Source organism: Coregonus clupeaformis, chromosome 23 (genome assembly GCF_020615455.1).
Source record: "Coregonus clupeaformis isolate EN_2021a chromosome 23, ASM2061545v1, whole genome shotgun sequence".
NCBI classification, from domain to species: Eukaryota; Metazoa; Chordata; class Actinopteri; order Salmoniformes; family Salmonidae; genus Coregonus; species Coregonus clupeaformis.
The window spans coordinates 30,294,914-30,439,092 of record NC_059214.1 but is presented as its reverse complement, the minus strand read 5'-3'; the positions used below and the strand labels follow the sequence as shown (position 1 = coordinate 30,439,092).

General features: G+C 43.2%; 4 protein-coding genes and 2 long non-coding RNA genes across 7 annotated transcripts in view; 3 read left to right on the top strand and 3 right to left on the bottom strand.

Moving 5' to 3' along the window:
- The window catches only part of LOC121536861 (anosmin-1-like), a 76,384-nt gene extending 54,708 nt beyond the window's left edge, over positions 1–21,676 (bottom strand). The window contains exons 1-2 of the mRNA XM_041844466.2: positions 21,418–21,676; positions 8,569–8,616 (exon numbers count right to left, since the gene is read on the bottom strand). Of these exons, the coding sequence (XP_041700400.1) occupies positions 8,569–8,616; positions 21,418–21,612 (243 nt within the window). The 5' untranslated portion in view covers positions 21,613–21,676. The remainder of the gene's footprint in view (positions 1–8,568; positions 8,617–21,417) is intronic.
- Positions 21,677–37,339: 15,663 nt separating this feature from the next.
- On the top strand, positions 37,340–73,747 carry LOC121536862 (F-box-like/WD repeat-containing protein TBL1X). The gene is made up of 15 exons (XM_041844467.2): positions 37,340–38,491; positions 59,086–59,227; positions 64,637–64,782; positions 67,913–68,132; positions 69,081–69,213; positions 69,394–69,535; positions 69,661–69,724; positions 69,833–69,930; positions 70,055–70,115; positions 70,226–70,347; positions 70,555–70,629; positions 70,772–70,899; positions 71,896–72,061; positions 72,342–72,443; positions 72,686–73,747. The coding sequence occupies exons 2-15, from the start codon at positions 59,170–59,172 to the stop codon at positions 72,710–72,712; spliced, it is 1,542 nt and encodes a 513-aa protein (XP_041700401.1). The 5' UTR covers positions 37,340–38,491; positions 59,086–59,169; the 3' UTR covers positions 72,713–73,747.
- A 1,060-nt stretch (positions 73,748–74,807) lies between these two features.
- LOC123481743 lies at positions 74,808–77,108 on the top strand. The gene is made up of 3 exons (XR_006657252.1): positions 74,808–75,822; positions 76,103–76,204; positions 76,447–77,108. It is a non-coding gene; the product is annotated as an uncharacterized LOC123481743 (long non-coding RNA).
- Positions 77,109–78,237: 1,129 nt separating this feature from the next.
- Positions 78,238–89,566, bottom strand: LOC121536863 (G-protein coupled receptor 143-like). Its single transcript, XM_041844468.2, has 10 exons — positions 89,371–89,566; positions 88,776–89,056; positions 86,955–87,064; positions 85,442–85,536; positions 84,072–84,164; positions 83,310–83,419; positions 82,842–82,950; positions 81,956–82,073; positions 81,528–81,795; positions 78,238–79,966 (listed from the first exon to the last, which is right to left on the bottom strand). Exons 2-10 carry the CDS (start codon positions 89,032–89,034, stop codon positions 79,863–79,865), a joined length of 1,266 nt encoding a protein of 421 aa, XP_041700402.1. The 5' UTR covers positions 89,035–89,056; positions 89,371–89,566; the 3' UTR covers positions 78,238–79,862.
- A 1,816-nt stretch (positions 89,567–91,382) lies between these two features.
- On the top strand, positions 91,383–100,708 carry LOC121536287. Its single transcript, XR_005994849.2, has 5 exons — positions 91,383–91,611; positions 92,121–92,271; positions 98,179–98,313; positions 99,766–99,960; positions 100,217–100,708. It is a non-coding gene; the product is annotated as an uncharacterized LOC121536287 (long non-coding RNA).
- Positions 100,709–114,665: 13,957 nt separating this feature from the next.
- LOC121536864 (motile sperm domain-containing protein 2) lies at positions 114,666–143,596 on the bottom strand. Of its 2 annotated transcripts, XM_041844470.2 has the most exons (16): positions 143,538–143,596; positions 142,826–142,966; positions 142,651–142,714; positions 140,262–140,414; positions 139,128–139,214; positions 138,786–138,940; positions 136,675–136,735; positions 135,456–135,494; positions 135,065–135,189; positions 131,262–131,432; positions 124,673–124,794; positions 118,474–118,567; positions 118,268–118,364; positions 117,343–117,472; positions 115,437–115,539; positions 114,666–115,192 (listed from the first exon to the last, which is right to left on the bottom strand). In XM_041844470.2, the coding sequence occupies exons 2-16, from the start codon at positions 142,856–142,858 to the stop codon at positions 115,049–115,051; spliced, it is 1,578 nt and encodes a 525-aa protein (XP_041700404.1). In that variant the 5' UTR covers positions 142,859–142,966; positions 143,538–143,596; the 3' UTR covers positions 114,666–115,048. The 2 variants fall into 2 exon arrangements, with proteins under 2 accessions (XP_041700404.1, XP_041700403.1); XM_041844469.2 differs by lacking the exon at positions 143,538–143,596 and having other exon boundaries at positions 142,826–143,131.
- Between the last annotated feature and the right edge of the window lie 583 nt (positions 143,597–144,179).

Here is a 144,179-nt window from a genome sequence, read left to right as displayed (position 1 = left end):
ACTGTCTAATGAGAGAAATTATCACTGTGAAGGAATACCAGTTAGAACAATTGTGAGTTAATCTCAATATTTGGTCCAATGATATGTATGACACTTCACTTATAGAACTAAGTCTGTTTTAGTCTTCAGTCAGAGTCTAGATATGACAGCACACACACACACATACACTTGACAGCAGTGAAGGCTGCTGAGGGGAGGATGGCCGGAACGGAGCGAATGGAATGGCATCAAACACCTGGAAACCATGTGTCTGATACCATTCCACAGATTCCACTCCAGTCATTACCACGAGCCCGTTCTCCCCAATTAAGGTGCCACCAACCTTCTGTGCTTGACAATGATTTTCATTTAGACGTGAAGGGATCTGTCCATAATGGTGGTGTGGCTGGATGTGGCAGGTGAGGACAGAGACAGAGGTGTCGGTGGCCACTGAGGATCTGGCTCAAACACCACCAAAAGGTGGATTGAAGTGCGTCAAGCAGACAAAACAGTCCCAGCCATGCCCCGACCATAAACCATCCACACAGCACCTACACTATCAGATCTTTTCACTGCGCCTCCAAATGCTACTGCCTGCCGCCAAAGAAAACATGGCCACACAAAGACCTTAGTGCTCAGTACACACCAATAGCATTTGCTGGCCAAGAGTACTTAGCACTTCTGAACGTAATTTGCGAAACAAGTGCGCACCAATTTTACATGTAGAACCAAATCGCCTGAAAAATGTCTGCAGTCAGACGTCTAGAGCGGCTGATCCCTAAATCCCAGCACGCTGAATGATTGGCAGACAAACACTACAGCCACATTCAGTGCGATGTGTGCGAGCCTTTAGTAAATTGCCATGACACACTCTAGAAGTTTGTAGCCAATGAGGAATGTGATATTTTCCCACAGCACATGCCATTATTTTCCTTTTTAATGAAGATTAATGCAGATTGAGGAAAAAGCCAGCGCTACCAATTGTATTTTATTGGACTGATTGACCTAGAAAAACACTACTGTTGGGGAACCCGGATAAAAACGTCTTGGCTAGTGGGTAAGAAGTGGGGGGTGATGGCGGGCTTTGAAAGACACTTAAAACGCAAGACATACTGCTTGCTATTCAAGCAAACTGCACCGTAGCATTCGTCACAAAATGTAAAGGTTTGGTTGAGACACGTGTAATCCAATAGAATAAACACAGTGTTTGTTCTTATTGCAGGGATGTCTAACTTTATGGGTATGATGGGTAAGGAGTCAAAAAGAGACACCTGGAGCATTTCAGTTCCATGAAGGACAAGCACGACTCATTGCCGTTAACTAGCCGTCCTGCAGACATTGTTGCTTTACAAAGCTTCTCTACTGGCAAGCTCTGAAAACCTTGGTGGGTTGGTGATGCGGCGGATGGGGGAAACGGAGAGAGGCGAGGCCATCCGTTCACTGCTGAGGGATGTTATACTACAGATTCATGATTACTTCTCTTCATGTTAGCGATGGGCTGAGCTTTCTAGTTCACTGAGAAATCCATCTCCCCGGTCAACAAGTGTGCATGGTATTGTATTACATCTGCATTTCAAGGCATGATTTTCTTCTTAAATCAAAAATACACCAAATTGAAAAACTGGGTATTGAAGAAATGGGTTGAAAACTGGGTATATACCAGCGTCTCTCCAGGCCAGGGTAACTGAGCGTGGCACACAGTATTTTTATTCTCCTTCCCTGTAAGGAGTTTGGGTAATGACAATGTTTGATAATGAAGTGCATTGCTTATTTGCAAACTGGCATTTAGCTGCCTCAAGTCAATCCTAGCATTTGATTTGGAGCCTGGATCACACCCTTGGAGAAAGCAGCCCACGTTAATGTCAGCCATACTCTGCATGTGGAAAGCTTTTTGTCTGCTACAGACACACACACTCTTTGCACAAGGAGCAGGAAAAGAGAGAACGCCCTGTAGTTTGCAAACTTTCGATGAGTACCTTATCCAAATGTCTCAATTGGGACGTTATGAAAGCAGAGTAGACCAAACGACAATAGCTCATACAAATGGCTGCCTGCTCTCCACTCCGTTCTCCTGGCGTCCCCGGCTGAATAGGGGTTGGCCTGTTGTTATGGCATGCTAATGATTCCCCGCCACTGCCACCTCTCCCTGCCCCGGCGAGAGGGCAGGGGGGTTAATCACCATGACAATGGGGGCTGCTGGGAGTTGGGAGGCAATGTGAGCGACTCCAGGACACTGCATAGGAGAAGGCCGGGAAGACTTTCCTCCATCTCAGTTGAATACTGTGAGGCTTTGATTTCCTTAACCACTGACAGATGGATGGGGTCACAGCATCTTTGTCTAAATAATGAACCAGTCTTTACCACACAGGGACTCCACTATGGGCCTGGATGGATGGATGGACAGGGCAGGCTGCAGCCCCTTGGCAAGGTAGACCCAGTAAGGGGGAGGATGACTTTTCAGCCAATGCTTTTGTCTCTCTGTTTGACTGTGAGCTGTTCATGAAGTAAGGAGAGGCTAATTAGAGTCTGTAGAGACATTGACACAGAGGCACTGTACGACATGGGCCCATTTGGAGTGATTGTTTGAGCTGACACAATGGTCCCTGTGCTTTGAGAGGCTGAGAGAGAGCGAGAGAAGAAAGAGGAGAGACTACTGTGAACTTTGAATACTACTTTGAAAGATGCTACATCATGTTCACACTCCAAACAATCATGTCTGAAAGTACAGGCTAAACAAGTGAAAACTGCTAACTGATATGTAACACACACACACACACGTTTTACTATCCTTGTGGGGACCAAACTATTGACTCCCATTCAAAATCCTATTTTGCCTAACCCTACCCTACCCATAACCCCAAACCCTAAAGTGAGTGTGGAAGAGGTTAATTTTTTTTTGTCTTTCAACAATGACAAGCCACCTGGGTCTGACAACTTGGATGGAAAATTACTGAGGATGATAGCGGACAACATTGCCACTCATTTTACATTTTAGTCATTTAGCAGACGCTCTTATCCAGAGCGACTTACAGTTAGTGAATGCATACACGTTTTTTTTTCATACTGGCCCCCCGTGGGAAACAAACCCACATCCCTGCTAGCCAAACCCTCCCCTACCTTGGACGACGCTGGACCAATTGTGCGCCACCCATGGGTCTCCCGGTCGCGGCTGCGACAGAGCCTGGACTCGAACCAGGATCTCTAGTGGCACAGCCAGCACTGCGATGCAGTGCCTTAGACCACTGCGCCACTCGGGAGCCATCGCTTCAATCTAAGCCTACAGTAAAGTGTGTGCCCTCAGTCCTGGAGGGAAGCAAAAGTAATTATGCTACCCAAGAATAGCAAAGCACCCTTTACTGGCTCAAACAGCCGACCAATCAGCTTGTTACCAACCATTAACAAACTTTTGGAAAGAAATGGTGTTTGGCCATATACAATGCCATTTCACAGTAAACAATTAACGACAGATTTTCAGCACGCTTATAGGGAAGGGCATTCAACATGTACGGCACTTACACAAATTACTGATGATTGGCTGAGAGAAATGTATACAGAGGGTGTTCTTTAATGGAAGCCTCTCCAACATAATCCAGTTAGAGTCAGGCATTCCCCGGGACAGCTGTCTAGGCCCTTTACCTTTTTCAATCTTTACTAATGACCGGCCACTGGCTCTGAGTAAAGCCTGTGTGTCTATATATGCTGATGACTCAACACTATACACTTCAGCTACCACAGCAAGTGAAATCACTGCAACACTTAACAAAGAACTGCAGTCAGTTTCAGAATGGGTGGCAAGAAATAAAGTAGTCCTAAATATTTCAAAAACTAAAAGCATTGTATTTGGGACAAATCATTCACTAAACCCTAAACCTCAACAAAATCTTGTAATGAATAATGTGGAATTGAGCAAGTTGAGGAGTAACCTTCGATTGAAAACTACCATAGGGAAACCATATTGATGCAACAGTAGCTAAGATGGGGAGTGGTCGGTCTATAATAAAGCGCTGGTCCTACAGGCCCTATTTTTGTCGCACCTGGACTACTGTCCAGTTGTGTGGTCAGGTACCACAAAGAGGGATGTTTGACCTAGAACAGGGCAGCATGGCTGGTGCTTAAAAGTACACAGAGTTAACATTAATATTATGCATGTCAATCTCTCCTAGCTCAAAGTAGAGGAAATATCAGTGGCGACCCGTCATTCAGGGCAGAGCCCCACCTGTTTTGAGACACCACATTTTTAGCAACAAAAAAAATAATATGTGTCACATATCAGTTTGCAAACAATGTAAAAAAATTAATATATATATCATTGAGTTAATAAAGCTGCATACAAACATGGTCTCTTTTTTTGTTTTCTTGAGTAAGGCAGCTCCAAAATGCAGGTGTTTCAGCCTAGCTCAGTGCTTTCTGTGGTGGTGGTGCAAGCCAGCAGAAAATACACTGAGCCATGATTGGCTCAGTGTTCTGTCACTCATGGGGACACTACGTCACCACCAAGTATAAGGGGAGACATCGAAAATTCTAGCCCCTTGGGTGCTGCCATAGAGTTACATTAGAAGTGCCCATCCAAGAAGGCTCAAGGTCATTGGCCACAGATAAAATGACACCAAATCACGTTATATGTACAGTAGCTTTGATTGGACTGATCATGTCAACATCATACTTTCAAAATCGTAGCTAGCAGTCATCATCATGAATCAAGTCGACAATCTACTGGCAAATCATTTTCAATCCTTGTCATATGAAGATAAATAATGAAGAGAAATTATTTGATAAAACGTATCGGTGCTCATCGGCCATTGGACATAAACATTACACAACAAGTTGGAAATAGCAAATTCAACAATGAGTGGTTTGGAAGGAATCGGTGACAGTGGCTAACTGCACGCATTGCAACTGGGAAGTCTGGAATAAACAAGCTCAGACTGGGAAAATAAGTTTTGAACTCGGAATTGTAAATCCGGCCTCTTTCTTTCATGACAGAATTTGCCCACGAAGGACCGCCGTGCCACCTTCCTGTTCAAGTGAGCACAGCACAACAAGGTGAGTCCAAAAATGTAGTGTGTGCTGCTGCATAAATGATGTAATATGCCAGGGAGATATGTATACTGTAGCTAAGAAAGTAATACTAAGTGTATGTTGTATAGTAAGCTGTTAATATCCCATGTGCCTCACCCTAATAATTTGGTCCCTTTTCCACTAATAATTTAGCCTACTGTTCTGACTTGGTGGTGCACATGTAGCCTATAGCCTATTTTAGAGAAATGTCATCACCGAATATTGTAAGAGCTTTCATTGTCTGCTTATATGCCCCCTTCATTTATCCTACGGTTCTGACTGTACAGGGAGAACACTGTAAGAACGGCCCATGTTCTGAATTCTGTCGCTGTACATTTCAAAAGTGCTGAACAAAAAGTTAAAAACTACATCCGTTCTAGCTCGCTCATTAATGTCTTAATCGAAATTATGGATTGCCTCTTATCCGCTCGTTGTCCCCTTATGCCATAGTTTGTACATCTCAATTGACAGTAGAAACCACATTTGTTTAAGCAAGTCAGCCATATCAGATGTTTTTTTATAGGCAGTAAATGAGGCTGAATGATCTGTTTCGCTGCCAGACAAGGCTCCACTGATAGCGAGGTGTAGCGGTGGTAAGGTGTTGGGACTGCTGTTGGGACTCTGCTGTTGGGACAGCTTTATGTATGCCCTAACAGTTTGTGGGCATTGTTTGCCACCGTTGTAGTGCAATTAATGTATTGTTTAGTGTTGTGTTGTGTAGTGGCTTGCTGGCATGCATCTAAAACATTTATTTTGAGTTTGCCCCACCAAGATTTACATGCTAAAAATAGCCACTGGGAGAAATTGACTTCATCACTACTTGTATTTGTGAGAAGTATTGACATGTTGAATGCAACGACCTGTCTGTTTAAACAACTAGCACACAGCTCAGACACCCATGCATACCCCACAAGACATGCCACCAGAGGTCTATTCACAGTCCCCAAGTCCAGAACAGACTATGGGAGGCGCACAGTACTACATAGAGCCATGACTACATGGAACTCTATTCCACATCAAGTAACTCATGCAAGCAGTACAATCAGATTTAAAACACATAAAAATACACCTTATGGAACAGCGGGGACTGTGAAGAGACACACACACACACACACAGGATAACATACGCACTATTCACAAATGTACACATGGATTTTGTGTTGTAGATATGTGGTAGTAGAGCAGTGGCCTGAGGGCACACACTTAATGTGTTGTGAAATGTAATGTTTTTAATTGTATATAACTGCCTTAATTTTGGTGGACCCCAGGAAGAGTAGATATCCTCACAAGATAAGAAAACAAGGAAAATTCGGAAAGGTGGGTCATTTCACCAGGCCCCCCAAGGAAAAGGGCTATTTTAGGGTTAGCTAATGAGGATCCATAATAAATACAAATACAAACCCTAATTCTAACCTAACCCTAAAATAGCCCTTTTCCTTGGGGGGCCTGTTGAAATGTCCCACTTGTCCGAATTTTCCTTGTTTTACTATCCTTGTGAGGATATCTGGTCCCCACAAGGATAGTAAAATATAATAATCACACACGAGAGAAAAGGTAAACAAGTGCAAACTGACATGCTTGTCAAGAGAACAATATGTCCATTAAAGAATCTCTGGCATTTTCAGAGTTTTAACAATGTAGCCGGTTGATTATGAAAACAGTATGCGGTGCTTGGACTTGCAGCCAGCAATAGCCTTTTCAAACATAAAACTCATGATGAATGACTGGGGAATGGCTTGCGCCAAGAACCGATGTTGGCCATCTCCATGGAAAGGAGAGAAACAAGTTTCTCTGTATTATAGTGAAAACAATGGAGGCTCTCCTTTAAAGAAGCCATATCTCTCCTTTAAAGAAGCCATATCTCTCCTATAAAAACACCCTGACGAGCTCATTAGGCATGACCTGAAAGAAATCTTCTGGAGCCCAGAAATATTAATTTAGCATTTACATTTTTGTCATTTAGGAGATATTGCCTTATCCAGAGCAACTTACGATGCTTTTCCCAGAGGCTCCAGGCAATATTAGATTAAGTTAATGTTTTTCATTAGTGCTCTCTTTAAAAAAAAATAGTTCCAAATGTTGTACTGTACAGTATAATGTACTGATACTATGCATATGATCACATACAGAAATATATACAGCAGATTGTATGAGGACCTGAATAACTGATGTTCCCCAAACCTTTTTCAATGAATCAGAATCTACATGGATTTGATTTGAATATCAAAGGAATATAGAAATATTTAGATATCAAACAAAAGAGGATTGGTTGCATGTGGGCGTGGATACAAGACGTTGATTATAATTCATCTTCATAACAAATGCAATACTGTGAAGTCAGCAAAGGCTGTTATGCAGTTCCACATTTCACTGTGTTTCATATTATCAAGGTAGTCATTTATAAATCATAGAGGGCGTCCAAATCATCATTTATAAATCATACTGTACAACACTGATTGGGCCCAAATGTTCAGCATACGAGTTCTAACAAACGAACTGGGTGTCCTTGGACATTTCCAGGTATATGATTTAGAATACTACCTCAATAAAACAGTGTGAGAGACACAAACATTTTCTCTACCTGTGCTCCATGCCAAATGAACAAGCCATACGAGTCAGTACAGACAAGGATGAGATCCAATTGGTCATCGCCTTCGTAATAGCACGCTTCCCATAAGCTATTCAGACAATGTTGTTATAACACAAAGGAAAACAAAGGAGAGATGAAAAACAAACAGAGACACGCTCTGATGAAAGAGAAAACGGTAATGTTCAGTAGAACACTCAGCTAGACTATTTACTTCCTGGATGGAATTCAGTCCTCGGACTATGACACAATCAGAACCAACGAGTAGGCTGGTTAATGCTGTTGTGGTTTATGCCAACAGAAGAGCGCATCAGTTACTGTATGAAATGGCACCCCATTGGCAGTAAAGTGCACTGCTTTTGGCCAGAGTCACATAGGGGCAGGCCAAAAGGTGGTCCACAAATAGTGCATAGGGTTCAGAGTTGTCCCATGTGTTTGAGCCCCACTGTTGTGTCATCGTCATCATCATCCACCTTTCTGGTTGTTGTCCCTGAATGCCCTGTGCTGAGCCTGTCCTCAGTCTACGGTCTGCTCAGTGGGCTCAGCGCCACAGTGAAGGGCTTGTCAACAGCTCCCAGAGAAGCTGAGAGGACGTGTCAGCACCATCCTTTCACAGCACCTGTCAACACAGTCTTTCTATCACCCGTCTTCGGGACAGGGCACGAAACCCAAACAAGACCTTCGGGAAACAGTGGATAAAATGGTCTACTGTAATTCTAATGAACAAAGAGCTGTGTCAGAAATGGGTGGTGGAATCTCAATAACCCTAGAACAATTTGACTGATGAGAAGGTAAAGAGCGTTCACGTAACAGCTATCATAGTTTTAAATTGTTTACCTAGAACGTCTATAAAGTTTGGGTATAATCGGGTATCTCAAACTTGTTTTGTACGTTTCTTGTCATTTCGTTTTTTTAAGCATAGGCAGCCAAGACTTGTTACATACCTTTGAGCACTGTTTGTGATTCTGACACCACACCAAGGATCCATTATTCTGTAATGAAAATAGAAACAAGATATGAGTTACGATTTTATATTATAGATTCAATGTAATGCAAAACACATCACAGTTTCATTCCAGGACATACAGTAGCTACTCACACTACAATTCAAAAGAACATCTGAAAAACAAAAAGGTATGCTCTGAATTAGTTTTGCCACAAAGCAATTAGAAGTTAAGATTCTTTCACCCCTACGTGTAACCTAAGGGAGCAAAGTCGGAGCGGGGCCGGCAGGGGCAGATCTCTGGTCAGTTTCAGTGTCGTTTAGCAGAGTACTGTGACCACAACTCTTATCTGCCTGCGTTTGATCTCACAACAGACATCCTAGTGGTCACTTGCACAGGAATTGATTTTAGCACTCATGTGGAGACTGCAGACACCTCCAATTCCCCCGTAATTGCTGTGTGTCCCCTTCTGGGTCCCATGAAGCCAAACATTTGGTCCTAATTTTGCCGGCTAAAGACAGAGTGTCTCCCTGTCATCTTGAGAAGTTCTAATGGGCTAAATGCCTGGCGCAAGAGCCATTTCCTGAGCTCCAAGAGCAAAGAACCACAAGGCTATTCTCTCCAATATGGATTCACTTGGACATTAAAATGTAAGATAAATGATCGCCCAGACAAAATTGACCATTTGATTAACACACTGGTTGGCTAGAATTGCGCTCTGGCTGTAGGTAGGAAGATTAATGTGTTCTGTGTTTCATTGATTTGTTCAAATTCCCATTGAAGTTTGTACATTTCAAATGTAGAGAAAGGAAACCTTCTCAATAAAGGCAATGAGTGTGAATTTCCATTAGCTGGCGTATGTTACAAATGAAAGATCATCGTTAGACATGAATCAGTGCTTTGTTCCGTACAATAAGACACTGCGGCAGAACTGACTGACTAGCCAAACTTTAAGGGTCTGCAAACCAAAAAGTCTGCTCATGTTCAATGTCAAGTTCAAAGCCTTCTCAAACAATGTAATCCAGTGGAAATTCCCAGTGAGACCTCAGGAAAGAACTCATCATTAAAGGCTTTAATTTGCCATCCAGTACCAGTGAGAACTGCGTGTTTGGTGTCAAGTATAACGGTCAGCTGGCTTCAAAAGACAGGAATTATAGAGCAGAGACTTCCCCTAAAGCTGAATGACTTAATTGTGTAACTGCCACGTCCGTTTGCGATATTTTAACAACAAAATAAGTTACCATGCTGCGCGACACTCCTCAGCTCGGCAACAAAAACAATAACGGTTGTGGGGCGGCCAGTGGTTGGGGCCGCTGTTTCCCCCTACTGCGGATTCCATCTTTAAAATATCCATTCCACAAGATGCTCTATTGCTAATTTTAATAACATCTCAAATAAATCCATCTTACTAATGAACAGGATGCAAGACAGACAATGTTTCTCATAATTTTACCAAACAAAGACCAAGTTAGTAGACTAAAATGTAAACATGATCTACTAGGGCTGGGAATTGCCAGGGACCTCACGATACGATATCACCATACTTACAGTTGAAGTCGGAAGTTTACATGCACTTAGGTTGGAGTCATTAAAACTTGTTTTTCAACCACTCCACAAATTTCTTGTTAACAAACTATAGTTTTGGCAAGTCTGTTAGGACATCTACTTTGTGATTGACACAAGTAATTTTTCCAACAATTGTTTACAGACAGATTATTTCACTTCTAATTCACTGTATCACAATTCCAGTCAAAATCAAAAGAAATCAGCCAAAAATTGTAGACCTCCACAAGTCTGGTTCATCCTTGGAAGCAATTTCCAAACGCCTGAAGGTACCACATTCATCTGTACAAACAACAGTACGCAAGTATAAACACCATGGGACCACGCAGCCGTCATACCGCTCAGGAAGGAGACGCGTTCTGTCTCCTAGAGATGAATGACTTTGGTGCGAAAAGTGCAAATAAATCCCAGAACAACAACAAAAAGGACCTTGTGAAGATGCTGGAGGAAACAGGTACAAAAGTATCTATATCCACAGTAAAACGAGTCCTATATTGACATAACCTGAAAGGCCGCTCAGCAAGGAAGAAGCCACTGCTCCAAAACCGCCATAAAAAGCCAGACTACGGTTTGCAGCTGCACATGGGGACAAAGATCTTACTTTTTGGAGAAATGTACTCTGGTCTGATGAAACAAAAATAGAACTGTTTGGCCATAATGACCATTGTTATGTTTGGAGGAAAAAGGGGAAAGAATGCAAGCCGAAGAACACCATCCCAACCGTGAAGCACGGGGGTGGAAGCATCATGCTGTGGGGGTAATTTGCTGCAGGAGGGACTGGTGCACTTCACAAAATAGATGGCATCATGAGGAAGGAAAATTATGTGGATATATTGAAGCAACATCTCAAGACATCAGTCAGGAAGTTAAAGCTTGGTCGCAAATGGGTCTTCCAAATGGACAATGACCCCAAGCATACTTCCAAAGTTGTGGCAAAATGGCTTAAGGACAACAAAGTCAAGGTATTAGAGTGGCCATCACAAAGCCCTGACCTCAATCCTATAGAAAATGTGTAGGGCAGAACTGAAAAAGCGTGTGCGAGCAAGGAGGCCTACAAACCTGACTCAGTTACACCAGCTCTGTCAGGAGGAATAGGCCAAAATACACCCAACTTATTGTGGGAAGCTTGTGGAAGGCTACCTGAAACGTATGACCCAAGTTAAACAATTTAAAGGCAATGCTACCAAATACTAATTGAGTGTATGTAAACTTCTGACTCACTGGGAATGTGATGGAAGAAATATAAGTTGAAATAAAACATTCTCTCTACTATTGTTCTGACATTTCACATTCTTAAAATAAAGTGGTGATCCTAACTGACCTAAGACAATGAATTTTTACTAGGATTAAATGTCAGGAATTGTGAAAAACTGAATTTAAATGTATTTGGCTAAGGTGTATGTAAACTTCCGACTTCAACCGTAGGTGCTGATACGATATACACTGCTCAAAAAAATAAAGGGAACACTAAAATAACACATCCTAGATCTGAATGAATGAAATAATCTTATTAAATACTTTTTTCTTTACATAGTTGAATGTGCTGACAACAAAATCACACAAAAATTATCAATGGAAATCAAATGTATCAACCCATGGAGGTCTGGATTTGGAGTCACCCTCAAAATTAAAGTGGAAAACCACACTACAGGCTGATCCAACTTTGATGTAATGTCCTTAAAACAAGTCAAAATGAGGCTCAGTAGTGTGTGTGGCCTCCACATGCCTGTATGACCTCCCTACAACGCCTGGGCATGCTCCTGATGAGGTGGCGGATGGTCTCCTGAGGGTTCTCCTCCCAGACCTGGACTAAAGCATCCGCCAACTCCTGGACAGTCTGTGGTGCAACGTGGCGTTGGTGGATGGAGCGAGACATGATGTCCCAGATGTGCTCAATTGGATTCAGGTCTGGGGAACGGGCGGGGCAGTCCATAGCATCAATGCCTTCCTCTTGCAGGAACTGCTGACACACTCCAGCCACATGAGGTCTAGCATTGTCTTGCATTAGGAGGAACCCAGGGCCAACCGCACCAGCATATGGTCTCACAAGGGGTCTGAGGATCTCATCTCGGTACCTAATGGCAGTCAGGCTACCTCTGGCGAGCACATGGTGGGCTGTGCGGCCCCCCAAAGAAATGCCACCCCACACCATGACTGACCCACCGCCAAACCGGTCATGCTGGAGGATGTTGCAGGCAGCAGAACGTTCTCCACGGCGTCTCCAGACTCTGTCACGTCTGTCACATGTGCTCAGTGTGAACCTGCTTTCATCTGTGAAGAGCACAGGGCGCCAGTGGCGAATTTGCCAATTTTGGTGTTATCTGGCAAATGCCAAATGTCCTGCACGGTGTTGGGCTTTAAGCACAACCCCCACCTGTGGACGTCGGGCCCTCATACCACTCTCATGGAATCTGTTTCTGACCGTTTGAGCAGACACATGCACATTTGTGGCCTGCTGGAGGTCATTTTGCAGGGCTCTGGCAGTGCTCCTCCTGCTCCTCCTTGCACAAAGGCGGAAGTAGCAGTCCTGCTGCTGGGTTGTTGCCCTCCTACGGCCTCCTCCACGTCTCCTGATGTACTGGCCTGTCTCCTGGTAGCGCCTCCATGCTCTGGACACTACGCTGACAGACACAGCAAACCTTCTTGCCACAGCTCGCATTGATGTGCCATCCTGGATGAGCTGCACTACCTGAGCTACTTGTGTGGGTTGTAGACTCCGTCTCATGCTACCACTAGAGTGAAAGCACCGCCAGCATTCAAAAGTGACCAAAACATCAGCCAGGAAGCATAGGAACTGAGAAGTGGTCTGTGGTCACCACCTGCAAAACCAGTCCTTTATTGGGGGTGTCTTGCTAATTGCCTATAATTTCCACCTGTTGTCTATTCCATTTGCATAACAGCATGTGAAATGTATTGTCAATCAGTGTTGCTTCCTAAGTGGACAGTTTGATTTCACAGAAGTGTGATTGACTTGGAGTTACATTGTGTTGTTTAAGTGTTCCCTTTATTTTTTTGAGCAGTGTATATTGTGATTCTCACGATTCTATATGTATTTCGATTCGATACTGTGATTTTATTGGCATTTGATGTTCCAAACATATTGCTCACCATATGTCTGACGCAGAGGGACAAGAGAGAGCCATGAGAAAACAAGTTTTGATCAGTCATGTAAAGGAAAGTGATGAAAACAAATTGGCTCCCTATTTAAAAAGAAGATTGAGAACAAGCTATGAAGGAAAAATACTGGAGTTTTACAGCCAACTAGCGCCAAAACTATATTGCGAAAGTCAAAACGATACATCAAAAATAATATCCCGATTATGTAACTTTATTGATTTTTTTCCCCCCATCAATATGTTCTACCTATAGTTTACATTTCAAAGACAACCCTGACATTTTGGAACAGAAAAACTTGAAGAATGCACTTTTAAGGCAGGCTGCAACAGGGAATTATACTTTTTTTCTGTAGTACTGCTTCCTGTATGTACACTGAGAATACAAAACATTAAGAACACCTGCTCTTTCCATGACATAGACTGACCAGGTGGAAGCTATTATCCCTTATTGATGTCAATTGTTAAATCCACTTCAAAATCAGTGTAGACGAAGGGGAGGAGACAGGTTAAAGAAGGATTTTTAAGCCTTGACACAATTGAGTCATGGATTGTGTATGTGTGCCATTCAGAGGGTGAATGGGCAAGACAAAGGATTTAAGTGCCTTTGAACAGGGTATGATAGTAGTTGCCAGGCAAACCGGTTTTTTAGAACTGCAATGCTGCTGGGTTTTTCACACTCAACAGTTTCCCGTGGGTATCAAGAATGGTCCACCACCCAAAGGACATCCAGCCAACTTGACACAAATGTGGGAAGCATTGGAGTCAACATGGGCCAGCATCCCCGTGGAACGCTTTCGACACCTTGTAGAGTCCATGCCCCGATTAATTGAGGCTGTTCTGAGGGCAAAAGGGGTGCAACTCAATATTAGGAAGGTGTTCCGAATGTTTGGTATACTCAGTGCATTCGGAAAGTATTCAGACCCACATTTTGTTATGTTATGTTTTTGTTATGTTACAGCCTTATTCTAAAAATGCTTAAAATCGTGTTTTCCCCCTCAATCTACCTACACACAATACCCCATCATGACAAAGCAAAAACAGGTTTTTGAGCAAAATCCAAGCCATGCGGTCGAAGGAATTGTCCGTAGAGCTCCGAGACAAGTTTGTGTCGAGGCACAGATCTGGCGAAGGGTACCCTAAAATCTCTGCTGCATTGAATGTCCCGAAGAACACAGTAACCACCATCATTCTTAAATGGAAGAAGTTTGGCCGCCCAGCCAAACTGAGCAATCGGGAGAGAAGGGCCTTGGTCAGGGAGGTGACCAAGAACCCGATGGTCACTAACAGAGCTCCAGAGTTCCTCTGTGAAGATGGGAGAACTTTCCAGAAGGACAACCATCTCTGCAGCACTCCACCAATCAGGCCTTTAAGGTAGAGTGGCCAGATGGAAGCCACTCCTCAGTAAAAGGCACATGACAGTCCGCTTGGAGTTTGCCAAAAGGCACCTAAAGTACTCTCAGACCATGAGAAACAAGATTCTCTGGTCTGCTGAAACCAAGATTGAACTCTTTGGCCTGAATGTCAAGCTTCATGTCTAGAGGAAACCTGGCACCATCCCTACGGTGAAGCATGGTGGTGGCAGCATCATGCTGTGGGGATGTTTTTCAGCGGCAGGGACTGGGAGACTAGTCAGGATCGAGGGAAAGATAAACGGAGCAAAGTACAGAGAGATCCTTGATGAAAACCTGCTCCAGAGCGCTCAGGACCTCAGACTGGGGCGAAGGTTCACCTTCCAACAGGACAACAACCCTAACACACAGCCAAGACACTGCAGGAGTGGCTTCGGGACAAGTCTCTGAATGTCCTTGATTGGCCCGGACTTGAACCCGATCTAACATATCTGGAGAGATCTGAAAATAGCTGTGCAGCGATGCTCCCCATCCAACCTGACAGAGCTTGAGAGGATCTGCAGAGAAGAATTGGAGAAACTCCCCAAATACAGGTGTGCCAAGGTTGTATGGAAATACCCAAGAAGACTCGAGGCTGTAATCGCTGCCAAAGGTGCTTAAGCAAAGTACTGAGTAAAGGGTCTGAATACTTATGTAAATGTCATATTTCAGTGTTTTGTATTTAAAACATTTGCAAACATTTCTAAAACAAACTGTTTTTGCTTTGTCATTACGAGGTATTGTATGTAGATTGATGAGGGGGAAAAAAAACAATTTAATCAATTTTAGAATAAGGCTGTAACGTAACAAAATGTGGAAAATGTCAAGGGGTCTGAATACTTTCCGAATGCACTGTATGTACTGTATTGTGATTGAAATATTGTGCTCTATAACATGATGGATAATTTGACTATTTTTTTAATGTGTAGGCTAATACAAATCTAAATGGTACTAAATATACAAAAAACAAATCTATCAAACAAATCAAAATAATATATCAATGACAGACTCTGTAAATAAACCCCTGGCATTTACACTGCAGGAGATCACTCTAGATAATTTATACAAATTGTCATGACTCCAGACCCGCTCCTAAATCACAGGCATAGTTTTTGACACCTTTCCGAGCCCAATCGTCAGTGGCGACAGACAGGGATTCGCGGAGGGGCTAATTTTGCTCAATGACAGCACAGGCGGGGCTCAGTGGGACGTTGCCCCAGCTGTCCAGGCCTGACCCCAGCATGTCATGGACCAATGGGGAATAATTATAGGTCAGGACTTCATCCCAACAACTCACAGTGGCATTCCTCAGCAGTTTCAACATTTTGCTGTGCTGCTGAGGGACTGTCAAAGACTCTGATTGATTAATGCTTTCCAGATCAAGACATTCACTAGAGAAAAAATAAGCCAAATAATTGCTATGAGTGTCTGAATGCTGAGGTGAACTCACAGCTTTTTCTGTGTCACTGGTGAAGTCATGTAAACACAGATTCACCCCAGAGATGTATTATGACTTGTGTCAGCTGAGAAGGAAGAGCAGGTGGCCGGGGGCATGTTGCATTGTCTAGACATTTGAGGAACATGTGCAAAAATCCTGCTCTGCCTTTAAGAACAGCATTCCTTCTTTTGAAAACCGCTATCTTTTGTTTCCTATTCAACTTTTATTTTTTTGTGACATCTCTGTTAGTGTTCACTTTCTACATCAAATTTTTCTGAAACTAATATTGTGCAGCTGTAGTCCTACATTATATTAATCACTGCTGATGAATGTCCAGCTCCTTCATGTTTTCAGCAATTTTGCACAGAAATTGTACATCACTGACATCGATAAAAGACCTGACAAACATCTATTTGGATCAAAACATTGTCAACCAATAAATATGTGTAGCGCATCTTGGTGTGCAGACCAGACTTTATTCTCTTATGGATTTGTCTGGCCCAGCATCCCATTCAAAGCGAAGTGTGTTTGATTTCATAGGCAATTCGAACCCTAGGCAGAGACAGCTCAAAGAGCAAGCAACCTCCCTATATGTCCATCAACAACCCAGGAGCCTCTCTGGATCAAAATAACCAAGCAACCCCCTAGGTCATGTCATCTATTGACTGGCTCAAATAAAAGCCCTTCGGATCTAAGTCCATAGCTGTGGGCTCTGAGTAAATAAAATCTGTGAATGTAAAGGCAGGGATAGTGACAGTGAGGTACCTCAGAGTCCTGTTCTTCAGGTTAATATATGAGTAATAATAATATAATAGGAGCTACAAGTTAATGTTGTATCAAACTGAAATGGTGAAGGTGTTGAGGCTGTATCCCGTTAGGAATGGGGACTGTTTGTCTGAGGAGGCACTTAAGGGTGTAGCAGGCAGTAGCACTCACTGAGAGCTGAGATTTACAGACTGTCATGGATTAAACGCTTTTACAGAGAGGTGAGGCCAAGCTACATAGACCCCTATTCAGCCCGTCTTCACTAATAAAAAAAAGTCCACACATGAGACGAGCAGTGGCTGTGGTCTGATTCCACCCCAACTTTTTTAATATCAAAAGGCTAAAACAAGTGGACACGGAAAGAATACTTTCTCCTGTTTTTCTTTCCTTAGCTATGAACACAAGTCTCTCAAGTGCAACACTATAACGCTCATTGGGTATGAAAAAATGAATTTAAAATGTTATATTTTTATGACTTGTAATAACAAGACCACACCTTGTTTTTTGGCTTCAAGGGTCCTCACATAAATAATCCACTACAAGCCTGATGCTTTCAGAATGCATTAGTGAACAGAGGACCCAGTTCACTCTTAATATTTTAAAGTGTCCAGTGACCATATTTATGACTGGGTGTTCACCTCGCTCTGTCTATTGTACCAGGTCGACAAGTCCCCCATAAGCGAAGTAAAATGTCAATAAAAACATCCGTATTTGGAAGTAATTCTACATTTATAAATTTTAAATTGCCATAAATCAAAAGACCAAAAGGCCATGCCTTTTTCCGACTGTATCTTCAGTCTGTTCCTACTAAGCTCAGTAACTCATCATCACTGACAATTAAAACCGTATTCCTTGGATCCTGATTCGGCCAAGTTCAAGGGAGGACTTGTGTGGGAGTTTACAGCTGAAAGTGCTAAAATAATTTCCAGTTTTTAATTTCAATATACAAAAAAATGTATCTATTAGGCTATAACTTCTATAAAAGACAATATAAAAAAAACAGATATGAAAATTGACTGGGCATGACCCAGTATTGTGGCAACTGTACATTAGAGCTTATCACATTTAGCCAAAGTGGGCCTCTGCGTTTAGCAGGAAGGTGACCTCACTGGGGATATCATCAGTGGGCCAGTGTCCCCTCTACGAGGTGTGACGCTGGCATTTGGTGGCAGGGGTTAGGGCTGGGGCAGGCATGCGTTTTTTCAGCTGACCAGACATCCCATTTCCACATGAAAAGAGCCTGCGGAGAGAGAACACAGTGCATTCGACAGTCCTCACAGAGTATCAACAACAATTGGCTTCTATTCTTGGAGCTCCAAGCCTGCTCAACCAGCACCTTATCACTGAGCAAAAATGCACATTTTCCTCCTCATTTCCTGCCCTCTGAACACACCTGAGGTCAAATATAAATACTAAGGCTCTGCAGTCTATTATTAGACAATTAACCCTTTATAGTTGCAAGAGAGTTCACTAGTTTCACCTCAACCTCTGACTTTTCAGTTGAATGGTGATTGATTATTTGCCTCAATATCAAATGCCTGGGCAGTGGTGACAGGTTATTGAAATTATCTTCAAACTAATTTCTGAGAGCTTTATTACACTAAATGGTCTAGGCAGGTAGCCTGGCGGGAAGTAGCGTTGGGCCAGTAACCGAAAGGTTGCTGGATCGAATCCCCGAGCTGACAAGGTAAAGATCTGTCGTTCTGCCCCTGCGCAAGGCAGTTAACCCACTGTTCCCTGGGCACCGATGACGTGGATGTCACTTTAAGGCAGCCCCCCGCGCCTCTCTGATTCAGAGGGGTTGGGTTAAATGCGGAAGACACATTTCAGTTGAATGCATTCAGAATAACATATGACCTAACATAAACCCAACTAATATAGAGAAGAGAGGGAGACAAAGCACTCAATTGATAGTTAGTCAAAGTTGACGAGTTCTCCCGACGATGATTCCAAAACACACACAGCAATTAGTAATAAAATACAATAGAGCGTGAAAGGCCTGACTTCATCCTTGAAAATGCAAATGTTCACCGGTTAAAAACCGAGTGCAGATAGGAGGTGAAAGAGAGCTGGGGAAAGAGAAGGATCAGTGGTGAATCCTTTTCACTGGATCCTGGGAGAGAACAGTGTGTCCAGCGAAGGGTGAAAACCTACTTCTGACACCACATATCAAATCACCCAGAGGACAAGGCTAATCACAGCAAATCACTTATTTCTTCCAACACAAAATTGTAGAAGTGCATCGAAACACGCTTGGTGGTTGTCATCGGTACCGTACCAGTCAATGGTTTGGACACAACTACTACTCATTCAAGGGTTTTTCTTTATTTTTACTATTTTAATAGTAAAGACATCAACACTATGAAATAACACATATGGAATCATGTAGTAACCAAAAAAAAGTGTTAAACAAATCAAAATATTTTATATTTGATATTCTTCAAATAGCCACCCTTTGCCTTGATGACAGCTTTGCTCACTCTTGGCATTCTCTCAACCAGCTTCACCTGGAATGCTTTTCCAACAGCCTTGAAGGAGTTCCCACATATGCTGAGCACTTGTTGGCTGCTTTTCCTTCACTCTGCGGTCCAACTCATCCCAAACCATCTCAATTGGGTTGAGGTCGGGTGATTGTGGAGGCCAGGTCATCTGATGCAGCACTCCATCACTCTCCTTCTTGGTCAAATAGCCCTTACACAGCCTGGAGGTGTGTTGGGTCATTGTCCTATTGAAAAACAAATTATAGTCCCACTAAGCGCAAACCAGATGGAATGGCGTATTGCTGCAGAATGCTGTGGTAGCCATGCTGGTTAAGTGTGCCTTGAATTCTAAATAAATCACTGACAGTGTCACCAGCAAAGCACCCCCACACCATAACACCTCCTCCTCCGTGCTTCACGGTTGGAACCACACATGCAGAGATCATCCATTCACCTACTCTGTGTCTCACAAAGACACAGCAGTTGGAACCAAAAAATCTCACATTTGGACACATCAGACCAAAAGACAGATTTCCACCAGTCTAATGTCCATTGCTTGTGTTTCTTGGCCCGAGCAAGTCTCTTCTTCTTATTGGTGTCCTTTAGTAGTGGTTTCTTTGCAGCAATCCAACCATGAAGGCCTGATTCACACAGTCTCCTCTGAACAGTTGATGTTGAGATGTGTCTGTTACTTGAACTCTATGAAGCATTTATTTGGGCTGGTAACTCTAATGAACTTATCCTCTGCAGCAGAGGTAACTCTGGGTCTTCCATTCCTGTGGCGGTCCTCATGAGAGCCAGTTTCATCATAGCGCTTGATGGTTTATGCGACTGCACTTGAAGAAACTTTAGAAGGTCTTGAAATGTTCCGTATTGACTGACCTTCATGTCTTAAAGTAATGATGGACTGTCGTTTCTCTTTGAGCTGTTCTTGCCATAATATGGACTTGGTCTTATACCAAATAGGGCTAACTTCTGTATACCAACCCTACCTTGTCACAAAACAACTGATTGGCTCAAATGCATTAAGAAGGAAAGAAATTCCACAAATTAACTTTTAACAAGGCACACCTGTTAATTGAAATGCATTCCAGGTGACCTCCTCATGAAGCTGGTTGAGATAATGCCAAGAGTGTGCAAAGCTGTCATCAAGGCAAAGGGTGGCTATTTGAATAATCTCAAATCTAAAATATATTTTGATTTGTTTAACACTTTTTTGGTTACTACATGAATCCATGTGTTATGTCATAGTTGTGATGTTGTCACTATTATTCTACAATGTAGAAAATATTAAAAATAAAGACAAACCCTTGAATGAGTAGGTGTCCAAACTTTTGACTGGTACTGTATGTATCATCATTGTGATCCATTTTCTGGGTTATTTATGGCTAATTGTGAGGTGAGTGAAATTAATATGTGGGGTGAGAAGAAAACGGCCTCATTTTAATAGGCTATACACAAAGCAGATCATACATGCAAAGGAGCGACAGGTAGCCTAGAGGTTAAGACCATTGGGACAGTAACTGAAAGGTCGCTGGTTCGAATCCCCGAGCAGACAAGGTGAAGAATTTAAAAAAAATATGTTAATGTGCGAGCAAGGCACTTAAACATAATTGCGCCTGTAAGTCGCTCTCGATAAGATTGTCTAGTAAATGTGAAAACAAATCTCAAGAGCAGCACTCATTACTTACTTGTATGGGGAACCACTTAATTGATTTTTTTTTAAACAGAATGGCAAAGCTAGAATGTCCTTGCATTATAATAGTAAGTGCCATGTCCACTATATGGATCAATTCTGCAGCAGTGGAACGCAAAACCAAGACTCCAATAGGGTCATCTACTGTGACACTTTGCAGCGAGACAAGTGAAGTCCCACAAGATTATCAGTAAGGTTTTATTTCATAGAAGAGGCCAAATCTTTTACACTGACATTTCAGTACCAACAGCTTATTCACCAAGTCACATAGATTGGTGGTGTGGTGTGACCTCAACTCTCACTCACTCTCTCTCTCAAAATCACTTATTTTTATTATGAGGACACATAATGCGTAAATTCCGTAAAAGTTAAGTTGAAGAGACCGTGAGCAACACGCTCTTACCTGGGAGTGCTTGAAAAAAGCGGAGATGCGAGTGATGTGCAGGCTGAGACATCTCGAGGCACATCTCGCTCGGTAAATGCTGCCAGTGAAGAAAGAGTCATCCTGCCTGGTCCTCGAAGCGAAAGTTCCATGGGTCGACAACACTGTAATCCATAGACACAGGGTCACACATACATTTACGCTCCCGGGCAACATTTTTCGTTGGCGGGTAGGCTACTGCTTTTTATTCGTCCACTGATCGGGCTACACTGCGTGTTAACTCCGGTGGAGAAACTAAAGAAACTTCAATTATACACTGGGGAGGAGTCAGAACCACGTGCCCTCTGTGATTGGCGGATACTGTTGCGATTGTCAAATACTGCGGGTGCCTTGTTGCAGGTAGAGGTTGTGGACTCACTATACATTTCAGTCATTTAGCAGACGCTCTTATCCAGAGCGACTTACATGAGCAATTAGGGCTAAGTGCCTTGCTCAAGGGCACATCGACAGATTTTTCACATAGTCGGCTCGGGGATTAGAACCAGCGACCTTTCGGTTACTGGCACAACGCTCTTAACCACTAAGCTACCTGCCGCCCACTATGAAGGATTTTGAAATTAACTCTATTTGAGTAAATGGTTTGAATGATTTTGTGCTATTGCTATGAATAACATTTTAATTCAATGTCATCTCATGACATTAATTGTCTGCTTATGTGACTCGGTACCATTACCCCCTGTATATAGCCTCATTATTGTTATTTTATTGTTACTTTTTTTTATGTAGTTTATTTAGTAAATATTTTCTTAACTCGTATTTTTCTTCAAACTGCATTGTTGTTTAAGGGCTTGTAAGTAAGCATTTCATGGTCTACACGTGTTGTATTAGGCGCATGTGACAAATAACATTTAATTTGATTTGAATTAAAATCTGCAGAACTTCTCGATGCACACACTAGGCTAGAGGTTTTCACAGTGGACCTGATACACTAGGCTACCCTGTTTATCATGCAATATTACAATCTCCCCAAAACATGAATGGCTCATCCTACATAAACTACACCTTGAATAGGAAGCTCTACATTTCATGTCTTCGACCTACTGCCACCTACTGACATTTCATGTGTCTTCGACATACTGCCACCTACTGATGATGACACAACACATCAGAAATGGGTAGTATACAGGTGGTCAAAGCCCCACACATATGGCCCCTGGAAAGGCTCCCAGGAATTCCCTTTCGTCCAGCCTGTGCCTCACCGTTTAACAGTAGCTCGGAAAAACTATTCTACCTAGGAAACAATTAAAACCATCTTAAAACAAATTCCTCAACATGGTCTCCCATTATCTGACATTGTTTCATAGCCCAGGGAATGGAGCAAATATGACATGTAGGAAAATGTTTAAATCCTTGCCATTTATTGATGAAAAAACAACAACAACGTCCGTATCTAATAAGAAAGTTCCCTAGGGGGAACTAGATACTGTTGCTCTGCTGTTCTCAGCTTACGGGAGGGAGTGCTTTCTTGTATACAATTACAGCTGCACTATAATGAGCTTTTATAGGTGTTGCTCTTAAACAGTATGCAGAATGGGACCCAAACGGAGACTTACACAATCATTCGATTTTGGGTCAGGTAGCCAACTCGCCCTGGGGCAGCGATGCTCAGTGCCAAATACCTCTCTCTCTCGCGCTCATGAAATGGGTCTGTTAATGAGGCTGCCGGTGCCAAGGACGGGGATCACCCCCAAAATACTAGTTTCTGTTTCCAATAACACCCGCAGGTTGTGTATCCTCTAGGCATGTTTGCTAGAGCATGATTTGTTATTAGAGAAGAGAAACAGCTACCACTTTCTGATGCTGTTGCATGGTGTGTAAACACATTCATGGCGGCAGAAACACTATCTGGATGGGTGTTCATTTCCCTGGTGGTCCCAGAGCACAATGTAACTTGTGGTGAGAGATCCCTTGCCACTCTTAAAATATTTAAACGCGGATGTCTGTGTACCTTAAAAACGGTGAAATGGCTTAATTTGTTGGCTTATTACAGCCATGTGTGGTAGAGGTTTTATGGTGTGTGGTGAAGGAAACACAGTGCCTGTGTGCGGTCCTAATGTCTCCTACGGCTTGTGGGACACGCATCCATCCCTGCCCCCTGACCGACTCCACAGTTTCATTGACTGGGAAAACCTCTGCCAATAGTGACCTCAGGCCATAAAGCCAGAGCAGGAGCGGAGGTGTTTGTCTGGGCAGAGGTGCACCTCTGGGGACCAGATTTTTTTTTAGCTACCCTCGTCACTGTGTTAATTCGCTCCATTAATTACTGTTGGGGTCTCTGCTAGCAACTGATGTTTACATGCGTAAATAAACCTGCATGTCCTTGGTTCCGAAGTCAGTCCTCTAGAATGAGTAATCTATAGGTACCTAGAAAGATAAAGACACTGTTTTGTATTGTTGGATATAGGATGATTTGTGGGATTGCCCTGATGGCATTCTTCTCTAAAAAAGTGTTATGTATCATTGCTATCATTGGTCAACATTTAGAGTATGTTGATATCTTCCAGGACAATGCCAACTGAAGCACATTAACCAGAACTTCCTTTCTTAAATCCCCTAACCCCAGCATCACCTCTGAATGGCCTGAACCTAACCACCTCACCACCCCAACCTCCCCCTGACCTCAAGCTGCACACCCATACTCAAAATAGTGCCTTAACAAACAAAATAGCAATGGTAAACCAAACACTGAGAATTGATGTGAAGACAAGTATCCTATTTTTCTAGTATCTTGGAGGTGATTGAGCGTGACATGGCAGATTGTTATGGCTACACTTCCTTGCCTGCACAATATGTGGAAATAGTGGTGTTTCATCCAGTTGAGGGCTTGTAAATGGGAAAGCCTCCGACACACTGTCAATCTCACTGAGCACAACTTCCAAGCTGCCGTAGTCTGGTATATTCCACTGCTTGCAAGGTCTGCTTCAGTCCTCAGGTTACACAAATATGGGCTTTGACACATGATATGGAAAAAAGGGTTTTGAATTGGTAACAAACCAGCATCCTTTTTCACCCAGTATTGATGTTGATGTGAGAAGAAGTGCTCAGTGCCCATCTTTGATCCCAAAGGCTGCAGGTGTAGTCATTGTTACACACACCTGTGACTGCAGTAGTGTGAAGGCTCTCAGATCAGAAGGGACAAGCATGTACAGGATATCGTGTGTTATTTTAGTGAGGTATGGGCGGACTAAGTACATAAGCTATAAAAGACTCTACTGTTCAAACAGTTGCGAATACAATGCATGAAAGAGAATATACAGATTGAAAGTTGCCTGACTCTTTGTGCTTACCAATGGCATTATCTGTCAAATTAAATAAGGTTATTTAGTTTGTATAGGTTCTGATCGTGATAGTGATCATGATGATTGTTGCTCTTGTTCCATATCCTTTAAAGGTCAGCTTTTTGTTATTGTATTACTGTCTACCACCCTTGGATCAATAGATTAGGATGAATTGAAAGACATCAATGTGTTAACAGTCCTAAGGACCATCCCACTTCCCCATCTGGCAGTATTCTTCCTTGAAGCCCATGTTCAGGTCATACAGACTGTCAGTGTTATTATAGTTGAGTATCACTGAAACATACTGCAGTCTGTTACAACCATCAAAGACACAATATATATAGAAGGTGGATGTGGAATGTCCTGACCTTAACACCTCCAATAAATCTGGCTCACCTTCCCATTTTCGCTTCTTGTTTTCCCCAAACTTTGTGTATGGTCTCAGACAGTACTATAGCCATTGTATGGTCTCAGACAGTACTATAGCCATTGCATGATATTCTATAGCCTATTCCACATAAAACAGCCAATTGACAAAAGAAAAAGACAGTTCCAATGCCTCCCATACAGAGAAAGACAAGAACATACAAGCAATACTGCTTTTATCGCTACAGGTGATCCCTTCTTCATCTAAGCATGTCATGATTGCACATTGACAATGTCTCTGAGATGATATTGAGATGTTGTATAAAGCTGCTCAAAAGCCAAACATAACAATGTCTCAAGGCATCATGAGTGCTAACACCTGGGATGACATCATTACAACAGATATACATCCATTTTCCAAGTGGAGACAAGTACGGCTGAAGTGGGGCCATTGAAAACACTGACACTGCAGTATATTAAATTGAATAACTGGTTACATCTAGAGCCAAGTCCCGAAATATCTCTCATTCTCGCGGTGGCGGTTTTATTTCCTACCACCAGGGGGAATCATTTGAGCGAATATATCTGGACTATTTTAAATATGCATTTATGACTCTGTTATCGAGTCCTTGCCAATATTACATACTTTAATCTTGGTTTATTGTACACCTTTTGCCATTGATGAAATGAGTGTATTTTTCACATGGCCAGATATTTAACCATGATAGTTATGGTGTTCTAATGAACTACTGGAGTATGCCACAATTTCAGTCTTATGAAATGACTACACTGGTCCCTCTCAATTTTGTACAGTAGCCTTTGTTTGTAATTCTAGAGTCTAGACTATGGACTCAATCGACAGTATGTATTCACAAGACTTTCCCGCATTCCCTGTGATAATATGTATCCTCTATAAGAGGTCGGAAAAACTGTTAAGTGTGGAAGACTTCTAAACATAGATGCCCTTGGAATATTGTTCTGACATTCACCACCACCTCCCTAAACAATCCTGCATTGTGCAGTACTGTAGGTACTGATATCAGTGGGCTGCTATTCTCAACTCTTTAAAGAGAACCATCGTGCTCTCCAAGAAGCTTGGCTGGTGCGTAAAACCCGCAAATTCAGAAAAACAAAGAGGTGTAATGGGTTCGCACTCAAAAAATATGTCACATAACATATTTTTGACATTGGTAAGCGAACCCATTACATCTCTTTGTCTGCTATTCTCAACTCTACCATCTCTACAAGGTTCCCAAAGTGGACAGTTCTATTAAGTTACTTTCCAATAACTGATCAATGTTCTTTAATGTGCTCAGTGTATTTTGATTGATGTGTGAGAGTCCCTGTGAGGCAGTTGGTCAGGTAATAAACTCCCTGTTTATTATTTTGCTGGGTGGGTTAACCTTGACTTTCCACTCTGTCTCTTTGCAATACCGTTAGCGTGAGGTTACTGAACCCTCCATTCATTGAATATAACATTGAAAAGAAATGAACTTAGAAAAAAATAAAAAAAATTCTGTACAGTATTAATGAACGTGAGGGGTACTATCAGAGCTGATGGGAACGAATGGCGCAGCGGTCTAAGGCACTGCATCTCAGTGCTTGAGGCGTCACTACAGACCCCCTGGTTTGATTCCAGACTGTATCACAACCGCCCGTGATTGGGAGTCCCATATGGCTGTGCACAATTGGCACAGCGTCGTCCGGTGTAGGCTGTCATTGTAAATAAGAATTTGTTCTTAACTTACTTGCCTAGTTAAATAAAATAAATAAAAAAGATACAGTAGAGCGAAGGCATTTAGTGGCAACTAGATGGCAATGTTGCCGCATACAAACATGTGGGTGCTGAGTCCTCTGCTTGTTTAGTGGTTTGTTTTATTTGTAATAATTATTTCCAGGAGATGATCCAGCATTCATTCCAAACAATGGAGAATTCATTTTGTTTTTCTCGTCTGAGGAACATAATTATCAAAATTACATATATAATGGAAAATAGAACAGGTCTTTGATTCTTAATTTGTTTTGTTCTCTCTCTTTCTCTCTCTCACACACAAACACACACGTGCTCGCACCATTTGTATAATGGTTTTATTACCTATTTTGCTATATGATGTAATGACAGAACAATGCCAATCACTCTAATCTCACCTGGTAAAATATCTTTAGGAAGGGCCTCATATGAATGACCTTTATCATGACGTGATAAATACTGCTTGCTCTTTGCTCCAGTCCACATTACACAACACCTTTCCTCTGCCACATGCAAAACTCCCTGGCCCATAGCTCCTATACACGCAGTTGTAAATGAGAACTTGTTCACAACTGGCTTACCTGGTTAAATAAAGGTGAAATAAAATAAAACATATTTAAAAAAATGTGTCTTTATAGGGACTAGGGCAGCTCAGTAATTAAGTAGACCCAATGCATACAAACAATCCCATTAGTAAAGCCAGGTGATAGTTTGGGGTGATGGCTCACTCGGCTGTATTACTACTTTCATTGGCTGGCTGGGCTGAGTGGATGGCCCCATTACACAGCAAAATGCTGATATGACAAAGCACCAGGCTGAATCCACTGATTGCACAGCGGTAACTAGGCTATAGCCGACATGCCCCATCCTTCAAACAAACAATACATTGTCACTGTTAGACCACATCTCTAGTGAGATTTCTGTATAAATAACATTTTGTTTTAGATGTATTCAGGCTGTGAGGTGACGACCATGAACCATCTGGAGCATTTAGTGTCCCATTGGGGAGTGCTGTGGAAGTTATAAACTAGACATTTAATGTTAGTATGTGGTTTGCTTTAATTTTTTACCAAAATATGCAATTGATCTTACAAGGAGTTCTGTTTTATTGTCTGAACAGTGTGATGATGTAGAAATACAGTATCACCAAGGTCTATTAGCTTAGTAAAATAATTTTCCATTAAATGAAAAGCTTTTGGTCTTCTCAAAGGTGTTAGATTACATTGCGGTAATACACATTGGTTTTAATTATAAAGTGATAGATTAACAACTGAGCAAAAATGAGGGCAAACGATGGACGCTGGCAGCGGGGTCCGGGTGGAACGAGTGGGCCCTGATCAACCATTTCCGGTGCCATCTGTGGGAGGACGTCTGACGGGAGCTAGCCTGCCGAGACACCATGTTGTCCTTCAACAAACTGGTGGTCATGGCCATTATATTGGACAACCTGCTGGCAGCCAGAGGACGTCCTGGTAGGGGTCTTCCCGTTTCCACCCCGGATGACTCGGATCCCGAGCCGATGGAGCTGGGTGGAGCCGCCGGCCGAGAGAGCGGAGGAGGACAGCAACAGTGCCACTCTGGTGGCACGAAGGGACAATACACCACACGTCGTAGTCAACGTTCTTTTGGGCCGGGAGGCGGCAGGCAGGGCACTCTCGCATCACCCCACGTATCAAACACCCACACTCGTTCAGAGCCCTCTGCTGCGCACTGTAAAATACACATCTCCTTTCTTGAGCACATGGTAGTTCCCCAGTGTAAGGCGCTAGTCGATTCAGGCGCAGCTGGGAACTTTATGGACAGGGCATTTGCACACCGTATAGGCATTCTATTGATTCCCCGATCCATTCCACGCCCCATCAGAGCACTTGATAATCAACCATTAGGGTCAGGGTTGGTTAAGGAAGTTACTGCACCAGTCATGTCACACCCTGGCGCTGGGACTCTATATGTTGAGCCAGGGTGTGTTCGTTCTATGTGGTGTATTCTATGTTGGGAGTTCTAGTGTGTTTATTTCTATGTTGGCCTGAGTGACTCCCAATCAGAGGCAACGAGTGTCAGCTGTGGCTGGTTGTCTCTGATTGGGAGCCATATTTAAACTGTCTGTTTTTCCCTTTGTGTTTGTGGGTTCTTGTTCCGTGTTGGTCTATGTTACCTAGGACGTTACGAGTCGTTTGTTGTTTTTGTTTACTGTCCGTGTTTATCGCTAATGATAAATAAACATGTTCGTTCATCACGCTGCGCCTTGGTCCTCCTCTCTTAACGACGTTCGTGACAAGTCACCATGATTACCCAGGAGACTCTTTGTGAGCAGGTTACTTTTTCCATTATTGAGTCTCCTGGTTTCCCTGTGGTATTAGGTATCCCTTGGCTAGCACTCCACAACCCCACCTTCTCATGGCCGCAGAGGGTTCTCACAGGGTGGTCGCTAGAGTGTCAGGGTAGGTGTCTAGGTGTTTCCGTTGGTGCAACCACGGTGGGAAGTCCAGACAGTACCTCCACCGTGCGCATTCCCCCTGAATACCTCGATCTGGCGCAAGCGTTCTCTAAAACGCAGGCGACTAAATTACCACCTCATCGGGCGGGGGATTGCGCGATAAACCTCCGGGTAGACGCTGTACCTCCCAGGAGTCATATATACCCCATATCACAGAGTCCCTGCGCCAGGGCTATATACGTCCCTCCACTTCACCTGCCTCCTCGAGTTCCTTCTTTGTGAAGAAGAAGGACGGAGGTCTGCGCCCATGCATTGATTATCGACCACTGAACAAGGAGACGATAAGATTTAGTTATCCTCTCCCCGGCATTCCTTCAGTGATTGAATCAATGCATGGGGCGTGCTTCTTCACCAAATTAGATCTCAGGAGTGCATACAACCTGGTGCGTATCTGAGAGGGAGATGAGTGGAAGACAGCATTCAGCACAACCACGGGGCATTATGAATACCTGGTGATGCCCTATGGTTTGATGAATGCTCCCTCAGTTTTCCAGTCCTTTGTGAGCGAGGTGTTTCGGGACATGCTTGGTTGTGGCGTAGTGGTCTACATCGATGACATCCTGGTGTATTCCGCTACGCGCGCCGAGCATGTGTTCCTGGTTCGCAAGGTGCTGGCCCGACTGTTGGAAAATGACCTTTATGCTAAGGCAGAGAAGTGTATGTTTTTCCAGCAGTCCGTCTCCTTCCTTGGATACCGCATTTCCACCTCAGGTGTGGAGATGGAGTGAGATCACATTTCAGCCGTGTGTAATTGGCCGATTCCAACCACGGTTAAGGAGGTGCAGCACTTCCTTGGCTTTGCCAACTATTATCAGAGGTTTATCCGGGGCTTTGGCAAGGTCGCAGCTCCCATTACCTCCCTGTTGAAGGGTGGGCCGTCCCGGCTCCGCTGGTCTGCTGAGGCTGACCTGGCCTTCAGCAAACTGCGGGGTCTGTTCACCTCAGCCCCAGTACTGGCCCACCCCGATCCATCACTACCGTTCGTAGTGGAGGTGGATGCGTCCGAGGTTGGGATAGAAGCTGTCCTGTCTCAACGCTTGGGTACGCCACCCAAGCTGGAGGCATTGGCTCGAGGGGGCAAAACACCCTTTCCTCGTCTGGACGGACCACCGTAACCTGGAGTACATCCGGGCAGCGAGGAGGCTGAATCCTCGCCAGGCCAGGTGGGCCCTATTCTTCACCCGGTTTGATATCACTCTATCATACATCCCGGGTACGAAGAACGTGAAGGCAGACGCGCTGTCCCGGCTGTATGACACAGAGGAGAGGCCCAGAGACAACACTCCCATACTGCGGGCCTCCTGCATTGTGGCGCCGGTAGTATGGGCGATGGACGCGGATATAGAGCAGGCATTATGCACGGATCCCTCTCCACCTCAGTGTCCAGATGGGCTTCAGTACGTGCCTGCTCTTATCCGTGATCGTCTGCTCTACTGGGCACACACGTCACCCTCCTCTGGTCACCCAGGTATCGGCCGTACAGTGCGCTGCCTGACCGGAAAATACTGGTGGCCTACCTTGGCTGAGGACGTGAGGGTGTATGTCTCCTCCTGCTCAGTGTGCGCCCAGAGTAAGGCACCTAGGCACCTCCCAGCAGGTAAGTTACAACCTTTACCAGTTCCACAACGACCATGGTCTCACCTAAGTGTTGATTTTCTAACTGATCTTCCCCTCTCCCAAGGTAACACCACCATCCTGGTCTTGTGGAACGCTTTTCTAAAGCCTGCTGCCTCCTTCCTCTGCCCGGTTTACACACGTCTTCCGGCACTACGGGGTACCAGAGGATATAGTGTCTGACCGAGGTCCCCAGTTCACGTCCAAGGTCTGAAAGGCGTTCATGGAATGTCTGGGTGGTTTCGGTCAGCCTGACCTCTGAGTAATGGGCAGGTGGAACGGGTAAATCAGGACGTGGGTAGGTTCCTGCGGTCCTACTGCCAGGACCGGCCGGGGGAGTGGTCGGTGTTCTTGCCATGGGCAGAATATGCGCAGAACACTCTCCGCCACTCCTCCACTAACCTAACGCCTTTCCAGTGTATTCTAGGTTACCAACCGGTTCTGGCACCGTGGCACCAGACCCAGACTGAGGCTCCTGCGGTGGATGACTGGTTTCGGCGCGCGGAGGAGATGTGGGATGCTGCCCACGTTCACCTCCAACGCGCCGTGCGTCGTCAGAAGGCCAACGCTGACTGCCACTGCAGTGAGGCCCCCGTCTTTGTACCGGGGGATCGGGTCTGGCTCTCGACCCGGAATCTGCCCCACCGCCTGCCCTGCTGGAAGCTAAGCCCGCAGTTTGTGGGGCCGTTCAAAGTCCTGAAGAGAGTCAACGAGGTCACTTATAGGTTCCCCCTGATTACCGTATTAACCCCTCGTTTCATGTGTCTCTCCTCAGGTCGGTGGTAGCTGGTCCGCTCCAGGAGTCTGAGGTGCGGGAGGTCCCTCCACCTCCTCTGGATATCGAGGGGGCCCTGGCGTACTCTGTCCGTTCCATCCTGGATTCGAGGCGTCGGGTGGGGGGCCTTCAGTACCTCGTGGAGTGGGAGGGGTACGGTCCGGAGGAACAGTGCTGGGTTCCGGTGAGGGATATCCTCGATCCCTCCATGTTACGGGATTTCCACCGTCGCCATCCGGCTCACCCTGCTCCGCGTCCTCCTGGCCGTCCCCGAGGCTTGGGTCGGCGCGCTGCTGGAGCCGCGCGTCAAGGGGGGGGTACTGTCACGACTTCTGCCGAGGCTGCCTCCCCTCCTTGTTCGGGCAGGTTTCGGCATTCGGCGTCACTGGCTTACTAGCTACTGCCGATCCATTTGTCTTGTCTTCAATCACACACACCTGGTCCTTATTCCCTCATTAGTCATGGTATACGTGTTCCCTCTGCTTCCTTGTCTGTGTGGGTGAATGTTTGTTTGTTTGTGGAGGTTAGTGAAGCTCGGTGGAGCTTGTGTATTGTGTATCGATGGGAGTATTTTCCAGTGCGCCTGTTTTGTGCCCTGGAGTGTGTTTGACGCATTTCTGCGTAAACCTGTATTTTGCGGATTAAAGCCTGTTATTCTGTGATTTACCCTCCTGTGCCTGACTCCTTCATCACCACCTCATCACACCCTGTACAGTGAGGGAATAAAGTATTTGATCCCCTGCTGATTTTGTACGTTTGCCCACTGACAAAGACATGATCAGTCTATAATTTTAGTGGTAGGTTTATTTGAACAGTGAGAGACAGAATAACAACAAAAAAATCCAGAAAAACGCATGTCGAAAATGTCTGAATTGATTTGCATTTTAATGAGGGAAATAAGTATTTGACCCCCTCTCAATCAGAATGATTTCTGGCTCCCAGGTGTCTTTTATACAGGTAACGAGCTGAGATTAGGAGCACACTCTTAAAGGGAGTGCTCCTAATCTCAGCTTGTTACCTGTATAAAAGACACCTGTCCACAGAAGCAATCAATCAATCTGATTCCAAACTCTCCACCATGGCCAAGACCAAAGAGCTCTCCAAGGATGTCAGGGACAAGATTGTAGACCTACACAAGGCTGGAATGGGCTACAAGACCATCACCAAGCAGCTTGGTGAGAAGGTGACAACAGTTGGTGCGATTATTCGCAAATGGAAGAAACACAAAAGACCTGTCAATCTCCCTCGGCCTGGGGCTCCATGCAAGATCTAACCTCGTGGAGTTGCAATGATCATGAGAACGGTGAGGAATCAGCCCAGAACTGCACGGGAGGATCTTGTCAATGATCTCAAGGCAGCTGGGACCATAGTCACCAAGAAAACAATTGGTAACACACTACGCCGTGAAGGACTGAAATCCTGCAGCGCCCGCAAGGTCCCCCTGCTCAAAAAAGCACATATACAGGCCCGTCTGAAGTTTGCCAATGAACATCTGAATGATTCAGAGGAGAACTGGGTGAAAGTGTTGTGGTCAGATGAGACCAAAATCGAGCTCTTTGGCATCAACTCAACTCGCCGTGTTTGGAGGAGGAGGAATGCTGCCTATGACCCCAAGAACACCATTCCCACCGTCAAACATGGAGGTGGAAACATTATGCTTTGGGGGTGTTTTTCTGCTAAGGGGACAGGACAACTTCACCGCATCAAAGGGACGATGGACGGGGCCATGTACCGTCAAATCTTGGGTGAGAACCTCCTTCCCTCAGCCAGGGCATTGAAAATGGGTTGTGGATGGGTATTCCAGCATGACAATGACCCAAAACACACGGCCAAGGCAACAAAGGAGTGGCTCAAGAAGAAGCACATTAAGGTCCTGGAGTGGCCTAGCCAGTCTCCAGACCTTAATCCCATAGAAAATAAGTGGAGAGAGCTGAAGGTTCGAGTTGCCAAACGTCAGCCTCGAAACCTTAATGACTTGGAGAAGATCTGCAAAGAAGAGTGGAACAAAATCCCTCCTGAGATGTGTGCAAACCTGGTGGCCAACTACAAGAAACGTCTGACCTCTGATTGCCAACAAGGGTTTTGCCACCAAGTACTAAGTCATGTTTTGCAGAGGGGTCAAATACTTATTTCCCTCATTAAAATGCAAATCAATTTATAACATTTTTGACATGCGTTTTTCTGGATTTTTTTGTTGTTATTCTGTCTCTCACTGTTCAAATAAATCTACCATGAAAATTATAGACTGATCATTTCTTTGTCAGTGGGCAAACGTACAAAATCAGCAGGGGATCAAATACTTTTTTCCCCTCACTGTATATAGCCTCGCTATTGTTATTTTTACTGCTGCTCTTTATTTATTTGTTACTTTTATTTTGTATTATTTTATATTGTATTATTTTTTGGTATTCTTACTTAAAACTGCATTGTTGGTTAAAGGCTTGTAAGTAAGCATTTCACTGTAAGGTCTACACCTGTTGTTTTCGGCGCATGTGACAAATAAAATTTGATTTGAAAAGGATCTTTAATATTGACATTTTAGTAATTTAGCAGACACGCTTATCCAGAGCGACTTACAGTAGTGAGTGCATACATTTTCATACTGGTCCCCTACGGGAATCGAACCCACAACCCTGGTGATGCAAGTGACATGCTCTACCAAGTGAGTCACACGGGACTATAATATTAATTTAGATTACATTCTAAAAGCTTTCATATGTTTACTTTCCTGCAAGAGTATGTATATAAAATAAATGTTAACGTTTACTATAAATGAGAGTTGTAACAGTCAATAACATTATAATTATTGGGGTTCATTTTGCGTTTCGGACATTTTCTTAACAAAAAAATATTGAGCGGTATTAGATGGGCCTTGATTATGTGTAAACATATTGCAGTTTGGATACAGATTGTTCTAGTAATAGAGACAAATCAAGATTGATTTTCTATAAGAGAACTAACTTCTCAATCATGAAAGGAATCAAGTTGCTTCTCATCCTCAGATATTCCCTGTATAGTCTATTGCACATTCCCAGTACATTAGAATATAAAACCTCCGAGAGACATCAACTGTCATGTCATTCTGTAGCACTTACTGTTTGAGTACTTGGAGGAGGAAGGAAGAGATGGAAGGGGGAGAGGAGAAGCAGCAGGATCCACAGGTCATCAACCCTTAACCCCTGACCTCAGCCCTTGAATCTCTGGCATATGTCTGCTTGTCACACCTCTCCTTTCCCCTCCCTCCCACCGGAATCTGACTATAGCTGAGAAAGAATGCACTGCAGTAACCCTTTAAGAAGCATTCCTCAACGTGTGAACTGCCCCTCCCTCCCTTCAGGCTATGTTCAACCACTACACCCAACCTGAGCACTTCGTTCTGCCACCTCTGGTCTCTTGGCCCTCCCACCCCTTTCATGAACACTCACACTTGACTTTTCCCCCTCTTACTAGCTCCGACTTTGCTGATAGCTACTTTATTGAGGAAAAATGTACTTACTATGACTGTGATATGTGGTTGTCTCACCTATCTATTTTAAGATTAATGCACTAACTGTAAGTCGCTCTGGATAAGTGTGTCTGCTAAATGACTCAAATGTAATGTAAAATGTGAACATGGTAATATATTTCCTCCAGATAAACATCTCAGCAGACATCATAGATCTACGTGAGAAGGTCAAATACAGTACACATTTGCAGCAAAAAGTGTAGTCATATAAAAAGTATATTCCCTCTGAGAAGTGAAATTTCACAAAGGTAAACACTCAAACCCTGTGGCTGAAAATAGCTTTATTTTTATTGTATGCTGTGTTGCTCTGTCTGGAAAATGGGTCTGTATGACATAACAGCACCATAGAAACCCTCATGCGTCTCTCGCCTGTGCGGCTGCTTGCAGTGGGGGATGGGAAGGACGGAAGTGGGGGGAGGGGTGGTACAGTGTTACTGAGTACACAAAGCCTTCCCTCACTCACACGGACGCGCTCACAGAGGCATACACATAGGCGCCGACTCGCACACACACCCTAACACAAACACACAGATGCGAGCGCACACAAACACGTGCATAAACACTAGCACACACACAATCAATCAATCCAATTTTATTGGTCACATACACAAATTTAGCAGATGTTATTGCGGGTGTAGCGAAATGCTTGTGTTCCTAGCTCCAACAGTGCAGTAATATCTAACAATTCACAACAATACACAAATCTAAAAGTAAAATAATGGAATTAAGAAATATATAAATATGAGGACACACACACCCACACATACACAGTAGGCTTCTGTGTTGGTGGGTGGATTGTCTTGGCCCTGCAAGATTGACTCACACTCTGCCTGTGCTCATATTCTCTTTATGGCATGAATAAAGCATGAGGGCTCGGGAGCTAAATCCAATATGTCGATGGGTACTGCAGCACAGTGAGTAACAGAGACACAGCTGGATAAAGCCCTGCTACAGGCTATGCTTCCCAGACCTAATAACAGCCCAACAAGAGTAGTGTGACTATCGGCACCCTTCCCCCACATCAACATATTACCATCCCCACTCTGTGCTGTCTAGAAAGGTCATGTGACCCTCATCAGTCTCCCGGGTTGGGGGAGGGGAAGCAGATTGAACCTGTTCTTTGTTAGGAGGTCAGCCCCAGCTCCATGGCAGGAAGAGTTCTTACCACAAATACACTAATAGCCGTACACTTACAGGCTACAAATGAAGCCCAGTTCAAATAATTAACATAGGCCCTACTTCAGAGCAGAAAACACTAGCCACACTGGCCATGTGTCTCAGAACACAAAATCACCAGAGGCCTGGAAAGTGTGGTTACAAGTGCATATTGGAAAAGGCCATGTTTTCGCCAGTTTGACCCCTAAATAAGGGGGTAATATTGTAATAAGACAATGTGATTATGTTGAATATGATCAAACCCTTGAATCTGTTTGTACAGCCAATATATATAATTAATCAGAATAAAGTAGAAAATAGATTGCTTTTACCATAAAATCAATTGCAGAGGGAAGGAGAAAGCTACATCCTACATCCAAGGATGCAGCAACTTTACTTTCAAGAATGATTTATATAGTTTGATGTAAAACTATATAATGTATTCGGATGGTTTTACTGTCACAGTTACATCTTAATTGATCTAAATTCCATTGAAATTCAATTTTGACTATGAATGATGCTTTTGATATACAGTCAAATTTAGCAGTTCTGAATCCACATTTTACTAGGCTACAGTAGTACACAGTCGGTATCACTATCATTGGTGAAATACATTGTGGAAACGGTTACAGTGATTACTAAAGTACTATGCAATACTATGTAATAAGAGTTAATAACAATGTTATTACATAGGTATGCGTCTGCTAAATGATGTAAATGTAAATGTTTGAATCTATTGCTATCTTTTTCAAACGTGCGCATGGTACTCTGACCTACTGTATGATGATGAATTGCATAATTCTTTAGTGTTTTGTGCGCAAATATTCATGCTCATACGGTAACCAAAGGAATGTGTCACACCAATGTAAAGCAGTAACGATGTCAACTTGTTATTTACTTTCCAAATCTGAATGACTGAGCAAGGCGAAAGGAGAATTAATCAACCACTATGTGACCCTACAGGCGAAAAATACAGAACAGTGGGGGAGGGGAATCAACTCAGAGGCCAGATACATCATGCCAGGATTACTACTGTAGCCCATTTACCAGATCCAACCAACCCAAGGTCTTTGGCATTTGTGCATTAGAAACATTAGTAATTTTCTAACAAAGCTAAGATTATAATGATTGCAATTCTTCAAGCTTGGAATTCTGATTCACTTCAAATATATATTACAGTGTATCTTATTCTTGATTGATGTAGATGTTTAATCAAACAACATAATTTTACCATATAAAGTGATACATAGGCCTACTTTAAAATAATATCACACAATATGTTTTGTAAGGGTAACAATATAATTAATCAATAATCATTGTTATCACTCAATTTATATTTGTCTTTTAAAATTGTAAAATGCAATGTAAAAATGACAAGCAGGCTTCCAAAGACAATACATGAATCTAGCTACAATGCTCTTTGGTTGTAGTTTTGCAGTGGCCATGTTTTGAGACCACATGTAGCCTACATGTACAAGAAATTAACTTGAGGCAATAAGGGCTAATAACCATACTTTTTAAATGGCACAATAGAGGAAATCATTGAAGAGAGGTCAAACAATGCCATTCACGTGCATTATAATTCACATGCATTAGAATTGACTCTATCTATAAAGAACATGACTTGTAGGCAAAATAACAACATCATGGTCATTTAGTTACAATTTAGGCTACTGGAAGGAATTTAATGTTTTGAATAAGCAGGTTCAAGGTCAGGTGCTGATTTTTTCATTGTAGGTCACGACAGTCTCTCTCTATCTCTCTCTCACCCCTCTTTCTCTATGCCGATGAGTGCTTGCTGCTGTCTCTTTACGTTCTATTCTCAGAAACGCTGAAAACTCAATTGCATACATCCCCTGCTTTAGACCTCACGCTTCTTTAAACTTTACATGCCACACAATCAATCGCCAGGAATAGATATTTTAGACCGTTTCTGTTACCTTCGGAACGCAGTTACAGATAGCACCGGTGGTCAGAACTTGAAGTATGATAAGCAAAATGGGAGGAAAGTCGTCGCTTGCTTATTGAGTTGCAGGCTCTCCTTGAGGAAGTGGAAGAGGTGGCGGCAACACTACGAGCTCACTCTCTGAGAAAGGTAAGTTAGAACTTTTGTTCAAGTTTCATTAATTGTAACATTGTATTTCCATGAATGATACATTGTTGCATGTAAATACTTGCTGAACTGAATAACACTGTTTATTAAGACACGTTTACTGGATCACGCTCTTTACATGTGTAGAAATGTCTCCCTAATGAACATTTTTATTTCTTAGTTAATAGTAGTCTAATTTAAACGTTGCCTTTTATTTTAACATAATACTTTAACTATTGTATTATACAATTTGTATATTTGGACATAAATAACATTTTCTTTTGAGTTACAGTACATCAAATGTAGCAACTTTTGGTGGGAGTTGTTTCCCTCCTGAGTTATAACCCTGACTTTTAGATGAAAGAGTAAATGAAAAAGAACACTTATGATGCCACTTAACATACTCAAACTGAATAATAAACTGTAATATTGGCCACATTTAAAAGGTATTGCCCATGCTGATAGTTAGGAAGCGCAGGAGTGGGGGGAGGGGAAGTAGAGTCAACTCCACCAGACAGACATTGGTTTCATAGTAGCCTAGCCTGCTGACCGGGTTACTTGTTGTTACATTATCAGTAAGAATTGTGACATTTAGCCCATGTATAAAAGCAACATTCACCCTCCAGCCCATTCAATAAATTAGTTAAAATTCTAATTTGGCATTAGATGTTAGAGTTGGTGTATTTCCTTATGTTTACACATGAAATTAGATTAGTCTTTCTAGCTATGACTGTGCTTTCTGAATGTTATTGGCGAAGCTTGTGGATAGGTCACTGGGAGGCTTGAAAGAGGCATCATCACATGGAATGTAGCCTAGGCTTATCCCACTGGGAAAAACCGGTTGAATCAACGTTGTTTCAGTCAATTTTTCACGCAACCTTTAACCTAAATCTAATGTCATGGTGACATTTTTTTGTTGACTTCACGTTAGTTGACAACTCAACCAAATGTAAATAAAAAATAGACATTTAACTGACGTCTGTGCCCAGTGGGATGGCACCACCTCTATCACCTGTTGATCTGGTCTCTAACTGTGATTTTTCTAGTTCTAGGTCCTTACTTTAGACACAGAACACCGTGATATAAAGACTATTTAGGCTCTATGTTAACGTAAAGTCATTTCCATCCTCCCACTTACATGTATGGGATAATGTGCAATCATATAAAACTTGACAACACCCACCAACATTCTTCAATGTATGGCAAGAGTTTACCAGTACAGTGACACTGGAATTATTGTACTCTAACTCCTATGATGATCCTCCATTACCAAGGAATCTAAACTAATAAAGGTATAGAATACCAACAACAAAAACAGAGCTAGTAGTGCCTGTGTCCACTGGTTTGGTTGTAGAGTGAAACCAAATGAAAGCCATAAGAACAACTGGTTTAGTGCCATCTATTAAAAGAACAATGGGGGTTTATTATAGCTTAATTGCTGGTCCTGGATGACTCAAGGATTTTCCATTTGTGGAAATCTACATGCTCCTATTAGAGAGTGGTAATTTAGAAAGCCATTAGTAAGCTATGACTGTGAACCTTGGCCCCATTTTGGAGATGGAGTGGAATCAGTGGTAACAGCAACGCTAAGCCTTAATGCAGCATTTCCCGAACTCTGTGCACTTTTTCTTTCTCCCCTAACACTACACAGCTGATTCAAATGATCAACGCTTAATGATTAGTTGATGATTTGAGTCAGCTGTGTAGTGCTGGGCAAAAACACAAACATGCATCCTTTAGGGTCCCGAGGACCGAGTTTGGGAAAACCTGCAATGATATTGTCAAGACTTTGAATTGGTTTATGCCTCAGTGAACATTCTGTTCTGGGAAATTATATAGTTGTTTTTCTACCGATGAGCTGTGTTTCAGAAGACCCAGATTGTTTACACTTGAATGTCTCAGCTTTCTAGGGGGCCTAGATGGATAATATTGTTGGCCATGTGTTTGTATGTCTATTGAAGGTTCAGTGATCTGATTTGGCCTTTGGCTTTAGTGGTGAGTGGTGACTGTGTGTGTTCAGGTTAGAAATGAGTACCAGGGCGATGATAGTTTATAAAAAATAAATACAAAATTGTTCACATACAATGTGTTGTTTTACAGCAGGGTAGGCAACCCTGGTCCTGGAGTGCCGCAGGCCCTTCATGTTTTTCATTGAACTGACCTGGAAGATCAGGTGTGTTGAATTTAGGCAATCACTGAACTGATCAATTAGCTCAGTTGGTCAGGGCTGCGAACGTAATTGAATGGAAGCTGTACTGTACTAAACGACCAGTTGAAAAACGGGGAAGGGTTGGGTTGTGGGTTCAGAATGCACCGCTGCCCTTTAAATATGTCACTCGTTGCGTCAAGCCACACCCCGGCACACCCACTGAACGGCGCAAACGTATCTCAAAGTCTGTTCAAGAATGTTTTGGGAAAATGTGTCATTCAGTACAAACCGTTCCGCAATGTAGCAAATGTTCAAGCGAACTGAATGCACCCCTTGTTTAGGGCCGGCCTAGTTAGAACAAAACCCTGCAGTACCTGAGGCACTCCAGGAACAGGGTTGCCTACCCCTAGCCATAGTAGTACGGCGCTCCTGGAGCAAATTAGGGTCCATTTTTTATTTTTTAATACCTTGTCTGCTCAGGTATTCGAGCCAGCGACCTTTCACTGGACCAATGCTCTAACCGCTAGGTTACCTACCGCCCTTTCAGATGGACTCTTTGCCCTCAGTCAGGTTGTAGTCTTTTTTTAATATTACAGTTTTCATTTTTCAAATAGACATGTTTTACATACAACAAAGACATTAATTGACTGAAAAAATCAAGTAGCGTAAAACAGAAAAGGTAACCTATTTCCCTCCATGAACCAATAACACAACCCTACCAGTCTCCAATGTCCCACTATAGGCTAATGGCCATTTAGACATTCTCCTTCAGTCAGTAGTTTGTTTTATTTGGGTATACATTTGTTATTTAGATAGATTTGTGAAAGTTACCCCTTTGTGCAGGAGATGAAGAGATGTTACGAATAGAGGGTGTTTTGTGTGGAACTCCCATTTGTTCACAGCAGTGCTTCAATTCCCATTCACCAGCAGTACCTGAAGTTAGCCCCAGATACAGAAACCCCATGTGACAACAACCGCTCTCGAACTCTGCATTTGTCCAAATATTTATGCAGCAATATTTATTTCTAATAGAACATGGGAGGAGACATGGCAGGCAAAAGGGGCTTACGGTTCACGTGGGCCACCAGCCAGTTGGCATGCCAATACTTTACTCAGAAATAACACCCATTGTATTACAGCCTTGTTCAAGACTACATCTATTTATTTGGGATCTGGGGTGGTTGTGTTTGTTGTTGTGTCTGGCTGTGCCCTCATGACTTTATAATTGTGTTTATGCCATACATGTAAAGACAAGTTGGAGGCCTGTCGAGAGTGTGTTGGAGGCCACAACCGAAACCTCAGTGTACATGTTGTTACGGCTACTGCTCGCTGCAGCTGCAAATCAATCTCTATTCTCAGACCTACACTGTAATCATTGCTAGTGCCCTTGTTTGAATTGTATAGATTCCAGACAGACCCCATTCTGCTCCTTTATAAAGCAGAACAGTAATTGAGGCATGTCTAATCAGCTGTCCTATGAATTGTGTAACACAGGAAATAGTGGTGTCATGTTTGTGACGTGCCATTAAAAAGGATAGCGAGAGATTCTAAGTGAGGGAAGTACAGGAGAATACACATTCACCTTTAAACCCTTAGGCCTACTGTTTATTGAAAGTTGTAAAAATAAAAGTAATTGTGAAAATAATGATGTAGATTTATCTGATGGTTCAGCCAATTTTTTCCATTTATGATTTCACAATATCACAGTGTAATTGGGGGTCATTTACTGTGAACCCATCAAACAACATCAGAAAGGAATTCCCAATACGTGTGACAATGAGTTGTGAAGTTGTTTTTAGTTTGACAAAGAAAACCTGTAGTGCGTCCCTTCTCTGGAGTTCTATTGCTGTATTTCTTCCGGAGAATATTTTGTTTGTTGTGAATATTAACTGTTGAATCATTAGCCTACTGTAAGTCAGCTGTTCGGCATGGCTACCACTAGTGGGGAAAACAATCAATATAGTTACACATCGCAATATTATATTGATATTTGACTCCAAGCATCGATTTGTTAAAATAATATATACATTTATATTTTTTGCTAGATATCATTTGCCAGCGCTAGTCAGCTTTACCTGGACCAAAACTCCGGTATTTTTCATCCTATAGCTTGGCCTCAATATTATTTTTTAATAGTGAACCAACGTGTTTTGACTGATCAAAACTCATTTTCTCATGCACAGGTAAGATTGGCATTCCTGAAACATTATTTTGTTGAAATTGTATTTTATCTCTGAGAAATTAAGCTAATTGGTTGCATCCAAATTGGCCATGTAAATATATAGGATTCAGATAATACCAAACTTCTTCCTACCAATGAGTAAGAAATGAGGAATCCCCCACCCCCCATGCTAATCGCACCCCAACAACCAGTATACATTAACAGTTCACTGTTTGACAAGAGGTATGAAGCTGCAGGTTGTAGTATTGTTTCTCCATACTGTGTAATGTATTCCCTGTGAATCTGGTGATTTGTTTTTTTTCCCCTGTTCAGAGAAATTAGTAATTGAAGTCGCTTGCATAATTTACCATAATGTAGTGTGAAAGTACCAGGTTTTGACCACTAGTTTTGGCATAGGATGTGGCGGGTCTGTGGGTGGCTTTTGACAATTTGGGGGGGATTCCTCGTCTTACTCATTGGTAGGAAGAAGTTTGGTCCAAATCGGAAGTTGGGTACTATATTTATTGAAACGATTTCAGAACAATCTGAGATGGTGGGTGTCGAAATCCTCTTTCTTGTGCTTTCTGTGGTGGAACGACCCAGTATCGAATTGCAATACATATAGAATCGTGAGAATTGCAATGCATATCGTATTGGTACCTAACACGCAAACCACACCGGCCGTGTTGTGTACACATACAGTTGAAGTCTGAAGTTTACATAAACCTTAGCCAAATACATTTAAACTCAGTTTTTCACAATTCCTGACATTTAATCCTAGTAAAGATTCCCTGTCTTAGTTCAGTTAGGATCACCACTTTATTTTAAGAATGTGAAATGTCAGAATAATAGTAGAGAGAATGATTTATTTCAGCTTTTATTTATTCCATCACATTCCCAGTGGGTCAGAAGTTTACATACACTCAATTAGTATTTGGTAACATTGCCTTTAAATAGTTTAACTTGGGTCAAACGTTTCAGGTAGCCTTCCACAAGCTTCCCACAATAAGTTGGGTGAATTTTGGCCCATTCCTCGTGACAGAGCTGGTGTAACTGAGTCAGGTTTGTAGGCCTCCTTGCTCGCACACGCTTTTTCAGTTCTGCCCTACAAATTGTCTATAGGATTGAGGTCAGGGCTTTGTGATGGCCACTCCAATACCTTGACTTTGTTGTCCTTAAGCCATTTTGCCACAACTTTGGAAGTATGCTTGGGGTCATTGTCCATTTGGAAGACCCATTTGCGACCAAGCTTTAACTTCCTGACTGATGTCTTGAGATGTTGCTTCAATATATCCACATAATTTTCCTTCCTCATGATGCCATCTATTTTGTGAATTGCACCTGTCGCTCCTGCAGCAAAGCACCCCCACAGCATGATGCTACCACCCCCATGCTTCACGGTTGGGATGGTGTTCTTCGGGTTACAAGCAACCCCCTTTTTCCTCCAAATAACGATGGTCATTATGGCCAAACAGTTCTATTTTTGTTTCATCAGACCAGAGGACATTTCTCCAAAAAGTACGATCTTTGTCCCCATGTGCAGTTGCAAACCGTAGTCTGTCTTTTTATGGCGGTTTTGGAGCAGTGGCTTCTTCCTTGCTGAGCGGCCTTTCAGGTTATATAGATATAGGACTTGTTTTACTGTGCATATAGATACTTTTGCACCTGTTTCCTCCAGCATCTTCACAAGGTCCTTTGCTGTTGTTCTGGGATTGATTTGCACTTTTTGCACCAAAGTACGTTCATCTCTAGTAGACAGAACGCGTCTCCTTCCTGAGCGGTATGACGGCTGCGTGGTCCCATGGTGTTTATACTTGCGTACTATTGTTTGGACAGATGAACGTGGTACCTTCATGCATTTGGAAATTGCTCCCAAGGATGAACCAAACCTTGGAGGTCTACAATTTCTTTTTGGCTGATTTCTTTTGATTTTCCCATGATGTCAAGCAAAGAGGCACTGAGTTTGAAGGTAGGCCTTGAAATACATCCACAGCTACACCTCCAATTGACTCAAATGATGTCAATTAGCCTATCAGAAGCTTCTAAAGCCATGACATCATTTTCTGGAATTTTCCAAGCTGTTTAAAGGCACAGTCAGCTTAGTGTATGTAAACTTCTGACCCACTGGAATTGTGATACAGTGAATTATAAGTGAAATAATCTGTCTGTAAACAATTGTTGGAAAAATTACTTGTGTAATGCACAAAGTAGATGTCCTAACCGACTTGCCAAAACGATAGTTTGTTAACAAGACATTTGTGGAGTGGTTGAAAAACGAGTTTTAATGACTCCAACCTAAGTGTATGTAAACTTCCGACTTCAACTGTACATTTATTCAATCATTTCACCCACACCGCTTGCGTGAACGAGCGTCTGCGTAGCCAAGTCCTGATATCCGTATTGGATATCAGGAAGATACAAACTCACGTGGATGCTTGAAAGACAAACGAGGCGAGATTAATAGCAGATAATTAACTTAAAAACAAACTAGGTTTCCCTTTATATCTGTGGATTAATCGTCGGTGTAGAGAAACTCCTGATTTTGTATGACTCTGGGCCAAAGAACTTCTACAAAGAACTAGCCAAAAAGAGGACCATATGCATGTCAGGTAAAATAACAACTCAATGTTCATCTCCCAAGACAAACTAGCTAGCAACAGCTAGCTAAATGTCCAATAATGTTTCATGTATGTTTCGACCTGCCCCGAAAAACTTGTAGTGTACATGCTGACTGCGTGTCTGCGCCATCGTGCGCATGTTGATTTACAGTTGATTTGGGTATTTTAACCTGCGTGTCATGATCGTGTCTGGTGGGGAAATCAACATGCGCACGATGGCGCACACACGCAGTCAGCATGTACACTACCAGTCAAAGGTTTGGACACACCTACTCATTCAAGGGTTTTTCTTTATTTTTACTATTTTCTACATTGTAGAATAATAGTGAAGACATCACAACTATGAAATAACATGTACGGAATCATGTAGTAACCAAAAAAGTGTTAAACAATTCAAAATATATTTTATATTTGAGATTCTTCAAATAGCCACCCTTTGCCTTGATGACAGCTTTGCAAACTCTTGGCATTGAAGAGTACCGTTAACCAAAGTCGAAACAGTATATCTTTTTCTAGAAATGGGACATATGGTCACGGCAGTTAAAATAAAATAACACTGAAGTTAATCATTAATGGTGGTAGTTGTAAAGACTGTGTGGGCCATCTGTCTTGTCAGGTGTGCAGCCTTGACCATGGCCTCTCTCTGTTCAGGTTATCTGGTTGCCAGGATAACCCTGTCCATGAATATTGGCTCTTAGAACACAGCTCTGGAATGGATACCAAACCAACAAGTATAGGATGCCAGCGAAAGATTGATGTCTGCCTTAGCCTTTATCTCTGCCATTTACTGCCGTTTGTACTTTGCAACACTCACCCATACGCGGTCATAGTGATACCACTGTCTGGAGGTTCTAAGAGGTTGACTAACACACTGTGACAAGTAATGCAGACTTTGGCTTGGGTGGTACACCGTATATACTGTATACCGGGGTATTTTGAAATACCAACACTATGATTTTCAATACCTATTTGGCACCCTACGACACTTCTTATAAGTTAATTATCTAAAATGTGCAAAATAAATTATCTCCAGCTCAGGGCTCAAGCTAAGAATTTGGTTTTCTAACTTGCTAGTAGCTAAGTAGCTAGCTTAACTTTGCAATAATTTTGCTTGACATACATTTTAAAGTGAAATTCTGAGTCTCAGCATCAGTTTGTTACCGTGGAATAGCCTAGGTGGCACTGAATTATATTGGTGTCAGTTTTCATGGTTGAAAATGCTTGACATTTAATTTTCTATTCTATTAATCAGTATTTGTAAATATAGAGAGTTAATTAAATCAAGCTATTGGCGCCGTACAATCAATACAATCAATAGCCTACTCATGGACTGAGGTTTCTGTTGTCAATCATTAGAATCATGGAGATGTGTAGTGTAGAACAGGCTGGTTCTGTCAGACAGCTCCTTCTCTATTGAATGTTTGGGGGATATGATAGACACTGCAGTGAGGAATTTCTTCTCTGTTGTCATATCTGCATGCATGGATTTACATGCTATGAAATAGTTTAAGCTTGTGATATACAGTAGCCTGGATGGTATGGTTGGCTGTCATTATATAGCCAAGCCATCTTACATTGAAACTTTAACTTGAAGGGCCTATTAAGAAATATTGGGTTCTACTTTGTCTTCAGTTAAAAAAAGTATTATAATAATAAAAAAATAAAAAAATAGAAATAAAAGACGCCTGGCTTGCTTTGTTACCCAATATATTGAATGAACTAAGTTGGAGAGAGGTGGCTGAATTAGTTTGGTAATTAATTAATGTGTTGCAGTGAGAATTACTGAGCACAGATTGAGAAATATCTATTCTCTGTTCAACCAGCCCCCACAGTCCACTCCGCAGAGTCTTAGATCCACACAGCCCATATAGAGGATGATGGATACAAATTACAAGGGTTATTCCACAACGCTGTAATTGCACTGGTGGTTCTGCTGTCGGAACCATTCTACTATTCTTGATCGTCCTCGGTTTCTCTGGTAAATGCGCCAGATTTGTTTTTATTGTCACCGGTAGACCTATACCTATATGTAGATTTTCACTCCAACCCCAGTTGTAACTAACCTGATTCAGCTTATCAACCAGCTAATTATTAGAATCAGGTGAACTAGATTAGGGTTGGAGCGAAAACGTACAGGACAGTAGCTCTTCAGGAACAGGGTTGCAGAGCCCTGACCTATACGATGCAAAGCAGCTCATTTAGAGTGTAGTGCACGGGTCTTCAACCTTTTCTTTTCCAGGGACCCCCTCCCAGGCATACCGGCAACCCAGGGTCACATAATTCACATCTTGTCATAAGGTGAATGATAATGGAAAGGAGACGTAATCAACATTTTAAAATAAATAGATTTGGTAGACAGTTTCATTATTTTGACCTCCCCAGCCACATTATAATTAGTAAAGGAAGTGTAAACTCTAACATAACTATTAGCTAGAAAGGTAACTCCAAACACATTTTCGCAAAGAGCAGCTGTTTAAACAAAGGTTAGCCATGTGTTAGCAAAAATATATGTCCAAGTCAAGAAAGCTTACTTGCAGCCAGTGGCACTTGCCTCACTGGTGCTTTTTCAAAGCATATGTCAGATAATCCAGTGAGTATAATTTGCTCAATATTAGGCGTTGAGAAACAAAGTTGACATCATTAGAAAGAAGATATTCTTCTCTTTTTTACTGTAGGTATGTAATTCAAAAGGTGTTTATTCTGTTGTTGCTAGCAATATTCATAACATTTAAATAAAAAAATATAAAATCCACTTAAATATACATTTTTGCAGACCCCCGGTTGAATACCCATGGTGTAGTGGATCATAGGTCGTGCTCATAATGGTAAGTCATGATGAAGCCCTTCAATTAGCCTAAGTATCTTATCCCTTTCATACTAAGATGTTTTCCCACCAACTATACCATACCGGCAACATTTTTCCGCCTTTTCCTTATCTGAAAGGTATTGCCTGTTGTTACGTTCCCCAGAAGGGGAACTAACAAAGAGTCACTGACCACAACCAAGACTAAACAGGTGGGGTTTTAGGAGGGGTTCTGAAAGACATTCATTGGGGTGTCCATTGAACGTTGACTAGCAACAACAACTGGGACCTAAAAGACACCTATCATGAGTGCACACTAAATTGGGCCAAGAAGAGGCAAACAAAAGAAAAACCCACACCAAACATAGACAGGAAGCAAACCAAAAAGGTGTAGCAAAATTTAATCAGGGAATTTGGATAAAGGATTTGTTTGTCTAGAAATCAAAAATAGGGAGCGCCAACTAAAGGTGTTAACCCTCCGCGTCAAGACAACTAGAGCGCTGGGCCAGCTACTCTTAAATATCACCTGGGCCAGCACAGGTGAAACACCTTCCCACTAACGAGATGGCAACCAGCACAGGTGTAACACATACTGACTAATGAGGTGAAACCAATCGGTGCACCCTACGTGCTAATGAGCTATACGTGCTAAAGTCCAACCTCAAAACATAAATTACATGGAAAAACCAAAAACCTGTAACAATCAAATCCGAAACCTTTATTTCCGCCTAACGACCTAGTAATCATTTAGGTACATTTCTGCCTATGGGTGAGTAGGAAACGTAGCTGTAATGCTGAGGCGGTATTGGCACGCAATACGCTCTTAAACTCTTGATGGTTGCTAGGCAGTACCAGTTAACCATCCTCCTGCCAGTTCTAAACTTTGGGAGGCATGTCTCTTCTCCCATCTCTTCACATAGCCCACCACTAAGCATGCACTGTTTTCTTAACCACAACAGGATGGATCCATAAAGAGTTATTGAAGGCATGTATCAAATTGTTGCTTTTTTTTTTTGCCCCTGTATATAGCCTCCCTACTGTTATTTTATTTTACTGCTGCTCTTTAATTATTAGCTATTTTTAATTTTTGACGTATCTATTTTTTGTTTTGTTTACTGCATTGTTGGTTAAGGGCTTGTAAGTAAGCATTTCACTGTAAGGTCTACACCTGTTGTATTCGGCGCATGTGGCAAATACAATTTGATTTGATTTGAATGTGTTTTGTTTACAGGCAAAATACTGTAAATCCTATGTGAAAGCAGTGTCTGTGTCTATCCCATGTATTCTCCAGGGAACCCTAGAATAAAGGTTATAGATGACTCAGGGATATGGCGTTAGATGTGTCCATCCATCTGATTGGCTGGCAACACTGTACATAACCCTTGAGACAACTGGCTCCCATGTTATTTGCCATTTTGTCATGTCATTTGTGAATTATATAATGATAATAAAAATGTAGGGCATACATGCTGAATTGATGTCAATGGTCGATATGCATGAAAGTTCAAGCGAGGCGTGTGCATGGGTTCTATCTGGTCCTGTGTGATGTGGTGTAGGACGGGGAAGAACTGGGGGAAAAGTTAGTCACCGGATCAGTAGTTGAAAAGCCGCTAGCTGCAATGATGCTTTGATATTGCTATTCACTGTAGTACTCAATAAATGACTCCCTGATGTGGACCTACTACAGTGAGGGAAAAAAGTATTTGATCCCCTGCTGATTTTGTACGTTTGCCCACTGACAAAGAAATGATCAGTCTATAATTTTAATGGTAGATTTATTTGAACAGTGAGAGACAGAATAACAACAAAAAAATCCAGAAAAATGCATGTCAAAAATGTTATAAATTGATTTGCATTTTAATGAGGGAAATAAGTATTTGACCCCTCTGCAAAACATGACTTAGTACTTGGTGGCAAAACCCTTGTTGGCAATCACAGGTGTCAGACGTTTCTTGTAGTTGGCCACCAGGTTTGCACACATCTCAGGAGGGATTTTGTTCCACTCCTCTTTGCAGATCTTCTCCAAGTCATTAAGGTTTCGAGGCTGACGTTTGGCAACTCAAACCTTCAGCTCCCTCCACAGATTTTCTATGGGATTAAGGTCTGGAAACTGGCTAGGCCACTCCAGGACCTTAATGTGCTTCTTCTTGAGCCACTCCTTTGTTGCCTTGGCCGTGTGTTTTGGGTCATTGTCATGCTGGAATACCCATCCACGACCCATTTTCAATGCCCTGGCTGAGGGAAGGAGGTTCTCACCCAAGATTTGACGGTACATGGCCCCGTCCATCGTCCCTTTGATGCGGTGAAGTTGTCCTGTCCCCTTAGCAGAAAAACACCCCCAAAGCATAATGTTTCCACCTCCATGTTTGACGGTGGGGATGGTGTTCTTGGGGTCGTAGGCAGCATTCCTCCTCCTCCAAACACGGCGAGTTGAGTTGATGCCAAAAAGCTCGATTTTGGTCTCATCTGACCACAACACTTTCACCCAGTTCTCCTCTGAATCATTCAGATGTTCATTGGCAAACTTCAGACGGCCCTGTATATGTGATTTTTTGAGCAGGGAGACCTTGCGGGCGCTGCAGGATTTCAGTCCTTCACGGCGTAGTGTGTTACCAATTGTTTTCTTGGTGACTATGGTCCCAGCTGCCTTGAGATCATTGACAAGATCCTCCTGTGTAGTTCTGGGCTGATTCCTCACCGTTCTCGTGATCATTGCAACTCCACGAGGTGAGATCTTGCATGGAGCCCCAGGCCGAGGGAGATTGACAGGTCTTTTGTGTTTCTTCCATTTGCGAATAATCTCACCAAGCTGCTTGGCGATGGTCTGGTAGCCCATTCCAGCCTTGTGTAGGTCTACAATCGTGTCCCTGACATCCTTGGAGAGCTCTTTGGTCTTGGCCATGGTGGAGAGTTTGGAATCTGATTGATTGATTGCTTCTGTGGACAGGTGTCTTTTATACAGGTAACAAGATGAGATTAGGAGCACTCCCTTTAAGAGTGTGCTCCTAATCTCAGCTCGTTACCTGTATATAAGACACCTGGGAGCCAGAAATCTTTCTGATTGAGAGGGGGTCAAATACTTATTTCCCTCATTAAAATGCAAATCAATTTATAAAGTGTTTGACATGCGTTTTTCTGGATTTCTTTGTTGTTATTCTGTCTCTTACTGTTCAAATAAATCTACCATTAAAATTATAGACTGATCATTTCTTTGTCAGTGGGCAAACGTACAAAATCAGCAGGGGATCAAATACTTTTTTCCCTCACTGTACAGCCGTTGGATTTGACAGCCAATGTAACCCTTCAATATTAAAACTACAGAAACGCAGTGTAATCTTCAAACTGTTGTCAGTCAGTCAGTCACCTCTATCCAGGCAGGCAGGCAGGCAGGCAGGCGTGGAAGAAGTGGTTTCCCCTAGATACTGTAGTGCTACCATCCCACAGTTTCCCTCCCAACCCCACACCACCTGTCGCTGCGTGAGTTATTGAGAAAGGCAGACAATAATGCACAAATAGTTGTTGTGTCTACCTGATTGCGGCATCATTAGTTATCCTCCCCATTCCCCTCTCTGCTTCCCCCTCTCTCTCCCTTCCCCCAATGGTCAGTCTAACCAATGGCAGGTTATACTCAGCAGAGCCGTTCAAGAGAAAATGGCTGCTGTTTCCAGGTCTTGTTTGCACATCTATCAGGAGGTGACTGCACAGGATAAAATGGGGTCCTCCTCTGCAATTTAGGGTAGAATGTGCCTTCCTGTGTTTTTTGTAAACTTTTGTTTGTTTGTTGTGTCCTGTTTTTCTACATCAATCACCTTCAAAACCTACACACTTAAATGCCTGGCTGTAGAGTTTTTCTTAGCTTTACTGTCTCAGGGTATTTTGATAGCATGTTGTCTTCTTGAAGCCTATGTCATGATTTGTAATATTTTATTTTACGCTTCATTTATCTTCATATTGAATACTATTTGTTGTGGTTAATGATTAGAAACGTATGTAAATAAGAAAGGATACATTTGTACTGTAATTTGCTAGGGTTTTGTGTGTTTTCTCTGCAGTGTATGGACATGGTTGTGTTTTCTCTTTCCTCTCTATATCCAAGAAGTAGATGGTAATAGACTTCTCTAATCTGGGAGAGCACACTGCTTTGTCCTTGAGTTCCAAACCCAAACCATCCACATATATTTTTAGGGCAGATTACCCAGCAAAAATCAGCATTTGTGACAGATTTTTTTCTCTGTAGTTACATCCCCCGTAGTGACCTTATCAGGAAGATTTATCACAGCTTCCCCTGCTTGTAGGTTGTCTGTACTTCTGTACTGTCTGTAGATCTAGGAGTATAGTTAAGCAGTTTATATTTTTACAGTATGAATTTACAGTAAGCGGCTGCCATTTCTGTTTGTAGTGCCCCAGAGTGCTTATCTACCATCAGTTGACCCTTCCCCAAATGTTTAACCTCACAGTTAGAGGGAAAAAATATCTGACCTTAGATCAACGTTTAAAGGGCAACTTCATCCTAGAGCAACTAATCCATGCCTATTCTGGAAAGACTGGACGTGTTTGTGGAAACATGGTGAATGCAGCACTAAATGATGTTTTGAATGGGCTCGAACACTCATGAAATGCTTACATGACAGCAACAACATTTTGGCTTGAGTCCTGAGATCCTTTTGGTTAAGCCATTTCACCTTCTGCAATAAGTGTTTGTACTTACGTGGACGTTCAACCTGATATGGTGCTCTTTCCAATTAGTTTCTAATGGCTCAGGCAGCTACTATAGTTGTCATTTGGTTCATAACAACTAACAGAAAATTGGACATCCAGTTAGATTGTGTTGTACTTTCACCACAGCCTTAGGCATAACACTCAGTTGAAACCTAAACTCCGTAGCCTGGGTGAATGGCTGGAATCTACTTTACTGTGCAGTAAACATGCTAATGATTTCCCTAATGAGTCACAGGGCTGACCACTGCTGGGAAGCTCATCACTGCCCAGTGGTATTTCCATTTGTCTTCTGCTGCAATCAGTCAACTCCTGGGATATGCTATATGGAGGCTAAATGCAATTGCTTGGGACCGTTGTGAATGCATGCACCAAACAATGACAACAATTTGGAGCAAGACAAATAATGTATTTGAAATGGGTCTGATGAATGGCACTGCACTATGATGAAGATTATAATGTGTACCGAAAGATTACATTAGGCAGATATGTTCTTCCAATGATATCATAACTGATACTCAAGTCCGAATTATAATATTCAATGGATAACATTTGTGGCGTAGAGTAGAGTTGGTCGGTATCCAGATTTTCATACCGTCATACCTTTTCTGTACCATACCGGGATATACAGTATTACCGGAGGTGCACACAAGGGCCGCTATTTAGAAAACAAAAACAATTTAGGCAACAGGGATCTTGATCCAGGAGGGGATTGGATGTCTCTAGTCTGGGTAATAGTCTTTTTAGCTAACATTCCACTCCTTGCCACTCCATGTCATTGCCAAAGAGACTGGCCTTTCGGCAATTTCAACGTTCAATATGCAGCTGGATTTACGGCGGAGTTGCTAAATGGTTGTTGGTAATAACATTAATATTTTCCATGACAACATGTGGAGCCTAGAAAATTTAATTAGGATTATAACAAAGCCAAAAACAAACATTTAGCTGTTAGCTAGTCAAGTTGTTCTATTTTGAGGCTTAAAATCAAAGCAAAGAGGTTTTGTGGTTGGAATTGCAGTAGGTATTTAGTTTGAGAATTTAGACACGAGCTAGCAACTTTTGACAGACTGGTTTCGTCTGGACAAACAAAAAAAATGGTTAGCAACCGGATACCAACGTGTTCTGTGGAGAGAGAAAGAAATGTGATAGTTCCAATATTTTGATAATTGTTGTGATTGGAGGATAGCTGTGAGGGTTATCGAATCAGGTTATCAAATCAGGATCTACTCCTCTGTTCTCCTCAAGCTCATTAATAATATAATATTTATATTTGAAGATTGCATAAAGGCCAGTCTCTTTGGCAATGACAAGGTAGGGCAAGGAGTGGAATGTTAGCTAAAGATACTGGTACCCAGGCTAGAATGTCTGCTGTAAAAAAATAATAAGCTTGAGCTTGACATTTAGCTACTTATCTACTAGCAAGTTAGCAAACCAAATGCAAAGCTGGAACCCTTAGCTGGATATAATTTATTTGACACATCTTATGTTTCTTATAGTTATACTGACCTTTAAAAACGGTATTGAAAATCAGACCGTCAGTATTTCAAAATATCCCGGTATACGCTATAAACGGTATATCGCCCAAGCCTAGCATAGAGTATGTGTTTGATGTGGAAGCATACAGTACCGGGCAATTTCAAGGTAATAGAGTGATGCAGAGACTAAGATTTTCACTTTACAATGTATGTCAAACAAAAACAAATGATTGTAAAGTTAAACAAACCATACAACTCTATGCACAAGGACAATTTCCGCAGAAGATATTACAAAAACACATGTACTTAAAGAACAGTGCAGATGCAAAGTTTGGTGACAGAATGACGGCACAAGTTTGGCAACAGAATGACGGTTTGTGCCATCATTCTGTCACCAAACTTTGCATCTGCATTAACTTTGCAATCATTGGTTTTTGTTTTGGCATACCCAAAGTAACACATCGGAGTCTCAGCATCACTCTGTTACTGTGGAATTGCTCTTCAGACAGTGTCAATATCACCAATGTTCTCAATCCAGCAACTCAATTTTTCCTCACCATACCTATATCACTCAACAGATCACAACTTCAAAGTGCTCTTGCCAGTTGCCACAGCACAAAGCAAATGCCTAGGTAAGCATTTGTGTCAGAATCCCTGGAAGAAGAGAATAGGCTGTGTTGTGTTGTGTCGAGGGAAGCCTAGATGCCCAGGGAGCTCTGTAATGGATGATGCCGTCATGTGCCCATCTGATATATGGATTAGTGCTGCCCCCCCCGACCCTTTGGGACATTTGCCCCTTAGGGCTTCGCCTGCTAATTATGTTTCCAGTTGTTTATGGTGGCGATGGCGGCCATGGGAGCAGTGGCTGGCGATTTTGATGCCGATAGCCCTTCCCTTCCAGCCCCGCTTGTTATCTAATTAGCCCAAAGAGAAGTAGTGTGTTGGGTTGGCTCTGAGTTTTGCAGCCCACCCAGACTATGACACAAAGGCTTAGCTAGATAAAATGGGACTTGCTTCCAGCATTGGTGTTTATGTTGTAATTTCTTTCATGTGTAATAAATTATTGATCAGATTATTAATTGCGTTTTTGGTTTCATATGACACTCTAAATCAAGCGATGGCTCTCATTCAATAATGTGGTGGTGTGATTTATGTAATCATGGAACGCTAGTGTGAATCCACACAAGGAGAATGTGTATCAGCATGAGATTGATTTTCACACCAGCTCCAAATCATACCACCATCTGTTATTGTTGGCGAAAATTCATGTGAACATTCACACTCAGCCAATATCAGGGGTTATTTAATTTGAGCGCTGCATGTCTGCTGTGCGGTGCAATAAAGCCAGAGAGAGTCCATTTGAAAGAATATCCCAGTGTAATCGGTGTGAAATGGCTAGCTAGTTAGCGGTGCACGCTAGTAACGTTCCAATCGGTGACATCACTCGCTCTGAGACCTTGAAGTAGTTGTTTCCCATGCGCTGCAAAGACGACAGCTTTTGTGGAGCGATAGGTAACGATGCTTCGTGGGAGGCAGTTGTTGATGTGTTCAGAGGGTCCCTGGTTCAAGCCCAGGTTGGGGTGAGGAGAGGGACGGAGGCAACGCTGTTACTCCAAGGTGAAGACTGGCATTATTCATGTTGAGTAACATGTTCGACCTGGCTGGCACAGAGCCCAGTGGTAATTGGAACAGCACTATTCTGTGTCTATTTTGCGCCGGTTCCTGCTTGTTGCTATGCTACCAAAAGGGAACTCTTTAGAGTGAGTTGAGCTCTGTGTGGTGTGGTATGGAGGTTACAGAGGCCTGCATTTCTTACTGACTGGCTCTACTCTGATTCTGATCTGGAAAGAAGTTTGTCCCTCTTGTCCAGTTCTACCCCTCAGACTAGGCTGAAAGCACAAGAAGTAACAATGGCCATGATCCAGCTTTCTAAAGTTCAGTTCTAGGATCAAGTTCAAATGTATTGTTAATCTCTGAGGAAGTCTTAACCTCTTGTGGGGGTGAAGGTTCTTTATGATGTATAACTGGCTGTTTTTGGAGAGGTAAATGATTGGAGCTGCCAACATGAATAGGAAGCATTTTACAATGTATTGTTGTCTACATGGTCTTGACTACAGTATGTGTGATATATCACATACAGTGAGCTCCAAAAGTATTGGGACAGTGACTAATTTGTTGTTGTTTTGGCTCTGTACTCCATCACGTTGGACTGTCAGCTTTAATTTGAGTGTATTTTCATCCATATCGGGTGAACCGTTTAGAAATTACAGCACTTTATGGACATAGTCCCCCCATTTTAGGGGACCAAAAGTATTGTGACAAATTCACTTATGTGTATTGAAGTAGTCAAAAGTTTAGTATTTGGTCCCAAATTCCTAGCATGTAATGATTACATCAAGCTTGTGACTACAACTTGTTGGATACATTTGCTGTTTGTTTTGGTTGTGATTCAGATTATTTTGTGCCGAATAGAAATTAATGGTTAATAATGTATTGTGTCATTTTGGAGTCACTTTTATTGTAAATAAGAATAGAATATGTTTCTAAACACTTCTATATTAATCCAATCAAATCAAATTTATTGGTCACATACACATGGTTAGCAGATGTTATTGCGAGTGTAGCGAAATGCTTGTGCTTCTAGTTCCGACAGTGCAGTAATATCTAGCAAGTAATATCTAACAGTTCCACAACAAATATCTAATACACACAAATCTATGTAAAGGAATGGAATAAGAATATATAAATATATGGATGAGCAATGTCATTGTCAGAGCGACATAGGCTAAGATGCAATAGATGGTATAGAATACAGTATATACATATGAGATGGGTAATGCAAGATATGTAAACATTATTTCATGCTACCATGATTACGGATAGTCTTGAATGAAACATGAATAATGCTAACCTCCCCTGTTATTGTAATGGTGAGAGGTTAGCATGTCTTGGGGGTATGATATTTGTGCGTCTAACTTTCTCACTCATTATTATTCACGATTCATGCATGACTATCCGTAATCATGGTAGCATCCACATTTTGTAAAAGTGTTTCGAAACATATTCTATTCTTATTTACAATAAAAGTGACTCCAAAATGACATAATACATTATTTACCATTCATTTCTATTCGGCACAAAATAATCTGAAACGCAACTAAAACAAACAGCAAATGCATCCAACAAGTTTGTAAAGTCACAAGCTTGATGTAATCATTGTGTGCTAGGAATATGGGACCAAATACTACACTTTTGACTACTTTAATATACATGTAAGTGAATTTGTCCCAATTATTTTGGTCCCCTAAAATGGGGGGACTATGTACAGAAAGTGCTGTAATTTCTAAACCGTTCACCCAATATGGATAAAAATACCCTCAAATTAAATCAGACAGTCTGCACTTTAACCTTATATTCATTGTATAATTTCATATCTAAAGTGCTAAAGTGCTGGAGTACAGAGCCAAAACAAAACAAAAATGTGTCACTGTCCCAATACTTTGGTAGCTCACTGTATTTGTTTGCTTTGTCTTCAGTTTGAGATTTCGCTTTACTCGTCAACAGATACATTGGGCTTTGATACAAAATAAAGTTGATTATTGCAGTGCTTAAGGGTATTTCGCACAACCTGGTTGCACCTACAGTTTCAGGATTTTGAGGATTTTTTCTCTCTCGGGGCTCCCGAGTGGCGCAGCGGTCTAAGGCACTGCATCTCAGTGCTTGAGGCGTCACTACAGACCCCCTGGTTCGATTCCAGGCTGTATCACAACCGGCCGTGATTGGGAGTCCCATAGGGCGGTGCATAATTGGCCCAGCGTTGTCCGGTGTGGGCTGTCATTGTAAATAAGAATTTGTTCTTAACTGACTTGCCTAGTTAAATAAAATAAAGGTAATGTTCCAGTCTCACCTTCATATTTCCTACCCTATTATGCATAATATACTGTGTACTGACAATGAATTGATATATTGTTGGAAAATGATGAATCATTCTTTGTAGCAAAGCGCTCATTAGCCTGAAGGCTGTTATCAGTGGGAACAATAAAAACTCAATCGCTATGATTCTAAAGGGCTCAGTTTTGAGGTTTTTCTTCAGCTCCCTGTAGTTTTGAAAGAATACCAAATTGAAATGTTCACCCAGGCGCCGAGAAAGCGATAATGATGTGAATGTTGCACAATTTTAACAGTAATTAGCCCTACGCAGTGTGCTGAGTTCTCCTCTGCAGTTTACTAGATAGTGACAGTAGGCATTTAATGCCATGTCCTGCTTTATTAGGCTTCTCTACCCATCTAGATCAGTGGCCAGGTCACTAATGGTAGACAGTTGCCACTTTCCCCTGCAAGCCAAATGGAAATGGACGCCGCAGTCGGGTCACAGTAGAGCGATGGGGGGAATACTTAGCCTGGGAAGTAGAGATGGAGTAACTGGCTAAGTGACCTGGTCGTTGACATTCTCAATGCGTGTGTGTGTGTGCATGTGGGAAGTACATGACTGCACTATGGTCTTGCTTTATCTTTGTATGTGAGGACATGGTAGCTGTCAAGTCATTTGGTAATAATGATTGGGGACCTAACTAGATATAACCTACATTGTCCCACTCATCTTGTGAAATGATGTAGCTAGCTGTGTAATGAATCTAAAACTCAAAATGTCTTCCTCTCTCTTTTTCTTTCCTAGAGTGGGCCGATCCTTACTAGATACAGTACCTCCTCCATCGAGGTGGGATAAGATACAGTACCTCCTCCATCGAGGTGGGATAAGATGAGTATAACCAGTGATGAAGTGAACTTCTTGGTGTACAGATATCTTCAGGAGTCAGGTATGTATGACTGCCAACCTCCCTGTAACACACTTGTCCTGTCTCTGTCTGTCTGTCTGTCTGTCTGCTGAAATGATTATTATACTTCTGCTTTAGATCTTTCTTGTGTATTTGTTTGTGTGGTAATGTAGGAATTGAGAATGTCTTTGTAGTTGACCTTGTGGATTATGTTGTCATGGATTAGACTACATTGACTCTTTCTAAACCACGTGTCAAACTCATTCCATGGAGGGCTGAGTGTCTGCAGGTTTTCACGCCTCCCTTGTACTTGATTGAGGAATTAAGGTCACTGATTAGTAAGGAACTCACCTCACCTGGTTGTTTAGGTCTTAATTGAAAGGAAAAACAAAAAACCAGCAGACACTAGGCCCTCAATGGAATGAGTTTTACACCCCTGATCTAAACCATCCCTAAAGGTTTGGGAATTTTGGCACACATTTTACAAATGGCTACTTCAATACATTCACCAAAAACACTATGAAAAGCTTGAGAGAGAGTGCAGGAATAGGAAAGTAGAGGTGTCAGTAAATCCAGAAACTACAGTTAGTGGAAACCAAGCCTATTCTACCTGTCTGTTGGCCGTTCAGAATATCGCTTTCCCTTCATATGTACAGTTGAAGTCGGAAGTTTACATACACCTTAGCAAATACATTTAAACTCTGTTTTTCACAATTCCTGACATTTAGTCCTAGTAAAAATTCCCTGTCTTAGTTCAGTTAGGATCACCACTTTATTTTAAGAATGTGAAATGTCAGAATAATAGTAGAGAGAATTATTTATTTCAGCTTTATTTCTTTCATCACATTCCCGGTGGGTCAGAAGTTTACATACACTCAATTAGTATTTGGTAGCATTGCCTTTAAATTGTTTAACTTGGGTCAAACGTTTCAGGTAGCCTTCCAGGGCTTTGTGATGGTCACTCCAATACCTTTACTTTGTTGTCCTTCAGCCATTTTGCCACAACTTTGGACGTATGCTTGGGGTCATTATCCATTTGGAAGACCCATTTGCGACCAAGCTTGAACTTCCTGACTGATGTCTTGAGATGTTGCTTCAATATATCCACATAATTTTCCTTCCTCATGATGCCATCTATTTTGTGAAGTGCACCAGTCGCTCCTGCAGCAAAGCACCCCCAAAGCATGATGCTGTGACACTCTGGCTCCATGGACTTTGAGTATTGAGCCAGGGTTGTTCATTTTCTTTTGGGTGTATTTCTATGTTGGGTATTCTGGTTGTTTCATTTCTATGTGTGGTGAATGTTCGTGATTATTCAGGTGACTCCCAATCGGAGGTAACGAGTGACAGCTGTCGGCTCGTTATCTCTGATTGGGAGCCATATTTATACTGTGTGTTTTCTCGTGGGTATTGTGGGTTTTTGTTCCATGTTTCTGTCAGTGTTACAGAGGACTTCACTATCGTCATTTGTTGTTTTTTTGTGGTTGCTTTATTAAAGAAAGTCATCATGTTCACTCCACGCGCTGCGTATTGGTCCGCTTCTTCAGACGATCGTGACAGAAAAACCCACCATAGAAGGACCAAGCAGCGTGTCCAGGAGCAAGACAGCTGGACATGGGAGGAAGCGCCTGGTAAGGAGATCGAGAGGCTGGCGATGGCCCAGGTGGGCAAATCGTGGTCCTGGGAGGACATGCTCGGGGGCAAGGGACCTTGGGGGAAGATCAAGGCCCTGGCGAGAGAGGAGCAACGGCGTCAGCAGGGCCATCATCGTTGGAAGGACGAGAGGCAACCCCAAAAAGTTTTTTGGGGGGGGCACATGGCTTAGGCGCTGGGCAGCAGGAGGCTGCTACAGGGAGACGTGGAGAGAAGGCTATCGGATTACGGGAGCCATTGGCGAGTAGAGGAAGGGAAGTTGTTGCGGCACGCGCGTGAGAGACTGATGTGTGTTACCAGTCCGGTCCGGCCCGTTCCTGATCCCCAGTTAAAGCCAGTGGTGTGTGTTCCCAGTACGGACCGGCCTGTTCCTACTCACGCATCAAGCCCACGGTGTGCGTCGCCAGCCCAGCCCGGCCTGTTCCTGCTCCACGCACAGAACCTACGGTGTGCGTCGCCAGCCCAGCCCGGCCTGTTCCTGCTCCACGCACCAAGGATACGGTGTGCGTCGACAGCCCAGCCCGGCCTGTTCCTGCTCCACGCACAGAACCTACGGTGTGCGTCGCCAGCCCAGCCCGGCCTGTTCCTGCTCCACGCACAGAACCTACGGTGTGCGTCGACAGCCCTGCCCGGCCTGTTCCTGCTCCACGCACCAAGGATACGGTGTGCGTTGACAGCCCTGCCCGGCCTGTTCCTGCTCCACGCACCAAGCCCACGGTGTGCGTCGCCAGCCCAGCCCGGCCTGTTCCTGCTCCACGCACAGAACCTACGGTGTGCGTCGCCAGCCCGGCCTGTTCCTGCTCCACGCACAGAGGATACGGTGTGCGTCGACAGCCCAGCCCGGCCTGTCCCTGCCACCCGCACCAAGTCTACGGTGCGCGTCGCCAGCCCGACCCGGCCTGTTCCTGCCACCCGCACCAAGTCTACGGTGCGCGTCGCCAGCCCGACCTGGCCTGTTCCTGCCACTCGCACCAAACTGACGGTGCGCGTCGCCAGCCCGGTCCGGCCTGTTCCTGCCACCCGCACCAAGTCTACGGTGCGCGTCGCCAGCCCGGTCCGGCCTGTTCCTTCTCCCCGCACTAGCCCTGAGATGCGTGTCCTCAGCCCGGTACCTCCAGTTCCGGCACTACGCGCCAGGCCTAAGGTGCGCCTCAGACGGCCAGAGTCTGCCGTCTGCCCAACGGCGCCTGAACTGCCCGTCTGCCCAACGGCGCCTGAACTGCCCGTCTGCCCAACGGCGCCTGAACTGCCCGTCTGCCCAACGGCGCCTGAACTGCCCGTCTGCCCAACGGCACCTGGACTGCCCCGTCTGCCCAACGGCGCCTGAACTGCCCGTCTGCCCAACGGCGCTTGAACTGCCCGTCTGCCCAACGGCGCTAAAGCCGCCCGTCTGTACTGAACCTGCAAAGCCGCCCCGTCTGCCATGAGCCTTCAGAGCCGTCCGCCAGACCGGAGCCGCTAGAGCCTTCCGCCAGACAGGAGCCGCTAGAGCCTTCCGCCAGACAGGATCAGCCAGAGCCTTCCGCCAGACAGGATCAGCCAGAGCCTTCCGCCAGACAGGATCAGCCAGAGCTTTCCGCCAGACAGGATCAGCCAGAGCCTTCCGCCAGACAGGATCAGCCAGAGCCTTCCGCCAGACAGGATCAGCCAGATCCGTCAGCCAGCCATGAGCCGTCCAGCCAGGATCCGCCAGAGCCGTCCAGCCAGGATCCGCCAGAGCCGTCCAGCAAGGATCCGCCAGAGCCGTCCAGCCAGGATCCGCCAGAGCCAGCCAGCCAGGATCCGCCATTCAGTCCGGTGCTGCCCCTTAGTCCGGTGCTGCCCCTTAGCCCGGTGCTGCCCCTTAGCCCGGTGCTGCCCCCTTAGTCCGGTGCTGCCCCTGAGTCCGGTGATGCCTCTTAGTCCAGTGCTGTCCCTTAATCCTGTGGGGTTTAGTTGGGGGGTGGTCATTTGGAGGAGGCTACGTAAGCGGGTAGTGACTATGGTGGGGTGGGGACCACGACCAGTGCCAGAGCCGCCACCATGGACAGACGCCCACCCAGACCCTCCCCTAGACTGTATGTTGGTGCGCCCGGAGTTCGCACCTTTAGGGGGGTACTGTGACACTCTGGCTCCATGGACTTTGAGTATTGAGCCAGGGTTGTTCATTTTCTTTTGGGTGTATTTCTATGTTGGGTATTCTGGTTGTTTCATTTCTATGTGTGGTGAATGTTCGTGATTATTCAGGTGACTCCCAATCGGAGGTAACGAGTGACAGCTGTCGGCTCGTTATCTCTGATTGGGAGCCATATTTATACTGTGTGTTTTCTCGTGGGTATTGTGGGTTTTTGTTCCATGTTTCTGTCAGTGTTACAGAGGACTTCACTATCGTCATTTGTTGTTTTTTTGTGGTTGCTTTATTAAAGAAAGTCATCATGTTCACTCCACGCGCTGCGTATTGGTCCGCTTCTTCAGACGATCGTGACAGATGCTACCACCCCCGTGCTTCACGGTTGGGATGGTGTTCTTCGAGTTGCAAGAACCCCCTTTTTCCTCCAAACATAACGATGGTCATCATGGCCAAACAGTTACATTTTTGTTTCATCAGACCAGAGGACATTTCTCCAAAAAGTATGATCTTTGTCCCCATGTGCAGTTGCAAACCGTAGTCTTGCTTTTTTATGGCGGTTTTGGAGCAGTGGCTTCTTCCTTGCTGAGCGGCCTTTCAGGTTATGTTGATATAGGACTCATTTTACTGTGGATATAGATAATTTTGTAACTGTTTCCTCCAGCATCTTGACAAGGTCCTTTGCTGTTGTTCTGGGATTGATTTGCACTTTTCGCACCAAAGTACGTTCATCTCTAGTAGACAGAACGCGTCTCCTTCCTGAGCGGTATGACGGCTGCGTGGTCCCATGGTGTTTGTACAGATGAACGTGGTACCCTCAGGCGTTTGGAAATTGCTCCCAAGGATGAACCAGACTTGTGGAGGTCAACCATTCTTTTCTGAGGTCTTGGCTGATTTCTTTTGATTTTCCCATGATGTCAAGCAAAGAGGCACTGAGTTTGAAGGTAGGCCTTGAAATACATCCACAGGTAAACCTCCAATTGACTCACATGATGTCAATTAGCCTATCAGAAGTTTCTAAAGCCATTACATCATTTTCTGGAATTTTCCAAGCTGTTTAAAGGCACAGTCAACTTAGTGTATGTAAACTTTTGACCCACTGGAATTGTGATACATTGAATTATAAGTGAAATAATCTGTCTGTAAACAATTGTTGGAAAAATTACTTGTGTCATTCACAAAGTAGATGTCCTAACCGACTTGCCATAACTATAGTTTGTTAACAAGAAATTTGTGGAGTGATTGAAAAACAAGTTTTAATGACTCCAACCTAAGTGTATGTTAACTTCCGACTTCAACTGTACCTGTGTCAACATGCCATTCATACTACCCTATTTTTCACAGGGTGAATGAATCATTGAGATCCTAGCCGCTGTATTTGATTACTGTTGGGGCTTTCTTTGAAGCCAGACATTGGATAAATGCTTGATAGCTCTGGAATGTTAACATTTATATAGCTGAAAAAGTTGACGTGGAACGAATGATTGACTCGCTTCGCTGTCTGCGTACCCTTTAATTTTTTGGTTTACATAACATTGATATAAAAAGTTAGAAATAACACCTCAGACATGGCAGATGTCTGTAGATATGTATATGTTGGAGTGAGAGGTTTGTGTTTGCTGGGTCTCTGGTGCTAAAATGTAAATGTGTTGTCGTTGTACTGACTGTGTTCTCTGTGTGTCCGTTTCCAGGTTTCTCCCACTCAGCGTTCACCTTTGGCATTGAGAGCCACATCAGCCAGTCCAACATCAATGGAACACTAGTGCCCCCTGCTGCCCTCATCTCCATCCTGCAGAAAGGCCTCCAGTATGTGGACGCAGAGATCAGCATCAACGAGGTGAGCCAAGGGGCTCCAGTCCAGGCTGCCTTCTAGTGCTGCCTTGGGTCGCATTAATTAGTGCATACCGTAGCAAAACATTTAGCAAAAGAACACAAAAACTATATATATATATATATATATATATATACAGTACCAGTCAAAAGTTTGGACACACCTACTCATTCAAGGGTTTTTCTTTATTTGTACTATTTTCTACATTGTAGAATAATCGTGAAGACATCAAAACTATGAAATAACACATATGCTTTACAGTGGGAACTACACATGCGGAGATCATCCGTTCACCCTTCACCGCATTTCACAAAGACATGGTGATTGGAACCAAAAATCTCCAATTTGGATTGCAGACCAAAGGACACATTTCCACCGGTCTAATGTCCATTGCTCGTGTTTCTTGGCCCAAGCAGGTCTCTTCTTCTTATTGGTGTCCTTTAGTAGTGGTTTCTTTGGAGCAATTTGACCATGAAGGCCTGATTCACACAGTCCCCTCTGAACAGTTGATGTTGAGATGTGTCTGTGACTTGAACTCTGTGAAGCATTTGGGTAACTCTAATGAACTTATCCTCTGCAGCAGAGGTAACTCTGGGTCTTCCATTCCTGTGGTGGTCCTCATGAGCCAGTTTCATCATAGCGCTTGATGGTTTTTGCGACTGCACTTGAAAAAACGTTCAAAGTTCTTGAAATGTTCCGTATTGACTGTCCTTCATGTCTTAAAGTAATGATGGACTGTTGTTTCTCTTTGCTTATTTGAGTTGTTCTTGCCATAATATGGACTTGGTCTTTTACCAAATAGGGCTATCTTCTGTATACCCCCCCTACCTTGTCACAACACAACTGATTGGCCTAAACACATTAAGAAGGAAAGAAATTCCACAAATGAACTTTTTAAGAAGGCACACCTGTTAATTGAAATGCATTCTAGGTGACTACCTCATGAAGCTGGTTGAGAGAATGCCAAGAGTGTGCAAAGCTGTCATCAAGGCAAAGGGTGGCTATTTGAAGAATCTCAAATATAAAATATATTTTGATTTGTGTAACACTTTTTTGGTTACTACACGATTCCATATGTGTTATTTCATAGTTTTGATTTCTTCACTATTATTGTACAATGTAAAAAAAAATAGTAAAAATAAAGAAAAACCCTTGAATGAGTAGGTGTGTCCAAACTTTTGACTGGTAGTGTATATACAGTGGGGAGAACAAGTATTTGATACACTGCTGATTTTGCAGGTTTTCCTACTTACAAAGCATGTAGAGGTCTGTAATTTTTATCATAGGTACACTTCAACTGTGAGAGACGGAATCTAAAACAAGAATCCAGAAAATCACATTGTATGATTTTTAAGTAATTAATTTGCATTTTATTGCATGACATAAGTATTTGATACATCAGAAAAGCAGAACTTAATATTTGGTACAGAAACCTTTGTTTGCAATTACAGAGATCATACGTTTCCTGTAGGTCTTGACCAGGTTTGCACACACTGCAGCAGGGATTTTGGCCCACTCCTCCATACAGACCTTCTCCAGATTCTTCAGGTTTCGGGGCTGTCGCTGGGCATTACGGACTTTCAGCTCCCTCCAAAGATTTTCTATTGGGTTCAGGTCTGGAGACTGGCTAGGCCACTCCAGGACCTTGAGATGCTTCTTACGGAGCCACTCCTTAGTTGCCCTGGCTGTGTGTTTCGGGTCATTGTCATGCTGGAAGACCCAGCCACGACCCATCTTCAATGCTCTTACTGAGGGAAGGAGGTTGTTGGCCAAGATCTCGCGATACATGGCCCCCATCCATCCTCCCCCTCAATACGGTGCAGTCGTCCTGTCCCCTTTGCAGAAAAGCATCCCCAAAGAATGATGTTTCCACCTCCATGCTTCACGGTTGGGATGGTGTTCTTGGGGTTGTACTCATCCTTCTTCTTCCCCCAAACACGGCGAGTGGAGTTTAGACCAAAAAGCTCTATTTTTGTCTCATCAGACCACATGACCTTCTCCCATTCCTCCTCTGGATCATCCAGATGGTCATTGGCAAACTTCAGACGGGCCTGGACATGCGCTGGCTTGAGCAGGGGGACCTTGCGTGCGCTGCAGGATTTTTATCCATAACGGCGTAGTGTGTTACTAATGGTTTTCTTTGAGACTGTGGTCCCAGCTCTCTTCAGGTCATTGACCAGGTCCTGCCGTGTAGTTCTGGGCAGATCCCTCACCTTCCTCATGATCATTGATGCCCCACGAGGTGAGGTCTTGCATGGAGCCCCAGACCGAGGGTGATTGACCGTCATCTTGAACTTCTTCAATTTTCTAATAATTGCGCCAACAGTTGTTGCCTTCTCACCAAGCTGCTTGCCTATTGTCCTGTAGCCCATCCCAGCCTTGTGCAGGTCTACAATTTTATCCCTGATGTCCTTACACAGCTCTCTGGTCTTGGCCATTGTGGAGAGGTTGGAGTCTGTTTGATTGAGTGTGTGGACAGGTGTCTTTTATACAGGTAACGAGTTCAAACAGGTGCAGTTAATACAGGTAATGAGGAGGGCTTCTTAAAGAAAAACTAACAGGGCTGTGAGAGCCGGAATTCTTACTGGTTGGTAGGTGATCAAATACTTATGTCATGCAATAAAATGCAAATTAATTACTTAAAAATCATACAATGTGACTTTCTGGATTTTTGTCTTAGATTCCGTCTCTCACAGTTGAAGTGTACCTTTGATAAAAATTACAGACCTCTACATGCTTTGTAAGTAGGAAAACCTGCAAAATCGGCAGTGTATCAAATACTTGTTCTCCCCACTGTATATATATATATAATTTTTTAAGGTTATTTTTCTATCTGTTTTCTTCCTTTTGGTGCCTAGAGAATATGACCCTGGCCTGGACTACCACACTCTCCATGTAAATCAATGGGGTTATTTATTTAAGACTGCCCTCACTAATACAGATCAATACTTAGCTCAGCACTCATTTGTATGCAAAGTAAGTTTATCGAAATCCTAATTCTCCAACAATACCAAAATCAATACACTATTGTACTTGGCGAATTAAAAATTTAAATCATACAGTTGGAATGTATTGTCCATCAGTGCACTATACATCGAATGGGGTAAACATGGCATGTTTGGTGTTGTGTTGGTAGGATGGCACAGTGTTTGATGGGCGGCCCATCGAGTCTCTGTCACTCATCGACGCGGTGATGCCAGACGTGGTGCAGACGCGGCAGCAGGCCTTCCGCGACAAGCTAGCCCAGCAACAGGCGGCCTGCGCCATTGCAGCCACCGCCACAAGCAACCAAGCCAACGCACCAAAGAACGGAGAGGCCACCGTAAACGGAGAGGAGAACGGCACACACACCATGTGTAAGAACGACTTAGCCGTAACTTAGCAAATGATAGCTATGTATTTTTCCCACATTATCTTGATAGTTACTATGTGAGACTTACTACGTCAAGCAGCATGTGTGTGTGATACTCTAGAGCCATGTGATTTTCACTGAATGTGAGGTCATTAGTGACATGGCATTGAGTGTTGGTGAATTTGACCCTGCATGCATTCACCTTCATTGTGCCTCCCTAACAGCTGCTTCTAGAGTTCAGCCAGTGAAACCAGAGAGGTATGGATCGGGTGAAGCATTAGACTAGGGAGAAACTGATAGCGGATGTTGTGGATGTTTGTGTCAGCCGATCCCACTGGAGTTAGTCTAATGTGTGTGTGGGTGGGTGGCAGAACATCAGCAAAGACTATCTTAGTTGAAGTAATGCTTGTCTGAACAGACAGGGATGCTGCAGCCCCGTAGGATTGCTCTTCAGCAAAAACTATTCTGAAAGAACACATTTTATCAATATTGCAGGCAGGATATGAAGATGATTACTGGATTATCTCTTAGCTCATGTCCCAAATGGTTGAGCTTTGATCCTGTACAGATTGCACTTTCAGCTTCAATTGGGTCAACAAGTACGTTTGATGTGGTAGTTGCAATTCTTAGATAACACTGTTATTTAAGACTTAGTAACTGTCTCTGGTTCTTGGCTCTTTGCCGGTAATTGTTTGGAACTAGCCTAATTGAAATTCTCTGTGATCTTAAATGGTTATGATTTGAAAGGGGAGAGGTTAAACACCTCAAATGTTTGTCAGAAACCAACTTAATATAGAGAAACAGTCCAGATAGTTCAAGTTTTTGCAGCTGAATATGGCTCTGAATGAGAAGGAAATTTAGCTATATTTTCAATGTATTTGATCTCCTGTATAGTAGGTACTGGGATTCATGTATGTGTCTGTAACAGAGTGTGGATGTGATCTGATTACAGATAACCACAGTGAGCCCATGGAGATGGATGTGGACGTGGAGATCCCAGCCAGCAAGGCCACGGTCCTCCGAGGCCACGAGTCAGAGGTGTTCATCTGTGCCTGGAACCCTGTCAGCGACCTGCTGGCCTCAGGGTGAGTCTCACTGGGGAGGGGGCAGGGGTAGGGTGGGGGGCACAGGGATAGGTCAGCACTGGGTTGAGCTTTTCAGGGACTTGAGAGGCTAGAGCAGATCTCTCTCTCTCCTCTCTCCTCTCTCCTCTCTCTCCGTGTGTATTGACTTCTCTTTTGTATTCTGCCTGTGTGTGTGTCCAGGTCGGGAGACTCGACAGCCCGGATCTGGAACCTGAATGAGAACAGCAACAGCAGCTCCACCCAGCTGGTGCTCAGACACTGCATCAGGGAGGGAGGCCAGGACGTCCCCAGCAACAAAGATGTCACCTCACTAGACTGGAATGTGAGTTCTCAATGGTCCATTTCATCCATCATCTACTGTATCAATTCTCACTTGACTGAAATGGTCTGGAACGGAACATTAGAAGTTCTCTGTACTGAGGACAGTTATTCTATTTGACCCCATAGAGCGACGGGACACTCTTAGCAACAGGATCTTATGATGGATTTGCAAGGATATGGACAAAAGATGGTCTGTTGAGTTTTGTTGCATTTTAATTCAATTATATTACAGTGCCCAATCCCCATTCTGAATCATATTGTCATCTGTGCATATACATTAAATTATTGCCTTTCACAGGTAATCTGGCTAGCACCTTGGGCCAACACAAAGGGCCCATATTTGCACTTAAGTGGAACAAGAAAGGAAACTCTATCCTCAGTGCTGGTGTAGATAAGGTATTTTTAAAAATATAAATCATGTTTTTATTTTATATATATCTTTAATCGAATAAATCAAGTAACTCCAGTAGCAATCAATTATCCCTGCAGTATTTGCTATGTATCTGTTGTCATTTTCCAGACGACAATCATTTGGGACGCACATACAGGAGAGGCCAAGCAGCAGTTCCCCTTCCACTCAGGTAAGCCCCCTGTGTCCCGAACAGAAAGATGTAGGACTTCAGCTGCTCGGCTGATGTGAGTTAACCCTTTGAATACTGTCCTGTCCCTGTGTGTTGCCTCCTACCTACAGCTCCAGCGCTGGACGTGGACTGGCAGAACAACACAACGTTTGCCTCCTGTAGCACAGATATGTGCATCCACGTGTGTCGAATGGGCAGCGACCGGCCGCTCAAAACCTTCCAAGGCCACACGGTAAACAAACAGCATCTCTGTTCTAACCTCTACATCTCACACCACTGAGGACATAGTCACACTTAGGATTTCTCTACCTACTGTATTTTCCCAAACTTCTGAAGGTCTGTAAACAGGATTATGTTGTAACTAGTGAAAGGATAAGCATGATGTCTTGTTGGTCCTCTACAAGTCTACATGATGTCTGTCTGCCCATGTGTGTTTCAGAATGAAGTCAATGCTATCAAGTGGGACCCGTCAGGGATGCTACTAGCCTCCTGCTCTGATGACATGACTTTAAAGGTAAGGCCAGCACTTCTACTTCAGGCAAGATTTTGGACACACAATGAATTCCACCTCTTTCCTATGACCATGATCTCTATATGTCAATATAATAATGTAATGATTACACGGTGTGTTTGAAGTGTGCTGTCCTCTTTCACAGATCTGGAGTATGAAGCAGGACTCGTGGGTCCATGACCTCCAGGCCCACAGTAAAGAGATCTACACTATCAAGTGGAGCCCCACCGGCCCCGGCACCAGCAACCCCAACTTCAACATCATGCTGGCTAGGTGGGACACACACACACTCACAGCACCTAGACTTGTTCTGGGACAGTGTTGTGATTTATGAGTTGAGAATGGGAAGTGTGTGTGCCAGTGAAGGGGTCTCTTGTCAAAAAGTGTCCCAGACATTCTCCCAGGGCTAGTAACTGTCAGTGGCCCAGGAACATAAAGCCTATGACCCAGACATGCTTCCATGTGTAAATGTTACTGTTCAAATACCACAGGCATTTACAACCTCTTCTGAAATCCCCTAAGATGGGCCTATATTTCACTCTGGATGTAAAACTGCCATTACTGCTCTGACCTGTGAGGAACTTGATAGTGATCTGAGGTAAACGCAGCTATTGTACACCAAGATACAGCTCATGTCTGATCCTGTGATTTATTCGGTTCTTTCCCAACTTCTGTTTATTCATTTAGTTTTAATCTCACAATTCTTTCCTGTGTCCTTGTAAAGTGAGATTTGGAACCTAGCCAGGGGCATCCCCAGAAGACTTGGCTTACACTACCTAATAATACAATTTTGATGAGAAAGTGTTAATGAACGTCAGCTCCTCTTTTCATTAACACATGCTCTCAACCATGTCTCTCCTTTTGTGGTGAAAGATGTTCACACCATCACCATCTCAACGATTCTACAACATCACACATCTCGTTTTGGCTCTGTGGATCAGCATTTTGAATGAGAGTTTGCGTCGAGCACCAAAGCCAACTTATTGACATATTTCTTAAATTTCATATCCTTCTTTCTATGTAGTGTTGTTGACAACATGAAGCTGGAAGAACTACCCGGTTGCTACTTTATTATAAAGGTGTTAACTCTCCTGTCAAACCCTGTAAATTACCATTAGTACTGAAAGATCAGTAATGGCTTGTTGATATGAACATAAACTTGAACAAAGTTTGGGCTTCAGTTACAGTACGTATTTGCATTTAGCAGATAGATGTAGATAACAGTGAGTAGATAGAGAACTGACCGTGTGCTCTGTCCTACCCCCGCAGTGCCTCGTTTGACTCGACGGTGCGTCTGTGGGACGTGGAGCGAGGTGTGTGTATCCACACCCTGACCAAACACCAGGAGCCCGTCTACAGTGTGGCCTTCAGCCCCGACGGGAAGCACCTGGCCAGCGGCTCCTTCGACAAGTGTGTACACATCTGGAACACCATGGTGAGTCACCCTGGAGGTTATAACTCAGTTATAACAGTTTATAACAGGTTGTAACAGCTTTTAGCAGCTTAACAGGTTGTAACAGTTTAACAGGTTATTATAGCTTATAACAGGTTATAGCGTCTTATAACAGTTAGTTAGTAGGACCTGTGGTCAGTTAAACCACCTGGCCCTATGTTTAATACAGGCTGTGACATTGTTGTTAGGTCAAGCAGGCAACTATGGTCATCAAGCAGTCCTCACCAGAGTTGGTTGTGATTTGGTTGTGTTGTGGTTGCAGTCTGGAGCCTTGGTGCATAGCTACAGGGGGACCGGTGGGATTTTTGAGGTGTGCTGGAACAGCACAGGAGACAAAGTTGGTGCTAGCGCTTCAGATGGATCGGTATGTTGTGTTGATACGATTATCTTTTGTGTTTGAAGATGTATATAATTTGTATTGATGTGTTTTTATTTATTTATGCATGTACTACTATCACTCATTTTTGTACGTTAAACTAAAGCGATAACAAGCAAAGCCCCTAAAGCTTTAGTCTCAGGATCAATGCTTTCAGAAGTGCATGGAGAGAAACCAAAATATTCTGAAGCATAATATGTATTATTAATCATGCTATCTTTGCCCTCCAGGTATGTGTTCTCGAGCTCCGAAAATAGCATCCTGGCAGTGACTTTGAAGATGGACCCTGGAATGTGCGGAAAAAATGCCTTCTGCCAGCAGCAAACACACTCTCATAGTTCAAAGCAGGACTGGCAACGTGGAGGACAACCTCATAGGGTGGACACAGGAGACCAACAAAATACTTTTTAACTGGCACAACCTACTGAATGGCAGTTTGTGGATTTGTGTCTCCTGTTTGAGACCACAATGAAAATCTGCAGGGTTAATTAATCCACAGGACTGGACTAAATCCAATAAATGTTGTTCAGCCATGTTTTAAAACGGGCCTAAAGAGGAAGTGAAAGGACCACCTGCCCCTGCTGTTATTTGGCTAGGGCCTGAATCATGAGGAAGAAGGTTTGCAGAGGGAGAGGTCGGTGTGAGGAGAGACAGACCAGTGTTTGGGGTCAAATTGTGAGAGAAAGGTTGTGTTTTAGAACTTATCTAAGCACATGTTAACCCTGTGGTGTCCTGAGTTGAGAAACAATGTGGGAGACATGAGTTAGTGCTGCACTGGCCTCCTCAAATGATGTGATGTTTAAGTGGTCCTGAGTGGAAAAGGGTTTCTGTTTCAAGAGCACTTCTTGCTGACTTTTCTCAAATGGACTTTTGAGAGTCAGAGTAACAAAAGGGCCCGCTATGAGGTAGTTCTGTTCTCACATTTAATAACACCATTTCAACAGAAAAAAACAGTTTAACTTTTAATGATGTTTAATTCACATGAGGAAAAAACAAAAACTTTACAAGATGCAAAAAGTGGTGTATAAGTATTCTCCCTTCTGGATGTAAATTTTATGAATGTAAAGATATGTAAATTAGATGAATACACAGACGTATATACTGTGTATATATGTTTATATACAGTACACTTTGACGTCATCCTCTAGATGCTCAATACTGGCTATAGATATTGCCTTGTTTCTATGCTGATACTCAGTTCCAAGACCCTGATTCAGTTTAATGCATGTCAGATAGATTCTCTGTTGTTGTCACCATGTATGTTCTTTTATTCTGCCAATTATGTCAGGTTGGTTTGTCAAGTCAGGTGGCGCTGAGGTGGACTGTAGTCATTTCACTGATGGCGCTTAACACTTTAAGCCATGGAGCTCTGTGCCTCAACATAACCATGTGGACCATGGGTAGTGATGAACATGCTAAAGGTGGGATGTTCAATTCTGTACGGTCTACCTGTTTTGTCATGGTTCCCCCCTGGCTCAGGTCTGGGAGGTGAAACAGGACATGTGTCGGTGAACTTAGTCTGTATTCAGCCCTAATGACAACCAATGAAATGGAGATCAGAACAGACAGAGAACATGATGACTGACTAGGAGAAGGAGAGGTGGCTGTGAACGTTTTTATTGTGTTGTCTCAATGTTGCTTTAGTAGCAAACTGTCATCACTAGTCATCTATTGATCTTTTCTAACAGTACTCCTCTGTTTGGCACCGCAAGCGATCTGGCGGAAACCGAGCTTACACTCTGACCGATCAACCAGGCTCTGATTGGTCAAGCGAAAGTCTTGCTGTAGCTTCTAAGCTGTGATTGGTTGAGTTGGGTTGAGGTCCTGATGTCTCCACTGCCTGATCTAATTGGTCAGATTTGACTTCTGATTTGAGATGCCTGTATAATGGGTTTAGCTTTAAATGGGCAAGTTCGTTTTACATGGCCCGTTTTAGACCTCTCCACTGGTCCTTAAGTGAAATCACCTGGGGCACCGGGCCATGCAAGACGCACTTGCCCATTTGAATGCAGTATGTCTACTTGTACTCACCGTGGTCTAACGTGATATTAGTCTCTTCAAACTAACAAGCCGTGACTTTGACAATGCCTTTTTACTGGACCCTTTTCTCTCTTTCAGTCAAGATCATTTTAAGAGCAATGTGTGACGGTAGGATCAGCTTTTGTTTGGATTTCTGATGAAAGGGGAAAGGCAGCATTTTATTTTTTGTTTTTTTACGACATAATCGGGCGTTGATGGATGGATGGGTCATTGTCAGACTTTTTTTGTTGTTGCTGAGAGCCATTATTGTCTGTGTCAGACTGAGAATCGGACTGTGGTTGGTGGCCATTCTCCCAGGGCTAGTAACTGTCAGTGGCCCAGGAACATAAAGCCTATGACCCAGACATGCTTCCATGTGTAAATGTTACTGTTCAAATACCACAGGCATTTACAACCTCTTCTGAAATCCCCTAAGATGGGCCTATATTTCACTCTGGATGTAAAACTGCCATTACTGCTCTGACCTGTGAGGAACTTGATAGTGATCTGAGGTAAACGCAGCTATTGTACACCAAGATACAGCTCATGTCTGATCCTGTGATTTATTCGGTTCTTTCCCAACTTCTGTTTATTCATTTAGTTTTAATCTCACAATTCTTTCCTGTGTCCTTGTAAAGTGAGATTTGGAACCTAGCCAGGGGCATCCCCAGAAGACTTGGCTTACACTACCTAATAATACAATTTTGATGAGAAAGTGTTAATGAACGTCAGCTCCTCTTTTCATTAACACATGCTCTCAACCATGTCTCTCCTTTTGTGGTGAAAGATGTTCACACCATCACCATCTCAACGATTCTACAACATCACACATCTCGTTTTGGCTCTGTGGATCAGCATTTTGAATGAGAGTTTGCGTCGAGCACCAAAGCCAACTTATTGACATATTTCTTAAATTTCATATCCTTCTTTCTATGTAGTGTTGTTGACAACATGAAGCTGGAAGAACTACCCGGTTGCTACTTTATTATAAAGGTGTTAACTCTCCTGTCAAACCCTGTAAATTACCATTAGTACTGAAAGATCAGTAATGGCTTGTTGATATGAACATAAACTTGAACAAAGTTTGGGCTTCAGTTACAGTACGTATTTGCATTTAGCAGATAGATGTAGATAACAGTGAGTAGATAGAGAACTGACCGTGTGCTCTGTCCTACCCCGCAGTGCCTCGTTTGACTCGACGGTGCGTCTGTGGGACGTGGAGCGAGGTGTGTGTATCCACACCCTGACCAAACACCAGGAGCCCGTCTACAGTGTGGCCTTCAGCCCCGACGGGAAGCACCTGGCCAGCGGCTCCTTCGACAAGTGTGTACACATCTGGAACACCATGGTGAGTCACCCTGGAGGTTATAACTCAGTTATAACAGTTTATAACAGGTTGTAACAGCTTTTAGCAGCTTAACAGGTTGTAACAGTTTAACAGGTTATTATAGCTTATAACAGGTTATAGCGTCTTATAACAGTTAGTTAGTAGGACCTGTGGTCAGTTAAACCACCTGGCCCTATGTTTAATACAGGCTGTGACATTGTTGTTAGGTCAAGCAGGCAACTATGGTCATCAAGCAGTCCTCACCAGAGTTGGTTGTGATTTGGTTGTGTTGTGGTTGCAGTCTGGAGCCTTGGTGCATAGCTACAGGGGGACCGGTGGGATTTTTGAGGTGTGCTGGAACAGCACAGGAGACAAAGTTGGTGCTAGCGCTTCAGATGGATCGGTATGTTGTGTTGATACGATTATCTTTTGTGTTTGAAGATGTATATAATTTGTATTGATGTGTTTTTATTTATTTATGCATGTACTACTATCACTCATTTTTGTACGTTAAACTAAAGCGATAACAAGCAAAGCCCCTAAAGCTTTAGTCTCAGGATCAATGCTTTCAGAAGTGCATGGAGAGAAACCAAAATATTCTGAAGCATAATATGTATTATTAATCATGCTATCTTTGCCCTCCAGGTATGTGTTCTCGAGCTCCGAAAATAGCATCCTGGCAGTGACTTTGAAGATGGACCCTGGAATGTGCGGAAAAAAATGCCTTCTGCCAGCAGCAAACACACTCTCATAGTTCAAAGCAGGACTGGCAACGTGGAGGACAACCTCATAGGGGTGGACACAGGAGACCAACAAAATACTTTTTTAACTGGCACAACCTACTGAATGGCAGTTTGTGGATTTGTGTCTCCTGTTTGAGACCACAATGAAAATCTGCAGGGTTAATTAATCCACAGGACTGGACTAAATCCAATAAATGTTGTTCAGCCATGTTTTAAAACGGGCCTAAAGAGGAAGTGAAAGGACCACCTGCCCCTGCTGTTATTTGGCTAGGGCCTGAATCATGAGGAAGAAGGTTTGCAGAGGGAGAGGTCGGTGTGAGGAGAGACAGACCAGTGTTTGGGGTCAAATTGTGAGAGAAAGGTTGTGTTTTAGAACTTATCTAAGCACATGTTAACCCTGTGGTGTCCTGAGTTGAGAAACAATGTGGGAGACATGAGTTAGTGCTGCACTGGCCTCCTCAAATGATGTGATGTTTAAGTGGTCCTGAGTGGAAAAGGGTTTCTGTTTCAAGAGCACTTCTTGCTGACTTTTCTCAAATGGACTTTTGAGAGTCAGAGTAACAAAAAGGGCCCGCTATGAGGTAGTTCTGTTCTCACATTTAATAACACCATTTCAACAGAAAAAAACAGTTTAACTTTTAATGATGTTTAATTCACATGAGGAAAAAAACAAAACTTTACAAGATGCAAAAAGTGGTGTATAAGTATTCTCCCTTCTGGATGTAAATTTTATGAATGTAAAGATATGTAAATTAGATGAATACACAGACGTATATACTGTGTATATATGTTTATATACAGTACACTTTGACGTCATCCTCTAGATGCTCAATACTGGCTATAGATATTGCCTTGTTTCTATGCTGATACTCAGTTCCAAGACCCTGATTCAGTTTAATGCATGTCAGATAGATTCTCTGTTGTTGTCACCATGTATGTTCTTTTATTCTGCCAATTATGTCAGGTTGGTTTGTCAAGTCAGGTGGCGCTGAGGTGGACTGTAGTCATTTCACTGATGGCGCTTAACACTTTAAGCCATGGAGCTCTGTGCCTCAACATAACCATGTGGACCATGGGTAGTGATGAACATGCTAAAGGTGGGATGTTCAATTCTGTACGGTCTACCTGTTTTGTCATGGTTCCCCCTGGCTCAGGTCTGGGAGGTGAAACAGGACATGTGTCGGTGAACTTAGTCTGTATTCAGCCCTAATGACAACCAATGAAATGGAGATCAGAACAGACAGAGAACATGATGACTGACTAGGAGAAGGAGAGGTGGCTGTGAACGTTTTTATTGTGTTGTCTCAATGTTGCTTTAGTAGCAAACTGTCATCACTAGTCATCTATTGATCTTTTCTAACAGTACTCCTCTGTTTGGCACCGCAAGCGATCTGGCGGAAACCGAGCTTACACTCTGACCGATCAACCAGGCTCTGATTGGTCAAGCGAAAGTCTTGCTGTAGCTTCTAAGCTGTGATTGGTTGAGTTGGGTTGAGGTCCTGATGTCTCCACTGCCTGATCTAATTGGTCAGATTTGACTTCTGATTTGAGATGCCTGTATAATGGGTTTAGCTTTAAATGGGCAAGTTCGTTTTACATGGCCCGTTTTAGACCTCTCCACTGGTCCTTAAGTGAAATCACCTGGGGCACCGGGCCATGCAAGACGCACTTGCCCATTTGAATGCAGTATGTCTACTTGTACTCACCGTGGTCTAACGTGATATTAGTCTCTTCAAACTAACAAGCCGTGACTTTGACAATGCCTTTTTACTGGACCCTTTTCTCTCTTTCAGTCAAGATCATTTTAAGAGCAATGTGTGACGGTAGGATCAGCTTTTGTTTGGATTTCTGATGAAAGGGGAAAGGCAGCATTTTATTTTTTGTTTTTTTACGACATAATCGGGCGTTGATGGATGGATGGGTCATTGTCAGACTTTTTTTGTTGTTGCTGAGAGCCATTATTGTCTGTGTCAGACTGAGAATCGGACTGTGGTTGGTGGCCATCTTGGCATGCTGAGAAGCCCAGTGTGGAATAAAGTGCTGTGACTGATCTCTCTCCCCCACCCCGTCTAGGGTATGGTCATCTGTTTCCAAGACTAAACAATGAAGTCACACTATGTCTCAAATAAATCACTCTATTTTGATATTAGAAAACACTTTCCTTGTCTTGTATTGTTGGGTTCTTGTCATTTCCCTTTAATTATGGCTTGTGCGGCAGAATGTATAGCATTATTATGATGATGTGCATATGGTGAGTTAGATATTTGATGTGTCAGTGTAGCACTTTGAGATATTTAATGTGATCATTTAGCTCATGATGACACATCAAACTTGAAAGAAATTACAAAATGCTTACCCTCCTTCAATTTGGGTTAAAGATAACACTATCACAAAACCTCAACAATTGCACAATGTTTAATACTGTATAAAATAGAACCAAAGTACAAGGTTAACAATGTAACGTTCAAAACCCTATCTACAAATCGTTTACCTATAAACAGCATCTCAGGTAAAGAGGATTTATATTCCCGTTCTTTTATGCTTTTGGGGGCTAATTATGTGCACAAGGCATACATGCATACGTACAGTACACTGTGGATCTGCTGATGTGTTGCATTGAATACGTTTCTGGAGTAATAAGGCACATTTTAAAAGGCAGCCTCTAGGTTCATCATCAATAAGAAATGTCAGGTTTGTACTATTGCCTATCTGAATTGAACATGAGACACCGTGAGGTAGCCTTGGGGACTATTCCATTACTGTACAGTTGATAGTTCAATAACGTAACACCACACTGTCTTTAGCCAATGGTGATTAGGAGGGCGGTGTGTTCAGTGCTGAGGCAAATTAACTGGCAAACCCTTTGGGGCCTGTCATATATGGACACCAGAGATATGAGAAGCAGACGGACGGCCAAGTGTGTCATGTTGTTCTTTGATAACATCAAACCTTTCTTAACTATGCTACAGTAGTAATGAAATGGCAATCCTAAAGAGAAAATAACTTAAATGGAACAGGTAGACAGACAATTTTTAACACTGCTGGTGGATCTAGAGACGTGTCTATGGGTTCATGGTTTTCCAACAGAGATCAGGGACAGGGTCTAACTCTGCGCATCCCAAATGGCACCCTATTCCCTATAAAGTGCACTACTTTTGACCAGAACCCTATGGCCCATGGTCAAAGTAGTGCACTATATAGGGAATAGGGTGCCATTTAGGATGCGGCCTAAAAGACAGGGGAGTTACTCAATGGGAGTTAGACAAAGACGAGGTGCAGAGAGTGGAAGCTGGCAGCAGGTGATGCAGGTGGCTCCAGCTAGTGCCTTGCAGAGCTCCCCAACGATTCTCCATCTGCGTCTATCTCCTCATAGTCTCGGTGCTCAGTGGAAATGTGGATTTCAATTGTACTAGACTCTGAACCTAGCAAGACAAAATAGGGAATAGGGGAGATGACTGAGTTAAGGCGGGTATATATATCCCTTCTCTTACACTTCAAATCAAAACTCCCAAATGTCTAAAATGCCTCTGCTGCAGCTCTCTTCATTCAAGGCATGCACAACACCTTCATACAAGTAGCATATCTCTTACCATTGGGATTTTTTGAATAGTTTAGACAAGACTGTATTTACATGTGTTGTTATGGGTTCAAATATATGTTTGGATCCTCTTGTTAAACCCAAAAAACAACAAGCCAACTCTATATTGAAACTGAATTCCCATGGGATAATATACGATCCTTGAGAGCCATAATACAGGGCCAAATTCATAAACAAGAAACACTAAAGCCTTGAAAGTTGTTCTTTATTTCATGAGGGGTTTTCATTAAAAAGTCAGGATCACTGTCAGAGATCCTGAACATCAATCAAAAACATTAAATATTTGTGTACATTATCTTGAAATTGTGCACCGAAACGACTCACTAAGGGCTAGATTCTATCAGATCCGAACTAGCTGACACCTGCATAGCGGTTGTATTGGCTGTGTCGGAGGAGGAACTGCGTTAGAGCTGTCAAAACCAAAAGCGGCTCCTTGCGTTAGCTTATCGCGCACACTGCCATTGGATGCAACCAAACCAGACAACTTTATAATCCTAACAAATCCCATGCAGCCGTGTTACAAGTTCAAACACTCGAATGCGTGATTTTCTAATGTCTACACCTCGATTAGACTGATAGGCTATAAATGAACATGAAACCATGCATTAGTCTACACTTCCCAGCAACGGTTTGAACTTCTAATGCGCTAGGGATAATAAGGAGTGGTTTGTGACACTAGAGCAGCCGCTGAAATGTGTCAGCTCATACCACAATTACACCTCCAACATCGCCAAAACATCTGCTATGCGGATGTCTGCCAATGCGGGTTAACGCTCGATCTGATTGAATCAAGGCCTAAGTCTGCTTAAATAGTAGAACACTTTTAAAAAACTACCAACAAAAACATACATTTCTCCCAAAATACATGTTATATTTTTGTCCTCATGTGTGTGAGAGCATAAATATTTGACATTATGGAGTTAAAAGATGCAGCAGCAAATCGCAGTTCAATATATGTTCTACTACACTACACAAACAGTACATGTCATTTCATGAGGAGAACAAAAGCCTTCTTTCCCTGGTCATTTCTCCTGGCTCAGACCATCATCCTCTACAATACATCATCTAAGCTGGTCCTGGGGGACAATCTCTGACAGTATTATTATATCAAAACTGGATTTACTAAGGAAACCTTTGCCCAGTGAGTGAGGCACATTCCCTATTGGTCTGAAGTCATCTATAACTTAATAATATAAAACCAAACCCATACTTGCTGGTATGATATGAAACAAACTGAGTGCAGCTTTATTGGCAGCACCATGCACTGTAGAATGTAACGTTAGATGATGATGCCCAGCGTGTGTACAACAGGTTTCACCAGCCTTGATACACTGGGGAGTTACCATTGCCATTCTCCCCGCTCTGCAGCCACACATGCCCATTACCTTCTGATAGGACGCTGATGGCGTCGGAGGCCGGCTGCCCGTTGCCTGTCATGTTCTTGCCTGTCATGTTCTTGGCCTCCTGGACATGGCTCTGGTAGAGCAGGGTGGAGCCCACGATGGGGTTGTAGCCCCCCGCGTTAGCCGCAGAGGTGGAAGCTGAGTCCCAGGCCAGCTCCCTCCTCCTCTGCAGGCTGCAGTCCACTTTGAAGCCCGTCCAGCCATGGAAGGCCAGCGTGTTGAGGAAGCCTGACATGGGGTTCAAGATCCCCTGGAAACAGTAGAACACAACACAGAGACCTTCAGATATGAACAAACCTGAGCCTTCAGTATAACACACTAACATTGGTGCTGGACACGTTTGCTGCACAAACGAAAACTTCTGGCCAAGATCGTTTACTATAAAGTAAATGTATTGACAGTGAACCCACCATGATAAACCATGTGATGAGGGCTGCGTTTCGTATATTCTTCAGGTCACCAGCTTTTATATCGGTCTGCATCTCCAGGTAAAACAGCAGGCTCTCATTGATGATGTTGGGAAGCCAGCTGAAAAGTGGGATAATGTATGATAAAGGTATCGTACATTAATCTCAGGAAAGCATACTGAATTTCAATACTTTTTTATAATGAAGCTTATTTTTTATTATAAAAATTAGTTAACTTCCTTTGCTGACTAGACAGATTCACCCAGGGCTACCTACAATATGCCAAATTAGGTCTCTATGGCTGAGTTGACACAGGCAGCCCGATTCTGATATTTATTCCACTAATTGGTCTTTTGACCAATCACATCAGATCTTTTCAAAAGACCAATTAGTGAAAAAAAAAGATCAGAATTGGGCTGCTTGTGTAAACACAGCCTTAAAGTAATTGATAAAAAGTGTAGTAAAAAATCAGTTGAAGTGCCAGTTATTCAATTTGGAAACTTGGATCTTAGAATTCAAGGGCCTCTGCAGCTCTCCATAATGTTCTGAAAGTGCTTTTTAGAAATAAATGGATTTACACTACAGCATTATAAGTATGACCTCTTTAAGGAAGGTCATGGACTTTATGAAAGAAGCTCAAACATAAGCCATTCTCCAGCATTGCCAGGAAGGACTGTTGCCTTAACTTAATCACATTTAAGTTGACTTTGTTCCCAGGAGCTGTAATATAGATTCCTCCATAACCCATTTACTTGCCGTCAAGCTTTGTATGCTGTTTGGCTAACACAATACAATAGAAGACAGGATAAATGTTACAGACTGCATACTGTGTATACCACAATGAAATGCAATATTCTGGTTTATTCTAAGATAAAGAGAAGTTTCTTACCAAATAAAGAAGACCAGCATGATTTTGAAGAAGCGTATTTTTATCTCTGTTCCCAGCCGTCTCTCGTTTTCTGTGTAGATCCCTTGTCGTCCCTTCAATAATGATGTCACTGAATGGAAAAAACAAACGTTCACTTTCTTTCTTTCTTTCTTTCTTTCTTTCTTTCTTTCTTTCTTTCTGGTTTTACAATAATCACAGAATGTTTATTTTGAAAAAGAATAGCTATAAAAGAATGAACCCATTTAAACACATTTCTGTAGGCCTATACATGTAAATACAATAGAGCTGTTAGTATTTATCTCTGTATGGAATATCTGATATGAGTGTGCCTGTGGATGCGGCCTGTGGTCCCTGGTCAAAAGTATTGCACTAAATAGCGAATAGGGTGCCATTTGGGATGCATTTTGCCTGTCTAGTGCTCTGTATCATAAACAGCTAGCCAGCACCAGAGGGGCAGTTTGAACTGACCTGCAGACACAGTCCTGGCGAACAGCGTAGGGTTGACTATTAGCACCAGCAGTAGAGGAGCGTAGGTAGTGATGTAGTGAGGAATGGCATGCTGCAGGCCATTCTCACAGCTGCAACACGAGAGAGCACACTGAGAGAAACGCACTGCACATCACACGACCATATATGTATCCTCCAGGCATGGGGGAAGGATCACAGGAGAAGCAGTACAGAGACATGTTGGGTTTACACACCGCAATCCTCAGTCATTTAAAGGGGTAGTTCTGGATTTTGGCAGTGAAGCCCTTTATCTACTTTTCAAAATCAGATGAACTGGTGGATTCAATTTTTATGTAATTGCATCTACCGTCCTTCATACTGGACGCAGATACAGTACATATAAATGTTATCCACAAGTTAATTTGACTCTGGGGAAGTAGATAAAGGGTCTCATTGGCAAAATCCTACAATTGGGCTATTGACTGTCAGTGTACAGCACAGGTCTTGGAATGCACTGGTCTAACATCAAGGATAAAAGCAAAACATGTTATTCACGTTATTCTCCCTGCACAGAAAATACAAAAACACACCTGTCAGCACAATGTTATAATCATACATCCCTAATCATCATGTATCCTAAGACAATGTTCACTCATCCAAGTATGTTGACAGTCAGCAGTACATAAATGGTGTCACAACTTCACAAGCCTACATTTTCAGTGTGATTCACGACAACACAAACTTGATGTCACAGACACAGCCAATGGCGAGCTGTTGACATACCTGGAGATGGATGGGTAGTAGAGCATGGCCACACCCTCCACACACAGCAACACGGCCAGACCCCATGTGATCATGTGATACAGGATGATGGTACTGACGGAACAACAAGACATCACATGTCATGGGGCCCTATGTTTTGGTTAATCATGTCACAGGACCTGGATTTGAATCTTTATTTAAAGCTTTTTCATCAATCTGTCCCCTTTTCTTTTTATGTCAGATGGTCCAGCACATTCTTTAGACAATTGCTTTCATTTTTTGTGTATTTCTAATTTCTGGAAAAGGCTTAAAATAGAGGTTAGAATCCAGGTCATGTGACATTATTTACTAAAACACAGGGCCCCAGTCATGATTCATGAGCCAGGCAAAGCTTTCAACACATAAACATACACTAAATGTACAAAACATTAAGGACACCATCCAAATATTGAGTTGCACCCTCCCACAGAACAGCCTCAATCCGTCGGGCATGGACTCTACAAGGTGTCGAAAGTGTTCCACAGGGATGCTGGCCCATGTTGACTCCTATGCTTCCCACAGTTGTGTCAAGTTGGCTGGATGTCCTTTGGGTGGGTTCTTGATACACACGGGAAACTGTTGAGCGTGAAAAACCCAGCAGTGTTGCAGTTCTTGACACAAACCTGTGCGCCTAGCAACTACTACCATACCCCCATCAAAGACACTTCAATATTTTGTCTCAAAAATCCTTCTTTAACCTGCTCCCCTTCATCTACACTGATTGAAGTGGATTTAACAAGTGACATCAATAAGGGATCATAGCTTTCACCTGGATTCACCTGGTCAGGCTACATATGAGATACACGGTAAAGCCCAGAGAGAAGTGGTATCAGAACTGAAGAGCAGATTTTCACATTCTCTGCCTAATGGAAGTGGCATATCATTAGTACAGTATGAATAATTAAACACAATATTTGTTTTTGCGCTACATCAGACTATCAGTCGCAGTGGTCCTTTTCCCCATCTGGAAAGACACAGGAGTTTTATATTGAGGAGTTGTAGCTATATTATATTGCGAGTTACTGATATTATATTGATGAGAGCGCACATCAGAGGCAGTGGTACTTTTTCCCAGCTGGAGACATAGCCAAGAGTATATTGAGAGCAGAGGAGGCTAGTGAGGGGGGGATGGCTCATAATAATGAATGGAAGTATATCAAACACATAGAAACCATGGAAACCAGGTGTTTGATGTGTTTGAGACCATTCTATTTATTCCGTTCCAGCTATTACTATGAGCCCATCCTCTCCATTTAAAGTGACACCAGCCACCACTGATTGAGAGAAAACACATTTGATATAGAAGTGATATTGCAGAATGTGATTGATAGCAGGAGGAGAGTATAGCATACCTGATTCCTGCAGATCTTTTGACCACAAGGAAGACGTCCACAGCGTAACAGAAGGTCCACCAGAAGGATGCACTGAAGAACAGCTGGATCCACATCTGGGGAACACAAACCAGACTCAACATCAGAACAACCCACTGTATATAAACCATACTGCAACAAGCATCATACAGGAGGATAATATACATGGTGCAGAATCTCTCCTTGATAAGTAACGGATAGCTTTTTAATGTAACTAAATCTAATCTAGGTCTAATCTCTTTTATTTCAAATAGGCCTATGTACGTGGCTCTGCATGCATAACGATCACAGGGTGAGAGTTGCATCTAGGCATGACCATCTCTGTGTGTCCAAGACCCAAAAACGGGATCACGGTTGTTAAATGCTTCATGCAGAGTAATTTACTTACTCAGGGAATTTCAAATTATCTAAATAAAGGTGTTGGTTCAACACTCCTGACTTCCCTCAACATTCTCTGCTGTGTGCAGTGAGATGTGTTTTTTTATGGTTCTTCGCAACAATAACTCCTTTAAGCACCATGTTGTCATGCAAGTGACTGTATTTTTTATTTGTTTGTACTTTTACCCCTTTTCGTGATATCCAATTGGTAGTTACAGTCTTGTCCCATCGCTGCAACTCCCCTATGGACTCGGGAGAGGCGAAGGTCGAGAGCCATGTGTCCTCCGAAACACAACCCTGCCAAGCCGCACTGCTTCTTGACACACTGCTCGCTTAACCCGGAAGCCAGCCGCACCAATGTGTCGGAGGAAACACCCTCCAGCTGGCGACCGAAGTCAGCTTGCAGCACCCGGCCTGCCACAAGGAGTTGCTAGAGCGCGATGGGACAAGGAAATCCCGGCCGGCCAAACTCTCCCCTAACCCGGACAACACTGGGCGAATTGGGTGCCGCCTCATGGGTCTCCCGGTCACAGCTGGCTGTGACACAGCCTGGGATCGAATCCGAAGCTGTAGTGACACCTCAAGCACTGAGATTAAATTAAACAATTATGCCAATTAGCAGACGCTTTTATCCAAAGCAACTTACAGTCACGTGTGCATACATTTTTACGTATGGGTGGTCCCGGGGATCGAACCCACTACCCTGGCGTTACAAGCACCATGCTCTACCAATTGAGTTACAGAGGACCACATGAAGTGCCTTAGACTGCTGCGCCACTCGGGAGGCCCACAAGACTGTTTCTAATGTAAAATATAATCTACTAGCCCGGTCCTCTCAGTACTGTATATTTGCTGAGCTCCTTTTTGTCATTTAGTAGACGCTCTTATCCAGAGTGACTTACAGGAACAATTAGGGTTAAGTGCCTTGCTCAAGGGCACATTGACAGATTTTTCACCTAGTCAGCTCAGAGATTCAAACCAGCAACCTTTCGGTTACAGGCCCAACGCTCTTAACCGCTAGGCTACCTGCCGTAACTCTTCTTCTGCTAGGTCAGGAGTTTCTCCTGGTCAGGTCACATGGTCAGGAAAAAGTCCTAGACGTGGGTATCATACGTACTGCACTGCCGACGCAGAACACCTCTGGCCACACGTCGCTGTTGTTGGCCACATTGATCCCTTTGACGAGGTTGGGCAGGCCCAGCCAGATGGATGACCTCACTATGATACCTGGAGGAGACAAACACAACAAGACATCTCAAGACATCTCATGAAGATCTGTTTTATAAGGCTCCTGACTGTATGGAGGTCAATGAGTCTCCATTGATGATACATTCAATAGACCTAAAAGAAGTGAACGGTCAAACAAATGCAACATGACTCAGATCACAGAAACTAAATAGAAATAGAGAGTGATTTTTAAACATCTGTCCGTTAAACTGTCATCTTTGTGAGGTGGACGGAAATCACCATAGCATCATACACACATTACAGGGTATTATACTGGAGTTAAATAATGGCTTTAATTAACACTGGAAACAGATAATGAAGCTGTTGCTTATTTGGCTCATGTTATTATACACCTTGTTAATGTGATTCTGTCATGGAATCCTTCTTATTGTGGTTACAAGTGTAATGGAAATACTAGAGGCCTCCCAGCGTTCATAAGGGCCTTTCCGCTTCCTGCATCCGATAGGGCTCCCCTGCTGCACTGTGCTATGACGCTGGGAAACGTGTGAGTATACTTCAGTAACTTAACGTGATGTACTTGATGCTCTAGTGTGCTTTGGCTGAAATGTGGCATGATGAACTTATTAAAGTTTTTTTATTTGCTGTGGGAAAACAACCTTGCTGGGAGAAACTGGAACCACATACTATTCAGCTTAATTAGATTATTCTTTGACACCTTTTGTAGAAGCAAAATAACAAAGAAAGACTTACTTTTGTGGGTAGAGAATGTCAAATGTATCATTTCTCACTACCAATTGATTTAACTTGTTGAATCATTGTGTTCTTATGTCATTTTCCCAGTAGACAATGACATATGTTTTCATTGAAACAAATATATCAGCATACTAACTTAAATGAAGAATAGAATTGATCAGTCCATCAGTATTATTCTCACAAAAGGACAGCAGTCCTCAGTCAGCTCTTCTTCTCTCCATTAGTGTCTTATCTCACTACTAGACCTTCTAGTAAAGGCCATGACTCAACTTAAAGTGCTTTGATTTAGCATGCTATCATTTTGTGTGACAAATGTCCATTTTGTGACTATTTCAGAGAGGGCTTCGAGGCCATAAAATGTCACCAGTGAACAATTCAAGCATTGTAAGCTGACTAGACTACACCTCTCACATTAGTCTAATTCTAATATTACTATATCAAGGCATTATCCAGCTCATATTCTCATTTCAAACAGTTGCCTAGGTGATGTTAAGAAACTGAAACTACATTCCTACTATAGTAGCTAGGCCTATAAATTGCCTCATTTAGACACTGTCAGGAGACAAATCAGTCCAAGGGTAGGCTTGTGGCACTATACTGTATTTTCTTCATTGTGTATAATTTAGTGGCCGTTATGAAAACAAGCTGGTAAGAGTCCATTCTTTCACAATGCTGAAATGGTTTATAACAACTTGAAAATGTTGGCTCATGCGTCATCATAACTAGGCTTAGCTACATGATGTGCCATGAGTGGATTTCCATGTGAGACTGAGAGCTGTTACAAAATGAGCAAATTGAGCAATATGCCCTATTGCATATGATAAGAACTGGTGTTTCACTAGCTACAATATTTGATTCCATTGTCATAGGCTATGATGAACAATTAAAAAGTTCACAGTAAAGTAGGCTGACACAATTATAATATTTGAGTAAACTCTCCATCGTATCGGCAGTGACATGGAAAGTGTTGATGAAAAGTAACGGGATATTTCCTTACCTGCACATCCCAGTATATCACATATGCTGATGATAAACAATATTCTCGACGAAGACGCTGGTTTAGGAAGAGGGTACTGTCCAAGGCGTCTGTAACCCCTACGTTTGGGCAAAAGTTGTAATATAGAAAATATCAAACTTAAACCTGCGCTACCGATGCAAATGGCGCTAAAGAAGAGGGGTTGAAAAGTAATGACAAATTCGGTCGATGCGTCTCTGTTTGGGCAGCAGAACGTCTCCAGCCTTGGGGATGCCATCATGGACTAGATGCAGAAAAGCAGGCTACGGTGTCAGGGGAGAAAATAAAGGGAAATTCATTCATTTAGTCGTGGTATGAGCTGCTCCTAGTGAAAATCACGGGTTGAATCATCATGTGCTTCTATTTAATATTTCCAGTCAGGGTTTAACTGCCCAACATTGGTAAGAGCCTACAAAAGAATGTTGCTCTGACATTTGGAGTGTAAAGGCTTACTCTTTGTTCAGTTAAATTTTTCCAACAAGTTGTCCATGCCTCTACAATATTAAATATAGATTGCATTAAGAGTGTATGAAAAATAAGTGTATCAATGTGTGTTCAGGAAGAGACTGTGACTCACCTTTAATAAATAGCAGGGGCTGTAGTCCTAGTGGAAAATAGGAAATGCACAGTATGCAAACGTTTACATTTTCTACTACAACAATTGACCCAACTATACAAGAACGTGATACTATGCAGTCGTTTAGAGTGATTTTAATGTAGGTAGGCTACATTCGAAAGTTGAAATACAGTAGGAAAGTTACTAGGCCCTACCCTGTCCAGACAGATAGATTATGAACACCCTAATGCGCAGCACCGTGACCTGAGTAGGTAGGGAGCTTCTGCATTCCAACTCTAAGAACCAGAAAAGCAGGTGCGGAAAGGATTTGTGGAACGAAACAAAGGAGCTATGAATATGCATTGATTACAGAGAGGGCATTCAGTGGGTTTATGCAATGGTAAACTATTCTAATCCATGCACCTTCTATGACAAGGCACAAAGTAATTTGTGTGTTAGGTTTACAGTGGCAGGGATTTAATCGACATAATTTACTCCTGAGGTACTGACCTGTTGTACCCTCTACAACCCTGCTGGTCATCTATGAACATTTGAACATCTTGAAGAACAATTTGGCCTTAATGGCCATGTACTCTTATAATCTCCAACCGGCACAGCCAGAAGAGGACTGGCCACCCCTCAGAGCCTGGTTCCTCTCTAGGTTTCTTCCTAGGTTTCTGCCTTTCTAGGGAGTTTTTGCTAGCCACTGTGCTTCTACATCTGCATTGCTTGCTGTTTGGGGTTTGCTGCTGATGTAAAAAGGGCTTTATAAATACATTTGATTGATTGATAGTAGGCTATTTGATTTTGCAGCACCCCCTGGAGCGCTCTCTCTCTCTTCTCTCTCTGTCTCGTTCTCTCTCTGAACAAACCTCTCTCTGCTACTGTCATCTGATGGTGGATAAAATAACTTCTAAAGAATGTTTTCATCTGGACTGTCCTTGGGATAGAGAATCACCTCGTTGCATCCATGAAGAGTGCATGTCACAGAATGTGTATAAGGAGTGCCTTGTCATGTTTTCTCACTGTCACGTGTTTGCCTCTCGATAATGTCAATGAGGGGTAGCAAATTTGGGGTATTTAAAAATCAACTAATTTATGTGGATGATTAGTTTATTATCATAGCGGATCTGCTTTGGGCAGTGTCAGTGGTTGATGATGCCAGTGTACCTATCACAGGTGGCTGGTGGCACCTTAATTGGGGAGGACATTATTTCCATGTGTTTGATACCATTACATTTACTCCATTCCAGCCATTATTGTGAGCCGTCCTCCCATCACCAGCTTCCTGTGGTACCTATGTCTAATCTTGGTTAACCCAGAACTAAAGTCTCACGTAACTGGTCGGATGCTCGATTTATGTTTACATAGTCTGTCCACGAAAGATGAACCTATGCCAGACAATGCAGTAAGTAAGTAAGACTTTCTGGTGTATTTCCTCTCTAAGACAACATTGTATCCTCCAAATGGAAAAAGTAGAGAGCATAAATTGGTTTCTGGCAAATTTCTCTCTCTGGCAAATCTCTGTGAGCTTTGAATTCCTCCTTGTAAAATGTAGGCATTTAAAAGCCTATCCAGCCAGCTATTTGAACTGCATTTCTTTCCAATAACACACAGGATTTTTCCTATGTGTCTTTCCAGCCCCAACTCTCTCTTCCTCCACTTCCCCCTCTCCCCCCTCTATATTTCTTTATCAAGCCCTCTCCTTCCCTCTCTCCCTCCTTCTTATACTGGACCCGTCTTATAAGTGTTAAATGTTCATCTTGTCATTATTGTACTGCCGTATATAGTTTATATGGTCTGTCTTTGAGTGGACTGTTTGTGATGACAGTGTCAAGTTACAGACCTGCTCAACAGGCTTCCACTCACTCTCTCTGCCCCACCATTGGTTCTTAATGAGCACCATGTGCACTGTAAAAACCAGCCCAGTAGGGCATTCAAACCCACTTCCTGCATAGCAGACTCTGAGTCTGAGGGGAAATGACATCACAAGCTCTGAGTTGGGACCTGATGCCAAAAACACCCCAAAAACAGTTCAGGAACAGATGGGTACAGATATATATTGACACCAGCGACAGGTCACAGTCCAGTTGCTGATGTTACAAAACCGATGGTGCAAGACAGACTACTAGACTGCTGTCTGATTTGAGGAACTCTATAGGTCAACAATGAGACAGGCCACAGGACACAGCAGTGACAACCAGAGCAACAATGCAACTCAGACTGGATCTGTTGTTTTTCTCTCCAACCCTTTGATGAGTGGTGAGTAATAGACTGCTTGGTGCGATAAACTAAAAGTATCCACTTGTCTATATCCATGCTTTGGCTAATTAATGTATGTATATTTGAATTATCTTGTGCATGTTGTTCTTCTCTTGTAAGATATTGAGTCAGATTGGTCCCCCATTCATGATAGGGGGCTCTGTCATAGCCGGCCGCGACCGGGAGACCAATGGGGCGACGCGCAATTGGCCCAGCGTCGTCCAGGGTAGGGGAGGGAATGGCCTGCAGGGATGTAGCTCAGTTGATAGAGCATGGCGTTTACAACGCCAGGGTTGTGGGTTTGATTCCCACAGGGGGTATGAAAAAAATAATAAAAAAATATGATTACAATGTGACAGACAGAGGAGTGTTAACCTTCTCAGCAGGCTATAACAAGTACTTTTGTTGGTTTTGATAGGATGGTAGAGGGATGTGGCAAGATGTATTGGATGTAAGATAAGAGCTGTTCAGTAGAGCTGATGAGTGCATGTTGTTGTCTGTGGTACCAGGTGAACCTCCCCACATTGGAGCGGACCACCCCCCTGTCAGAGGCCTGTGCACAGGGCCACGCGGTCTGTGTGACCCTGCTCCTCCAGCACGGAGCCTCACCCCAAGGATCCAGCCTCTCAGCCTCCCACATCCACCAGGCCACAGCCAAAGGTCAGGGTTCACATTCTGAAGGACGTACTGCTAATAGATAGATAGATCCTCTGTGGTTAGTGTCAGGAGTGCTGTATGTGGAAGGTGCGGGAATCAGGCGCAGGACACAGAAGCTTCGTTCAACACAGTCTTTAGTAGATCAATACGAGCAAAAGTGCCCGGAGACGAGCGATACGCACACAGGCGTAAACTAACAGGAAAAATACTAACGCGCACAACAAGTGCGAAAACCTCTCCTAAAACACAAGGAGGGAAAACCAATACAGACACGAAGACAGGAAGCTCAATAACACATAACACATGACTAACAAAACGAGAACTTATAGGACACATAATCAACGCTAACTAACCACAGGTGTACAACAATCAGACAAAAGCAAACGAACATAGAAACATACAACGGTGGTAGCTAGTACTCCGGGGACGACGACCGCCGAAACCTGCCCGAGCAAGGAGGAGGAGCAGCCTCGGCAGATTCCGTGACAGTACCCCCCCCCCTTGACGCGTGGCTCCAGCCGTGCGCCGACCCCGGCCTCGGGGACGACCAGGAGGACGCGGTGCAGGGCGCGTAGGGTGACTACGGTGGAACTCAGTCAGGAGAGACGGGTCTAGGATGTCCCTCCTCGGCACCCAGCACCGCTCCTCCGGGCCGTACCCCTCCCACTCCACAAGATATTGGAGACCCCCCATCCGACGTCTCGAATCCAAGATGGACCGAACTGTGTACGCCGGAGCCCCCTCGATGTCCAATGGGGGCGGAGGAGTCTCTGCTATCTCACCTTCCTGGAGTGGACCAGCTACCACCGGCCTGAGAAGAGACACATGGAACGAGGGGTTAATATTCTTATACTCAATAGGTAGTAGTAACCTGTAACACACCTCGTTCAATCTCCTCAGGACTTTAAAGGGCCTCTACAAACCGCCGACCCAGCTTCCGGCAGGGCAGGCGGAGGGGTAGGTTTCTGGTCGAGAGCCAGACTCGATCTCCAGGTGCGTACACCGGCCCCTCACTGCGGTGGAGATCGGCGCTCGCTTTTTGTCGACGGATGGCCCGCTGCAGATGGACGTGTGCAGCGTTCCACGTCTCCTCCGAGCGCCCTACCCACTCATCCACCGCAGGGGCCTCGATCTGGCTCTGATGCCACGGTGCCAGAACTGGCTGGTAACCTAACACACATTGGAAAGGGGTTAGGTTGGTGGAGGAGTGGCGAAGAGAATTCTGGGACATCTCTGCCCAGGGAATATACCTCGCCCACTCCTCCGGCCGGCCCTGGCAATACGACCTCAGAAACCTACCCACATCCTGGTTCACACGTTCTACCTGCCCATTACTCTCCGGGTGGTACCCCGAGGTAAGGCTCACCGAGACCCCCAGGCGCTCCATGAACGCTCTCCAGACTCGGGAGGTGAACTGTTTCCATACACAAAAAAAAAAATGTATGCACGCATGACTGTAAGTCGCTTTGGATAAAAGCGTCTGCTAAATGGCATATTATTATTATATTATATTATTAACTGGGGACCTCGATCAGACACTATATCCTCGGGTACCCCGTAATGCCGGAAGACGTGGGTGAATAGTGCCTCAGCGGTCTGCAAGGCAGTGGGAAGACCTGGCATTGGGAGAAGACGACAGGCTTTAGAGAACCGATCCACAACGACCAGTATGGTGGTATTCCCCTGAGAGGGGGGAAGGTCTGTAACAAAGTCCACCGAGAGGTGAGACAAGGGTTGTTGTGGAACGGGCAGGGGTTGTAACTTACCCCTGGGCAGATGTCTGGGCGCCTTACACTGGGCGCACACCGAACAGGAGGAGACATAAACCCTCACATCCCTGGCTAACGTTGGCCACCAGTACTTAGCGCTAAGGCAGTGCACAGTCCGGCCAATACCTGGATGTCCAGAGGAGGGTGACGTGTGAGCCCAATAAATAAGTCGATCCCGAACCTCGAGCGGAACGTACGTCCGACCCACCGGGCACTGTGGAGGACTAGGGTCGGTACGCAACGCCCGCTCGATTTCAGCATCGACCTCCCACACTACCGGTGCCACTAGACAAGACTCCGGCAGTATGGAAGTGGGCTCAACGGACCTCTCCTCTGTGTCATACCGCCGGGACAGGGCGTCTGCCTTACCGTTCTGGGACCCAGGGATGTACGTGATTTTAAATACAAACCGGGTTAGAAACATGTTCCACCGAGCCTGGCGAGGGTTCAGTCTCCTAGCTGCCCGAATGTACTCCAGGTTACGGTGGTCAGTCAAAATGAGAAAAGGGGTGTTGAGCCCCTCAAGCCAATGTCTCCACACCTTTAGGGCTTGAACCACGGCTAACAGCTCCCTGTCTCCTACGTCATAATTACGCTCCGCCGGGCTGAGCTTTTTAGAGTAGAAAGCACAGGGGCGGAGTTTAGGTGCCGTGCCGGACCGTTGTGATAGCACGGCCCCTATACCGGCCTCAGACGCGTCCACCTCTACCTGAAATGGTAAGGCGGGATCCGGATGCGCAAGCACTGGAGCCGAGGTAAACAGGGCCTTCAGTCTCCCAAATGCCCTGTCCGCCTCCGCTGCAATCGCACCGGACCCCCCTTCAGAAGAGACGTTATGGGAGCTGCCACCTGTCCAAAACCCCGGACAAACCTCCGGTAGTAATTCGCAAAACCCAAGAACTGCTGCACCTCTTTCACAGTGGTTGGGGTTTGCCAATTACGCACGGCTGACACCCGGTCAACCTCCATCTTCACCCCTGACGCGGATAACTGATAACCCAGAAAGGAGACCGACTCCTGGAAAAACAGACATTTCTCTGCCTTGACATACAGGTCGTGCTCCAACAGCCTACCCAACACACGACGCACCAGGGCTACATGCTCGTCTCGGGTAGGCGAGTAAACCAGGATGTCATCTATGTACACGACCACACCCTGCCCCTGCCCCTGCATGTCCCTGAAAATCTCATCCACGAAGGATTGGAAGACTGAAGGAGCATTCATCAACCCGTATGGCATGACGAGATACTCGTAATGACCCGAGGTGGTACTAAATGCCGTTTTCCATTCATCGCCCTCCCTAATGCGCACCAAGTTATATGCGCTCCTGAGATCCAGTTTCGTGAAGAAACGGGCTCCGTGCAAAGACTCAGTCATAGTCGCAATCAGAGGGAGTGGATAACTGTACTTCACAGTGATCTGATTGAGACTACGGTAATCTATGCACGGGCGCAACCCTCCATCCTTTTTCTTCACAAAAAAGAAGCTCGAGGACGCAGGAGAAGTGGAGGGCCGTATGTATCCTTGTCTTAGAGATTCGGCTATGTAAGTTTCCATAGCCCTCTTCTCCTCTTGGGACAGAGGATACACATGGCTCCGCGGAAGCGCTGCTCCTGCCTGGAGGTCTATCGCACAATCCCCCTGTCTATGAGGAGGCAAACGCGTCGCCCTCGATTTACTAAACACAAGTGCCAAATCCTCATACTCAGTGGGAATGCGCAGTGAGGACACCTGGTTTGGACTCTCCACCGAGGTCGCCCCCACGGAAACACCCAAACATCTCCTCTCACACTCCTTAAGAGCCCTCTCTTGCCACGAAATAGAAGGATCATGGGTACTCAACCAGGGAATTCCCAGCACCACCGGATACGCAGGAGAGTCGATAAGATATAGCTGGATAGTCTCCTCATGACCCCCCTGCGTACACATCCTAAGTGGCGCTGTGACTTCCCTGATCAACCCCGATCCCAACGGACGGCTATCTAGGGCATGAACAGGAAATGGGATGTCAACAGGAAGTAGGGGAATCCCTAATTCTAAACAAAATTTACGATCAACAAAATTCCCAGCTGCGCCTGAATCTACTAGCGCCTTATGCTGGGAATGAGGTGCAACCTGTGGAAATCGCACAGGTATACAGAAGTGCACAACAGAGAGCTCTGGGTAAGTGGGACGCCTACTCACCTGGAAGGACTCCCCAGTGCAGGGCCTGCCGTCCTCTCCCCTTGGAGACCCTCCCCAACACCTGGCCGCGGTGTGTCCTCCACGGCCACAGTTGGTGCAGGGGATGGCCCCCCTCGTGCTCCTTCCCCTCTTCGCTCTAGCGCCAGCACCCCCGAGCTCCATAGGGCTCGGCTCGGAGGTGCTGGAGGGTGGAATGGACGAACCCCACTCGGAACGTCCGCGGGTGGCCAGCAGGGTGTCCAGCCGGACGGACATGTCCACCAACTGGTCGAACGTGAGACTGGTATCCCTGCAGGCCAGCTCTCGACGGACGTCCTCCCGAAGACTACAACGATAATGATCGATGAGGGCCCGCTCATTCCACCCTGCGTCAGCCGCTAGAGTCCGGAACTCCAGTGCAAATTCCTGGGCGCTCCTCCTCCCCTGCCGGAGGTAGAATAGACGCTCCCCGCCGCTTTCCCTCAGGTGGATGGTCGAACACAGCCCTGAAGCGGCGGGAGAACTCCGCGTATGTGATCGTGGCGGCGTCTATCCTCCTCCATTCGGCGTTGGCCCACTCCAACGCCTTGTCGGTGAGACAGGAGATGAGGGCGGAAACGCTCTCGTGTCCCGAGGGCGCCGGGTGTACGGTGGCCAGGTATAGTTCCACCTGCAGGAGGAACCCCTGACACCCGGCAGCGGTACCATCATACGCCCTCGGGAGCGAGAGCCGAATCCCACTGGGTTCCGGAGCTTGGATGGGCGGACTGGCCGATGGTGATGGCAAGGTAGGGGGAGATGTGGGTGCCCCTCTGTTCTCCCATCGGTGCAGAGTGTTTATAACGTCCTGAAGGGCGGTCCCGATGCGGTTGATCTGGTCGTTCTGCTTGCGGACGCGCTCCTCCAGGGACTCGGATGCTAGTGCTGTTTCCGCTGATTCCATCTTGGTGTGTTATTCTGTCAGGAGTGCTGTATGTGGAAGGTGCGGGAATCAGGCGCAGGACACAGAAGCTTCGTTCAACAGTCTTTAGTAGATCAATACGAGCAAAAGTGCCCGGAGACGAGCGATACGCACACAGGCGTAAACTAACGCGCACAACATGTGCGAAAACCTCTCCTAAAACACAAGGAGGGAAAACCAATACAGACACGAAGACAGGAAGCTCAATAACACACAACACATGACTAACAAAATTAGAACTTATAGGACACATAATCAACGCTAACTAACCACAGGTGTACAACAATTAGACAAAAGCAAACGAACATAGAAACATACAACGGTGGTAGCTAGTACTCCGGGGACGACGACCGCCGAAACCTGCCCGAGCAAGGAGGAGGAGCAGCCTCGGCAGATTCCGTGGCAGTTAGGGTTGCAAAATTCTGGGAACGTTCAATAAATTCCCTGGTTTTCTAGAAATCCTGGTTGGAGGGTAACAGATTTTCCTGCTTAATCCCTCCTGACACCGGGAATCCTCCAACCGGGATTTGGGGAAAACCAGAGAATTTATTGAAAGTTCCTGGAATTTTGCAACCCTATCCGTGGTGCATCAGCCAAGGCAGTAGCCACGTGATTCACTGAAGACTGCACTGCAGCTTGTGCCAAAGTAGTAAAGGGAAAATCCCTGTAGGGATGACAAAATGTTGGAGAAAATAGCATTATGAAGGGATCATGATGCATTACTTTTTTCTCTCTCAAAGGTTAATATACAGTAGCTACAGCACTTTGACAAAGATGAAAGTCAAAACGTGTCAGCTTTTATAAAATAAAAAAGGGCACCATTACCTAAAAACGTACTGTTGTTGAAGCATTTTATGGGAGATGCTGCCACCATTTGTTAAACCATGGTCACGTTGATTTATTTTGTTATGATAAGTGTCATGAAATGTATCATTCCCTAGATTTAGATACTGTAAGCACTTTTTCAAAGCAGATCCCACACACTGTTCTTTATTCCTTGATGATATCGCTGTCCAGGTCACCCAGAGTGCATTGAGTCTCTGGTTCATCACGGGGCAGATGTCAATCAACACACTGACCAATCAGGCTCCCCACTCTACACTGCCTGCACCAATCAGCATCTGAGCACTGTGAAGAAATTGGTTCAGCTAGGTATGAAAGTGGATTCTCTTCCTTTTGTTATTATTACACAGACATGTATAGAGAGATACTGTAGAATCTGCACTAGACATTGACCAGTGTGCTTCTATCACAAGGTTCTGCAGTATATAATAAATTTTACCAAGGCACATTACATACACTACATGACCAAAAGTATGTGGACACCTGGTTGTCGAACATCTCATTCCAAAATCATGGGTATTAATATGGAGTTGGTCCCCCATTTGCTGTTATAACAGCCTCCACTCTTCTGGGAAGGCTTTCCACTAGATGTTGGAACATTACTGCGGGGACTTGCTTCCATTCAGCCACAATAGTATTAGTGAGATCGGGCACTGATGTTGGGCGATTAGGCCTGGCTCACAGTCTGCGTTCCAATTCAACCCAAAGGTGTTTGATGGGGTTGAGGTCAAGGTTCTGTGCAGGCCAGTCAAGTTCTTCCACACCAATCTCGACAAACTATTTCTGTATGGACCTCACTTTGTGCATGGGGCATTGTCATGCTGAAACAGGAAAGGGCCTTCCCCAAACTGTTACCACAAAGTTGGAAGCACAGAATCGTCTAGAATGTAATTGTATGCTGTAGCATTAACATTTCCCTTCACTGGGACTAAGGGGCCTAGCCCAAACAATGAAAAGCAGCCCCAGACCATTATTCCTCCTCCACCAAACTTTACAATTGGCACTATGCATTGGTACACGTAAAGTTCTTCTGGCATCCACCAAACCGTCGGACTGTCAGATGGTGAAGCGTGATTCATCACTCCAGAGAATGCGTTTCCTCTGCTCCAGAGTCTAATGGCGATGAGCTTTACAGCACTCCAGCCGACGCTTGGCACTGAGCATGGTGATCTTAGGCTTGTGTGTGGCTGCTCGGCCATGGAAACCCATTTCAAGAAGCTCCTGGCGAACAGTTCTTGTGCTGACGTTGCTTCCAGAGGCAGTTTGGAACTCGGTAGTGAGTGTTGCAACCGAGGACAGAAGATTTTCACGCGCTGCGCACTTCAGCACTCGGTGGTTCCATTCTGTGAGCTTGTGTGGCCTACCACTAAGCGGCTGAGCCGTTGTTGCTCCTAGACGTTTCCACTTCATAATAACAGCACTTACATTTGACCGGGGCAGCTCTAGCAGGGCAGAAATTTGACAAACTGACTTGTTGGAAAGGTGGCATCCTATGACGGTACCACGTTGAAAGTCACTGAGCTCTTCAGTAAGGCCATTCTACTGCCAATGTTTGTCTATGGAGATTGCATGGCTGTGCACTCGATTTTATACACCTGTCAGGAATAGCTGAATCCACTAATTTGAAGGGGTATCCACATACTTTTGTATATATAGTGTAGGTTGAGGCTGATTCACCTGGCACTGTTATATGACATTTACTGTACATACAAAATCCATACATTTTCCACACAATATCCATAAATATACACTCTCGGTCAGGTGCTAGTGTGAACAGCAGTAAGGATGGGGATTCTCCTTTGCACGTGGCAGCCCGTCTGTCCAACCCTGAGCTGATGTCTGTTCTGCTGGAGCATGGGGCTGACTGCAGCAGCAGAGACACACAGGGCAAACGGCCCCTGGACCTGGCCTCTCCCAACAGCCCCGTGGAGAAACTAGTGCTGGGCCACAGAGCAGGTAGCTAGTCCCCCAATGGATCTATCTGATACACAAGATTTTGGTGGTGTTTTGAACTGCTTGTATACTTGAAATTAAACCTATCATACATATGCTGGTGTTTGTGAAAGGGTTATTGGTTCTTGCAATGTGATACCATGATATAGTAATAGATTTTGATACTATTTACATTGTTCTTGTATCATTTAAAACATCTAACCCTGAAAATGTATTTCTGTCGTTCTAAATTATGATTTCTTCTTGGATGCCTGGCCAGGAGTGTCTCGTCTGATGCAGCTGTGCCAACTGTCCATCAGGAAGATTTTGGGAAAGGCCAGACTTAGTTCAATCCATGGTCTCCAGATCCCCACAGAACTGAAACAATACCTTCTGCACCAATCATAAAATGATTTTTGTTTTTTATATCTCAATGCATTTCTACTTTCAGTCAATAGGTGGCGGCCTAACACCAGCATCTTTGGACAGAGGACCTAAACACTCATTTGAATGTTGATTAGAGGGATTTTTTGTGCCATATCTTGAAAAATGAAAGACATGAGAAAGAAGAGAGAACTTAAAATGTTATGCATTAATTTGTGCATAAATAAATGAATATATCTACTGTCACTTGAAGAACAGGAACTGTGGACACATAGACTTTGTCATGTAAAAAGGAGAGCAGGGTTCATTGTCTATTACATTTTAGTCATTTAGCAGATGCTCTTATTCAGAGCGAATTACAGTTAGTGAGTGCATACAGTTTCATACTGGTCCCCCGTGGGAATCGAACCCAAAACCCTGGCGTTGCAAGCGCCATGCTCTACCAACTGAGCTACACGGGACTATATCTAGATATTGATGAAGTGGTGTGACTATATCTCAGCATAAGATCATTAAGGTTTACCAAATGAATGCTGAATAAACATAATTATTTTTGTTCAAACAATGTTCATGGATATTGTAACAAGCTTTGAATGTAAGTATCCATTCATGATACGTACACCCATTAATGCGTTCATCTATCCATACAATTATGTAAATATATAAGTAAATACATAGGTACACACACTTTATGTAGTTATGTCCTTGTGCTGTACTTGTCTATTATTATGTATTATAAACTGGGTGGTTCGAGCCCTGAATGCTGATTGGCTGACAGCCGTTTTATATTAGACCGTATACCACAGGTATCACAAAACATTTATTTTTACTGCTCTAATTACATTGGTATCCAGTTTATAATAGCAATAAGGCACCTCTGGGGTTTGTGGTATACAGTGGGGGAAAAAAGTATTTAGTCAGCCACCAATTGTGCAAGTTCTCCCACTTTAAAAGATGAGAGAGGCCTGTAATTTTCATCAAAGGTACACGTCAACTATGACAGACAAAATGAGAAAAGAAAATCCAGAAAATCACATTGTAGGATTTTGTACTGTCATGTACTGGCTTAAGCAGGGGGACACGTCTTGCACTGCATGATTTGAGTCCCTGGCGGCGTAGTGTGTTACTGATGGTAGGCTTTGTTACTTTGGTCCCAGCTCTCTGCAGGTCATTCACTAGGTCCCCCTGTGTGGTTCTGGGATTTATGCTCACCGTTCTTGTGATCATTTTGACCCCACGGGGTGAGATCTTGCGTGGAGCCTCAGATCGAGGGAGATTATCAGTGGTCTTGTATGTCTTCCATTTCCTAATAATTGCTCCCACAGTTGATTTCTTCAAACCAAGCTGCTTACCTATTGCAGATTCAGTCTTCCCAGCCTGGTGCAGGTCTACAATTTTGTTTCTGGTGTCCTTTGACAGCTCTTTGGTCTTGGCCATAGTGGAGTTTGGAGTGTGACTGTTTGAGGTTGTGGACAGGTGTCTTTTATACTGATAACAAGTTCAAACAGGTGCCATTAATACAGGTAACGAGTGGAGGACAGAGGAGCCTCTTAAAGAAGAAGTTACAGGTCTGTGAGAGCCAGAAATCGTGCTTGTTTGTAGGTGACCAAATACTTATTTTCCACCATAATTTGCAAATAAATTCATTAAAAATCCTACAATGTGATTTTCTGGAAAAAAAATCTAAATTTGTCTGTCATAGTTGACGTGTACCTATGATGAAAATTACAGGCCTCTCTCATCTTTTTAAGTGGGAGAACTTGCACAATTGGTGGCTGACTAAATACTTTTTTTCCCCACTGTATGTCTGTATCCAGGCACTCCGCGTTGCGTCGTGCTTAAGAACAGCCCTTAGCCGTGGCATATTGGCCACATACCACACCCCCTCGGGCCTTATTGCTTAATTATGTCATGTTTTATGTTTTGTTTGGACCCCAGGAAGAGTAGCTGCTGCTTTAGCACTAGCTAATGGGGATCCTAACAAAATACTAAATACACACACACCACAGCACCATACTTAGACCCAATAAAGGCTTTTCTCCTGAATAAATATTTTACAGCACGATTACACTGGGGCTATTCCATTCTCCCTCAAACCAGCGTTCATTCAAGCCTTTGGGAAAGGAGATGCCGCCCCAGGGCCTTGCCATGAATCAAGATAATCAAGGAAAACTAAAGCCAATCGCTGGGAGAGAAATGGATGCTTGGAGACACAGAAGTGTGGGTCCTGTGAGAGGTAATACATTTAGCCAGACTGCTATATTGATTGCCTTCTATCTCGTTTTTGTGCGGTCCACTGTATTCCTCATAATAACCCAAGAGAGAACACTGAGGAGATGTTGAAACAAAAGGTAAAGGTAGTGTAATGAAGGATCCATCTCTGATACCTAATCTTCCATTTTAGAACGGGGAAAGATGACTAGAATCCCAGACTCCCACCTCCTAGTAATATGGTTTCTGAGATACCGTGGGGGTAAACACCTTTCTATTCTCCCTCTGAAAAGTTATCTTTTAAAATACAGTAGGGTTATCATCCTTTCTTTATTACATAACCAATCTGTAAAGGGAGAAAACTCTGCTTTGGATAGTTACACTTTATTGTCCTCAGAGAGGAACATTACTTTCTATAATAATGGATAATATGGTGACCACATTCATTCAAATTACTGCTCATGAATGACTGACTATGAAATAAGCCTCAGAGGAGGTGTCATTCATATTGTGTCAATGGCTCTCCATGTCTATAACTAACCCACCTACAGGGATCACTGTCACCTGACCTCACTGTATCTGTCTATAAACTACCATCAGAGGCCTGCCACACCACAGGGGGAATCAGAGCAGGCACTGGTTTTAGGATATAGGTTCTAGGGTAGAGGGAGAGCAGTCAAGGAGGATGTACACTACTGGTCAAAAGGTTTAGAACACCTACTCATTCAAGGGTTTTTCTTATTTTTTAAAAACTATTTTCTACATTGTAGAATAATAATGAACACATCAAAAGTATGACAAATATATATAGTATGCACTAACTGTAAGTCGCTCTGGATAAGAGTGTCTGCTAAATGACTAAAATGTAAAATGTAAAACTCTGAAATAACACATATGGAATCATGTAGTAACCAAAAAAGTGTTAAACAAATCAAAATATATTTTATATTTGAGATTCTTCAAATAGCCACCCTTTCCCTTGATAACAGCTTTGCACACTCTTGGCATTCTCTCAACCAGCTTCACCTGGAATGCTTTTCCAACAGTCTTGAAGGAGTTCCAACATATGCTGAGCACTTGTTGGCTGCTTTTCCTTCACTCCGCGGTCCAACTCATCCCAAACCATCTAAATTGGGTTGAGGTCAGGGGATTGTGGAGGCCAGGTCATCTGATGCAGCACTCCATCACTCTCCTTCTTGGTAAAATAGCCCGTACACAGCCTGGAGTTGTGTTGGGTCATTGTCCTGTTGAAAAACAAATAGTCCCACTAAGCCCAAACCAGATGGGATGGTGTATCAATGCAGAATGCTGTGGTAAGCATGCTGGTTAAGTGTGCCTTCAATTCTAAATAAATCACAGACAGTGTCACCAGCAAAGCACCCCCACAACATAACACCTCCTCCTCCATGCTTTACGGTGGGAAATACACATGCGGAGATCATCCGTTCACCCACACCGCGTCTCACAAAGACACAGCGGTTGGAACCAAAAACCTCCAGACCAAAGGACAAATTTCCACCGGTCTAATGTCCATTGTTCGTGTTTCTTGGCCCAAGCATGTCTCTTCTTATTATTGGTGTCCTTTAATGGTGCTTTCTTTGCAGCAATTCGACCATGAAGGCCTGATTCACACAGTCTCCTCTGAACAGTTGATGTTGAGATGTGTCTGAACTCAATGAAGCATTTATTTGGGCTGCAATTTCTGAGGCTGGTAACTCTAATGAACTTATCCTCTGCAGCAGAGGTAACTCTGGGTCTTCTATTCCTGTGGCGGTCCTCATGAGAGCCAGTTTCATCATAGCACATGATGGTTTTTGCGACTGCACTTGAAGACATTTTCACTGATCTTCATGTCTTAAAGTAACAATGGACTGTTGTTTCTCTTTGCTTATTTGAGCTGTTCTTGCCATAATATGGACTTGGTCTTTTACTAAATAGGGCTATCTTCTGTATACCCCCCCCCAACTTGTCACAGCACAACTGATTGGCTCAAATGCATTAAGAGGGAAATAAATGAACTTTTAACAAGGCACCCCTGTTAATTGAAATGCATTCCAGGTGACTACCTTATGAAGCTGGTTGAGAGAATGCCAAGAGTGTGCAAAGCTGTCATCAAGGCAAAGGATGGCTATTTGAAGAATCTCAAATATACAATATATTTTGCTTTTTTTAACACTTTTCTGGTTACTATATGATTCCATATGTGTTATTTCATAGTTTTGATGTCTTCACTATTATTCTACAATGTAGAAAATATTAAAAGTAAAGAAAAACCCTTGAATGAGTAGGTGTTCTAAAACTTGTGACCGGTAGTGTATTTAGAGAGAGGAGGCAGAGAATGACTGTTGATGTGTAGAGAATAAACCCTCTCCATATATCTGCCCACTTCTCACCACCTGCCACTGTGAATGACCTACAGTGGAACCAGGTATGTAGAAATAACTACAGTTTGTGGCTGTCATTGAGTGGATGGGGAAGGGAAACCCCCCTCTTGATGAACAGTACTATATGTGCTGTAGGTCTGAATATAGCCCCATCAGTCAGCTGTCTATGCTTAGCCTTGGCTGATGAGGTTTAGAATCACTGACATCATATCACATAGGTACAGACCATGGTATGTTTGCATCACCCAGTTATTAAAAGCATAAAAACAGAGCTTGAGGGACCCACATTGAAACCACTGTACGCCAACATCTTTCTCTGTATTATAAACTGACGGATAATCAGAAAGGCTGAAAGAGGAAACAGGAAGTAATGTGCTGCCGTGAACGTGAAGATTTCCCTCTTCTGTGATAATACAGCAACAGCTGCTCAGACATATACAGATCCAGGAGTTCTCGTTACTCTCACTACTCATTACCTCTCCATCGATCCCCTCTCCCAATTTGCTGCTTGAGGTAAATCATTGTCCCCTCAAGCATACAATGAGCACCTTGGGCCAGCCGTGCGCATTGAACCGGTCTTCGATTTACTGGTGTTTAATGTTAAATCAATATTGTGGAGGACTTCCTTACTTCTGGGACTCTGGGCAGACCTATCAGACCTGTGTAATTAGTGGCATCCGGGAAATCAGGGAGGAGGATGAGTCTGGTAGAATCTCAATTGCATACTCCTCGCATCCTCTCTCCTTGCCTCCTTCTCAAAACACATTGGAGGAGGAGGTCAGAGGGGTGGGACCTCTGGCTTACTCATCCAATGGGTTTTAAGAAGGAGGCGAGGAGAGAGGACGCGAGGAGTATGGAATTGAGATCTTCCCTCTGTCTGTCGGGGGAGAGAAGACAGTCGTGTCTGCACACCTTCAAACATCTAATGAGCTTTCTGAACTGTAATGACTGAAAGGAATGCATTAGTGGTGGGAGTGGGTGGGAACATGGAAGGATGCTCATATTGGGTTTTGGACCACCTTATGTAACCATCTGGATCAATCTGGCTTTGAGTGGATTTTGACGAAGACTTGATCAGGTACTGAAGGAGGTATAGCTGCACTTAAGAGATTACCCAACTGCACCTGATGCTAAAACATTTACCTAAAGCCCCCTAGAGAGCCTGACACTCTATTTACCCTCGTCCTGCTAAATGCACAGGCACTTACTGCCCCAAACAGCTGCGAAAGCATTTCTCAGTGAGAGCGAAAATACAACAAATAATGCATGTTTTACACCCAGTGCACACATTCTCCTAAAACGATCCAATGACTAATATAAACAGTCCATTGATGCAGGGAGAGAGGTTTGTCAATCGCGTGGTAGACTCATACAGAGGAAACCTTTCAAAACATCAGAACATGTGAACAAGGGGAAACACAGCAAAAGCACTGTTACGAAACATGAGGTAGCAGAACATGATGTGCTAAAATAAGAAAGAGAGTATAAGAGGCTCCAACCAAAGCAAAAGCCAATGCACATGAAACACTCAAAGCAGGAAGTACCAGTGACTCGCTCAATACAGAAGTGGTCAGATGACGCAGATGCTAAGCTACAGGACTATTTTGCTAGCACAGACTGGAATATGTTCCGGGATTCATCCGATGGCACTGAGGGGTATACCACATCAGTCACCGGCTTCATCAATAAGTGCATTAATGATGTCATCTCCACAGTGACCGTACGTACATACCCCAACCAGAAGCCATGGATTACAGGCAACATCCGCACAGAGCTAAAGGGTAGAGCTGCCGCTTTCAATGAGCGGGACACTAACCTGGACGCTTATAAGAAATCTTGCTATGCCCTCCGACAAACCATCAAACAGTCAAAGCATCAATACAGAACTAAGATTGAATCATACTACACCGGCTCTGACTCTTTGGATGTGGCAGGGCATGCAAACTAATACGGACTACAAAGGGAAGCCCAGATGCGAGCTGCCAAGTGACACGAGCCTACCAGATTACCTAAATGACTTCTATGCGCACTTTGAAGCAAGCAACACTGAAACACGCATGAGAGCACCAGCTGTTCCGAACGAATGTGTGATCACGCTCTCCGTAGTCGATGTGAATAAGACCTAAAAACAGGTCAACATTCACAATGCTGAAGGGCCAGACGTATTACCAGGATGTCTACTCAGAGCATGCACTGACCAACTAGCAAGTGTCTTCACTGACATTTTCAACCTGTCTAAACCCCTCACTCTGCAACTGGATCCTGGACTTCCTGATGGGCTGCCCCCAGGTGGAAAGGGTAGGCAACAACACATCTGCCACACTGATCCTCAAAACAGGGGCCCCTCAGGGGTGAGTGCTTAGTCCCCTCCTGTACTCCCTGTTCACCCACGTCTGCATGGCCAAGCACGACTCCAACACCATCATTACGTTTACCGACGACGCAACAGTGGTAGGCCTGATCACCGACAACGATGAGACAGCCTATAGGGAGGAGGTCAGGGACCTGGCAGTTATTCAATTACTCGGCATCAAGTAATTGTCTCTGGCCCCCTCCAAGTTAGGGGGAGTGATGAGCTCTACAGCAGAGTCTCACAACTCAATCGCTGGTTGAAAACTGTTTTCTGCCCCTCCCAAAAGATAGAATTTGTAGATAATTGGCCCTCTTTCTGGGACTCACCCACAAACAGGACCAAGCCTGGCCTGCTGAGAATTGACGGACTCCATCCTAGCTGGAGGGGTGCTCTCATCTTATAACTCCTCTAGCTCCACAATGAGATAGGGTACAGGCCAGGCAGCAGGCTGTTAGCCAGACTGCCAGCTTAGTGGAGTCTGCCACTAGCACAGTCAGTGTAGTCAGCTCAGCTATCCCCATTGAGACTGTGTCTGTGCCCCGATCTAGGTTGAGCAAAACAAAACATGGCAGTGTTCACCTTAGCAATCTCACTGGAATAAAGACCTCCTCCATAGTCAATTAACTAATCACTGATCATAATCTTTATGTGATTGGCCTGTCTGAAACATGGCTCAAGCCTGATGAATTTACTGTGGTAAATGAGTCCTCTCCTCCTGGTTACACTAGTGACCATATCCCCCGCACATCCCGCTAAAAGGCGGAGGTGTTGCTAACATTTATGACAGCAAATTTCAATTTACAAAAAAAAAATACTTTGTTTTCATCTTTTGAGCTTCTAGTCATGAAATCTATGCAGTCTACTCAATCACTTGTTATAGCTACTATTTACAGGCCTCCTGGGCCGTATACAGCGTTCTTCACTGAGTTCCCTGAATTCCTATCGGACCTTGTAGTCATGGCAGATAATATTCACATTTTTAGTAAATGTAATATTCACATGGAAAAGTTCACAGACCCAATCCAAAAGGCTTTCGGAGCCATCATCGACTCAGTGGGTTTTGTCCAACATGTCTCCGGACCTACTCATTGCCACAGTCATACCCTGGTCTAGTTTTGTCCCGTGGAATAAATATTGTGGATCTAAATGTTTTTCCTCATAATCCTGGACTATCGGACCACCATTTTATTACGTTTGCAATCGCAAACAAATAATCTCCTCAGACCTCAACCAAGGATCATCAAAAGCTGTGCTATAAATTATCTGACAACCCAAAGATTGCTAGATGCCCTTCCAGACTCCCTCCACCTACCCAAGGACGTCGGAGTACAAAAATCGGTTAACCACCTAACTGAGGATCTAAATTGAACCTTGTGTAATACCCTAGATGCAGTCGCACCCCTAAAAACAAAAAACATTTGTCTGAAGAAATTTGCTCCCTGGTATTCCAGAAAATTGGAACGGAAATGGCGCTCCACCAAACTGAAAGTCTTCCGACTAGCTTGGAAAGACAGTACCGTGCAATACCGAAGAGCCCTCACTGCTGCTCGACAATCCAAAATTTATTTTTGATACAGTCGCAAAGCTAACTAAAAAGCAGCATTAAACAAGAGAGGATAGCCTTCACTTCAGCCATGATAAATTCATGAACTTCTTCGATGAAAAGATCATGATCATTAGAAAGCAAATTACGGACTCCTCTTTGAATCTGCGTATTTCTCCAAAGCTCAGTTATCCTGAGTCTGCACAGAACTGCCACGACCTAGGATCAATGGAGACAATCAAGTGTTTTAATCCTGTATCTCTTGACACATTCATGAAAATAGTCATGGCCTCTAAACCGTCAAACTGCATACTGGACCCTATTCCAACTAAACTACTGAAAGAGCTACTTCATGTGCTTGGCCCTCCTATGTTGAAAATAATAAATGCCTCCCTATCCACCGGATGTGTACCAAACTCACTAAAAGTGGCAGTAATAAAGCCTCTCTTGAAAAAGCCAAACCTTGACCTGGAAAATGTAAAATAAATTCGGCCTATATTGAATCTCCCATTCCTCTCAATGTTTTTTGAAAAAGCTGTTGCGCAGCAACTCACTGCCTTCCTGAAGACAAATAATTCCTTGGTCTGGTTTTAGACCCCATCATAGCACTGAGACTGCACTCGTGAAGGTGGTAAATGACCTTTTAATGGTGTCAGACCAAGGCTCTGCATCTGTCCTCGTGCTCCTAGACCTTTGTGCTACTTTTGACCATCGATCACCACATTCTTTTGGAGAGATTAGAAACCCTAATTGGTCAACACGGACAAGTTCTTGCCTGGTTTAGATCTTATCTGTCGGAAAGATATTAGTTTGTCTGTGGATGGTTTGTCCTCTGACAAATAAATTGTATGTTTCGGCGTTCCTCAAGGTTCCGTTTTAGGACCACTATTGTTTTCACTATATATTCTACCTCTTGGTGATGTCATTCGGAAACACAATGTCAACTTTCATTGTTATGCGGACGACACACAGCTGTACATTTCGATGAAACATAGTGAAGCCCCAAAATTACCTACCCTGGAAGCCTGTGTTTCAGACATTAGGAAGTGGATGGCGGCAAATATTTTACTTTTAAACTCAGACAAAACAGAGATGCTAGTTCTAGGTCCCATGAAACAAAAATATCTGCTGTTGGATCTGACAATTAATCTTGATGGTTGTACAGTCGTCTCAAATAAAACTGTGAAGGACCTCGTCGTTACTCTGGACCCTGATCTCTCTTTTGACAAACGTATCAAGAATATTTCAAAGACAGCTTTTATCCATCTTCGTAACATTGCAAAAATCAGAAACTTTTTGTCCAAAAATGATGCAGAAAAGCTAATCCATGCTTTTGTCACTTCTAGATTAGATTACTGCAATGCTCTACTCTCCGGCTACCCGGATAAAGCACTAAATAAACATCAGTTAGTGCTAAACACGGCTACTAGAATCCTGACTAGAACCAAAAAATTACTCCAGTGCTAGCCTCTCTACATTGGCTTCCTGTTAAGGCTAGGGCTGATTTCAAGGTTTTACTGCTAACCTACAAAGCATTACATGGGCTTGCTCCTACCTATCTCTCAGATTTGAGCCTGCCATACATACCTACACGTACACTACGGTCACAAGAGGCAGGCCTCCTTATTGCCCCTAGAATTTCTAAGCAAACAGCTGGAGGCAGGGCTTTCTCCTATAGAGCTCAACTTTTATGGAATGGTCTGCCTATCCATGTGAGAGACACAGACTCGGTCTCGACCTTTAATTACTGAAGAGTGAGTGTAGTCTGGCCCAGGGGTGCGAAGATGAACGGCAAGGCACTGGAGCGACGAACCGCCCTTGCTGTATCTGCATGGCCGGCTCCCCTCTCTCCACTGGGATTCTCTGCCTCTGACCCTATTACAGGGGCTGAGTCACTGGCTTACTAGCGCTCTTCCATGCCGTCCCTAGGAGGGGTGCGTCACTTGAGTGGGTTGAGTCACAGACGTGATCTTCCTGTCCAGTTTTGCGCCCCCTCGGGCTCGTGCGGTGGAGGAGATCTTCGTGGGCTATACTCAGCCTTGTTTCAGGGTAGTATGTTGGTGGTCTGCTATGCTTTGGCAAAGTGGTAGGGGTTATATCCTGCCTGGTTGGCCCTGTCCGGGGGTATCGTCAGACGGGGCCACAGTGTGCCCCGACCCACCCGTCTCAGTCTCCAGTATCTATGCTGCAATAGTCTATGAGCCGGGGGGCTAGGGTCAGTCTGTTATATCTGGTGTAATTCTCCTGTCTTATCTGGTGTCCTGTGTGAATTAAAGTATGCTCCCTCTAATTCTCTCTCTCTCCCTCTCTCCCTCCCATCCCGGAGGACCTGAGCCCTAGGATCATGCCTCAGGACTACCTGGCCTGATGACTCTTGGCTGTCCCCAGTCCACCTGGTCGCGCTGCTGCTCCAGTTTCAACTGTTCTGCCTACAGCTAGGGAACCCTGACCTGTTCACCGGACGTGCTACCTTATCCCGGACCTGCTGTTTTCGACTCTCTCTCTCTACCACACCTGCTGTCTTGACCTCTGAATGCTCGGCTATGAAAAGCCAACTGACATTTACTCCTGAGGTATTGACCTGTTGCACCCTCTAAAATAACTGATTATTATTTGACCCCAGACTATTTGCACTGCCCCCCCACCCCATCTTTTTACGCTGCTGCTACTCTGTTAATTATTTATGCATAGTCACTTTAACTCTACCCACATGTACATATTACTTCAACTACCTCAACTAGCCGGTGCCCCCGCACATTGACTCTGCACCGGTACCTCCCTGTATATATAGCCTCCCTACTGTTATTTTATTTTACTTCTGCTCTTTTTTTCTCAACACTTTTTTGTTGTTTTATTCTACTTTTTTATTAAAAAGAAATGCACTGTTGGTTAAGGGCTGTAAGTAAGCATTTCACTGTAATGTCTGCACCTGTTGTATTCGGCGCATGTGGCCAATACAATTTGATTTGATTTGATTTATGAAAATCCTGGCCTTAAATGGCCATGTACTCTTATAATCTCCACCCGGCACAGCCAGAAGAGGACTGGCAACCCCTCAGAGCCTGGTTCCTCTTTAGGTTTCTTCCTAGGTTCCTGCCTTTCTAGGGAGTTTTTCCAAGCCACCGTGCTTCTACATCTGCATTGTTTGCTGTTTGGGGTTTTAGGCTGGGTTTCTGTATAGCACTTTGTGACATCTGCTGATGTAAAAAGGGCTTTATAAATACATTTGATTGATTGATTGATCCCCGCACATTGACTCTGTACCGGTACCCCCTGTATATAGCCTTATTATTATTTAGAATTTTTTTTTTTACTTTAGTTTATTTAGTAAATATTTTTTTCTTCTTAAAACTGCATTGTTGGTGAAGGGCATGTAAGTAAGCATTTCACGGTAAGGTCTACACCTGTTGTATTCGGCGCATGTGACAAATAAAATTGGATTTGATTTGACTTCAATGACTGATCAGACATATAACCACCAGACAGCACATCGTTTTGAGGGGACAAAAGGCAAATCAGACACCAACAGCAGACCCTGCAGAGCTGTCAGAACAAACTAGCCTTGGTGTAAGTCGCCGTGTTATTATAAGTGGTGCATGTATTTAATATTCTAAGTGTGATCCCCCTGTGCCTTGGCTCTGTGGTTGATTGCTCTGCGCTGGATCTTGATATAGATACCCAGCCTTCCCACTGAGCCCCGTGAGTGGGTTCTGCCATCTCCTCATCCTCAACAGTAATTGCTTGGTATTTTTAGGTTGCCAGCGTAGGGTAATTAAAACAAATAGAGGGAGATAGCACAGAGATCTCCCTGGGCTCTCCAGGGGTAAGTGGGGAGAGGTCACACTCTGTTTTCAATTTGGCACCCCTTTTATCAAAGAGGGAGGAAGGGAGGAGGGTGAGGCTGCATCACGGACACAGTGAGACTGTTGATGTAAAATAAGGGTCAAGAGAGAAAGAGGTTTCAGGCCTGCTTCAGGAGTGAGCTGGTTATCTACTGTATCAGGATAGAGCTGTGCTCATGTTGGTGGTGCCTTGTTCATGCCAGCACACACTGCCTTTCAAAGCTATTTAGTACAACTCTACATGTGTCCCCCATAATATTCTACCATTGCACTGTACACATTAAGAAAGAAACCTATTTTTATAAGCCATTTTCAGATACAACCCATCACAACAACAGTCATGTTCAACAAAAGGAAAATGCTAAAATGCTCAAAAACGATTTGTTAAAGTTTATTCTTAAACAGGATATGTTCATATATTTAAAATGAAATGTACATTAGGATCAGAAAAATGAACAACTAAATCTTCTACGTCATGTTACATTTTGAAATAAATAGACCTCATATACAATGCCTTCAGAAAGTATTCACTATGACTTTTTCCTCATTTTGTTGTATTACAGAATGAATTTAAAATTCATAAAATGTAGTTTTTTTTTGTCTCTGGCCTACACAAAATACCCCATGATGACAAAGTGGAATTATGTTTTTCAAAATGTTTACAAATTAATAAAACATGTAAAGATGAATTGTTTGAATCAAGTATTCAACCACTTTGTTATGGCAAGCCTAAATAAGTTATGGAGTACAAATGTGCTTAAAAAGTCACATAATAAGTTGCATGTACTCACTATGTGTGCAATAATAGTGTTTAACATTCTTTTTGAATGACGACCTCTTCTCTGTACCCCACACATACAGATAATTGTAAGGTCCATCAGTCGAGCAGTGAATTTCAAACACAGATACACAAAGACCAAGAAGGTTTTCCAAAGAAAGGCACCTAAAATAGAAAAAGCTGACATTTAATATCCCTTTGAGCATGGTGAAGTTATTAATTGCACTTTGGATGGTGTATCAATACACCCAGTCACTACAAAAGATACAGGCGTCCTTCCTAACTCAGTTGCCGGAGGGGAAGGAAACCGCTCAGGGATTTCACCATGAGGCCAACGGTGACTTTAAAACAGTTACAGAGTTTAATGGCTGTGATAGGAGAAAACTGAGGATGATTCAACAACATTGTAGTTACTTCACAATACTAACCTAATTGACTGAGTGAAAAGAAGGAAGCCTGTACAGAACAAAAATATTCCAAAACATGCATCCTGTTTGCAACAAGGCACTAAAGAAATACTGAAAAGAATGTGGCAAAGCAATTAACTTTTTGTCCTGAATACAAAGTGTTATGTTTGGGGCAAATCCAATACAACACATTACTGAGTACCACTCTCCATATTTTCTAGCATAATGGTGACTGCATCATGTTATGGGTACGCTTGTAATCGTTAGGGCCGGGGAGTTTTTCAGGATAAAAAATTAACGCAATGGCGCTAACCACAGGCAAAATCCTAGTGGAAAACTTGGTTCAGTCTTGTTTCCACCAGACACTGGGAGATGAATTCACCTTTCAGCAGGTCAATAACCTAAAACACAAAGCCAAATCTACACTGGAGTTGCTTACCAAGAAGACAGTGAATGTTCCTGAGTGGCCGAGTTCCAGTTTTGACTTAAATCTACTTGAAAATCTATGGCAAGAACTGAAAATGGTTGTCTAGCAATGATGAACAACCAATTTGACATTGCTTAAAGAATATTTAAAAGAATACTGGGCAAATGTTGCACAATCCAGGTATGGAAAGCTTGTAAGAGATTTACCCAGAAAGGCTCACAGCTGTAATAGCTGCCAAAGGTGCATCTACAAAGTATTGACTGAGAGGTGTGAAAACTTATGTAAATGATATATTTTTGTATTTAATTTTCAATAAATGTGCAAAAAATTCTAAAAACATGTTTTCACTTTGTAATTATGGGGTATTGTGTGTAGATGGGTGAGAAATATATATTTTTAATCAATTTTGAATTCAGGCTGTAACACAACAAAATGTGTAATGTAGTATGAATACTTTCTGAAGGCACTGTATAATTCCATTTTCAGTAATAAAAATACATTATTGATTTAATTTCACAGTGTCTAGAGTCTTTAGCAACAGAACCTCTCACAACACCTAGGAAACTATGAGGAATCTCTATGGGCAACTGACTGGCAACTCCACAAGTTCACTGCTACGGAACAGAACATCCCTCCATCTTCATGACGACAGCCCTTGTCGAGAGGAGAGTCTGCGCTCATTTTATCACTGAGTCCAATACCAGCCCACTTCCTGTTGGTTAAGCTTTAAGCTGCTGTAGTCTCTATGTTCGATGGGAGGAGGAGGTAGACCATGTTGTCAGGTCAGGAAGTCCCAGGAAGGTTGTAGAGACACAGGAAGCTGAACATCATGACGACTAGCACCAGACCAATCAGAACCTGCTGGAACCACAGATACTGGTCCAGCTTCTGCTCTAGCCGGACGTTACACACCATCACACGCATCAGCTGCAGAGGAGAGCATTGGGTTACTTCATCTTACTAATGTATTCACTTTTCAGTCTCCCATATCAATTTGACACCACTAAAATGTATAATGGTTGTAATAGTGTACAAAAAAAAGAGGAAAAAAAAGAAGATAAACAAAGTCAATCAAAGTTAAAATACAGTAAATACTGTACATAGGTTAATATATAGGTTCATGTATTCTAGTGGGTGGAGGAGCATCATCCAAGAGGAGTGGAGAGCTCACCGTTGTGTGCAGGTCCGGGTGGCCATTGGCTCCTCCTTCAATGGGGCTGTCACTGCCACAGGTCAGAATGGGCTTAGTGCTCTCCAGGACGTGACATTGTAATCTACAGGAAGGACAGGATACAGTCACGTCCAATAATGTGTATAAACCCTAGATGACTGACAGGGGGCGCTGTATTGAAGCCACTGCGCAGCCATCTTGGTGGTACTCCTCAAATGTAAAAAAAATATTTTGGACACTATAGAAATGCATTTATTAATGTCTACATTCGTTTTTGACATGTTTATTCTATTACAGACATCTTAATACGCGAGTCAAACTCATTCCACAGAGGGCCGAGTGTCTGCGGGTTTTCGTTCCACCCTTGTACTACCCATTGATGAATTAAGGTCACTCACTAATTAGTATGGAACTACCCTCACATGGTTGTCTAGGTGTTAATTGAAAGGAAAAACAAAAGCACGCAGACACTCGGCCCTCCGTGAAATGAGTTTGACACCCTTGCTTTAATGCATAATTTTTTATTATATTATGTGAGTTAAACATTAAAATAAAAAAATATATAAAAACATGTTCCTTCAAGTGTTTTTTTTAGAGTACTAATGTTACTGTCCCGACTACAACAACAAAATACTTAAAGATGCACTATGCAGAAATCGCTCCGCCATTTCCTGGTTGCTAAAATTCTAATAGTTCACTTAATTTCAGTTTACGTGACAAAACAAGCAAGCATAGTGTAGAGAATCACTGTACCATCTAAACTGCTGTGAAATATATTTCCATAATCAAAAATATTGTATTTTCAGCTGTTTGAAGCTGGTGTACAAAACCGAAAGTAAAAGACACAAAAACGAAACTTAAGAACGTGAAACATAGAAATAGCTCGCATAGAACAGATCTACCACTTCTTAGACTTCCTTTCAATGAGAATGACAGAGCTATTTATATGTGAATTTGGTCGGGTCGACCAAAAAGTTACACATTGCAGCTCTAAATACATGTAATTTTATCCTTTTAATTGAACCATTAATTCCTATGGAAGACTGCTCCTACTAGGGAGTGCCCATATCGTTGACCGCTGGCTTCAAAGCCTCTCAATGGCCAATACATAGCATCAGCAATCCAGGGTTTATATACGTAATTGGTCACATCAGGGAAGACTGAGGAGAGGGGATTATCAGCCTGCTAGGTCATTGACATACCCCAGCCATGCTGAGGCAATCTGTGCTGTACACTGCAAGACCACGATGGGTTTAGTGAATCAAAGTTCTCTTGAGGTCATTATAGATGTTGATGGTGGCATATTAACGACTGCTTGCCCTTTGGCTGAACAGGAATTGCTTTACTCATTTACATACACTCAGTATACCAAACATTAGGAACACCTTCCTAATATTGAGTTGCACCACCCCCTTTTGCCCTCAGAACAGCCTAAATTAGTCGGAGAATGGACTGTACATGTTGACTCCAATGCTTCCCACAGTTGTGTCAAGTTGGCTGGATGTCCTTTAGGTGATGGACAATTCTTGATACAGACGGGAAACTGTTGAGCGTGAAAACCCCAGCAGCGTTGCAGTTTTTGACACAAACCGGTGCGCCTGGTACCTACTATCATATCCTGTTCAAAGGCACTTCAATCTTTTGTCTTGCCCATTCACCCTCTGAATGGCACACATACACAATCCATGTCTCGATTGTCTCAAGGCTTAAAAATCCTTCTTTAACCTGTCTCCTCGCCTTCATCTACACTGATTGAAGTGTATTTAACAAGTGACATCAATAAGGGATCATAGCTTTCACCTCGATTCATCTGGTCAGTCTATGTCATGGAAAGAGCAGGTGTTCTTAATGTTTTGTACACTCAGCGTATATTCCCATCTATGATGAGGCATTGATGATGATGTACCTGTGCTCCATCATCTTGGTTTTGGGCACGTCCTTCCAGAACTGAGCGAGCTCTGGTGATCCAGCACCAACGTTCTGCTCCATCTCTGCAGCCATAACCAGGAAGCGGTCCTGCAGAGACGCCTGGTAGCCTGCACAAACACATCCATGGCACACATTGAACTCTGAATAATTTTTTATCGCTGTATATTGTTCAGTTTATGTATCTAGATTCCTACATTTGGATGGGATCATCTGTACAAAGGATACAGTTTAAACCCCACTGCTGTCAGCATCAAATAATCAGAAGATAGAACTGAAAGAGCTGACTCTGACACAGCTGTGAACAGAAAAAGTAAGGGTTCTTATCCACTAGACTCGAACAAATGAACAAGACATGGGCGATAGATGGTGGCTCCCGAAAATTGAATTAACGAGTTTTAAAGTTAAACCCAGAGAGAAAACCCTCAAACTTTGGAATAGTGCCAGAATTATATTCTTCAAAAAACCCATATCTTGCACATCAGAAGCCATGACTGACATTTCCATGCTTGAAGGCCTCTGAACGTCTTATCAGCCAAGTCCCTGCAACCCTACTCAATGTTGGTCTCAAGTGATCAAGAGGAAAACATTGACCTTAGGGGTTTCAGCCTTCCACAGAGTACTGAGACTGGCTCAATAAAGTTTCTTTATTTACCCGCCGTTAGATTTCTGAAAGGCTCGGCTTAGGGGAAGATAAGAGATTATTATTTTATCACTCTTAAAATATGTATGTCGGGCAAAAGAAAGCTGCACTCTGTCAGCACTTTCCAAAGATATTAGACTCAGACTGGACCTTTTGATTATTCTGAAGTTTCTTCTGGTGTATCTGGAAACATCCGAAGGAAAAAGTAGATAAGAGGAGTGGGTGGAGAGAGAGAGTGGGAGAGAGAAGTGCAGTACTCTACCTCCATGTAAGGACACCACTATATCCACAGAAGCGCCCGGTTCACAGCTGCTGTTGCTGGGCTTCACTCTGTACTTCTCAGGTGCTGTGGTTCGTACCTGTGGAGGGAGACACCATCAAGTCAGCTTCACACACACACACACACACACACACACACACACAGAGAGAGAGAGGGGCACGCTTGCACACACAGGGGCATGGACGTACCTTGAAGGCCACTTGATTCTTGGACACATTATCGAGGATGATAAGACACTTCCTGTCTGACTCTTTGGAGCCAAAGCTCAGCTCTTCTGCTGGACTGGAAAAAAGGGAGAAAATACGTTCCATTTCAGAAGAGAAACAGCACAGGCTACATGATGACAAGGCGACCGGCTACGATTGAATTTGTGACTAACGTAATAAACAAATGTATTTTTCTTTACAAAGGCATCGGCCACAATGGCTATCTGGTGTTCAAACCAACCCAATACATCTGTTAGAAGTCTTGCTTTACAGCGTGCTTTGTTGTTCTCTTCGTGATATCTTAGCTTTATCGATCTGTTTGGCAAAGCTTTGTGAGCTTAGATGTTGCTTCCTGAGAGTGATTGCAGTATGATTACCCAGGGACTTGTAGATTCTGTTAGCTTCCATTGTTACACATTTACTAAACAGCTGCTGTATCACCATCTAGCTCAGTATTCTAGCTAACACATGGCAGATTATGTCCATCTGTGCTTGCATGATTTTTTTCTCTCCTTTAAATAAACAAAAAGCCTTGTACACTACATTGATGCTGAAATCAGTGTGTGTGTATTTGCCATTTATCCGACTCAATTGACGTCAACATGTTCTAAAAAAATAAATAAAAAATTCATTGCAAAGAAATAGCCCCTGACTGACTGTATGTTTCCTGAGCCAAACCCTCAGTCTCCGATGTGCTGTGTCTCCACCTAACCCATATGGAGCTGTCTGTCAGGCCCCTGGGTACTAGGCTGGCTCAAGCCTATCAGCCGTAGCTGAACCCATGGGGAACATGGAGAATTAAACCACATTATTACCCAGGTCTAGGGTGAAAACATCTGTGATCTGGCATCAAAGCTGTGAAATCTGGAGCAGCAGAGGAAAAATCCATGGCCTGAGAAAGTAGCCACGAGGCGCTCTAATTCGCTTTCCAACACTCAGCGCACCCAATCCCCCTTCCTGCCCCTAATAGCCCCCCCCCACCCCCTCGCCTCAACAGGCTCAGGTTTAAGGGATAATTCTGTAATTTGATAATTCAGCCTCAGTGAACACTTCTCCACACTGTGCTGTGGACTGCTGCTGGCCTGCTACAGTACCTACTGAAAACTCAGTGAAATGGCCAACAGGATAAAAATTCCTGTATAGTGTATATTAAGTCTCGCTGTACATTCCTTAGGCTTCATCTCCTCTAAACAACGGATTGTTCCAACTTCCTTCCCTTCCACATCCTCCTGTGTTTGTTCATTGCCCCAGTAAAGTGTTGTGAGGAGCCCATTACTCCCCTGAGCCCGGAATGATTCTCTAGACTGCAGGAAACCTTTTGACAAACACATTGTGCAGATCAAAGCCTCCCCTCTTCCGCCCCTCCAGCTCTAGTTCTGCCTTCCTCGTGGACTCACTGGAATCAGGGCTAACACAGCTCAGAGACATAATTGCATTTAAGGCTCATATAAATCTTTTTATCACTCTAATACGTAGCCCGTAGCTGTGACAAATCTCACATCAAAGAGTCGGCTCTCCAAAAAACTGAACTGGGCGGAAATGATTCAGGAACATAGGATTGATTTAATTTAACATCGGAATACCCATCTATGGAGGCAGCTCTCAAGTACTGTACCTGAAAACAATCTGAACCTAATGGCACCCCACACAACACGCTTTAGATCAATATATATATTTTTTAATGATTAGTAATGAGAACGTTCTTAAAATGTAAATAGAAGCCTGAAGAATGCCGGTCTATAATCAACCTCAGGGTAAAGGGATATACAGTGGGGGAAAAAAGTATTTAGTCAGCCACCAATTGTGCAAGTTCTCCCACTTAAAAAGATGAGAGAGGCCTGTAATTTTCATCATAGGTACACATCAACTATGACAGACAAATTGAGATTTTTTTTCTCCACAAAATCACATTGTAGGATTTTTTATGAACAACACAATTATGCAACACACATATTTAATATATTTTCCCTCAGCAGGAAAACCAACAGAGATACACCTGGCTGGGTGAGGCCGTAGCAGATGATCACAACTGTATCTGTAGCTTACATGACTGAGCTGTGTTCTCTCCCCTCTGTCCTCAGATATGCCCATAGACCTGAAGAAGGGAGACATGGCATCCATCTTGAAGCCTTTCCCTCTGGTTACGGCTAAGCCAGCCAAACAAAAGACCACAACCATCGCCCCGGCCTTGAATGGTACGGTTCAGTGATGAATGTTCTTGTGTTTATAAGAATATACAATATATATATATACAGTGGGGGAAAAAAGTATTTAGTCAGCCACCAATTGTGCAAGTTCTCCCACTTAAAAAGATGAGGCCTGTAATTTTCATCATAGGTACACGTCAACTATGACAGACAAATTGAGAATTTTTTTTCTCCAGAAAATCACATTGTAGGATTTTTAATGAATTTATTTGCAAATTATGGTGGAAAATAAGTATTTGGTCACCTACAAACAAGCAAGATTTCTGGCTCTCACAGACCTGTAACTTCTTCTTTAAGAGGCTCCTCTGTCCTCCACTCGTTACCTGTATTAATGGCACCTGTTTGAACTTGTTATCAGTATAAAAGACACCTGTCCACAACCTCAAACAGTCACACTCCAAACTCCACTATGGCCAAGACCAAAGAGCTGTCAAAGGACACCAGAAACAAAATTGTAGACCTGCACCAGGCTGGGAAGACTGAATCTGCAATAGGTAAGCAGCTTGGTTTGAAGAAATCAACTGTGGGAGCAATTATTAGGAAATGGAAGACATACAAGACCACTGATAATCTCCCTCGATCTGGGGCTCCACGCAAGATCTCACCCCGTGGGGTCAAAATGATCACAAGAACGGTGAGCAAAAATCCCAGAACCACACGGGGGGACCTAGTGAATGACCTGCAGAGAGCTGGGACCAAAGTAACAAAGCCTACCATCAGTAACACACTATGCCGCCAGGGACTCAAATCCTGCAGTGCCAGACGTGTCCCCCTGCTTAAGCCAGTACATGTCCAGGCCCGTCTGAAGTTTGCTAGAGTGCATTTGGATGATCAAGAAGAGGATTGGGAGAATGTCATGTGGTCAGATGAAACCAAAATAGAACTTTTTGGTAAAAACTCAACTCGTCGTGTTTGGAGGACAAAGAATGCTGAGTTGCATCCAAAGAACACCATACCTACTGTGAAGCATGGGGGTGGAAACATCATGCTTTGGGGCTGTTTTTCTGCAAAGGGACCAGGACGACTGATCCGTGTAAAGGAAAGAATGAATGGGGCCATGTATCGTGAGATTTTGAGTGAAAACCTCCTTCCATCAGCAAGGGCATTGAAGATGAAACGTGGCTGGGTCTTTCAGCATGACAATGATCCCAAACACACCGCCCGGGCAACGAAGGAGTGGCTTAGTAAGAAGCATTTCAAGGTCCTGGAGTGGCCTAGCCAGTCTCCAGATCTCAACCCCATAGAAAATCTTTGGAGGGAGTTGAAAGTCCGTGTTGCCCAGCGACAGCCCCAAAACATCACTGCTCTAGAGGAGATCTGCATGGAGGAATGGGCCAAAATACAGTGGGGAGAACAAGTATTTGATACACTGCCGATTTTGCAGGTTTTACTACTTACAAAGCATGTAGAGGTCTGTAATTGTTATCATAGGTACACTTCAACTGTGAGAGACGGAATCTAAAACAAAAATCCAGAAAATTACATTGTATGATTTTAAAGTAAATAATTTGCATTTTATTGCATGACTTAAGTATTTGATCACCTACCAACCAGTAAGAATTCCGGCTCTCACAGACCTGTTAGTTTTTCTTTAAGAAGCCCTCCTGTTCTCCACTCATTACCTGTATTAATTGCACCTGTTTGAACTCGTTACCTGTATAAAAGACACCTGTCCACACACTCAATCAAACAGACTCCAACCTCTCCACAAAGGCCAAGACCAGAGAGCTGTGTAAGGACATCAGGGATAAAATTGTAGACCTGCACAAGGCTGGGATGGGCTACAGGACAATAGGCAAGCAGCTTGGTGAGAAGGCAACAACTGTTGGCGCAATTATTAGAAAATGGAAGAAGTTCAAGATGACGGTCAATCACCCTTGGTCTGGGGCTCCATGCAAGATCTCACCTCGTGGGGCATCAATGATCATGAGGAAGGTGAGGGATCAGCCCAGAACTACACGGCAGGACCTGGTCAATGACCTGAAGAGAGCTGGGACCACAGTCTCAAAGAAAACCATTAGTAACACAATACGCTGTCATGGATTAAAATCCTGCAGCGCACGCAAGGTCCCCCTGCTCAAGCCAGCGCATGTCCAGGCGCGTCTGAAGTTTGCCAATGACCATCTGGATGATCCAGAGGAGGAATGGGAGAAGGTCATGTGGTCTGATGAGACAAAAATAGAGCTTTTTGGTCTAAACTCCACTCGCCGTGTTTGGAGGAAGAAGAAGGATGAGTACAACCCCAAGAACACCATCTCAACCGTGAAGCATGGAGGTGGAAACATCATTCTTTGGGGATGCTTTTCTGCAAAGGGGACAGGACGACTGCACCGTATTGAGGGGAGGATGGATGGGGCCATGTATCGCGAGATCTTGGCCAACAACCTCCTTCCCTCAGTAAGAGCATTGAAGATGGGGTCGTGGCTGGGTCTTCCAGCATGACAACGACCCGAAACACACAGCCAGGGCAACTAAGGAGTGGCTCCATAAGAAGCATCTCAAGGTCCTGGAGTGGCCTAGCCAGTCTCCAGACCTGAACCCAATAGAACATCTTTGGAGGGAGCTGAAAGTCCGTATTGCCCAGCGACAGCCCCGAAACCTGAAAGATCTGGAGAAGGTCTGTATGGAGGAGTGGGCCAAAATCCCTGCTGCAGTGTGTGCAATCCTGGTCAAGACCTACAGGAAACGTATGATCTCTGTAATTGCAAACAAAGGTTTCTGTACCAAATATTAAGTTCTGCTTTTCTGATGTATCAAATACTTATGTCATGCAATAAAATGCAAATTAATTACTTAAAAATCATACAATGTGATTTTCTGGATTTTTGTTTTAGATTCCGTCTCTCACAGTTGAAGTGTACCTATGATAAAAATTACAGACCTCTACATGCTTTGTAAGTAGGAAAACCTGCAAAATCGGCAGTGTATCAAATACTTGTTCTCCCCACTGTACCAGCAACAGTGTGTGAAAACCTTGAAGACTTACAGAAAACGTTTGACCTGTGTCATTGCCAACAAAGGGTATATAACAAAGTATTGAGAAACTTTTGTTATTGACCAAATACTTATTTTCCACCATAATTTGCAAATAAATTCATAAAAAATCCTACAATGTGATTTTCTGGATTTTTTCTCCTCATTTTGTCTGTCATAGTTGACGTGTACTTATGACAAAAATTACAGGCCTCTCATCTTTTTAAGTGGGAGAACTTGCACAATTGGTGGCTGACTAAATACTTTTTTCCCCACTGTATCAGCTTCATCACTAAAGACTACAATTAGGTAACAGAATGACCTTGAACTATGTTTTGCACAAAAGTGTCCCTTGATCCCTACTGCAACATTCATTAGGCCATCCAATTTGCATGATGGGACTACTGGCTGTTCCTTGGTCAATATGGGCAGTAATCATCGGTGTGATCAATTAATTCCATTGATTATTACTGCACAGTAATTAACTGCAGTAACTGACTTCCAGTCAATGCACAATTGATCTCAGGCATCCTTTATTTCTGTTTAGATAATACAAGATCAATCGATCCATCCAGATACAAACGTATCGATATCTGGCGCTGGGCTTGCGTGTCAACAACACATTCACCCTAAGCTCTACAACCCCTTCAAATCCAGCATGTGGACATGGATTGGCTATAGCCTAGTCACTGTGCTACCAGTCCGGCTATTCTTTAAGCCTTGAGTGCAGCTGAGAGATATGCTGAATTCCAAATCAAACCCTAGTCTCTTTCGACTTCCTAGAAACTCTTGTACATCTGCAACTACTGGATAAACAATTCGTTGAAAATTCCACCCAGAAGGCAAGGTGAAAGAACTACCATATTTCTTACACCTCTTTGATTCTTTCAGAGATACAGGAGTGCCTTGCGAGTAGGGGCTAGGGGTTGATTTGATATTCAGGAAGAGGACTAAGAGAGGGATACTAAGAGAGGGAGTTCTGAGAAGGTTGGGTTGAATACCTAACGTGTAGCAGAGGGGCCTTGAATGTGGTCAGTGGCTTCCTGGCTCCCTTCGACCGGCTGTCTCCTTTGTCGTTGTCGTCCAGCTTCAGAGTGCTCAGGCTCTCCTCTGAGAAATACACCTGAAACAAGGACAACAGTGGCTTCGTGAGACAATGTTCATCAACACACTGATCAAATTATTCTAAGGTGCTTTGTTTGGAGAGGTGTTCTAAAGATACAAATTATCCTAAGTTATCTTTATTAATTTCTAAATAATACTATTAAATGCCTAACTATAGTCCATTTCAAATGATGGGATAGAAAATGTTAGAAATAGTGAGTTTTTGTATGACAGGTCACTTCATTTCACAATCAATACATCTATCCCCATAACAACCCCTGACCCTTGTTCACAGTACAGTGAGGCAACATGAACACTACAGACATGTCCTGTGAGAACTCACAGAGAGTTCCCATGGAGAGAACACATAACCCCATGACAATGGCCAGTCAGCTCTTTCACTTCAACTGTAAACTTTCGCCCAAATCCAACAGACTCCATCATACACCCACTCACACAATGAGGTCACAAGACCACAGAACAGCTGATAAACACATGGTTTGTGCAATGTTAGCAGAAAGTTGGGAAAGGACAGATGAAGTTGTGGTGGGACAAGCATAATTTGGTTTCCATAGCATATTGACCAAGGCCAGTCCCACAGCTTGTGTGAGGCAGATGGGAGATGGGGAGCACAGCAGGAGAGGATGTGAGAAGATGGGAGAACTGGAAGAGAGGTGACTAGGGTCTGCCTGTGATGCACGTACAAGCCCTAATGAGTCAGATGGAGTGTGTCTTCTGCTGTGATAAGCAACACACACACGTGCCTCCCCCTTCAGCAGGCTGCTGCGACACACACCACACACAGATGACACAAAGACATCAAGAGACTTTGAGCTGCTTCTGAAATGTTTATTTTTATTTAGTGTTCAAATCAAGTGCAATACAGAACTGAGTAAGATATGGGGATTAATTAGCTGCTGTTGAAAGATACATGACCATAATTGACTTGAATTGACTGCTTGGTTGATTAAATTTAAAAAATACAGCATTTCCATTGATTAAATACATTGTATAAAATAACTGCATAAAAGTTCAACTCATAACAAAATTAATTGTTAATCAAACATGAGTAAAAAAACCCATTTCCTGTTTATCATTCTGGTTAGTCAATACCAGGATCAAAATACTCAGTAGTGAGATAATATTGAGCTTAATCTTTGGCACTAGAACTACAAACCATGCATGAACTAACATTATTGGAAGGTCTTAATATGTAATATCAACACACAACAGTCCAATCCTACTGGCTAAAATTAGAAAATCACCACAACAAAAAAAGACACAAGCTGGAGTGTATAAGGCTGATGTAGGCAGCAGATACAATTTGAAATCCATAGCTCCAGAAATGTCTAAGAAATGTAGACCGTATGAAATACTTGTTTTGATAATATAATTTGTAGGCAGCTTCCCCAAGCAGACCATGGATTGACAGTCTGATCATCTGGAGAGGTTATTGACAATAAGGCACAATACAGATTACTCTCTCGTTGTGTGAAAAGGCATCCATACACAAAGGAAGCGCCTACAATTACAGTTATAATATGGCATAAGGTAGTTGAGCATCCATTGTATCACTTCAGTGTCAGTGCAAATGTGCTAACATTGAGTGCGGTAAAAATAACAAAGGATTTCATGCTGGTGGTAGTAGAATACTCTTGTCCTAGTATTATAAACATTAGTACATTCATCGTTACAGTACAGTAGATAGGCTCATTTGAAATGAATACAACAGTAATGATAGAATAAAATATGCTTTTGGGTTAAAAGTTCAGTACAATACATTTAGGCATGTATACACTTGGCACACATGCTTTCCTTTCTCTACAAAAACATTATTTCCCTAATGTTATATTAAGTAAGGTAAAATACTTAAGTTGGATAAAATATCACCATGTTATTATGCTGGTCACTGGAACGGGAATCAAGGTGGCAAACTTTTCCTCTTTTATGATAGAGTATTGTGAGTTATGTATCTGATAGCCTACTTCATTGGCTACAAATCTCTTCAAAATCATCACATTCTGATAAGTGCAACACATTGTGGGGGTCATATTTGAAATGTTTGTTCAAGGTCCATTTTGGATTCAATCAAAGGCTCAACGTGTCCATGATGGTGATTAGATGGCGGGGCTGGTACATGAGTAAAACCCTCAGACTGCCCTTTCAGAATGCAGAACTCTCCAGGAATCAGTGCTGCTGGTGTGGCTGAGATCATACAATGTCTTACCAAAACCAGCCCTTGGGTCAAAACAGAGAGAAAGGCAATTAGCTGACCGCTCTGGGAAGCTACTGTATCAACACACTGTTGAGAGCCACATATTTTTTTTTTCACCTTTATTTAACCAGGTAAACCAGTTGAGAACAAGTTCTCATTTACAACTGCGACCTGGCCAAGATAAAGCAAAGCAGTGCGATAAAAACAACAACACAGAGTTACATATGGGGTAAAACAAAACAAAGTCAAAAAAAATACAACAGAAATACATATATATACAGTGTGTGCAAATTTAGCAAGTTATGGAGGTAAGGCAATAAAATAGGCTATAGTGCAAAATAATTACAATTAGTATTAACACTGGAATGATAGATGTGCAAGAGATGATGTGCAAATAGAGATACTGGGGTACAAATGAGCAAAATAAATAACAATATAGGGATGAGGTAGTTGGGCGGGCTAATTTCAGATGGGCTGTGTACAGGTGCAGTGATCGGTAAGGTGCTCTGACAACTGATGCTTAAAGTTAGTGAGGGAGATAAGTGTCTCCAGCTTCAGAGATTGTATGTATTGATTCAGGAGGGAGGACAATGTTAATGTAGAGAGAGGAGCAGCAGAACATGATAATGATTGAATGTGTGCAAACAGACAAGCTGTAAACAATGGGTATCATGATTGGTGTTAGAACCCTAACCTTAAAGGGAAACTAGGGGATTTTGGCAATGAGGCCCTTTATCTACCTCCCCAGAATCAGATGAACTTGTGGTTAACATTTTTATGTCTCGGTGTCCAGTATGAAGGAAGTTGGAGGTAGTTTCGTGAGCCAATGCTAACTTGAGAAACTACTTTAACTTCTTTCATACTGGACAGAGACATAAAAATGGTATTCACACGTTCATCTGATTCTGGGGAGGTAGATAAAGGGCCTCATTGTCAGAATCCCAAAGTATCCCTTTAAAGCCAGCAAGCCAAGAGATTAGCCTATAGCCTAGGTAGATCATTAGGGACTGGTTAAATCAGAGCCACCAAAGACCACATTGTGCTCACATGCAATGTTCCCTCTAAGCTGCACGCGTGCGCCGGCGTGCAGCTCCCCTCAGACTGCCACGCAGAATAAATATTCACCCGCACAGAGAAGCACGAGATTGAACTTCACTCACCTTTCTTGAGTTTTCCCCTTTAGTCAACACTATCAATGTTTTGCTCTACTGTGGGAAATGTGATCAAGTCAACGCAATATTAGCCACTTTCAAATCAATGTAATATACCGAAACAAAATGAACTATGCAAGAGAATTTCTTGTAGGCAGAGCGCATTGGAGTAGGATTCCATTGCATTGACAGGCACGGATAAGGCCCGTACTCTACACAGACCGGTGTGCCATAACAAATCAGCTACGGTATGAGCGATCTTCAGTAATGCACTTTTTAAAAAATCTAAGTGAGAGCTGCATGTAGCCACGTGTGCACATTTGTCCATATTATTTGCTAGTTAGTGAGTTACTAGCCCATCCTTGTCTGAAGGACATGTGGATTAACGGGTTAATGTCAAGATCTGCATGTTTTTTTCCCAAAGTCTCATGGAATATAGGCCTACGTTGAACACCACACATTGGCTGCTACTGTAGGTTTAATGATATAACTGCTAATTCCATGGAAACATTTTGTGGGACGCATTTTTCTCCATTGTTTTTGATGGTAGGCCTACATTATGATCAAATAGCCAAAGTAGCCTACTTGGCCACTTAAAACAAACTTAAAGCGGGTACAGCCTCAGTGTTCACAGTAAACACGCGCTGGAGGTTGCACAGAATTTTCACAACGTTCAAGTTTGCGCTCAGCAGACCTGAAATTTGCTCAGTGCTGAAAAAAAGTAAGAGGGAACATTGCTCAAGTGTATCGATGGACCCATTCACATATATTCATCCACTAAATTGCACATAGGCCAACACACAAAACCACACAAAAACTTGATGAGGCTTAGATTCTGGTTTGTCAAACTGATTTATCATCAAGTCTATGCTTAAGCAATAAGGCCCGAGGAGGTGTGGTATACGACGCAATGCAGAGTGCCTGGACGCAGCCCTTAGCTGTGGTATATTGGCCATATACCACAAACCCCAGAGGTACATTATTGCTATTATAAACTTGTTACCAATGTAATTAATGCAGTAAAAATAAATATTTTGTCATACCCATGGTATATGGTCTGATATACCACAGCTGTCAGCCAATCAACATTCAGGGCTCGAACCACCCAGTTTATAAAATATAATAGCTAGTTGGCCTACTAGCTAACAGACATTCCCTGATAATGTCAAATAACTACTCAGGCTGAACCTGAACCTGAACCATACCGGTCCCTCTGGGATTGCGCAAGGCAGGCTGACCCTCCCTGACCATCAATACATAGCTACACTCCAGGGCAGCAGCAGAGGGTGCAGCATGACTCCAGGTCTGTCCTGTATGTTTCAATACCATCAGCAGGCCTTTCCAAGGAGAGGGGTTGCATGTGAATTATTCCCCCCCATTTGCATATCTCAATTTTGTAAATCTAAATCTGTTGTGCATGAAGAGGCTTAAGAGGCTCATGCGAGCAGCTTCGTGACGTGTAGCTGCCAGGGCCACTCTGGAGCGCAAGTTTGTGTGTGTGTGTGTGTGTACAGAGTCCCCTGTGAGCTATGACAGTGGTGCAGGTTACCCAGACGGCTTAAGGGCTCAGCAGGAGTCTGCTTCGACACAGCGCAGTCACAGCACAATTATACACCCTCCCTGTCGAGTCTGACACGGTAGAGACAACACAGCCCTCCGCCAGGAATAAGGATACACAGCTAGCGCAGCGACAGCTATCGTAGAGAGAGCTAGAGTAGAGACAGCTAGCGTAGCGAAACCCAGCGTGGCTGATATTGATCTATTAGCCACACTACAATGTGTGTTTGTTTTGTGTGTCACACAAAGAAAAGAGGCCAAATATCCACTGTTTATAAATAATGAAGACCCCTAGCTATATGAAGAGAGAGAGAGCGAGAGACAGAGAAACAGAGACAGACCGACAGAGAGAGAGAGCTAAATAAATATGTGCTGCATTGTTGGCAATGATGCCCTGACCGTTGCTAGGGTGCAGCAGCCTGACGACAGCAGAGAACGCTAGATGGTGTCTGTGAAGAGGTGTTAAAGCCAAGAGCTGCAGGGTGTCTCTGTGATGGTGGCAGGCTGCACGGGGGCCGGCCGGGCCGGTGGGGCTGCCAACTAACCAGCTGAGACCATCACACACACAAATAACAGCCTCTGACAAACCACATCACCCCAAAGTTTCTCTCTCTCTCTCTCATTCCCCCAGCCTCCAAAAAGGTTGAGCCAAAATCATTAGTGGCAACACAAAATAAATGAAGTATTCTGGGAACTGCTTTAAACACTCCTGTGAAGTCAGGTATGCTGAACGACGCATGGGGGAAAAAACAGTCTCTAGCGCAGCTAGGAAGAGCTTCTGTGACGGCAGTCAGACTTGACACATTCTCAGTTGCCAGAGAAGTGCTCAGGAGATGAGAGGAGCCGTGGGTTGAGTGAGGGAGACTGTGAAGGAGACCCAGAGAGTGGGACTGTGATGTGTGGTTATGTGGGTACAGTCAGTGGACAGGAAGGATTAAGCTTCAGCTGGAGACATGGGGAGTCACCTTGACCGAGACAATGAGGAGGAGCTTAACAGCTGCCAAATCAGGGCATAGTGCCTCAACCATTCACAGCTCTCTCCACAGAGGACCCCGATTACATGCTGTAATCTCACACTAAACGTTGAGAAATGAAAGGATCTGGAAGGAAAACGGCACATCAAAGTGAGGAGGAACTTGACTGAACTTCTAACGTCTTAATTGACTGCCGAGTGTGAACGGGATGTGTTTAATGTTAATTAGGGCTAATGATGAAGAGAAAAAGTCTCTGCTGTTTCTAAGAGAGCCCAGGGCAGGGTTAAACTGTCAGTAATCATTCTCAGCTCACTTCAGATACTAACTATATTGACTCTACTGTTAATGAGTAATAGCAGTAGCCATCATCAGATTTAATGGAAGGCTAAATTAGAAACATGACAACAGACTGTCATGTATTACTTCTGAAAATCAAGTGGATAAGTAGTAGGCTATTCAAGACGGAGTACGAGTTTATATGCAGCTACAGCATAAATATTTCATGCATTTCTATATGTTACTGTCTTCCTTACTGTACCTACATTCAGAGGGAGGAGTTGGTAAATAAACAAAAGGGGAGGTTTTGTACCTTTTTGGGCTTGACAGCGACATCGGAGCTGAAGCTTGATTCTAACTCCTTGCTGTCTGATTCGCCCTCCTTGTTCTCGTTGTCATCCTCGCTGACGATTGGTCCGTTCTCACATATGGGCGTTTGGAAGTCATCGTCAGGAAGGGGAGGATAGCTGTATTTGAAGGGGTCCTAGAATGAAGTCAGAGATAGGTTGAATACTATCAGTCCAGAGACCCCAGCAAAAATTGGCTTTTAATTTATCTGACTTCAAAATCAAATCAAATCAAATCAAATTGTATTGGTCACATGCGCCGAATACAACAGGTGCAGACATTACAGTGAAATGCTTACTTACAGCCCTTAACCAACAGTGCATTTATTTTAAACAAAAAAAGTAAGAATAAAACAACAACAACAAAAAAGTGTTGAGAAAAAAAGAGCAGAAGTAAAATAAAGTGACAGTAGGGAGGCAATCAATCAAATGTATTTATAAAGCCCTTTTTACATCAGCAGATGTCACAAAGTGCTATACAGAAACCCAGCCTAAAACCCCAAACAGCAAACAATGCAGATGTAGAAGCACGGTGGCTTGGAAAAACTCCCTAGAAAGGCAGGAACCTAGGAAGAAACCTAAAGAGGAACCAGGCTCTGAGGGGTGGCCAGTCCTCTTCTGTCTGTGCCGGGTGGAGATTATAAGAGTACATGGCCATTTAAGGCCAGGATTTTCATAAATCAAATTAAATCAAATCAAATTGTATTGGCCACATGCGCCGAATACAACAGGTGCAGACATTACAGTGAAATGCTTACTTACAGCCCTTAACCAACAGTGCATTTCTTTTAAATAAAAAAGTAGAATAAAACAACAAAAAAGTGTTGAGAAAAAAAGAGCAGAAGTCAAATAAAGTGACAGTAGGGAGGCTATATATACAGGGGGGTACCGTTGCAGAGTCAATGTGCGGGGGCACCGGCTAGTTGAGGTAGTTGAGGTAATACAGTGGGGAAAAAAAGTATTTAGTCAGCCACCAATTGTGCAAGTTCTCCCACTTAAAAAGATGAGAGAGGCCTGTAATTTTCATCATAGGTACATCGAACTATGACAGACAAAATGAGAGAAAAAATCCAGAAAATCACATTGTAGGATTTTTTATGAATTTATTTGCAAATTATGGTGGAAAATAAGTATTTGGTCAATAACAACATTTTCTCAATACTTTGTTATATACCCTTTGTTGGCAATGACACAGGTCAAACGTTTTCTGTAAGTCTTCACAAGGTTTTCACACACTGTTGCTGGTATTTTGGCCCATTCCTCCATGCAGATCTCCTCTAGAGCAGTGATGTTTTGGGGCTGTCGCGCAACACGGACTTTCAACTCCCTCCAAAGATTTTCTATGGGGTTGAGATCTGGAGACTGGCTAGGCCACTCCAGGACCTTGAAATGCTTCTTACGAAGCCACTCCTTCGTTGCCCGCGGTGTGTTTGGGATCATTGTCATATTGAAAGACCCAGCCATGTTTCATCTTCAATGCCCCTTGCTGATGGAAGGAGGTTTTCACTCAAAACTCACTGATACATGGCCCCATTCATTCTTTCCTTTACGGATCAGTCATCCTGGTCCCTTTGCAGAAAAACTGCCCCCAAAGCATGATGTTTCCACCCCATAGCTTCACAGTAGGTATGGTGTTCTTTGGATGCAACTCAGCATTCTTTGTCCTCCAAACACATACGAGTTGAGTTTTTACCAAAAAGTAATATTTTGGTTTCATCTGACCATATGACATTCTCCCCAATCCTCTTCTGGATCATCCAAATGCACTCTAGCAAACTTCAGACGGCCTGGACATGTACTGGCTTAAGCAGGGGGACACGTCTGACACTGCAGGATTTGAGTCCTGGCGGCGTAGTGTTTACTGATGGTAGGCTTTGTTACTTTGGTCCCAGCTCTCTGCAGGTCATTCACTAGGTCCCTCCGTGTGGTTCTGGGATTTTGTCACCGTTCTTGTGATCATTTTGACCCCACGGGGTGAGATCTTGCGTGGAGCCCCAGATCGAGGGAGATTATCAGTGATCTTGTATGTCTTCCATTTCCTAATAATTGCTCCCACAGTTGATTTCTCCAAACCAAGCTGCGTACCTATTGCAGATTCAGTCTTCCCAGCCTGGTGCAGGTCTACAATTTTGTTTCTGGTGTCCTTTGACAGCTCTTTGGTCTTGGCCATAGTGGAGTTTGGAGTGTGACTGTTTGAGGTTGTGGACAGGTGTCTTTTATACTGATAACAAGTTCAAACAGGTGCCATTAATACAGGTAACGAGTGGAGGACAGAGGAACCTCTTAAAGAAGAAGTTACAGGTCTGTGAGAGCCAGAAATCTTGCTTGTTGTAGGTGACCAAATACTTATTTTCCACCATAATTTGCAAAAAAATTCATTAAAATCCCCTACAATGTGATTTTCTGGATTTTTTTTTCTCAATTTGTCTGTCATAGTTGACGTGTACCTATGATGAAAATTACAGGCCTCTCTCATCTTTTTAAGTGGGAGAACTTGCACAATTGGTGGCTGACTAAATACTTTTTTCCCACCTGTATGTACATGTGGGTAGAGTTAAAGTGACTATGCATAAATACTTAACAGAGTAGCAGCAGCGTAAAAAGGATGGGGTGGGGGGGCAGTGCAAATAGTCCGGGTAGCCATGATTAGCTGTTCAGGAGTCTTATTGCTTGGGGGTAGAAGCTGTTGAGAAGTCTTTTGGACCTAGACTTGGCACTCCGGTACCGCTTGCCGTGCGGTAGCAGAGAGAACAGTCTATGACTAGGGTGGCTGGAGTCTTTGACAATTTTGAGGGCCTTCCTCTGACACCGCCTGGTATAGAGGTCCTGGATGGCAGGAAGCTTTGCCCCAGTGATGTACTGGGCCGTACGCACTACCCTCTGTAGTGCCTTGCGGTCAGAGGCCAAGCAGTTGCCATACCAGGCGGTGATGCAACCAGTCAGGATGCCCTCGATGGTGCAGCTGTATAATTTTTTTTTGATGTCCAACCCTTATATTTAGCCTCACAATGAAGCGTTTAACCATTTTATTTTCAGGACAACCAGGGCTACAAGTAGAACACAAAACAAGTTGACATAAACAGTTGCATTAATGAATGTCAATGAAATATATAAGGTCTGCCGAAGCAAAAACCTGATAAAAATGAATTTATATGAATGCTGTAAGTACAGAAATTGTTTGCTCACTGGGAAATTAATATCCAACTCATCAGTGACCACTGTTTGGAGTTTGTGACAGCAACTATGTGAGCTTATTGCAGTATTATAGACACTATGTCCTGGGATTTCCTATGATCTTCTATTTAGAAGAACCCCTTACCTTCTAACTACTCTTGTGTAGCTGGCGAGCGTCATAGAGCAAAACATGTTACATATGCGTGTTCCTGAGATTCTGAGCTTTTCATAGATCGAACCATTCAGACACTACAGCTTAAAGACCCGGCCCCTTCGGGATCTGCCCTTGTCTCACAAAAACCGCTCTAGCTCAGCCCGTTAATCACACAGACTAATGGTTGGTATCTACGGATGCAGAAGAAATAGACGAATCCAACACACAATGTTTAAAAGGGGTTAGAAGTCCAAAACGTGGGAATCATTGGTTTAAGTCAACCATGCGAAATAATTGTGATAAATATTGATTAATCACAGGTTAGTCACATTTTCTCATGAAAATTGAGGTAAGAAATAGTGATAGTAAGATGAAAATGTATGTAGCCAGGTAGATAGAGTCACTGCCAACTTCAGTGAGTTGAATATTGCGGGTACATACCGTTCCACCCATGTGAGGAGGAAGGTATTCAGGGCCAATAAATGTCTGGATCTCGTTTTTAGATGCAAACTTGAGCTTGCTGATGGCATCTGGACCCAACCATGTCTTCACAATCTTCCATGCAGCTAAAAAAAAAAAAAACATGTCAGAACTTGTAATTTGTTATTTTCTTTTTGGTTATTTTATTGCTAGATATTACTGCACTGTTGGAGCTAGAAACATCAGCATTTCGCTGCACCTGCGATAACATCTGCAAATTTGTGTATGCGATGAATACACTCTGATTTGAACTACGATGTCCAAACTACGATGATTAGATTATCATAAATACTGGTTCTTCATGGGCACTAACATTTCTATAGCAAATCATTTTAATAACTACATAACTTACCATTCATGATCCACGGCATGTCGACAATGATCATTTTGGCTGAAATGACAAGACCATGACTGAGGGGTGAAATATAAGACAAGCTACACTGAGTATACAAAACATTAAGAACCTGCTCTTCCCATGACATAGACTGACCAGGTGAATCCAGGTGAAAGCTATGATCCCTTATTGATGTCACTTGTTAAATGCACTTCAATCAGTGTAGATGAAGGGGAGGAGATGGCTTAAAAGCACTTATTTAACCTTTGAGACAATTGAGACATGGATTGTGTTTGTGTGCCAACTACTTTTTACTTCAAATTAGTCCTTTTGGAAGTTTTTCTTGGTAAGCCATTCTTTTGTATGTGTGCCATTCAGAGGGGGAATGGGCAAGACAAAATATTTAAGTGCCTTTCAATGGGGTATGGTAGTAGGTGTCAGGCGCACCGGTTTGTGTCAAGAACTGCAACGCTGCTGGGTTTTTCACGCTCAACAGTTTCCTGTGTGTATCAAGAATGGTCCACCACCTAAAGAACATCCAGCCAACTTGACACAACTGTGGGAAGCATTGGAGTCAAAATGGGCCAGCATCCCTGTGGAACGCTGTCGAAACATTGTAGAGTCCATGCCCCGACGAATTGAGGCTGTTCTGAGGGCAAAAGGGGAAGGGGTGCAACTCAATATTAGGAAGGTGTTCCTAAAGTTCGATATACTAATGTAGCATTGGCCATAACACAGAATCATATGATGGCATTCCATATACTTTTGTTTCTTATAATACATTTAATAAAACTCATTTTAAAAACAGGATGTGGGTCAATAATAGGACCAATTATATATCTGTGTCATACAACGTTTATCAATCAACCTGTGAATGAACTCCATATTGTTTCACGTTTTATATATCCCGAGTGGCGCAGTGGTCTAAGGCACTAGCTAGCTGTGCCACTAGAGATCCTGGTTCAAATCCAGGCTCTGTCGTAGCCGGCCGCGACCGGGAGACCCATGGGGCGGCGCACAATTGGCCCAGCGTCGTCCAGGGTAGGGGAGGGAATGGCCGGCAGGGATGTAGCTCAGTTGGTAGAGCATGGCGTTTGCAACGCCAGGGTTGTGGGTTCGATTCCCACGGGGGGCCAGAATAAAAAATAAATAATAATAATAATGTATGCACTCACTAACTGTAAGTTGATCTGGATAAGAGCATCTGCTAAATGACTAAAATGTTAAATATACTTACATAGAAACTTTGGATAATACACTTTGAAGCAATTAATGATATACTTCACAAAATCCATGTCCTGAAAAAGAAAGAAAGAGTATAAGTACTCAGAAAGAACAATACTATACAGCCTCAAAGACGTTTTATGGCCTTTCTATAGGGAACCCGTTTGCTCAGCGGGAGATATTTACTGCCTCAAGCTAGATCTGCAAAGACCCAATTCATAACCATTTAAACTTTGTCACAAAACTGAACAAACCTGTAGTCAATACATTTCATACTTTCAAACACCTTCCCTCACCTCAATCATATTCACTATATTTCAGGGGAAATCGTAAGATACAGTGCCCATGCAACACCACAACTAAGGCTAGCCTACTCTTGCATTGCTCAGATTGTATTATTAACTGTAATCCATTCACAGTATTTGCTGAAACGTTGCACAGTCTGGTTGTTTACTTTATGATTGCGTAACCTTGATCTTCATAAAAGGTTGCATAAACTCGCTCTACATACAGTATCAAGCCTTGGCTGAGTTAACTACAGACAGCTTTGAAACTCAAAAGTGTCCTTTTTGTGTGTGCAAATGTGTTCTCTAAACAACCCAATGCTATCTGTCCTGAGGCCTCTGAAACAAGGACAGAGGTGGATCTTTATACAAACACACAAGACTACTGGTATCTAAAACTTTTCAGTCAGTTGAATGGATTACATCTAACATGAAATGCCTCCTTCATGAGAATTTACTCAGCAGGGCTCTACGCTGACCTTTTTTTACAAGGAGCATGTGTTGAAAAATGCAGGCACACACAAAGAAATGTAGGAGCACAATGAAAAATATGAGATATTAAAGCTAGAATCCTTCATTTTTCTATGTGCACTGGTGGTCCTAAATTAAAATTCCAGGTCGCACAACAACATATTTAGGCGCATATGCAAGTATAATGGTCACACTGTAGAGCCCTGCTCAGTCAAAGGTAGCACACGTTTTTCATTACCATAATGGCCATATTATCATCAGACAACAGTACTAGCAATCTAGTCAGACCCTTAGGAAGAGGAGCCTATCAGCCTGTCTACATCCCATGCCCTACAGACAGACGTATTGCCATGCACTAGACCAGTGTTTCCCAACCCTGGTCCTTGAGTACCCCCAACAGTACACAGGTGTGCTTGTCCAGGGTTACAATAAAAATGTATAGTGTTGGGGGCACTCGAGGACCAGGGTTGGGAAACACTGCACTAGACCAATGGTCCCCAACCTTTTTTGGTTACTGTACCACCTACTGAATTTTGCTCTGCCCAGAGTACCCCTGAAGTACCCCCTCATGTGCATTTTACCAGTAGGCCTATGGTCTCATGATTCTTCTCAAGTACCCCCTGTGGATAGGCCAAGTACCCTGGTACCCCTGGTTGGGAACCACTGCACTAGACTCCCAAAGAAAATTAGAGATAACACTGGCCAGGCCTGTTCCAGCCCACACAGTGGGCTATTTCAGCAAACTTCATTAAGACTGCTCCCCAAACTGATCTACTAATCCACTAATTTCATATTTGGGTTTCGTGAAGTTATTTATCCTCTCTCTGGCAAGTGTGTGTGTGTGTGTATTTAACTGGGTAATTTCTCCAGGAGAGAGTTTGGCCTGTGAAGCGAGCTGGCTGACAGAAAGGAGAGTGCCTGCTGGGAGGCTCCAATGGACAAAGTCAGTCTATGGATTAGGCCGTCAGCCGACTTGGATTGACCAAACTAATTTAAAGGTCACTTTAATCTCCAATGTGTTAAACCATTGAAGAGCACCAATCCCTCCAAGTTCCTGGCTCAAACAGCAAGCAGAATTAGGATGCTCAACAGGACTTCAATGACACTCATAACCACACACAGACAGACGTAGGCTACTTCTTTTTGAAAATGGGGAAAACATGTTTAATTATGGAGGACAGAAATTAACCAATAAAGCTCTCCTTTAATCTGTGGATCAACAGTGACATTGGTTGAAAGCAGAGCTATTGACATACTGTAGCCATGGATGACACTACAGTGATTCTTCAAACACTATCAAATAATAAGGGCAGTTGACAAATACAAGAAAAGACTACAATGTTAATCAAAAAGGTAAGTGTTCACTTACGATATTGCTGATCCCTGAATCAGCCATGTCGAACACAACAGTGAGTGGCATCCCTGGCTCTCTCTTAGCATAGCGCTCCAGCCAGAAGGCAACATACTTCTTCTTGTCCATGCTGGTCTTTGCATCCTTGGTATGTAGCTTGACTTTGAACCAGACTGAAAACACAGACAAAAGTATCGCATTCAATAACCTCAACATATATGTGTTAAACATATTATAGAACAAAGGCTTACCATTTTTGGTATCCTTTTGTAAGGGGTAATAATATTGTGTCGGTGAGTAATTATTAGAGTCAAATCAATTACACATATGGTGCAGTATGAGCATCATTAATCAACATACAGAGCTTGTTGCCTTCCTTGTCATAGCCGTGGAGGAAGACAGCCCCCGTCTCAAACATCCACTTTGGAATGCTGCTCTCAGTGAGGTCTGAAACAAGACAAAACATTCACAGCCAACAATCTAAAACAGCATTCAATAAGAACATTTCATAACAGGAACAATTACTGGACAAAATATTTATCTTAAAAACCAAAGTATTCCTAAATCCTCTCCTCCATACAAGACAGACAAAACTTGTCAACAAGTGACATTAAGTCATTGTCGATATCAGAACTTTAGCAATTGGAAGAGATAATGTTCGTAAATCTAATTTCTGCATGACACCGATTTAACAAACTGAATGTTGTCTGTATTTGCATGAGTAAAATGCAGCAATTTAAAAGTGAAACTTAAGAAAAATAGAGGATTGTCTCCGTGCGGAACGGATGGAGATATTGCCACACAGCACACAATAAGCCTTTATCTGAGAGAAGGCCAAGAATCTATCCCACATTGGCACACAAAGACAGCTACTGATTCATCCTCCCACAGTGTGGTGATACTGATAGGCCCAAATTAAACTGCTCTGTATAACTTGCCTGTATTTGAATACAGTTAGGATACTAGTTTAGCAGGGAGTGAGAATGTGTGCTGTTCCTGTTTTCTACACTCAAACCTAAACAAGGCCAAAGTCAGATGTTGTAGGGTACAAATACAACCACAGGCTTCTCAGATAAAATATGATTTGATTTATCTACTCTATTTGTCACATGCGCCGAATACAACAGGTGTAGTAGACCTTACCTTGAAATGCTTACTTACAAGCCCTTAACCAACAATGCAGTTAAGAAAATAGAGTTAAGAAAATATTTACTAAAACAACTAAAGTAAATATTTAAAAAAGTTACACAATAAAATAATAATAGTGAGGCTATATACAGGGGGTACCGGTACAGAGTCAATGTGCGGAGGTACAGGTTAGTCGAGGTAATTTGTACATGTAGGTAGGGGTAAAGTGACTATGCATAGATAAAAAACAGCGGAATCAAGGGTGATTCATTGATGACCGACACTGACAACTTCTTCATTTTCTGAAAACATGTGCACGTGCAGTGCAGTTTTACGAGAGGTTAAATATGTGCCCAGACTGCTCACCATTCAAACCAAACTCTTTCCTCCACAGGAAACTGTCATCAATCATCTTCAGGGCATCGTCCACAGAGTATAGTCGCCATGTCAGGTATGCCTCCACCAGAGCATCATCCTTTTGTAGCCTGTCCACATCTCTGGAGTCATATTTGTCTGATTCTGTGAGGGATAGAGAAGTAAACAACTTACATCACTCACATGAAACTGAATACCTACTCCAACGTCTGACCTACACTACCAGTCAAAGATTTGGACAAACCTACTCATTCAAGGGTTTTTCTTTATTTTGACTATTTTCTACATTGTAGAATAATAGTGAAGAAATCAAAACTATGAAATAACACATATGGAATCATGTAGTAACCAAAAAAGTGTTAAACAAATCAAAATATATTTTATATTTGAGATTCTTCAAATAGCCACCCTTTGCCTTGATGACAGCTTTGCACACTCTTGGCATTCTCTTAACCAGCTTCACCTGGAATGCTTTTCCAACAGTCTTGAAGGAGTTCCCACATACGTTTAGCACTTGTTGGCTGCTTTTCCTTCACTCTGCCATCCGACTCATCCCAAACCATCTCAATTGGGTTGAGGTCGGAGGATTGTGGAGGCAAGGTCATCTGATGCAGAACTCCATCACTCTCCTTCTTAGTCAAATAGCCCTTACACAGCCTGGAGGTGTGTTGGGTCATTGTCCTGTTGAAAAACAAATGATAGTCCCACTAAGCCAAAACCAGATGGGATGGCGTATCGCTGCAGAATGCTGTGGTAGCCATGCTGGTTAAGTGTGCCTTAAATTCTAAATAAATCACAGACAGTGTCACCAGCAAAGCACCCCACACCATAACACGTCCTCCTCCATGCTTTACGGTGGGAACTACACATGCGGAGATCATCCGTTCACCCACATCGCGTCTCAAAAAGACCAAAAATCTCAAATTTGGACTCCAGACCAAAGGACAAATTTCCACCGGTCTAATGTCCATTGCTCGTGTTTCTTGGCCCAAGCAGGTCTCTTTCTTTGCAGCAATTCGACCATGAAGGCCTGATTCACACAGTCCCCTCTGAACAGTTGATGTTGAGATGTGTCTGTGACTTGAACTCTGAAGTATTTATTTGGGCTGCAATTTCTGAGGCTGGTAACTCTACTGAACTTATCCTCTGCAGCAGAGGTAACTCTGGGTCTTCCATTCCTGTGGTGGTCCTCATGAGAGCCAGTTTCATCATAGCGCTTGATGGTTTTTGCGACTGCACTTGAAGAAACTTTCAAAGTTCTTGAAATGTTCCGTATTGACTGACCTTCATGTCATAAAGTAATGATGGACTGTCGTTTCTCTTTGCTTATTTGAGCTGTTCTTGCCATAATATGGACTTGGTATTTTACCAAATAGGGATATCTTCTGTATACCCCCCCTACCTTGTCACAACATAACTGATTGCCTCAAACGCATTAAGAAGGAAAGAAATTCCACAAATTAACTTTTAAGGCGGCACACCTGTTAATTGAAATGCATTCCAGGTGACTACCTCATGAAGCTGGTTGAGAGAATGCCAAGAGTGTGCAAAGCTGTCAAGGCAAAGGGTGGCTATTTGAAGAATATAAAATATAAAATGTATTTTGATGTGTTTAACACTTTTTTGGTTACTACATGATTCCATATGTGTTATTTCATAGTTTTGATGTCTTCACTATTATTCTACAATGTAAAAAATTGTAAAACTAAAGAGAAACCCTTGAATGAGTTCGTGTCCAAACTTTTGACTGATTGTGTACAACAACAACACTTACAGCACCTATGAGTTTGTTGCTTCTAACCTTTTACGACAAGACCCAACCATAGTGTGAAGACAGCATTTAGCCCCATTTACAAAACAAGGCTGCCTTCAGCTACCTCATTTAGGAAAATGCTGACATGTAGCTACCAATATAAAGATTGTTTAGGAAACAAGTGTTCTTTCAAAGATGGATTGGTCTCTCAACAATGCTTATCAGGGAAGTGAAAGGCATTTAGTATGGCTTTAAAGTCTACACCAAGTAGGCTACTCAAAATAACAGGTTTTTCTATTACAAAAAAACGTAGTTTAGATCATAATCATGGTGTGAACAGAAATATGTCATGTCACTGCCAGAAGGAAAACTAATAATACTTTTTCATCCATTCATTAATGTATCAGAACAATATGTCAGACAACTGACTGGTAGCTATGAGGATGATACTTTGTTGCGCTAACTAAGTAAAAATAGCTAGGTGGATGGACTCAAAACGAACAGCCCATGATATCTGGCTTTTAGCTAACAGCTAGCTAGCTGTTACAGTAGCTAACTAGCTAGATCATGGGGATGTTGTTGAAAATGTTATTTTGCTACCTAACTAGCCTGTTAGCATGAACTTACCTTGTCCTTGGATGTACTCATTCTTGAACTTCTGTCTCGTCTCCAAAATCTTCTTCTCAATGTCCTGTTGTATAAGAGAGATAAGTTAGCATTGTGTAATGAACGCATTTTTTTCATAACAAAATGCCTAGCAAAATGTATGTATTATTGCTAAAAAAATAAACTGGTGGGCTACCTGCTCTGTTTCGAACTGCCCAACTTCCGCCATGTTCAAGTGACTCTGCTGTTCTGGCTAGTGTGGGTACATTGAAGTTGACGGATGAATCAGTTCTAGTGTATGAAGCTGTTGCCCTTGTATTGCCATTTTGGCTCTTGGCTAGATCATCAAAGTGATACATAAAAATAAGATATCTCAGGTCCATTCAATCAAATGTAAAGAACATTCATGGTTTATTTAAATATTTATCAACGTAAGCGTTGATGACAAAAATGGTACTGTTGTCGCCGACAAGACTGGCTATCCCGTTATGTGCTGCTCCGGATACCCGGATGAGCGGCAAATACTGAGCAAAAGTAGTTGCAGAGTAAAGCCTTATATGAGACTTATAATATTATAAAAAGTTATACGGTTATATATTTATAGCTTTATAACCATTTAAACGTATATGACCCATTTTGAGTGTTGCCCATCAAAATAACTTCACGTCTTCCACACTGGCGACATGAATCGAGCGCACCCAGCCTGCTGGCGTGTTGTTTTCACTTTTGAGCAGTTATGTTTGATAGCTAAGTATTGGACAAACTGTTGCCCAATCACTCTGTGTGGGTAAACATCATCTGTTCTAATTTTTTATAGCTAAATCACGTATCTAGTTACCTAACTACATGTTTGTTCGGGCTTAGTGCAAGTTAATAAATTCGCTAGCTAGTTGGCTAACGTTAGTTACCGTCAGCAGCTGAGCCGTTCAGCCACGGTCCACGTGCTACTCGGAACTAGGAAACCCGGAAATGTCCGACTTGCTAATTGGTTGAACGCGGCACGTGTGTAACTACTAACCATTAGCAAGTCGAACATTTCCGATTGTCCTAGTTCTGACTAGCACTTGAACGCGGTAATAGTACCACAATGACACAAGTCAGTCCCAGCCGACACATGAAATTACTTTCCTTCCGTGGTGACATTCTCACATTTCAGTGCAAACGCTCCATTCCCAGAGATGGCGAAAGTCGAAGAGGATCAGAACTGGCCTTCAGCAGACTGACATTTCAACGGGATGGCTGCACTTTCTAATAATAATAATAATAATATGCCATTTAGCAGACGCTTTTATCCAAAGCATACATTTTTGTGTATTGGTGGTCCCGGGGATCGAACCCACTACCTTGGCGTTACAAGCGCCGTGCTCTACCAGCTGAGCTACAGAGGACCACATCCCCCCTTTCTCAAGGGGGGATATTACAAGGGGGGATGGTGGTAATATGGCTGTTATCAACAGAAAGAGTTAATCAGATGTTGATATAGTGGCATGCACCTTTGCCCTACATGTGGGAAACGGTCACTTCACCATGTATTTTACTGGCTTCTCACT

Coding starts and splice junctions, on each gene's coding strand:
- LOC121536862 (XM_041844467.2), top strand. CDS start 59,170: ATGAGTATAACCAGTGATGAAGTGAACTTCTTGGTGTACAGATATCTT. Junction 69,725..69,832: donor AAGGATATGGACAAAAGATG/GTCTGTTGAGTT, acceptor TGCCTTTCACAG/GTAATCTGGCTAGCACCTTG. Junction 72,444..72,685: donor CTAGCGCTTCAGATGGATCG/GTATGTTGTGTT, acceptor TTTGCCCTCCAG/GTATGTGTTCTCGAGCTCCG.
- LOC121536864 (XM_041844470.2), bottom strand. CDS start 142,858: ATGGCGGAAGTTGGGCAGTTCGAAACAGAGCAG. Junction 140,415..142,650: donor TGAGTACATCCAAGGACAAG/GTAAGTTCATGC, acceptor TATCCCTCACAG/AATCAGACAAATATGACTCC. Junction 135,495..136,674: donor GTATTATCCAAAGTTTCTAT/GTAAGTATATTT, acceptor TTGTCATTTCAG/CCAAAATGATCATTGTCGAC.
- LOC121536863 (XM_041844468.2), bottom strand. CDS start 89,034: ATGATGGCATCCCCAAGGCTGGAGACGTTCTGCTGCCCAAACAGAGAC. Junction 82,951..83,309: donor CGCCAGGACTGTGTCTGCAG/GTCAGTTCAAAC, acceptor TTTTCCATTCAG/TGACATCATTATTGAAGGGA. Junction 82,074..82,841: donor ATGCTGGTCTTCTTTATTTG/GTAAGAAACTTC, acceptor CCCACTTTTCAG/CTGGCTTCCCAACATCATCA.